Source organism: Caretta caretta, chromosome 2, assembly GCF_965140235.1.
Source record: "Caretta caretta isolate rCarCar2 chromosome 2, rCarCar1.hap1, whole genome shotgun sequence".
Lineage (NCBI taxonomy): Eukaryota > Metazoa > Chordata > Testudines > Cheloniidae > Caretta > Caretta caretta.
In genome coordinates this window covers 82,404,847-82,549,025 of record NC_134207.1, presented here as the reverse complement: position 1 = coordinate 82,549,025, position 144,179 = coordinate 82,404,847, and the positions used below count along the sequence as shown (strand labels likewise).

General features: G+C 41.6%; 1 protein-coding gene across 5 annotated transcripts; it reads left to right on the top strand.

The window, feature by feature from the left end:
* The first annotated feature begins 54,161 nt into the window (after window positions 1–54,161).
* On the top strand, window positions 54,162–129,881 carry RBBP8 (RB binding protein 8, endonuclease). Of its 5 annotated transcripts, XR_007355285.2 has the most exons (22): window positions 63,137–63,264; window positions 67,184–67,307; window positions 68,244–68,304; window positions 69,003–69,228; window positions 76,380–76,422; window positions 84,377–84,472; window positions 87,882–87,994; window positions 89,355–89,430; window positions 92,296–92,465; window positions 94,479–94,583; window positions 99,247–99,341; window positions 111,918–112,045; window positions 113,385–114,279; window positions 114,377–114,503; window positions 115,606–115,697; window positions 116,864–116,975; window positions 117,828–117,998; window positions 118,813–118,882; window positions 120,717–120,813; window positions 122,810–122,849; window positions 126,539–126,680; window positions 129,245–129,881. XR_007355285.2 is itself a non-coding variant. In XM_048840452.2 (21 exons), the coding sequence occupies exons 4-21, from the start codon at window positions 69,117–69,119 to the stop codon at window positions 129,340–129,342; spliced, it is 2,742 nt and encodes a 913-aa protein (XP_048696409.2). In that variant the 5' UTR covers window positions 54,162–54,559; window positions 67,184–67,307; window positions 68,244–68,304; window positions 69,003–69,116; the 3' UTR covers window positions 129,343–129,881. The 5 variants fall into 5 exon arrangements, 4 of the variants coding, with proteins under 4 accessions (XP_048696409.2, XP_074981383.1, XP_048696408.2 ...); XM_048840452.2 differs by lacking the exons at window positions 63,137–63,264; window positions 122,810–122,849 and adding an exon at window positions 54,162–54,559; XM_048840451.2 differs by lacking the exon at window positions 122,810–122,849.
* The last annotated feature ends 14,298 nt before the right edge of the window (window positions 129,882–144,179 follow it).

Sequence of the window (144,179 nt, the reverse complement as noted above, 5' to 3'; positions counted from 1 at the left end):
CCTCCTCCTCCCCCAGCTTGTTTCTTTTGAACTCAGCTAGAAGAATCCACTTCCCCCACAGTCCCAGTCAGACTTTCACATTCATCAGTCTAACTGGCACCATCACCACAAGACTTCCTATGGTTCTTCGTCTTGACTGCAAACAAATTTCTTTATAAAAATAAAATAAAATCCTAATTGAATTGCATGTGAAAAACTAAGGTTAAATCTTGTACAGAGGAAGAGGAGAAGACCGAGACAGAACAGCACTCAGTCGTAGAACCATTTCTCATTTCAGTGAAAGCCTCCTTTGATAGTCTGCCTCAGTGTTGTCTAGCCTACGTGATGCAGTGCAGTGCTCATCAGCACTTCTGTTTAAAAGCGTCTTAAAAATCACCAGCACGATCATTACTCATCAGTCAAACAGCGTTTCAACCAGGACATGGAATCTGGAGGCACTGCATGCAGAGAGAGTCTTGTCCACTCTGGATTTAGACTAAGGGGTTTTTTGGCTTGGCTTTCCATCCTTGTGTATTCGATCATTACACAACCCTGCTGCATTACTTTATTTAGTGTTCTGTTTCCTGAAATGCCATTAGTGAATAGTACAGGTTTTTTTTCAAGTCTAATAAAAGAAAACAAGCTATTTTAAAATATAGATTTGAAAAAGACTAAAGAAAATGCAAATGCATTTGACAGGATTCTTTTCCACTAAGCATCTGATCTTGCATCTGATCTTGCTTCAGGCAGGTGGTTTCTTCCAACTTCATGGAGTCCCACTGACTTTAGGGGTCTACCCATGTAAGGCAGCTTACGGGGGGCGGGGGCTGATACTGTATAGAATGACCTTATAACTTGTATCCTAATGCTATATAATCTCTTACAGCATTTATGTAGCGCTTTTGACATGGAACAATAAACCAAGATGAGAGAGAAATCTTGCCCCTAAAAGCTCTGGAGATGCCTCAACTTTCTCTTAAGTATGAGTTTGCTTACAAAAGGCTCCAGATTGACATCCCTAGGTCCAAGAACTGCAATGGGATCTCCTAATGTAGGCTCTGCACAGGGACGGGGGATGGCATTAGCAGATCCCATGGCAAGTTCAGGCCCTTAGACACTGAAGTCCACCAGAACAGGTGCATCAGTCAATAGAAATGAAAATGTCTCTTAAATCTCCTTAAACATATTCTTTAGAATTAATCTTTCCACAATGGACTAAGGGCCTGCGGGAGATCCAGTCCCAAAGCCAATACAGTGCTTGGCTCCCTACTTAGAGCTTGTCTTTACTGCAGTGCTAGTTTGAGCTATAACTCCTATGGCACCACTAACTCAGCTCCCATCTGCACACAAGTCTCTAGCTCAAGTGGTGCTGTAACCTTGAGCTAGTAAGTGGACCAGGGAGGGTGGGTTGAAGCTCAAGTGCTGCTGACACCCACATTAGTAATATAGTGGGGATATAGTTGCAGGCTACTTCCTGAGTTAGCACAACTCCTCTACTGCTACTCCAATCCAATCACGCTGTAGCTCCAGTGTTTGGCAGTCTGGCTGCTTTCACTTGAATGAAGTAACTCAAGCTAACTGTTGCAGTGAGGACACAACCTTATTAAATTGTCTCAGGAATAACAAGTTTGGAAACTGTTTGTATATTTTGGTTTTTATTTGATTTGGACATCTGTTCATTAGCAACTAGACTGAAACCCCATTTCAAGTCCTCAGAAATCATTTTGTTGCCCTTGATCCATTCAAAAACTGATACTGGTAGTGATCCAAAACCCACTGGGAATCTTTCCATTGACTTCACCGGGCTTTGGAATAGCCCCTTAATTTGAGCTTGAAACAAAGGGTTCTAAAGGTGAAAAGATTTGTAGCCCTTCGCAGTCCCCTGAAACACAGCCCCATTCACTGCTTGTGTAAATTGGCACAGCTCTCTGGCACCAGTGCAGCTCCACCAATTTATACCATCAGAACTTTGGCTCCCCGCCCTCAGAAGGGACTAGGTTTGAAATGGGCTGATCCTGGCTGCAGTATCTTTTGTTTGGGGAATACTGGATACACTGAGAAATAGTAAAAGAGTGATAACCTACTCCATCCTTAAATTTATTTTCTCTGAAGGTGGTTCATACCAGCCCTGCTTCACTTCAGCACAAACCAATTATTTTTTTTAATCCACAGCAGTGACTGTTTCTTTTAAATTTGAGTCTAATAGCCCGATAACCATCAAAACCTGCCACTTAATTTACTGAGCTGTTAAATCATAGAATTTAAAAGTAGCTTGTCATAGCTCTGTTAAAAGCTGGCATCTGTCTGCCTATTTAACTAAAAAGAATTAGAACCTCTCATGCATTTTGTGTGTGTATTGCAAGGTACCTTGGTTGCTCTTTACATTTTCCTTTTGGATTATTTTCTCTGCTTTCAGGTATATGCTTCAATCATAAGGTACTCACCTGCTTTCTGAACTAAAGCTCTGTTATTAAGCGGACTCCTAGCTACATCAACTAATGGTGAATGATGGCAGAGCCAACTTCAACAGCATTATAGAAAAATAGTTAGAATTACTATTCTTCAGCAAAGTCATATTTTTCTTGATTTATTAAAATCACACACCAGAGGTTCAGAACCTCACTGAGTCTAAATATTATCAGCCTGCCTCACTGTAAACGCTTCAGAGAAGATAGTCATGAGGCCCCCTCAGCCATCCCTGTGTGTCACCCACCCTTTAACTATATAACTGTTTAGGGGTGTGTACTTATTCCTACTGTCAGGGCCATAACTTACCCTATAGCGTCTGTGCTTATTTACTTCTGTAAGTGTAATGTGTACACCATCCATCATACTAAGGATTGGTTTAGATGCTTTCATTTTCTCTTAGAATGACAAAGTTTAGATAATAATGGCTAATCTCCGGAAAGGGCAAAACACTTCATATTTTGGCTGTTAATTCTCTAAAGTATGGGAAAAGGCAAACAGTAGCATCATTTACATATGTACCTTCTCACTTCCCCATTGTAGTTATTTACTTTTTTGCTATTGAAACTTCCTCTGAATCAGTACATTTTGGGGAAATATAAACCTGCATTTTCTTTTGTGAACTTAATTCATCTGCCTCTAACTTTTTCAAACAACAGAAACCAAACTATTTTCCCAGCGTTATTGTTGGCAATTCTCAGATAGCACTGGAAACAGAACACAAGAGTCAAACCTGTCAGGATCAGAGTTCAAAATTCTTATTTTAAATTGCAAAAGAGGAAAACAAAGTGAATCAGAAGGGGGAAGGATGCATGCTACTGATTTTCATCAGTTTGTTTAATAAAGGAGCACTTGGAGTTGATGTCTTACTTGTGTTAGTGGCTTGATCTGGGTAAATTAGTCACAGGACTAGAGCCTCATGGCTAATCTGTTTTGTTTTGTTTTTTTTCTGCAGCCTCTAGATCAGGACAGTATCTTTTTATAGAAAACCATAGCATGTGCTTCCTCTAGTGTGTTTTACAATAACAGCCTGGAGTAGAAGTTTCTTGGGTTACAGCATTCTCTTGGACTAATTAGTGTCCCTGTTTGTATTTTTGTGGTTTAATTAATTGTTCACAGGTCTATATAACAATACACTATACATGTGAGTTGTCTGATTAAAATATAATTATGCAAACCATTGTTGCTACCACTGTTACATAATTGTAACGAATCTTGTACAAAGTGGAATATATGGCCAGAAAGCGTTAAGCAGCTTGTAGGCTAACCCAGAGGCAACCTGTAGACATGTTAGAATGGTCATTAGGGCCATTCTATGGTAGATAGGCTAGAACTTTGAAATGCAAACCTATATTGTTAGCATCTCCCCTAACTTCTCCCCTAACTTCTAATTGTATATGTGTACTCATAAATGCCAACAATGTAATCAAATAGTCCCTGTCTATGCTGTATTCTGTTAATTCAGAGATCAAAAGAACATCTTAACACTTAAGGGAACTGTAAACATAGGATGTCACTATATACATCTCTCCACCATTCACAGATTTGCTATACACTGTCAAAGAAAGACAGGCAATTGTCTTATGTTAATTCAGGTACCTAGGTCCATCACTGGTGCTTACTTCAAAGTTGCCCTGATTGCCTATTGTAAGCCAAGGGACTCTGACCTGTCTAAGGCCTGAAATTTTATAAAAGATCCTTGGATCCTGATCCTGTCCTCTCAGATCTGCTTAAGCTTCATCAGGGGAAGTTTGAGTCGCAAGATTGAGATCCCAGTTAAGCTGGAACATCCTGAATATGAGATTGGACTATTTCTAAAAACTCTTTGCCGCTACAAAGCTCACCATTTCTGCTATGATTCTGAACCTCCAGAATTGAACTCATGTCTGTATGTATACTGATCTTATAACCTGTTTTTTTATAAATTTTAGTTTAGTTAATAAGAATTGTCGGTAAGCATGCATTTGGGTAAGATCTGGAATATTCATTAACCTGGTTGGATAATGTGTCCAATCCTCTGGGACTGGTAGAACCTCTTTTGTGTGATTAGGATTTTCATTAATCCACGTCAGATATGATGAGGGTGCCTAAGTGGAGGCCTGAGGCTGGGGAACTATGTTGTTGGCTTCTGAGTAACCAGTGAGGTAATAAAGAAGCTGTTTTGTATTTGGCTTGGTAAATCTAAGTATTGGAATATCCACCAGCTTTGGGGATTGTCTGCCCCATTATTTGCAGTTCACCCTAATTGAGTGACCTCTGGCTCCCCTGGGAATCTGGTCACAATGTGTCTGTCTACCTTCTCAGCCTATTTGTACCCCTACCTTCTTGTCTACTGGAAGAAAGACCTGCTCGACAATGTGTGACCCTGTTTTCATCAGGGGCTAAATAGTATGGAAGCTAAACTTTGTGTGAGCTCACTTACTTTTCCTGCCAGCATGGCTGTAACCTCAGGAAGTAGAGCTGGAGGAGGCTCTGTTCCTGCAGTGAGTTCTCTGGATATTTTGGTGGGCTAGCTGAAGACTGGTTTGGTTTTGTTTGTAGTCTGAAGTTACTTAAAACCACAGGATCCACCAGTCTGTACAATCAGCTGGTTTAGCAACTGATGTTATAAGCCTCCATTCTTGGGGTGCCTGCAAGTTTGCTCCTCCAGGCTGAAGGTACTTTAAGTAGGGAAACTGGCCTGGGAAATGTGATGGAGAGCAGGGAAAGATGTAGTGTGAAGGGTCAGGCAACCGTAGTAGACATTGTTCAAAAGAAAATTTTGTTTTTCAGCTCCCTGCTGTTGAGGAGCCGCTGACTGAGGGGCTCCTCATACAGATGTGATAAAACTGGGTTCCCTCACTCTAGGAAACAGTTTGCAGGGTGTGTCTTCCATGTCAGACTCTTCAAGGCATAGGCTCTGACTCTATGGGTGCTCCAGGCCTCAAGCACCCATGGGGGGGGGGGAAATTGGGGTGTGCTCAGGACCCACTAGCCACAGCTGTTTGGCAGCTGCCAGGAGGAACTCATGGGAGGGTGTGGGGCCTTGGGGAAGGGGGCAGAGCAGGAGTGGGGAAGGGCAGACTGGGGCCGGGCCTTGAGGCAGGGTGGAGGTGGCACATTCACCGGGAAAAAATAAGTCCACACCCAGGCTTCAAGGGGTCTCAAGAAGGGGTGAGAATACCATGGAGCTATGCCATAGTTGGTGTACCAGAACCACACAGGTAGTGGGCAGAAAAGCTGCTTCCCCTTCCCTATAAGTGAAGAGGGGGATCATATTGTGCTCTTCTCGGTTAGGGGCTCCATTCAATTTAAGGGATTCCACTCAGAGAATTAAGTGTGTGAGGTGACTGGAGGGAAAAATGGCCTAAAAGAGGCTGCTGCGTGTGTTAGATAAGCTATTACCAGCAGGACAGTGGGGTGGGAGGAGGTATTGTTTCATATTCTGTGTGTATATAAAGTCTGCTGCAGTTTCCACGGTATGCATCTGATGAAGTGAGCTGTAGCTCACGAAAGCTCATGCTCAAATAAATTGGTTAGTCTCTAAGGTGCCACAAGTACTCCTTTTCTTTTTGCATGTGTTTGTGTGTGTTTGTGTTTTTAAAGACTCTGAAGTTGAGGTCTCTTGTTTTTCTTGTTTGGAGTCTCAGCAACACAAAGGGAAGCCCCAGTGCTGATGAGGAAGCACAGATGCCTGTGAGTGAGCATGGGAAGGGGGAAATGACAATAAGGAAGGACCTGCGGTGTGTATTTCCAGCCAGGGCTTTCCCAAGGGGCCACCAAGGAAGAAATCCTGTGCAGCAGTCGAGCTGGTCCAGATCAGGCCACCAGCAAGATTCTTCACAGTGGAAGCACTTTCCTTGGCCACCTCAGCAGAGAGATGTGATTCAACTGAATTACAAGCTGATATTTGTCCATGTCCCAGTAAGGACGTTGTTGTTGGGACTTCCTTGTTCAAATCTTTAGGATTCTTTCCAGCTGTGCCTGCAAGGCAGCAGAGAATTCCATGTCCCCTTTTACTCTTTCAGTGAAGTGAAATTTTTCTGGGAACAGTTTAGAATTTGGAAGGGGGTGGGAAGGAATATTGTGGCCATTTCTTTTTCAGCCTTTCTATTAAGCCTGTTACTATCTTTTTCTTTTTTTTCCATACACTGAAATACCTAAATCATGTTCTGGGTTGGGTTTCTTGTTATGCTAAAGTGTTGCAGCCTCCACGTTTACAATAGATTTAGGCTTGAAATGGTGAATTTAAAGGCTCCAGTGAACTTTTCCAGGTAAATAACTTAATGCAACATCTAACTGCATCTTTAACCCCCACACCCTGTGGTCTGCTTTGGTACTGCCCCTCATGTCTCAGGCCTCTAGCCATCACCTTGTTGTGGGCAGGACTCTAATCCCAATTCCTTGTGACCAGTGGTTTTAGACTGCAGTCCCCTTATACTGCACTCTGATTATCCCTAAGGAGATCTGACCAACATCCAGCCCTGCTTTTACTCCAAGGACAATGACTGGTCACTGGTAAGAATACTGACCACTTTCATGAAGCAGAGTACACTTATGTAAGGACAAAAGCATACAGAGACACATATAAAGAGAATAAAAGGATCTAAACATACCAGACCTCTCCCACCTTCCACATGGGTGAGTCTGGCAGGCCAATTTCCTTCCAAGCCTTGGACAGGGTTTGGGTCAACCCTTGGATGAAAGGTCATGTCCATCTGCTGAATCAAAAAAGATTCCCCTGTTGGGCTAAACTCAGCCTTTTATATCAAAGGGCTTCTCTAAACAGAGAGTTCGTGTGCATTAAGCTGGGATGTAAATCTGCAGCGCACTAGCCAGCCGTGCAATAACTAGCCTTGTGGGGCCTGCTACTGCCCACTAAGCGTCCACACAGTGTTTTAATCAACTGCAGTTTGAAATGGGAGTAGATCAAAGCACACTATGGAGCTCTTAGAGTGGCTGCAGTTAGCTGTTCTCAGCCCATGGAAGCGGCGTGGGCGGCAGGGACGTGCGGGCCGCTGCTTCCCACAGCTCATGTTGGCCAGGAATGGTGAACCACAGCCGCTGGGAGCTGCGGGCGGCCGTGCCTGCAGAGGGTTAAAGGAAACAAAGTGTCTTGCAGCCCGCCAGCAGATTATCCTGGCTGACCGCAGGTTGCCCACCACTGCCATATAGACACTGCAGCGTCAGTTGGTGTGTTTTACGTTGCTCGGGTGAGAGTAAGCCATCCCCTGAGTGACCTAATTTACGCTGACCCAAGTGCCACTGTGCACAGCGCTATGTCAGCAGGAAAGCTTCCCCCACTGATACGGCTACCCCCGCGCACGGGGGCTGGGGCAACCCGTCGGCTGAGAGCCTCCGCGCTAGCAGCACTACGGTGAAGTGGCACTGCTGTAAGCCCAGTAGCGCAGCCATAGCCTTAGCCTCAGGGACCTCCTTAGGCATACACAGCTGCATAGGGCACCACTGCCCCAAATCTCATGGGCAGCGCCGGCGACCAGCCCTATCCCTCGGCCACCCCGCGGGCTGTTCCCACTGCAAGGGGCAGGGCCGTCCCAAAGGAGGTGTATGGCCCCAGACAACTCCCTCCACCCCACCTCTTCCCCTTCCCCCCTGCTCTGCCCCTGGCCCACCCCCATTCCACCTCTTCCCCCAGCAACCCCACGCTGACTGGCAGTGGCGGGAAGCGGAGCAACCCGGCTCCTCCCTCTCTACTCCGCCAGCTCCCAGCCGCCTTGCTCCACTTCCCGCTACTGGTGCGTGCAGGGAGGTTGGGAAAAGGACGCCCCTGCACACGCTGGTGGCGGGAAGTAGAGCGCAGTGGCTGGGAGCTGGCTGGGGCAGGGCAGGGCTGGGCTGCTCTGCTTCCCACCGGTGAGTGCAAGGGCGGGGGGAGAATGCCTTCCCCCAAGTGACATGGCTGGGACTGGGATGAGGGAAGCAGAGCGGGCTGCTCCCGGCCCCCTGCTAATTCCCTGGGCCACTCTGGGCCTGTGGGGCCCCTAAAACTGCCCTCCCCCCACAGCTCCTGCCTCCCAGACCCTGGGGGGGGAGGCCTGGGGCCCCACACAGCCCCCCCATGGGGAACTGCATAGGTCATTCAAATGGCTAGGGACAGCCCTGCTCAGACTCTAAGGTCAGAAGGGACTTCCATCACACTGCAGGCCACAGAACCTCACCCACCCACTCCTGTAATAGCCCCATAACCACTGGCTGAGTAACTGACATCCTCAAATCCTGATTTAAAGACTTCAAGTTACAGAGAATCCATCATTTACTCCTGTTTAAACCTGCAAGTGACCCATGCTGCAGAGGAAGACGAAACTTGCTTTAGGGTACATCTCCTACAGGCAATTCAGGCATTCCAGCACAGTGACTCATGGTTTAGAAAATAACAGTTCCTTCATGACCCTTTGGCATAGTCTTCAGAACATCAGTTAGTAGTATTGAATTGTCTCAGCTGGGCATTGTTGATTCTTTGAAATAACAGACTTCCCTTCAAGTAAAGGGATCTTTGGTGATACACTATGTCAGAGGCAATCTGAAAAAGGAAGCACATACGAGATCAAAGCTGCTCTGTATCAGAGGGGACTATGAAACATTATTTTTACTATATTTCTATTTTCATGCCTGTATTTGGAATCTGCTGGGATCAAAATGGGGAAGCCTGATTTAGACAACTGGCATTTGGGCTTCTTCAGAGACCAGAGGATTCTGCATCTAGCTCAATAAGAAAGGATAGACTTTTGTAGAGTATCTTCTTTGAGACCCTCGCAGTTAAAAGCAGTAGTTTTATATTGCCTGTGGCAGAGCCACAGTTTGGCCTGTTTTCAGGAACACAATGACTCCCCTGAAAGCTGAGTTTGAACTATTTGTGTGGCCATTCATTAGCTAGTGATGGCTGAGGGGAAAAACAAGTGAGTCTGGCAAAATGGCAGTCAGCACAGGGGGCTGTGATATCAAATTGATTTTAGCTCCCAAGATAACGTTTTTAGAGTGTGGCAGGGTGGGGGCTGCATTTGTGTACTGTCCCCCTTGTAATTTCTGGTTACTGTTCTGAAGTTTTCATTTCATAAACATGAACACAGAGAGGAATCATGTTCCCCTCCTGTGGAAACAGTCAAAGAATATAAGTCTCTTACTTTGCTTTGGGGTAAGCTTTTTAACTCTTACCATCAATCATTTTGTGGGGTTTATATACATGATTAGAAGAATGGGGGAATAGAACTGAATGAATGGGGGGGGGGGAATGTCCATGTGAATCCAAAACCAAATTTCAGTTCAACCAGATTCACAACCTTTGCGTTTACTTCCTAAGAACATTTCAGGAGTTGAGTTTGTACTAATATGAATACTTTTAAGAAGTGAATGTTAAGCTTGAAAATTTGCCAAAAGCAAACTTGTCAAATTGTATTTACTGTAAAATTCAGCATTTGAAATTTGTACTTTTGGCTAGCCAGCCACTCTAGGAACAGAACAGGACTTATCTAACTAACCAATACAATGCTAATTGCATAGTTTCAATATCAAATATTCATTATGAATTGTTTGTAAGCTCTTCATATCAGGACAATTTTCCTGAAGGCATTCATGAATAATTTCAAACAAAATTCTGTGATCTGCCTTAGATTTTGCTTACTGAGAAATTACTCAAAACTAGTTATGAATTCTCAGCCGTGGTAGAGAAGTGTGATCATTAAAACTGGGTAATCTGTTTCCTATTGCCATGTTTTCCGCATTGGTAGTCAAGATAATAGAACCTCAAGGCAGAAATGAACTATGAGATGACAGAGTCCATTCCCCTGCAAGGACAAAAAGTGGTCCTGCAATAAAAGATGCATCAGATACCATGCCTAGCACAATGGTTTCCTGGGCCATGACTAGGGCTCCTACGCATGATGTTAATACCAAAAACAAAAACAAAAAAACTAACAATGTATAGATATTACTGAAATGATTACTCATTCAACAAACTGCTGTCTATATAGAATTGGATCATTTTGCCTGTAATGTAAATGTAATTCATCTATCTAAAAGACGGGATTTTAAAGTACCTAAAAACTGGCAGTAATAATGACATGTAGGAGCCCTAGCTCTCACTCTGTTTTTATACCAGTATTGCATCATTGATTTCAATAGTTATTCCCAATTCCCAGCAGTGTAAGTCGGATCAGAATCTGGCTCAATCATTGTTCAATATGTAGAATGTTATGCAATTACCAAGTGGAGAACTGAGGGCAAATAGACAGCTGAAGAGGTTAAGCTGGATGTTTTTGAGGGCGGGGGAAGAGGGAAGCAGAGTTTATAGATTTTTTTTTTTATAAAAAGTTTTTATAGAGTTTATAAAATTCTCATCGACAGCCCTTGAAGAGTTAATGCTTTAAAAACTAATGTTCTATCAACAAGGTTATTCACTTGTTTTTATCCCTTTAATGTTCTCTTTAAATTCAACTTTTAATATTAATTTAGTTTTTAAATTATCGTGGAGGATATTAAAATATCTACTCTATAAAAACTGAATTATAGTGTGTTAAACTATAAAGATACACTTCAAGATGCAGTTTTATGAATTAAATGAATCATAAGAACAATGCAAGGTCCTATTAACATTTTTAATCCATTAAACTGTTTAAATATTTTATAAAGAACAGTCACTGTTTCGATAATGTTCCAGACTGGGATTCGTAATTGATCTGCACAAAACCAAATGTATAATTTGCTATTGTCTTTCTTGGACAGTAGGATGGAAACCCTAATTTTTTTACATTTTCCTTGAGCAGCCGAGATGTGCAGTGCGTCCTAAGAGGGGATGCTGCCCTATTCCAGCCTAAAGCGTGCGTGTGCACGCACACACATTGGTCTAATCCATAATAGATATCACTACTTGATCTTGCTAGCTATCACCCTGAATTGAACCTCCCTTTCCTACACAAGCTAATGACAGTCATCTGCTATACCAGGGGTGGCCAAGCTGCATGCAGCTCTTTTACAGTTAAAATGCAGCTCGTGGAGCAGCCCACCCTATTCTCCACCTACCAGACTGGGGAAAGGGGAGCTTGGGGCTTCAGCATAGGCACCCACTTTCCCCTGGGTGCTTGAACCCCCCCCGCCCTACCCCCACTCCACCCCTTCCATGGGGTCCCACCCCTGCCCTGCCCCCATTCCAGCCCCTTCCCCAAATCCCTGCCCTGGTCCCACCTCCTCCCTGAGCACACCACATTCCCGCTCCCTCCCAGCACACCGCCAAACAGCTGTTTGTCAGCAGGCGGGGGGAAGCTCTGGGAGGTAGGTGGAGGAGCAGGGATGTGGCACACTGGGGATGGGAGAAGGAGGGAGTGGAGCTTGGCTGCCAGGGGGTGCAGAGCACCCACTAACTTTTCCCCGTGGGTGCTCCAGCCCTGGAGCACCCACGGAGTCAGCACCTATGGGCTTCAGCCCTGTGGGGAAAGGGGTCTTGGGGCTTGGGACTTCAGAAGGAGTGGAGCTGAAGCCCTGAGCCCCAATAGGTGCACCCCACAGGGCTGAAGGCCTGAACCCCAATAGGTGTGCCCAGATCTTGAACTTCTGAAGATTATCATATGCCGCTTGGAGGGTCAGTAAGTTTGGCCACCCCTTTTCTATGCCCTCGATCCCTTTCAGTCAGGGTTCAGGCTCAGAGGTGGTACAGAGACAACACTTGTTGCTCCTGTGGGTGGCCGCCTCCTGTCTCTAGACCAGGATGACAATGGCTGTGCTATCTATGGCATTCAATACTGTTGATCACTAAATTCTCTAATCTCTGTTCTATGAAATGATAGGGATACACAGAAATACACCAAAATGGCTTTAAGACCAAACCCAGAGGGCTAGTGCATTCACTGGCAGACTCCCATCAGCTCTAATTATAGTGGTTTCATATAGTTAGCTGAGTCCATGACATCTAGTTATCAGGGATACACAAACAATATCCAACTGCATACATCTCTTTCAAATCCAATGCAAATAGCACCCTTCTCGCAGCTTTCCCAATACCTGAGAAAGCAGCTACTCAATGCTGTTGGACCCAGGCAAGACAGAAGTAATATTGATAGGTAGAGGAAAGCACTTTGAGAAACTTCTTCGTAACAATCCTTTGATCAATAGCACCTTCTTGTTGATTGTAAGGCTGGTTTAGAGTCTCCAGGACCTTTGGATTCCTCAGGGCTTTGGAGTGCCGAAATAACCACAACTGCAGGAAAACTCCCACATTCACAAGTTTTCAAACATTGATCTAACCATAGTGATTCACAATTTCCAGGCTCAATTAGTACAACTTACTCTATCTGGGAGTGAAACCAAACAGACTGAGAGCACTTTGACTGGTACAAAATACAGTAGCCACTCGCTAGTGGTGGCTCAAGTAATTTTATTTCATTAGGATGTGTCCCTAGAGTATAACTAAGGGAATATTATGTAACTTAGCCCATCCCTTAATGCTTTCCAAAACATCTGATATAAAGGAAATATAAATATAGAGCCATGACTGACCTCCTGGCATTGGCCATTGTCAGGGTCACTACAAAGTCATTTTCCCACTGCTGATACTCACACCTTCTTGTCAACTGTTGAGAATAGGCCATTTCCACCTTAATTGAATTGGCCTCATTAGCACTGACCTCCCACTTGGTAAGACAACTCCCATCTTTTCATGTCCTGTAATATATATACTGCTTACTATATCTTTCACTCCATGCATCTGATGAAGTTGGTTTTAGCCCACGAAAGCTTATGCCCAAATAAACTTGTTAGTCTCTAAGGTGCCACAAGGACTCCTCATTGTTTTTGCTGATACAGACTAACACAGCTATCACTCTGAAACCTGCCAGAAGGCAGGATATTGGGCTAGATGGACCTTTGGTCTGACCCAGTATGGCCATTCTTATGTTCTTATGGCACTTTAAAACTTATGCCCACTTATTAATACACAAATCACCATCTCAGTCACCCAAATGCTCCTCTCAGACCCATACTATCCAAATGCAGTCTGTGAAGTTGCATCAGTGTACCTGTGAGTAGGATTTGACCCAATGTGTCAATAAGTCCATAATACACAAGGAAACTAAGGGTACTGGGAAAATGTAACTTTTTTCCTGTCACTTAAACAGTGGGAAATTAAAATGTCTCTTGTCCAAGAATGAAAATTAGTTTTCGCCCCCTCTCAAAAAAAAAAAAGTCTGTATCCCATCAACTAGGCTACAGATTTGATTCCAGATCCAAACCAAAAACAAATTCTGTGCAAATCCAGTTCAAGGCCCTGATTCAGCAAAGCAATAAGTATGTGCTGAACTGTAATCATACAAATAATTGGGCTGGATTGGGGCCTAAACATTTCCTGGATTGGGGCCATAAATAGTTACTAGCCCAATAACAAGTGAGTTTTGCTTTTTACTTAAGCAATTTATAGTAAGTTGGTCCCTTTTTAAATTTACTGCCTTTTTTTGAATCTGAGTTTTGCTGTCGATTTTAAATCGGTCAGTCCAAGGCAAAGGCCTTCCATTCTTACCTTGAGTAAATAGATTAATCTATGTGAAAATGAAAGCTGCTGCATTCAGGCTTTTTAACTCTAACTTAGGTGTAACATGTTGGCAGCTCAGAGACAAGAAAGGACAGGTGACAACAATCCCAGCTCAGCACTATTGTATTTCACCAAGTTATGTTGCTCCTAGTCACAACACTTGGAGGAAGTTCCACACAAACGGAGGAAGCCGAATTTGCTCTGAGAAGAAATTAGTAGCTGCATTACTACCCTCTCAGCACTGATGCCTACAGAAGATAAAACCTGGGAAAAGACCTCTGGTTCCTATTCTTTATTGTTGCTGCCTGGGATTTAACTTGTATGTCTGAACTATGTGCATATTTCACTGACTTTGGTGGGGCGCCATTAGGGCATTTACATGGGCTGAGACAGTGACAGGACTGCTGATGTTTACAGTAACAGGTTAGGCCTACTTTATGCCAGAGTATTCTTATTTCTTAAAATAATTGGTGCAACCCGACCCATTCCCCCCTCTCTATTGTTATTTTGTCTACTGGGTTTGTGGAAGAAGGAAGCAGTAAATTACTAAAGAAAATAGCTTTTATCTTGCCAGGACGTGTTGCTTTGAACCTAGATGATATCAACATATCAATCAGATTCACTGATATATTATACAAGGTTGTCCCTGGTTTATGGCTCACTGAGGTTGGAAGTTGAAATGAGGGCTTGTCTGCATTAGGAACTCTTGCCACAAGTGTAACTACCCCAGTGTAACACCCCCACCCCATGTAGATACTGCGCCATTAAGTGGGGCACCTGGTTTCCTTTCCTTAGTCACAGTGGTACGAGCCCATTTTACAGAAGTGTAAATCAACACTGGGAATTTGCTCTGGTGTAGCTATTCAGTATAGCTACAGCAATGCAAAAATCCCTAATAGGGGGACAAACCCAGAAATCGGAAGATCATTGTTCCCCCATATAAAACGCTCTTTAGAGTGCACTTACAAAAGACAGTATTGTGAGACTAACTGTCCAGGGCACGTCCAAGTCTTGGCCAGTGAGGTGGAAAACAACTAAAAATAGCTGGCATTGGTTGGACTTTGGTTAAGTTATGAATTCCAAGGCTTTACGTGGCTTCAAAAATTGCAAGCTGTTTTTTCTGATTATGACATTTTCACTAGTTCATGACATTTTAGGCCTGGGGCAGCTTGTTTAACTGCATTAAATGCTATTGCTTTCTTTGTGAATGACCATGAATTGTTTTTTTAAAATGCTAAATAGCCAAACTAAAGTGGATATTCAGTTGAATTGGTCCAGATTTGCCATGCAGAGAAGTGACATGCAAGGATCAAATTGGTGTAAAAAAAAAAAAAAAAAAAGTAAGCGGAGGTACTAATCCAAGCTCCTCCCATTCGTCATGTCAAAATAACATGCCTAGGTCTGCCAATTTTGGTTGGATGTGTTCCTGAAGGTTTCCATCACATGACTCCTTTAATTAAAGATTCATCTTTCATTCCTGGAGACTCCAGGACAACCTGGATGGTAGGCAACTCCGTGGACATGCCACTCTCAGTAGACTGTACAGACCTTCAGAGTGCAATTTCCTTCTTGCATATTTTGATAAGCAGTAAAATAATTAAGAATGCTGGTATAATTAGGCTTCAGAGTCAACATCCCAGTGAGAAAGAGGGAAGTTCATCGGTCTGGCAAAGCTGCTATTTCAGGCTGTCTGATTTATGTTTGTATTGCATTTTAAAGCTCATTTCTCAACTGAAAGCATGAGAGACTTTGGGCCAGATCCTCACTTAGTATAAATCCGTGTAGCCTACTTAATTTCAGGGGAACTATGACCATTTATACAAACTGACACTACAGCTGTTTTTAATGAAAACTCAGCTTCTGGAGCACTATGTAGTCAGTCACCAAGGAAAATTCAGTGCAGCAGGTCATCTAGTCCAACTCCCTGTTCAAAGCAGGACAAACCCCAACTAAATCACCCCAGCCAGGGCTTTGTCAAGGCAGGCCTTAAAAACCTCCAAGGATGGAGAATTCCACCACCTCCCTAGATAACCCATTCCAGTGCTTCACCACCCTCCTAGTGAAATAGCATTTCCTAATATCCAACCTAGACCTCCCCCACTTCAACTTGAGACCATCGCTTCTTGTTCTGTCATCTGCCACCACTGAGAACAGTCTAGAGCCATCCTCTTTGGAACCTGCCTTCAGCTAGTTGAAGGCTGCTATCAAATCCCCCCTCACTCTTCTCTTCTGCAGACTATATAAGCCCAGTTCCCTCAGCCTCTACTCATTAAGTTATGTGCCCCAGCCCCCTAATCAGTTCTGTTGCCTGCCGCTGGACTCTTTCCAATTTATCCACATCTTTTCTGTAACGGGGGCCCCAAAACTAGATGCAGTACTCCAGATGTGGCCTCACCAGTGCCAAGTAGAGGGGAATAATCACTTCTCTTGATCTGGCTGGCAATGCTCCTACTAATGTAGCCCAATATGCCATTAGCCTTCTTGGCAACAAGGGCACACTGACTCCTATCCAGCTTCTCATCCACTGTAATCCCCAGGTCCTTTTCTGCAGAACTGCCACTTAGCCAGTCGGTCCCAGTCTGTAGTCGTGCATGGGATTCTTCCATCCTAAGTGCAGGACTCTGCACTTGTCCTTGTTGAACCTCATCAGATTTCTTTTGGCCCAATCCTTCAATTTGTCTAGGTCAATCTGCACCCTATCCCTACCCTCCAGCATATCTACCTCTCCCGCCCTAGCTTAGTGTCGTCCACAAACTTGCTGACCATGCAAGCCATCCCATCATCCAGATCATTAATGAAGATGTTGAACAAAACCAGCCCCAGGACTGACCCCTGGGGCACTTCGATTGATATCGGCTGCCAGCTAGACATCGAGCTGTTGATCACTACCCATTGAACCTGACAATCTAGCCAGCTTTCTATTCACCTTACAGTCCATTCATCCAATCCATATTTTTTTAACTTGCTGGCAAGAAAAGCTTTGCTAAGGTCAAGGTATATCACATCCACTGCTTTTCCCATATCCACAGAGCCAGTTATGTCATCATACAAGGCAATCAAGTTGGTCAGGCATGACTTGCTCTTGGTGAATCCATCTTGACTCTTCCTGATCACCTTCCTCTCCTCCAAGTGCTTCAAAATGGATTCCTTGAGGACCTGCTCCATGATTCCTCCAGAGATTGAGGTGAGGCTGACCGGTCTATAGTTCCCCCGATTCTTCTTCCATTTTTTAAAGATGAGCTCTATATTTGCCTTTTTCCAATTATCCGGGACCTCCCCTGATCACCATGAGTTTTCATGGACGATGCTCTGCAATCACATGAGCCAACTCCCTCAGCACCTCGGATGCACTAGATCCAAACCCATGGATGTGTGCATGTCCAGCTTTTTCTAAATAGTCCTTAATCTGCTCTTTCAACACTGAGGGCTGCTCACCTCCTCCCTATACTGTGCTGCCCAGTGCAGCAGTCTGGGAGCTGACCTTGTCTGGGAAGACAGAGGCAAAGAAGTATTGAGTACTTCAGCTTTATCCGCATCATCTGTCACTAGGTTGCCTCCCCCATTCAGTAAGGATCCCACACTTTCCCTGACCACCACCTTGTTGCTAACATACCTGTAGAAACCCTTCTTGTTTACCGTTCACATCCCTTGCTAGCTGCAACTCCAGTTGTACTTTGGCAATCCCTGGTTAGCTTCCTAAACAGGATGGAAATGTGGACAGATGACTAGGGAGGAGTATAAAAATATTGCTCGAGTGTGCAGGGGTGTAAACAGGAAGGCCAAAGAGCTATCTAACAAAACTTGACCAGGGATACCTGTGACAGGTTGGACCCCACTTCTGGGATGCCACCTGATGTACTGGGATTTCACTGAGCCTGCCTGCTCCACTAGCCTGGGCTTCCCTCCCTGTTTTGCTGAATCAGGCTCTCTGGCCTGTGACAGCACAAACACACAGGTAGGGATGCACCAGCTGTAGAATCACACAGTCTGCAAACAGGTGTCTGTGAGGAGACTCGGCTCGGAAATCGCCCAGCACTCAAGTGCAGCTCCCCTCTAGAAAGTACACCCAAAATAATATTGTCTTGCGCTGTAGACAAATCTATACAACGTAAGGTCATAAATTCGTCCCCTCCCTCAATGTGGAGGAAAATATGCACAACATCTTGCCCTATTCCCAGTTATAAATTGCACAAACTGGGTTTAATAATAAACAAAAACAAGTTTAACTATAAAAGGCAGATTAAGTGATCATAAGAGATAGCAAATAGAACAAGGCAGATTACTAAGCAAATAAAACAAAACACACATACTAAGCTTAAGATCTTAAAGAGACTGGTTTCAAGAAGTAATTTCTCACTCTAAATGCTGTTTTAGGCAAGTTGCAGAGTTTCTGTGGCTTAGAGTTCCAGTTATTTCTCTTTACAGACTAGACTCCTGTCTTAATCTGGACTCAGCGCTTGCCTTTCCCACAGCTCAGTTCCTTTGTCTCTTCAGGTACTTTCAGCAGTCTTTCTTCCTGAGCAGGAAGGCAATGGAGAAGAGTCCTGTTTGCCTTACTCCCCAGCCTTAAATAAGATTTACATAAGGTGGGAATCTTTCATTTCCCAATCTTGACCTCCCCCTCCTTTTAGTGCAAAATTACTAGAAGTCCAAGTTGGTGTTTAGTACCAAATGAGAGGACCACCTGACCTGGTAGCATCACAGCTATGTCCCAAAACACCTCTTAGGAAGGAGAGAGAGTAGTATCTACTGTTTCTTTCTAATGGTCCATCAAGGCTGATGGCCTGTTGTGTGTAATTTGGGTGACACCCACCAGACAGAGTTGTAATTGTTACATAGTCAATATTCCTAACTTTAGATTCAGAAATGATACATACATAAAAATTGGATAATCGCATTCAGTAAATCATAACCTTTCCAATGATACTTTATGAGACCCAACTTGCATAAAATATATCTGTTATGCCATGCCATATAAGCATATTTTCATAAAGAATATGGGGTGTAACATCACATTTCCCTCTTTGGTAAAGAAATAGACTCATAAATCCAAGAACTGCTAAATGGACAGACAATAATAAACCAATGAGATTTACTTACACTCTGAAATGCACACAATCCCCTTCCCAGTTTACAGATCCCCACCTCACGCACATTCATGATAGCACCATTGGACGGAGCATGAAAAAACACGAAATGCACAGTAAAATATCCTGTAGCAGGGACAAGACCAAAATAAGGCAATCTGGAGTTCTGGACACACACCCTGCTCTCCCCAATGACTCAGATCCTGTGCCTTTAAATTGCCTCCTCTTGGGACTGCAGGGGGCACCTACACAAGAGCAATCTGTTGGGCTGACTGGAGACCCACCACTCCTGTTTTGGTGGAATGGGCCTCCCCCTTCTCAGACCACTGCTTCTTGTCTTAAGTTAGGAAGGGGCCTATTCTTGGAGGAGAGAGCGGGGACATAGCTCCACCCATCTGGGCAAAGAATTCTGTGTGGAGGGGCCCCTACTGACACCAGCCCAGCAGAGCCATGATAGGAAGGCAACAGAGAGGACTCTGTCTGGGGTGGTTTTCAAGAGGACCTCCAAAACCCAGTGGATTTCCATGTTAGCACCCCACTGAGGTTTCACTTCTTACAGCTCTTGTTTCAAGTACACATCATTGCATTGGTTGCACTGGGGCCAGCTTTTCTTCACAACTACGAGGGCTGGAAACATTTGTGTTTTTTAATTAAAACAGAAATGATGTCATAACATGACTCCAGGAGATGGGGCTCTGGGCACACGTCTATCTTGATAGCCAATCAGAAAGCACTAATTCTGACTTGGTTGTAACTCTGTTTTACACACACATATCTCTCTCTGTTCACCAGCAACCACCCCACCTCAGAGGTTTCTGGTCTTTGCCAGGTCTGCAGTCCTCCTTAGATATTGTTAACTCCAGCAGCTACTGAAAGTCCTTGGAGCAAATGAGCTCCAACTGACTATCCAAATTTGAAATGTGGTCTGATTCACTCTTATTTGCCTCTTTGGTGGGAGGGTTTTTGTTTGTTGATTTGAGGAGAGAGAGGAGGAAAAGAAACAGCAGAAAAATGGTGGTTTAATGTCCTATATCCATGCTGTACCTCCTGCGCGGCCTAGTCAAAATTTTAAACAAATGAGGGCTTCCATAATTAAAGTGTAGTGTGAAACCACAGCTGTCATAACCATAAGGGTAGCCTAAAATTCCTCGTTACCTGTAAGGGGTTAAGAAGCTCAAATAACTTGGTTGGTACCTGACCAAGGGAACCAATGGGGACAAAAGATACTTTCAAATCTGCAGGGGGGCGGGGAGAGAGGGTTTGTTTTGGGTTCTCTGTTTCTGTGGCCATTCTCTCTTGGGACTGAGAGGCCAGACAGAAATCCATCTTCTCCAACCCATCCTAATCCAAGTCTCCAATATTGCAACCAGTATAGGTAAGCCAGGCAAGGCGGATTAGTTTGCTTGTGAATTTTCCCTTTGCTAAGAGGGAGGTTTATTTCTGTTTTCTGTAACTAAGGTTTTGCCCAGAGGGGAATCCTCTGTGTTTTTAAATCTGAATATCCTGTAAAGTATTTTCCGTCCTGATTTTACAGAGAATTTTTACCTTTCTTTTTTCTTTTTAATCTTTCTTTTAAGAACCTGACTGATTTTTCCATTGTTCCAAGACCCAGGGGTTTGGGTCTTTGATCATTTTGTAACCAATTGGTTAGGATATTATTCTCAAGCCTCCCCAGGAAAGGAGGTGTAAAGGCTTGGGGGGGGGGGATTGCTGGAGGAAGAGGAACCTCAAGTGGTCCATTTTCCTGGTTCTTTGTTAAATCACTTGGTGGCAGCATACCTCAGTCCAAGGACAAATAGAGATTTGTGCCTTGGGGAAGTTTTTAACCTAAGCTGGTAGAAATAAGCTTAGGGCGTCTCTTCATGCGGGTCCCCATGTCTGTACCCTAGAGTTCAGAGTGGGGAGGGAACCCTGACAACAGCTATGTAACTAATACTGTTATGGTGCATTCATGTTGTTAGTCCCATTAATAGTACAATAAATTGAAACTTAGTGGAAAATTTGTAGTGGCCATGGGCAAAGCTGATATTTCAATTAACTCTATTATTTTTTTCCATTAACTTCCATAGGTATTGGATTGGGCCTTATGTGAGGACTAGACACCACCACCATCCTCCCTCAGATCTGTATCTGATCAGATATTCAACACAATTAATATTAAGAAAGGGTATGGAATGGAAGTCAAAATAGGGAGAGAACAGTCTAAAGACTATTTAGATAAATTAGATGTATTCAAGTCAGCAGGGCCTGAGGAAATTCATCCTAGGCTACTAAGGAACTAGCTGAAGCTATCTTGGAACCATTAGCAATAAATCTTTGAGAACTTATAGGGGATGGGGAAGATCATAGAAGACTGGAGAAGGGCAAACATAGTACCTATCTTTAAAAAGGGTAACAAAGAGGACCCAGGGAATTATAGACCAGTCAACCTAACCTGGAAAGATACTAGAACACATTATTAAACAATAAGTTTGTAAGAACTTGAAGGATAATAAGGAATAGCCACCATGGCTTTGTCAAGAACAAATCATGCCAGCCAACCTGATTTCCATCTTTGATCATGTTACCAGCCTAGTGGAAAGAGGGGAAACAGTAGATATGATTGTGATGGATTGTCCCCCTTCAAGATGCCACCTGACATACTGGGATACCTCTGAGCCCACCTGTTCTACCAGCATGGACCCCCTTTAACCTGTTTTGCTGAGCTAGGTTCTTAAACTGCCATCTAGCACACACACAGCCAGGGCCACACCCCACTGCAGAAAGACACAGACACTGAGATCAGCTCTGGGAAGACTCATCTTAAGGGACTTGCCCCAGCACTCAGGTATCCACCTCCCTTGGAGTGCAGACCCATAGGTATATTGTCTTGCGCTGCAGAGAAATCTATACAACGTAAGCTTATACATTCGTTCTCTTCCTCAGTATGGAGGAGATTATGCACAACTCCCCCCCCCCCCGCCAGTTAGAAATGACAGAATCTGGGTTTAATAATAAACAAAACAAATTTTATTAAATATAAAAGGCAGATTTTAAGTGGTTAAAAGGGTAGCAAACAGAACAAAGCAGATTACTGAGCAAATAAAACAAAACACCCAAACCTAAGCTTGATTCACTAAAGAAACATGTTACAAAATGTAATGAAGTAGGCAGGATGCAGAGTTTTTGTAGCTCAGAGTTCTAGTTATTTTTTCTAACAGACTGGCTCCCTGTCTCAGTCTGGACTCACCCCTGCCTTTCCCTTCAGGTTAGTTCCTTTGCCCCTTCAGGGTCTTTCAGCAGTCCTTCTTCTTGGGTAGGCCATGGAGGAGAGTGGAATGTCTTCCATCCCAGCCTTAAATAGAATTTACATAAGGCAGGAAGCCTTTTGTTTCCCAAACTTGATCTCCCCCTCCTTTTAGTGAAAGTGACAAGAAGTCCAAGATAATGTTCAGTATCAGGTGACAAGACCACCTGACCTAGTAGTGTCAGTTACATCCCAGGATGCCTCTCAGGAAGCAGAGAGATTAGTATTTTCACATTCTTGTTGTTTCTTCCTAATGGCCCATCAAATTTGTTGGTCTATTGTCTGGTGGGTGTCTTCCCAATACACACCCAGTTTGAATTGTTTTATAGTTCATATTCCTAACTTTAGATACAGAAATGATACATGCATACAAATTGGATAATCACATTCAGTAAATCATAACCTTTCCAACGATATCTTACATGAGCCATCTTGCATAAAGTATATCTGTTATATCCATATCATAATCATATTTTCATAAAGAATATGGAGTGTAATGTCACAGTGATGTAAGCTTTTGACAGAGACCCACATGACAGTCTCACAAGCAAACTAAGGAAATGTGGTCTAGATGAAATTATTATAAGGTGGGTGCACAACTGATTGAAAGACAGTACTGAAAGAGTAATGATCACTAGTTCACTGTCAGATGGGGAGAGTGTACCTACTGGGGTCCTGAAGGGATCTATCATGGGTCTGATACTATTTGATATTTTAATTAGATATTGTAGTGGAGAATATGCTTATAAAATTTGCAGATGACACCAAGTTGGGACAGTTGCTAGTACTTTAGAGGACAGGCTTAGAATTGAAAACAACCTTGACAAATTGGAGAATTGATCTGAATTCAACAAGATGAAAGTCAATGAAGACAAGTGGAAACTACTTCACTTAGAAAGGAAAAAATCAAATGCAAAACTACTAAATTAGGAATAACTGGCTAGGTGGTAGAACTGCTGAAAAGGATCTCAGGGTTATAGTAGATCACAAATGGAATATGAGTCAACGATGTGATTCAGCTGTGAAAAAAGCAAATATCATTCTGGGGTGTATTACCAGGAATGTCATATGTAAGACAGGGGTAATTGTCCTGCTCTACTCAGCACTGGTGAGGACTCAGCTGGAGTGCTGTGTCCAATTCTGGGTGCCACATTTTAGGAAAGGTGTGGACAAATTGGAAAAAATCCAGAGAAGAGCAACAAAAATGATAAAAGGTTTAGAAAACCTGACCCATGAGGAAAGGTTAAAAAACCTGGGCGTGTTTAGTCTTGAGAAAAGAAGACTGGTGGAAGACCTGATAACAATCTTCAAATAGGTTAAAGGCTATTATAAAGCAACAGTGATCAATTCTTCTCTATGTCCAGTGAAGGTAGGACAAGAATTAATGGGCTTAATCTGCAGCAAGGGAGAGTTAGGTTAGGTTTTTGGAAAAACTTTCCAACTATAAGGGTAGTAAAGCAGTAGAGGGGGTGTTGTGTGACCTACCCAGTGCTGAACGGTTATGTGCTTCACAATTATAAACCCTCCAAAAAATTTGAAGATTTACCCGTATCAGGGGGAGGCTAATTCTTAATGTGGAGATTGTGAAACATACCTACAGGAGTGTCCCTGTGCCCAGGGCAGCATAACGATCTCCAGGGGGACAGATGTGGTCAGTATCCTGTCATCCTCCAACTTTGAATGGGAGGAAGGTCTAATCACCATCCACTCCTGCCATAACCTTCCAGAGCAATAATCATCTCTCACCACAAGGAAAAGGTGGTAGCACTGTGTGATGGGATCACCAGAGTACAACCTGGAACTGGGGTACCGCAGTCCCCTATTTATATCCTCAGTCCATGTGCCTGAAAAATACTAACCCAGACATGTCTTGGTGGATTTTGCTGGGGCACAGATTTAAGCAATCACCCATTATGTGATGTTTACACACCCCAGGGTGGATAAAAATCAATGATTTTTTTTAAATAAAAAAAATTGGATTTTTTTATTTAAATAGTTTTTTCCTCAAAAAGCATTTTATCAAAAAAATCCAATCTAAAGATACTTTTAGTTGAGATACATTATAGCTCAAATATATCTCATCAAGGAATAGAGATTATAAATTCTAATTCTATAGCATGATACAATATATTCTACTTTTAAGAAAAGTTTTGTAAATGAGTTCCAATAGTTCATGGATTAGGGACCCAATTTTATGGGATTCCAGGGGCTTCTGTATAGATTATTTAGCAGCTTGGACACAGACAATGTTCCAAATGTATCCAAGATGAGAAGAAATTATTTAGAAGAGAGTGAAGAGAGTCCCAAGCGAATAACATGCGGTTGCAGTGCTCATTTGATGCACCTCCTATCCAAAGACTTCAGTGTTCCAGAAATAAAGGCTAATGTTGTTGAAATTGCAAAATACTTCCATAACAACCACTTTGCAGCAGCTGCTCTGAAAAAAGTGGGAGGAACCAAGCTAATTCTCCCACAAGAGGTGCAATGGAACTCAGCAGTGGACTGTTTTGAGCACTATATCAAGAACTGGCCTAATCTGATGACAGTTTGTGAACAAAATCATGAAAAAAAAATAGATGACACTGTCACAGCCAAAGTTCTCAACATTGGGCTGAAGAGAAATGTTGAACAAATGCCGAGTACCCTGAAGCCTATTTCTGTAGCCTTGAACAAAATGCAGGGAAACAGCTGTTTATTATTGACGCTGTTGAAATTTGGAAAGAACTGAGTGAGATCTTGAAAAGAGAAATATGCAATGACAGAGTTAAATTACAAGCATTAAAAAAACAAATGGGACAAGCACTATTTCCAGCTCATTTTCTTGCAAATATTCTCAACACTCAGTACCAGGGTCAAACCTTAACTGCTGAAGAAGAGGAGTTGGCGATGACATAGACATCCAGCAATCATCCCTCCATAATGCCAGCTATAATAGACTTCAGAGCTAAGGGTGAATCATTCAAGAAATATGTTTGCTGATGACATTTCAAAGAAAATCGCACCAATGAACTGGTAGAAGTCACTTAAGCACTTGGATTCAGAGACTGTTCAGGTGATGATCTCACTTTTAACAGCAGTAGCTTCTTCTGCTGATGTAGAAAGAATATTTTCTTCCTTTGGACTAATTCATTACAAATTGAGAAATCATTTTGGACCTGAAAAAGCAGGAAAGATTGTTCATAATCTGGAAAAGAAAAACAAACAGGAAAATGAAGGTGAAGACAATTGAGTTAGCTGCAGAAGCCACTATTGTAAGTTTCTCATGTTGACCTGGCTGACATAGTCGATTTTCATTTTTGTTTTTGTTTTTTTTAATATTTCATTTAACTATTTTAGTTAAAAACAGTTTTAACAAAAACAAACCTGATTTTAAAAAACTTGAATGTTTAACTAAATTCAAAAATTCATATGCTTGTTTTGTTAAAATATGTTTGCTGTTGAAGAAAAAAATCCAGAATACATTAACGTTGTTGTTTTTAGTTAAATAAAGCAATTTAAATGTCTGTCTGGAGATGTTCTCTTCCTAATACAGCATGGCAAGAAAATCCTCCAAATGTTTAATGATAGTTCACCTCCCAGTGACTTTATAAATATCTGCTTCAATTACCTTTGGTACATGAAATAACCAAACAATCATTCATTTTCTGATATAGCTGTAAAACTAATCTGAAAAGTTTTCAAAATAAATCACTTTAAAAATGTATAGTGTGTACCTTCTAAAAATGAAACTAACATCTATCTCTGAGTTGTGAAGAATATGTATTAAAGTTATAACAACCAGCAAGAATTCACTTCTATGTAGAAATCCATGATTAAATAGTCTTCCTGACTAGTGATTCAAATGCTGATTTAAATCATGATTTAACTCAATTTGATTTAAATCAAATCCATCATACACAGCCCCTTACAGCATTGTAAATCCCTTGATTACAACTCCCCTACTGATTAATGGTTGTTTAACACCTTCCTGGGAATGGATACCTCCTTTGTTGTCACTGGGGAACTAGCAATGGAGACTCTCAAATTCACAACATATTTCAGTAACAACCATACAGCAAAATCTCATAACTTCATACATACTAACTATATCTATATTTTAACAGAACAATGGGTGTCAGAAGTTCATAACCTTTCATGTGATATCTTACATGGCATGCTTTGTCTGAAATATATCAATTATATGACAGGGTGAATATGGGGGTTCCAGGGTGCAGTTTTCAGGTACAGATTGCCACAACTTGTCTCAGAGGCTTTCCTCAATGAGGAGCTCCTGCCATTCTTGACCATGACCCCAGGGAGGGTGTTGGGGTGATCAGGCCTGTGGGCCAGCATATTGCACTTGTTTTTAAGTCTGCCTCCTTCACCAAGTACCCTCAATACTCACTCCCAACATCTTGGGGGTCAGGGAGCACATCTCCTTTGGCTGTCCAGACTAGACAGCTGGCTGGGAGCCAGAGGTGCATTTGGCAGCCCTTAAGAGTCACAGTTACCCTGCACCGGGGTGCAGAGTGAGGCAGCCTGGCAGCAATGAAGGAAACCCTCGCTGCTGGTCCCACTCAATGCTTGCCTGTTCTGTTCATTCTCTCTGAAACACCTGGCACTGGCTGCTGTCGGAAGACAGGATACTGGGCTAGCTGGACCATTGGTCTGACCCAGTACAGCTGTTCTTATGTTCGTTTTTCTATCCAGCCACAGTGGAGGAGGGGATTGAGTGATGTGGGAGAGGGTTGTCTCACCTGCTCTGCACTTTAGACTCAGAGAGGTAATCAAACCCATGTCCATACTCAGCTGGATAGCACAGCCATCTCTCCCACTGCTAGAGAAACCTGAGTTAGCACACACCTCCCCATTCATGATCCTTCATGACCCTCTAGAGAAACATTGTTATGACTTTTACCTCTTTCTGGGGATCCTAACTACAGGTGTAGCTACCAGTTGTGCCTATATTCAAGAGGATAAATTCTCAATAAAGATTGTATGAAACTTGGATGTAGTATAAGAACATAAATCATCACTGATGTATCTGCGGCTTCTAGTCAGCAAAGCATCTAAACATGTGCTTAACTTCATAGTGGGCTTAAGTCCATCCTTATTCAACAAAGCACATGCTTATTTTTAAGAATTTATTAAGCCCCAATGAAGCTGAGGAGACTAAGTGCATACCTACATGTTTTCCTGAATCGGGGCCTGAGTGCCTAATACTACATGTCTATTTGACACAGCCAATATTTGTACATAAAAATATAGTAATTGTATAATAGATACTATTTCTTTTTTTTTTTTTAAATGCAGGCCAGCGTGGGAGGACGGGATGTTCTTTTCCACTTTAAATTCAGATTACTAAGGATTTTCTTTTCCATTGCGTTACACCCTCAGAAGTGAAACAAGCTCAAATTGTTGAGTGCTCATGTATTCAGACACATAATAATTACTTGTGTGCCAGGTCCCTTCCTCTGTAGACTCTACAGTTTGCATGCATACACAATGGATGATGGCCTAAAAAAGTGTCCACTGCTTTGTAAGGGCTTTGTGTATTTGGTACACTAGATGGCACAAGTGTCCTTTTGTGAACTGACAATAACATAACCAACCTAGAAACAAAGCTGAAAATACACCACCCATAGCTGTCTATTGCTTCTTTGTTTAAAGATAGTGGCCCATGGGAAAAGTATAGATTTGTCATGGGTGGGGGAACAAAAGATGAATGCATAGCAGTTCAAAATAATAACCTAATCATAATTAATACCTGCAGCATTTATTGTATTACTATCAATCCTGATGAATCCTTTAGATATTAATGTGAACGTTGGTAGCGATTCTATGGGATTTCAACTAGACTTCAGCGTTAATTGCATGCATATTTTGAAGCGTTAGCAACAAGTACTATCTAGCATGCAATGCCTACTAACCATGGAGAATTCCAGTTTGGAACAGTTCAGACTTTGGAGGGGGAGAGCTAAGAAAAGGAACTGACACAGCAGGGCAGGACACTTTCCAAAAGAACGTGCATGCTCAGGCAGGTTGAGAGGACTACACAATGCAGGCAGCTCCCCTCCTTTCAGAGATGAAGCAGCCATTGATTTCCACAAGACACTAATGTAAAAATTGCCAGGCCCACTCCTCTCACTACGGCCTCTTTGATAGCCACTTTAAAATTTTGCCCCCAGAGATACCCATCAACAGGTAACTAGCTATTAAAATAAGGAGCAAACAAATAGAGTTTGGGGATTTGTTACTCAAAACTAATACCAGAAAATGATAACCAGGAGTTGTTCTCTTCCATGTTCATCGCTATCACTGCAGCATAAGAGGGAGAAATAAAGGAAGAAACAGAAGGAGAGAAATAAATGGAGAGCAGGCCTAGCTAATAAATTGAATGAAGTGGCATGTCATACAGCTAACAACCTATATTATGTCCATTGGGTCATACAAATGCCACACCCCCTGGTATCTTAGTACAGATTTCCAGGACAAATTAAGGCAATCATCTTTAAAAATACAAAGTTCTGTGCTGTTATGTTTAGATTCTTCTACTGTAGATTCTTCATCATGATAGCAGAGTTCCACACTGAAAACGTACAAGGTGACTTACACTAACAATGTACCGTACATGTAAGTTCCTCCGTTCAAAATATGTTTTTTCTGTATCCAGCAATGGAAACAAGCCATTAAAGTCTTAGCCTCTTACAGAAGAACTAAGCTGATGCTATCTACTCCAATCAATTTAATTTCAGCAGCACTATATCCTCTCTGTAGCTGATAGTAATGAACATATCTGGGAATTAGATCAAGAGAACATGTTACAAATCCTCATATTATAAACCCATAGAAACTAAAATGCTAGTGAAAAAGGTAATAAATTGCTACCAGTTGCTGTGTGACATTGGATACTTTCAGAATCAAGTAAAGTAAGATCTTGAACCTCAACAGTGCATGAGTACTTTACAGGGCAGGATGCGCTGGGGGTTGGGGTGGGGAGGGGCCATGGAGTTAACCAGAGGAAAAGGTGATTTTCTTTGTATTTTTTCCTATCTTTTGACGAAACATAATTTCAAAGAAAAGCAGAGGTTGATGGAGAAAATAAAGACCAACCTCAACTAATACTTGTTCTGCACTGTGGACTGCGTAAGAAGAGGTGAGGTTTGTGAAAGGATTCACCCAGCAAAGAAGAGCATGTACTACAGTATCTCCTTTCCAGCAGCCAGTTACATAAATTAGATTTCTCCTGGGCTAACCTGACTTGTCTGGAAAAATGTTCAAACTTTTCATTTCTGTAACAGGAATTTATGTATTTCCTTTTAGTTTCTCCCCCACCCCCAGTATTCATGTCAGGGAGACTTCTAATTTGATTCAATTCATCTAATGCTAACACTTCTGTTTGTTCAGCAGCCCCAGCCACACACACAATGGTCTCAGCTTCTTGCAGAGTATGCCAAGAAGAGCCTCCTGCACAGGCTCATTCTGCAAATTGTGTGGGCTATTGTCTCAGAGATGTATTCAGAGAAGTGTTTCATTATATGCTGCTTTTAATTTCTTTCAGTGCATTTTTTGTAATGGCCCAGGATCTTAGGAACCATACACACAAAATACATATATCAGCACTGTCCATACACATTTTAACTAACCTTGGTTGTCTTCTCTTTCACACCTGAGCTAGGATGAACTGTATAAGGTAAACTTGTTATAGCAATATTACTGATATGATGGTCTGTTGCTTCTTTTGGGGTTTTTTTAACAGTAATGCAAGTTAGCTGTTTTGAGGTTGTTGGGTCTCTTTTACCTTATGCTGCAAAGTTTCTCCTCTTAATTTGAGTGAAAATAAATGCCCAAATGGGCAAGGATAGACTTGTGGCTAGAGCAAAGGAATGGGGGTCAGGACATTTGCCTTCCACTCCTGGCTCTGACGTGGCCTTCGTGTCCGACTTTGAACAAATAGCTTAGCAACCCTGTGCTTCCATTATCCTATTTGTACAATAGAGCAAATACTTTCCTCCCATCCAAGGTACTGTGAGGCATAGTGTAAACTCTTTGGGTCAGGGAACATCTTTCTGATCTATGTTTGTACAGCGGCTAGCATGTTGGGCTCCTGGTCCATGCCTGGGGCTCCTAAGTATTATGGTAATGCTACTAATAATAATTAATAAATACTTCATTTCCATTTGAAAAGTGCTCTGAGACACTTTCATGGGAGGATGGTCCAGTGTGAATAAAACACATTTATTTCCTCCACCTCCCACACCTGGTTTCAGGAAATAAAACCACTCTACAGATCATTAAAAGCGGCAAAGAGTCCTGTGGCACCTTATAGACTAACAGATGTATTGGAGCATAAGCTTTTGTGGGTGAATACCCACTTCATCAGATGCATACAGTGGAAATTTCCAGAGGCAGGTATAAATATGCAAGCAAGAATCAGGCTAGGGATAACAAGGTTAGTTCAATCAGGGAGGATGAGGCCCTCTTCTAGCAGTTGAGGTGTGAACACCAAGGGAGGAAAAACTGCTTTTGTAGTTGGCTAGCCATTCATAGTCTTTGTTTAATCCTGAGCTGATGGTGTCAAATTTGCAAATGAACTGAAGCTCAGCAGTTTCTCTTTGAAGTCTGGTCCTGAAGTTTTTTTGCTGCAGGATGGCTACCTTTAAATCTGCTATTGTGTGTCAGGGAGGTTGAAGTGTTCTGCTACAGGTTTTTGTATATTGCCATTCCTAATATCTAATTTGTGTCCATTTATCCTTTTAGGTAGGGACTGTCCAGTTTGGCCAATGTACATAGCAGAGGGGCATTGTTGGTACATGATGGCGTATATTATATTGGTGGACGTGCAGGTAAATGAACCGGTGATGATTTGGCTGATCTGGCTAGGTCCTGTGATGGTGTCGCTGGTGTAGATATGTGGGCAGAGTTGGCATCAAGGTTTGTTGCATGGATTGGTTCCTGAGTTAGAATTACTATGGTGCGGTGTGTAGTTGCTGGTGATAATATGCTTCAGGTTGTCTGTGGGCAAGGACTGGCCTGCCTCCCAAGGCCTGTGAAAGTGAGGGATCGTTGTCCAGGATGGGTTGTAGATCACTGATGATATGTTGGAGAGGTTTTAGCTGAGGACTGTATGTGATGGCCAGTGGAGTTCTGTTGATTTCTTTCTTGGGCTTGTCTTGTGCATGAGGCTTCTGGGTACACGTCTGGCTCTGTTGATCTGTTTCCTTATTTCTTTGAGTGGGTATCATAGTTTTGAGAATGCTTGGTGAAGATCTTGTAGGTGTTGGTCTCTGTCTGAGGGGTTGGAACAAATGAGGTTGTACCTCAGCGTTTGGCTGTAGACAATGGATTGTGTGGTGTGTCCAGGATGGAAGCTGGAGGCATGAAGGTAGGCATAGCGGTCGGTGGGTTTTCGGTATAAGGTGGTGTTAACGTGACCGTCACTTATTTGCACCATGGTGTCTAGGAAGTGGACCTCCCGTGTAGATTGGTCCAGGCTGAGGTTGATGGTGGGGTGGAAGCTATTGAAATCGTAGTAGAATTCTTTCAAGGTTTCCTTCCCATGGGTCCAGATGATGAAGATGTCATCAATGTACTATAGGTAGAGAAGGGGTGTGAGTGCACGAGAGCTGAGGAAGCGTTGTTTCAGGTCGGCCATAAAAATGTTGGCATATTGTGGGGCCATGCGGGTGCCCATAGCGGTGCCACTGGTCTGGAGGTATATATTGTCACCAAATTTGAAATAATTGTGCATCAGGATAAAGTCACAGAGCTCAGCAACCAGTTGTGCTGTGGCATCATCAGGGATACTGTTCCTGACAGCTTGTATTCCATCTGTGTGTGGAATGTTTGTGTAGAGAGCCTCTACATCCATGGTGGCTAGGATGGTGTTTTCTGGAAGATCACCAATGCGTTGTAGTTTTCTCAGGAAATCAGTGGTGTCACGGAGATAGCTGGGAGTGCTGGTGGTGTAGGGTCCGAGTAGAGTGTCCACACATCTGGACAGTCCTTCAGTGACGGTGCCAATGCCCGAGATTATGGGGCATCCAGGATTTCCGAGTTTGTGGATCTTGGGTAGTAGATAGAATAACCCCAGTCGGGGCTCTAAGGGTATGTTGATTTGTTCCTGTGGTAGCGTAGGGAGTGTCCTGAGTAGCTGGTGCAGTTTCCTAGTGTATTCCTCAGTGGGATCTGAGGAAAATGGCCTGTAGAATTTGGTATTGGAGAGTTGTCTGGCAGAGATCATTATTAATGATTATGATGATTTGACTTTCATGGTTAAAAGCCAATAATTTTGAGGATGCAAATCTAATAACTCATATTGGTATATGGTGTTCTTGTAGCTTTATCTGTCCCAGGATATTCGAGAGATAAGGTGGGTGAGGTAATATCTTTGACTGGACCAATTTCTGCAGGTGAGTGAGACAAGTTTTCGAGCTTATACAGAGCTCTTCAGGTCTGATTTGTCTGAAGTAGAAACTTAGCTCAAGTCACTAGAGGGTGCTAGAAGTACTGATGTTAAACACACACACACACACTTTACTACTATTTATAAATACTTGATTAACCCTGTGTGACTATTCTAGGCAGCTCCATGTTTTCATATTTTGAATTTTAAAATAAATTTTGACTCGGTCACCCACTTCAGAGTGGCTGCAGGCTGAGCACATGGCACACACCAATGGCTCCTGGCACCCATTCATTCCACACCACTTTCCCCCCTGCCCCCCGCAACATCCTCTCATCCCCCTCTATTTCAGGGATTCCGTGCAACTCTCCTCAACTCCTCCCTCATGCCTGGGGCTCTGTGTGTGTCTCTTCGCATCTCCTCTCCCCATCCATAGTCCAGGCTCTATGTTCCCCCATTCCCTCCTCCTATACAAGGGTCCCCCTATCATCCTGCCATCCCAGGGGTTCTGTCTCCCTCCCATTCCAACCTTCCCCACGCTGGGGACTCTGTGTGCCCCTTTTCTCCTCTTTCCACATACCAGGGTCCCATAATCTCCCCTGCTCCTGGCCTGGTGTTCTATATGCCCCATTTCCCGCTTCTCCTACTAGGATCCTCCATGCCAGAGGCTGTGTGCACACCTCCTTTTCCCCACTTCTCCCACTTCCCCACCATTATTCTGTTGTAATTGTCTTGTGCCACAGTAATCCCATGAGGCCATGAAGCTTGAGAATGAATTCGGCAACTCTTGTAGGTTCCCTTATAAGGGCTTGATCCCAGGAATCAAAACCAATGAGCACCGTTTGCCTAAAACTATTACATTAAAAAGTGTGGGCAGATGTTAGCCTGCTCCCAACGCATCTTGCAGAATGGCTATATCTTGGTCTCATCTCTATTGATTTTCATTCCTGCGTGTGCCCTGTCTGCAATCCCACAATAGTAAGATTTATTAGTATAGATAGTATTTTCCAAGATGTTTCAATATCAATCAGAGGATCTTTTATCTTTCAACCATTTATGTCAGCTAATATTTCCCTTGATAGGGTGTCAATAGCCTCAACTGCTGTCATTCCTATCTGACAGGTTTCAGAGTAACAGCCGTGTTAGTCTGTATTCGCAAAAAGAAAAGGAGGACTTGTGGCACCTTAGAGACTAACAAATTTATTTGAGCATAAGCTTTTTTGAGCTACAGCTCACTTCATCGGATGCATGCAGTGGAAAATACAGTGGGGAGATTTTATATACACAGAGAACATGAAACAATGGGTGTTACCATTCACACTGTAAGGAGAGTGATCAGGTAAGGTGAGCTATTACCAGCACTCCTGCTGGTAATAGCTCACCTTACCTGATCACTCTTGTTAGTGTGTAGGATAACACCCATTGTTTCATGATCTCTGTGTATATAAAATGTCCCCACTGTATTTTCCACTGCATGAATCCAATGAAGTGAGCTGTAGCTCACAAAAGCTTATGCTCAAATAAATTGGATAGTCTCTAAGGTGCCACAAGTCCTCCTTTTCTTTTTCCAACCTGTGTTTCTGATCCTCCAACTTTGGTTAGATCATCAGCTACCTCACTCTCATATATGCCACTGTGTGATGGAATTACAGTATTGTGAAGTTGATTGCCTCACTCTCAGATCCTCTGAGCCTCCTGATGAACTGCAGTGTTGATAGCATTCTGATTTCCTTAAAAAGAGCTGATGATTGACACCTGCAAGTCAACAAACAGCACAACATCCATCTGTATTTCTGCTCTGTTTATTTCTTGCCGTGCAGTGAGAATACCTTTCGTTTCAGATATATCCCCGACTAATGCTCTTTCTTGTACTCTCTCCATTAGGCCATGGGGTAAAGACACCACAACCAGCATTCCTGCAGGATTTTGAGCCATCAGTGTACACATGAATCTGTTTGCCGTGTGACCCTCATTGTGGTAGTGGGGTGTTCCCACAGGAACTCTCTGGCTACCGTATTCCCACCATATGCTGAAGTTGCAGAAGAGAGTTTGGAAACATGAGCACCATTATCCTTCCTTTTGTCTGGGATAAGTCATTCAGGGTGTCAACATGTTCAGCTGTACTGGGAAGATAGGCAGAGATGATATGGGGTATTGTTATTACGGAAGTTGTTAATGGGTGCCATCAACCAGTTGGTTGATATATAGACCATTGCAGAGATGCTTGAGCGTGAAGCTGTACTAAAGAGCTCACACAAACTTCATGTGTCCTTCATTTTACCCCTTTGGATTTTCCAGTTTTCCCCCAAAATCAATAGGGTTCTCACCATTGATCCCTAGAACCTTCCCTGAAATTTTGGAATTGATCAGCGGTCACATTCCAAAGTTATCACATGACAGACAGACAGAGAAACACAAATACTGTTGAGTGTAAAGGTGGCAAGTTATTGGGCAGGAAGCCAGGGTGTGAATCTACAGTAAGCCCTGTAGCAGGGGCCATATGGCAAGTTACTGCACGGCAAGCTGGTGCTACTGTAGAATCATACTCTGGTTTGCCACGAAGTAAGTCACTGCATGGACAAGCCCTAAAGCCTTTGCAAGCTTGGTCACTAGTTAAGTGAGATTTTTTCCATTATGGCTCAATATGCTGCACAGGAGAGGTGCAAATATGCAATGAGTTTACCTATACTTGATTATTTTTGCCAGAAAACTAACACTTAAAGCTCGTTAAAAGCAAGCTGTCTTGGAGAAATCCTTGTGAGACGTGCTTAGAGGCTTATTTCTGGCTGTAGCATCACCATCTTTGGATGCTTTTCTCACTCAATGTGCAGGAGCAATTTTACTCATACTGAAAACTCAACCAAAATGGGATGGCAAACTAGAGAGACTATGAAGGAAGGTACAAAAGGGAAATCAAATGATCCAAGTAGCAGACTTGTTTTCTTACAACAGGCAGAACTTTTTACTGTTTGGAGGATTGATTCTCTGCAATATACCTAGCAAAATCAGGGACAGTATACAGCCATTGCACAGAATGCTGGACAAGAAAACATGCTATCTGCCAGCTAATTTTCTCCCTTTGAAGTCCATTGCAAAACTCCCAGTTTCAGTTTTTTATTCTCCTCATTCAGTTTGCTCACAATGTTATCTTGCATTTAGATAGCACTTTTCATCCTTCAGGATACAGAAGTGCTTAATTACTTATGCACTTACAGGTATCACTTTGTCAATCGCTGACATGCAGCCACTTCTGGGATTGAAAGTAGCATATAATAGGTACACGGTATGTTGCACAGCAGAGCTCTGTATTTGGTTCACATTTAGAACTACAGTAATGGCTGGAACCTTTAGGTTCAGTGCAAGCAAGACTGAAGTTAACAGGACCCTTTCTCATTAATTTCAGTGGCAGCATTTGCAAGGTCACAGATTTTCTGTTATTTGGCATCTGACAGCTTAAATTTAGCATAAACTAACAGGAACCGGAGAAAACTATCATTATGGTATAACAGTGAGTATTGGCTCTCATCCCTGGCTGTGCAGCTGACTTCACCCAAATTACAGTGGGTTTAAAATCTGGCTATGCTAGTGCAAACCCATGCAAAGGAAATTGTAGAGAATACCATGTATCTAGATTTGGAAGGATGAAGGGCCAAATAGTTCTTTGTGGGATTAGAACCTGTGGCATGCCAAACCTGAACCTTAAACTATCCTCGGATAACTTGCCAACCGTTCATCATTTTAAAATGTTGTGCTGTTATCCATCTGCTGAGGAAAAATGTGTGTGTACAGATAATACTGTATAATAAGCACCTGTGCAAAGCATAACCTAGACCAAGTAGGCTATTTTGTAATATTTGGAAGTAGGCACAAGAAATAGATCCCTTACAGGTAGAGTCCCATGCACAAAATAACTATAGACTATGCATTACAAATTCTCACTTCTGTTTGCAGAGGATAATTTTGCCCTTAGGGGCAAAGCCACTCCCTAGCACCCAGCCTGAGTGTCTCCCTAATGCCCAGCCAAAATCCTCCCCATCAGGGGGAAGAATCCTCCCCCTGAGGCTGAAAATCAGGAGTGAAGCAACTCTGGGAAAGCTTTTTTTTTCTTTCTTTTCTTTTTTTTAAACTAAACATCCTTGTGGTAGGATACATTGCAGAGCTGTAAAATATTTTGCTTTTGGATAGAATGATCAAAATGAAAACTTCATCAAAATTCACATTAAAAAAAAAGAGAGAGACAAACACACAACTGTGTTTCAGAAATCCCTTATTCTGTTTCTGTGAGTCTGATCATGCCACTCCTTGATTCATTAATATAACATAACCTGGAGCCATGTCAATACCATGCTTTTAAGCAGAAATCCTTATTGAAACCAATAAGGAATTCTGCCTACAAAGCAATACAGTCATGACTCATAAAAAATAAATGTATGCTAGGTCAAGCAAAGCCATTTTAAATAACAGCTGTAATGATCTGTGTTCAAACTGAAAAACATTCACTGCACTGTAGTATATTAATATTTTTTATTTAATTATGTTTTGTTTAAGGCCAAATGCAAGAGTTTTCCTGACTAATGAGTGTAGGAGTTTGCCCTTACACTCCACCAGCACAGAAAAAAATATATATATGCTACATAGCATAAAAAGTGCATCACGCCATTTTGCATATTGTAACTAGAGATATACCAATAAAACATAGGTGAAAACGTCTTTGCATATAAGTGTGTGTGTGTGTGTAATATACATTTTTCTGCACAAATTACTCAGGAGAAACTCCAAAGCCCTGTATTTCTCCTTGCTTTCCCCATTCAGTGCTTTCCACGTCAGACCGTGTAGGACTTAACCCTTTACAGTACATCATTTTTTTTCCAAGTCATTTTTTGTAAGCTGCCGATTGAGCCATAAGCATAAATCATCACTAAGAGAAGCCCCTTTAGAAAACGTATATTTTTATAGGAGATGTGAATGTTTTACTTGGCAGTTTGGTCCACTTCCTAAATATTGCTCTCGCTATTGTTTATTAGCCTGCTGCAAACTGTAAAGTGCATTCATACTCTGAAAAATGACCCAAAATAGTATTGTGGGTTTTCATGTTTATGATCTCTCACTGACCCCATAACAGACTCAGTTAGAAAAATAATCTTTTTTACTTTTAAACTATCAGTGCTGCAAGCTCAGTCTGGGATCTGAAAGTCAAACTGTGTTCTTTCTGGCTCATGTATCCTCATCACAAGTAAAAAATTATATCAACAATCAGAGAACCAGACTGGGATACTCTCATTCATCCTGAATAGTGGCAATTTACATCATGAGTAGTGACATTCAGTGGAACTTCTTGTGATGTAAGATACTGCTCAGCACTGGTAAGGGGATCACAGTCTGCCCCAGAATTTTTTGATGATGCATTAGCCAGAGAAGACTCCAAGTCCCTCTCCCATAGCTGGGCAAGGTTGCAATACTAGTTGGAGAAAAATGAAGCAAAGGTGTATTTTTTGTCAGAAATCTAAACACCCATTAGCCTGATCATGACACGAGATCTGTTAAGTAAGAAAGTACCAATTTGATTTAATCACTTGCTTACCACCTATTCCATTCTATTCCATATAGGTTTTTATACCACACGTCACCATAATATCTGAGTACCTTCCAGTAGTGCATTAAGTGATTCCACCTCGATCATATGTTGTTTATTCTCTCATTCTCTCCCCAGAGGGAGAAGCATTTAGAGAGGAGTGTCTCGTTTTGCTAGTTTGCTTGTTAAATATACCTGTTGATATGTGTTTATATAAAGAAATCCGCCTTGCACGTGGAGCAGAAAATGATGAGGCTGGTGGTAGTTCTCAGAACACTCCCAGAGAAGGTGCTGTCTCCCACAGAGACAAGCTTTACTCTTATTGTTGGGAGTTCCATTGTGTCAGAGGAGCGAAATCGTCAACCACGGCCTTCATCCCAGAGCTATAAATAGTCTTGTAGGTGTCCTGGGCCCAGGACATGGAACACTTTGAAGATAAAGACTGAGACCTTGAACCTGATTTGAAATTCTATAAGAAGTCAGTGTAGACTGCAAAGGACAGGTGTGATGTGCTCATGGTAGCCTGGGTTGCTGCAGCATTGTATAGTAGCTGGAGTTTACTAAGTGCTGAAGGTTTCATACCCTGGTATATTGCATTGCTGTAGTCCAGCCAAGAGGTGATGAAGATACAAAGAACTGAGGCTAGGTCTTCATCTGCCAGGATGGAATTACATCTCCTAGCCCACCAGACAGTAGAAAGCATTACACGTGGCCATTGCGATGTGAGAGCTTAGCAGCAGCAAGGAATCCAAGACTATGGAGTGAATGGGCCAATTGTGCATGTCATGCATTTTCAGTCAAAATAGACTGCACCATAGCTGCAAATTCCTCAGAATACTTTTCTCTATTAGGCTTGGGTTCAGCTTCAGCCCACTGTTCTTCATCTCCCAGGATAAGACCTTCCCCCTTCCCTTAATACAGCACAATTTATAAGATATGAAAGAGGTCCGCCAGCCAGGAGTTAAAAAGGACTTGACCAGTCTGCTTTTGCTCATGCTTTCTTGATTGTTCTCAGATACTGAGTAATATGCCAACACTTTTCATTTTTACTGAGAAAGCAAAGTGGTGTTGAGCCATACCGATAACAGATAAAAATTGTGTTAACTACACTTAACCCACAATATTTACTGTTAGCAATGGGTAAAAGCATGCATTGGTCTTCATTTGGTACCATCTCCTGACTGTGTTGGTCAGAGCATTTTCTTTTGCCGTAAGTTACTTTTTGTTTTCAGCTAATTGTCTTCAAGGTGCTTTGCACAGGGTAACTAAATAGACTTCATAAGATTCCTATTGCAATAGGTAAATAAGTAATATTTACACTGTTCTATAGAAGGGGACACTGAGGTGGAAAGATTATGGGTCAGACGGTGACCTTCTTACACAAAACAGTGAGCAGCTAGTCACATATGTCATCCCACTGATATTAACTTTGGATCTAAATTATTTGCCATAAAGAGAATCAGCATCAGAGCTGCGACTTAGAATTATGGGATTCTTTGCTGAGACCACTAGCTTCCTTCTCAGTCCATATCTCTCTTCCAACTCTAGTGCATACCTCTACTCACACACAAATTCTCATCTCTTTTCCCCAGCAGCGTCCCTTCAACACTATTTACTGTCTTTTTACAGCAAATGTACCACTGCAATACAAAGCAGTCAGATTTGTTAAAGGTTTATGCTACTTCTTGCCACCATGCTGCTGCAATTTGATGACTCTAGAAAGGCCTAGAGTCCTAGTGTTAAGGAATGCAATTTGAGCCTTTGCGGGCACAGGCATGTCACTGATGCTACTAAAAGAAAACTTGAGCTTAAATTCACTTCAAGTCTTCACTTGCTTGCAGTGGAAAGTTTGCTGGCAGCTGTTGTCCTCATTAGCCTTGTGGCTATGTTTTTCTCTGAAGTGTCTTGTGTCTCATTGCAGCTTAAAGTTTGTTAAATTGGGAGGGGACTTTGGTCATCTGCCAACAGCAGACAATAAAGTGTTCTTTTCTCCTGTTGTAACAGAGTCGTAAGCTTTGGTTTATGGATAATGGAAGCTACATACAGTAAATTAACAAAAACATAGAAGAAAACAGGTGGTCTTCTAAGCAGTCCTCTTAGCCCATCATAGATGCCCCCAGAATTTTAAATATAGTAAAAAAATAAACCCTATTTATTCACCATTACATATTTTATTTTCCTGTTGTTCTGCCTGTGGGATATGGACTTCTCCCTTCCCGGTGCCTTTGCTGGGATTTATATATGCTTTGTCCTTAAGGAGGGTTTAGATACATTGTCATTTTATACAGTCAGCCCAATTATTTTATTTGGAACACCACCACCTAGGAACCAGAACCCTTCTGGCATAAAACAACATATCCCATGGCTGAATCAGGCCATCATCTGATTATGACTGGGGTACATGTCTTTTGGTTCCCCCTGAAGAGGGTCCTGCTCCCTGCCCCAGCTGTGCTCCTAGTGGGAGCCTCCACCAAGTCATAATGTGGCCTGGGGATTTTGAGATTAAATTCCAGCTTCCTACTATATCTGAGATAATAGTTAGGCTGCGAACCTCCAGAAATAACTGGGCCCCTTTCAGGAAAAAGAGACAGGGGTGTGCTGACTAGAAGGCAGGACAAGGAGTGATATGCATTGCTCTGCATAGTATTGTTTGCAGTGCTGTCATAGCTGTCGTGTTGGTTGCGGGATATTAAAGAGACAAGGTGAGTGAGGAATTATCTTTTATTGGACCTACTGCTTCTGGTGAAAGACAAGCTTTCAAGCTACACAGAGCTCTTCTTCAGATCTTGTTGCTCTGCATATGTCATTTTCATTGGAGGTTAACTTATTTGTCTGGATTTTGAAAGACTATCAAGCAGCAAGCTGAAGGAAATGTGGCCAGATACTCTGGTTGGCGACAGATCTCTGTCCCGATAGGGGATGGAGGATTAGGAAGCCAGGGGAAGGTGGCAGGGATGGGGAGGGAAGATGGGGAGAGGGTCCCCTGCCACAGGGGGTGGAGAAGACCAGGAGAGGATTGTAGGGAACAGATGTGGGGAGGTTCCTTATCAAAATTAATCTCTTTTCTCTGTTAGAGTGCATTTCTCTGAGCTAGACTAGATTCACTGATGCTCTCTAGCTCCTATGCAATGCTTTGACTCTGGGAAACCATTGTCAGACTGACAGTTACATTGAGACCAGCCAGTTACATTGGGTTTATGGAGTGGTCCAAAAGTAGCTGGAGCGTACCATTGAATCTTTATGGGGTAAGATCAAACCCTGTCTGAATAGTGTGTGCATCTTAGAGGCACTTAGAAATGTCATCTGTAACATCTTCAGTGATATGGAAGCAGATATAAATGCCCGATGCAGTAACGTAAAATGGACTAGGTATCATGATCTTTGAAAAGTGCTGAGGATGTAGCCTGTTCTTTTTGTTTCTTTCCTTTTTCTTAATGCCTGGCAGTACGGAGTCTTGTGTTTGGTTTCTGTGACAGAGACCATATTTTCAAGAGTGGTCTACATATGTCTGACAACTCTCGTTTGCATTTAATGCCCAACCTTGGTGAATGCAAAGCAAATGTTTTTGTGCTCAAATTGCAAATTTTTTCATGGGGGGGAAAAAATGTGGGTTCATATACAAAAATTTCCGGCTTGCACTACTCCGCTTTCTCCATTCATTTAGTTTCAGGAGATGCACCAACTTGAAACTGGAGCAACATAGTGGTGACTCAAGCCCCCTGGCCTTTTTAGCTAATTATGTGTGTGCTTTGGATGTGCCTTGCTATTTAGTTTAAAGTTTGGCATATAAAAGCTAAGTTACGTGTGTTTTATGTTGATACCAGTATGTGTATGTATTTCTAATCTGTGAAGTCTCATAACTAGTGTTGCACCCATCACATGTGTGCACCCATCAATTAAATAAAATTTACTGGTAAAATGTTAGGTTTGGAATATGGGTACTTTATCGGACGACACACACAAGATAGATTTTGGAGCCTGTCTCATCCATGACAGAATTACCAACTTGGGATCATTTCTGCAGGGCTCCTGTACTATGAAATTTAGCACTACATCACTTCCCGTGAGCATTTTGCATAAATGTGTAACTAAAACTTTTCAGTGTGTAGATAGCTTACATATTGTGTTTGTGTATTTACGGATAAGCTGGATATGTTCGGATGGTAAAGGGAAGTACAGTTTTAGATTTCAGACTTGGGAAGGAGGTCCCTAACCTATTCTTGCATCAGGGCCCTCTGGGCCTTGCTACACCCCTGTCCAGGAAGGCAGAATGTAATTAACCAGTTGGAATTTGGCCATGACTCCAGATTTAGTACAGATTACCCCTCAGCTATAAGATACATAAACGCCATGTAACTGCCATTTTATTTCCACTGTGTGCTTCAAAGTATAGGAGAGGGAAAAGCAGTGTGTCTGGAACAGACAAGATGAAGGACTCTGCTAGGCCAAATTCTTTTTCCCCTTATACTTCCATTTTTTTAGATAACATTCTCCCATTGATTATGCAGTACATTAAAATCTTAACTTCCATGTTGGTTTCTGACAGCAGTTCTCATACCACAGACAATGGCATATTTATGGGCTACATGTGAGCATAATGACAGGTTTCAGAGTAACAGCCGTGTTAGTCTGTATTCGCAAAAAGAAAAGGAGTACTTGTGGCACCTTAGAGACTAATAAACTGGTTAGTCTCTAAGGTGCCACAAGTACTCCTTTTCTTTATGTGAGCATAAATGCTTCTCAGTCATGATGTAGCAGCCTTTATATAACAGAGCAAAATTTGTCCATGTCATGAACCAATTTAAGTAACCCTCTCATGGTAATCCTGAAATCTCAGGTCTACTGGAGGGCAGTCTAAGTTATCTGATTTTTTTTTCAAAATTGTAGTCGTCTATCAATATCTTTGCATTTATATTGGTTCCTATGTTTTAATTCTGGAAATACTTCAGCTGCTAATATTCCCATCCTGGAAAAAAAAAGTCATCAATTTAAAAAATTGAATCCTTTGTCCAATTATACTTATTTCTTCATAACAATGCAGAAATGTTATGTATACTTCCCTGGGAGGATGGGAATTCCTATCTTCTGGTCTAATTCTGCAGCACCAGCAAACTCACACTTGAAGTCAATGAGATGTGGGGTTGGATTCTCATAGCTTTTTTAATCAGACAGTTCAATCAATGTGTATAGTGTAATTTTTGACTAAAGCCAGGATTTTTCAAACACAGGTGCCTAAACCTAGGCTCCTAAGTCCAGACTTAGATGCCTAAATAAGTGGCCTGATTTTCAGAAGTGTTGAGCACCCAGAGCTCCCACAGAAGCCAACTGATCCCTTGAAGCCAATGGGAGTTATTGAGTACTCAGCACTTTTGAGGCACCCAAATATGGATTTAGGAGTATGACATCTTAAAATCCTGGCCTTTTAGGTAGGAGCGATGGCCTTTCTACTTTTGAAGTTTATCTGAGGCTCGGATGGCTTTATTCTGGTGCTAACGATGTGTAGGCAGCAGTTAACATATGGATTTCAAGCAGCAGTCAGTGCTGTAAACACAATGAACAAAGAGCCATCAGAAAAGGAGGAAAGAACTCTGAGCCAAACTCTTTCAGGTCACATGCCAGGTGGGATGACAGTAGTTCAGACTGTTCATTTGTCCAAATGAAGCCCCGCTACCATCTGCCCACATATTTCCATCTTTCCGGTGTAGTTGCCACAGCAAGCCCTTTATTCATTCAGCAAACAGCCACCTGAACTATTGTATGTGTATGGATTTGGTTCATTTGCTGCCTGTATGACTCAGAGCATCATTAATCTGATACAGAGAACACTGTTTGAAATGCTTTGACTGTGTACAATATCAAATGTCACACTGGACTCTCGAGTACAAAAAGTACAGATAGACTAGGGGAGAATTGGCCCTTTAGTTTGTGCTCTCTCTAGAGACTTCACTAGCATAGTCATAAGGTGACTTCATAGGAGTTAGACCAGGGAAGAATTTGGCCTACAAGTTTAGGAGTAAGAGAAATGAGAACAAGCTGCTTGGTTCCCTAATAAGGATGTTTTTAGGATTTTTTTTAACGACTCCACTTAACTGATAACTTTGCAAACTGTAGTGATTTAAGAAATGCTGATATATACAGTTTTAGATACTTGATTTGTTTGACTTCTCTGAAGCATGTAACATTTTTAGCAGAGGGTGACCATCACTTCCTCTACACAGACAAGATGAATTTGTCTTTGGAAACTGAACCCATAAGCTGCTTATGATCAGTGAATTGCTGCTTCTGTTAGCACTTTTTAGGGAACAAAATAAACGCACATGAAAGTTGTATTTTAAAAAATCATGGCGCAACAACCATTTTCAGTCTTGGGAAGAAAAGTCTTAAATCTTAATTTGAACTGCCAAGCCCTGTGTTCAGGTTCTCGTCATCTCATGTTGCCCTCAACTACTATAATTTCCTCCTCTCTCCCCATCCTCTCCCACCCCACCCCCACCCCCCCCGCAAGTCCAAACCCTGCTGCTAGGATCAGCTTTCTGGCCTTTCAAGTAGTGGCCTCACCAACACTCATTTATGGATGGCTGGTAACCTTCTATCACTGATCCCACTGTGGAGTGTTGCTGTGATTGCTGTGGTACACCCAGTCCCTTGCAGATATCTGGCAGTATGTTTTGTGCACCACAAGCTCGGAGGTAAGCACTGTCACACGCTCCTAGTAAGGAAAGGAGGATTATTTTACTGTGGCGGTCAGAAAAAAGAGGATGTCAATAGCCGAGGCACAAGGACTTGAACAGTTACAACAAAGATCAAGAAAGACATTCCTGACCGAGCCCATAAGCAAAGCTATAGAGTGGGAACTGGGACAACAAGCCCCAGCAGAGCCCACAGTCTATTATCCGGGCTGCTCCTCCTTCGTTTCCTGACTAGGTCCTACCATCCAGAACTCAATCCCGTACTCTATGATGATATTATGAGTCTCTCTGCACTGTCCTCATGGAACATGCAGCCGCCTCATGCCACCTGCTTGCAGGCCGATGGCAAGTGTAATAACGACAATAAAATACAATTTAATACCCTAAGCTGATGTCATCACCAAAGGGAAGCCCCTGCCCCGCCCCACCCCCAAGAAGTAACATCAAGAGGATGAGAAATGTACTAACAATTTTTTGATTTGTCTAGGCAGACCCTGCTGAGACAGCGAACACTGCATATGCTTAAACCAAAGTTCATTCCCTTCTGTATGCAGGCTGCCATATCCTTTCCTGCAGAACTGCAAATTATCCAGGGTGGGGTGAAATATTTTATGACTATGATGAAGCTAAATATTATTTGAATTCCGTATTAACCTGCCTTCCTGCCCCTAGGGTCCTGATGAAGAGCTTGATACATCCTCTAAAGAAGAGATTATTACAGACTGTTTCCAAATGAGGTTTTGCTAGTGGTGTCTCTTACATAAGAACGGCCATACTGGGTCAGACCAAAGGTCCATCTAGCCCAGTATTCTGTCTTCCGACAGTGGCCAGTGCCAGGTGCCCCAGAGGGAATGAACAGAACAGGCAAGCACTGAGTGATCCATTCCCTGTTGTCCACTCCCAGCTTCTGGCCGTCAGAAGTTTAGGGACACCCAGAACATGGGGTTGCATTCCTGACCATCTTGGCTGAGAGCCACTGATGGACCTATCCTCCATGAACTTATCTAGTTCTTTTTTGAACCCAGTTATAGATTTGGCCTTGAAAGGTTTATGTTAGGGACTACCTCAGAAGGCTTAATTTCATTTATTACACTGTGATTCCCACTAATTTACTCATTTTTATACTAACTGGGACATCTATATTTGAATATAGACTACGGGCCAGATTCTGCCTAGTCTGCGCAGTGTGAGGGTAGGGCACAAAGAGCCTCTTGCACAGCCCATATATGGGTCAGGCACAGTTCTGAAAATGACTGTTCAGAGCAGTGGTCCCCAAACTATGGGGTGTGCCCCCCTAAAGGGGTGCAGAAGAGCATTCATGGGGCTGTGGCAAGGCCTGGGCCATCCCCCACGAGGGGCAAGGAAGGAGCATCACCCAGCCCTGTTCTGCCCCCAGCTCCACTCCGGCCCTGCCCCCAACCCCAGCCCCAGGTCTGGCCCCAGTCTTGGTCACTGGCTCCCAGCCCTGCTCCCAACCACGGGCCCGCTCCCAGTCACAACCCGCAGCTCCTGGCCCTGACCGCGGCCCCAGCTCCCGACCGTGCCTCCCTGGGGAGCGCAGACCAGATAAGGCAGGGAGGTGCAGACAAAAAAGTTTGGGGATGACTGGTTCAGAGTAACTTTCTCTGTTACTTTACAACAGAACAAGAGCCCTACAGTGACAACTTGGGTGATTTAAGCACTGTTCTAATGCTAAGGTGTCAAAGAATGTTTACATGGGGGAAGATATACATTCTTTGACACCTTGGCATTAGTTTCTCCTGTTGTTGTATCTTAGGGGAAAAGATAACAGAAATATTAAGCCCAACATCTATAATACATTAGAGCATCTTTCTGGAATTTCTAAGGTCTTAATGTTTACAGCTTCTCATGGCCATTAGCACAACCTTGAGTCTGCCAAGTTATATTGAAATAAAGATTGTGCAATTTTAAATTACGCTAATTTGGGGGGGGGGGGGTAGAGGTGTAACTTAGCAATATACTGACTGCTTTTATTTCATGGCCTGAAAGAAACAAATTAGTAGATGCATTGGCGGGGGAGGGAGGAAATTGAGACAAAAACGAACTCCAGTTCTGATCTAACTCTAGTGTTATACTGATATAATTCCACTGACTTGAATGGCATTATTCCTGAATTACATCTACGTGTGATGAAAATCAGGGCCACCAGCTTCTGATTAGAGCTGGTTGAGAAAAGGGGGATATTTTCATGCTCTTTTAAAAAAATCTTTCTTTTCCACCCCGTATCTTTCCATATGTCAGAACCAGGCCCCTGATTTTTGGGGCAAACATGTACTAGTTACTGTGTCCTACCTCTTGACATGTTAAAACTACAAATGGATGTACTGAACTGGTTTAGACTATATTTTTGATGAACACACAGAAGACTATGGGCTGTATTCACATACATATCCATTCCACTAGTGGTAGAAAGTCTTGCCTGGGTGGGACCCTCACCATGATGCAATTTGCCCTAAACCCTGCTGCCAGGAAATGGTTAGGAAGCAGGTATGGCTAGAGTGATTAGATGATATGGTATGGTACCATGACTGTAAATTAAATCTGCCCTCCCTTGGCAGAATAGTCAGGTACAGGGAAATACAACTCGTGTTTTGAATTCATAAGTGTGAGTATTCACACTCGAAACTTGATTCTAAAAGTCACACTTATCCAGCAGGGGAGCAGAATCATACCACAAGTGTAAGCAGGTAAATCGGGGAATTGGACCCAGAAAGAAGCAGTATCTCCAGGGTGTGTTCCCACTTCCCTTGGATTTCTCAGTAGCTCATGCATACCTGAGGAAATAACAATACTCACATTGTGACTGTACTGCACTTGATTTTTTGATCATTAGAGCGTTGAAAACATTGTAGTGTTATGCACACCACGGTAACCAGAGAGCATAAAAATACTTGACTAGCAACATGTAATAAAGAATCACTTCAAAGTTAATTCTTGCCAGTGCAGGTGAAGAGTTTATACTTTAACCATCCAGCTTTCCTCAGGGAGGAAAATAAATCAGACCCATAAGGAATAGTTAAATTTAAAATACTTTTGGGTGTGTGTGTTTAAACTGATCTGGCCTCTTTAGTGAGCTTAGATAAACAAGCTGGGAGGGAAAAAAGTATATTATACCATTTATATATGTAACCAAATGGTGCATCTACATTGTTTCTACAAAACAACTACACAATATCCTTGAGTAGATAAGGCCTAATCAACATCAGAATCACAATTTTAAAAGATCTGGCTGAGGAGCTCACTAGATCAGTAATGTTGACTTTTAATAAGTCTTGGAGCACTGGGGAAGTTCCAGAAGACTGGATGAAAGCTAATGGGGTGCCAGTTATTAAAAAGGATAAACGGGATGACCTGGGTAATTATAGGCCTGTCAGCCTGCCATCAGTCTCAGGCAAGATAAGGGAGCAGTTGATCTGGGACTTCTTTAATTAAGAATTAAAGGAGGGTAATGTATTTAATGCTAATTAACATGGGTTTATGGAAAATAGATCCTGTCAAACTACTTGATATCTCTTTTGTTGAGATTACAAGTTTGGTTGATAGATGTAAGTATTCATGAAAAAACACTAAGATTCTGTAAAGCATTTGACTTGGTACCAAATGACATGTTGATTAAAATCGTGAGAAGCAGAGACTCCGAAAAAGATTCGGGGCTTATGGTGAATAATCAGATGCACATGAGTTTTCAGGGTGATTCTGTGACCAAAAGAGCTAATGCGATCCTGGATATATAACAGGGAATCTTGAGTAGGAGTAGAGAGGTTATTTTGCTTCTATATTTGGCACAGGTGCATCCACTGTTGCAATACTGTGTCTAGTTCTGGTGCCCACAATTCAAGAAGGAAGTTGATAATTTGGAGAGGGTTCAGAGAAGAGCCATGAGAATGATTAAAGGATTAGAACACATGCTTTATAGTGATAGACTCAAAGAGCTCAATCTATTTAGTTTAAGAAAGAGAAGTTAAGGGGTAATTTGATTACAGTCTATAAGTACCTACATGGGGAACAAATATTTAAAATAGGCTTTTCAGTGTAGCAAAGACAGGTATAACATGATCCAATGGCTAGAAGTTGAAGATAGACAAATTCAGGCTGGAAATAAGGTGTACGTTTTTAATGGTGAGACCAATTAACCATTGGACCAATTTACCAAAGATCATGGTGGATTCTCCATCACTGATAATTTGTAAATCAAGATTGTCTGTTTTTCTTTAAGATATGCTCTAGGAATTATTTGGGGGAAGTTCTATGTCCTGTATTATACAGGAGGTCAGACTAGATGATCACTATGGTCCCTTCCAGCCTGGTGAATGTATGAACAGGAAATATACTTCTAATTATTGTTTAAGGTCAAAATTTTCAAAAGAAGTCAACTCCCATTTATGAAGTGGCCAGATCTTCAAAAGTGCCCAGTCTAGAGCAGCTCCCACTGAGCCTTTTATTTTTAAATGAAAACTTAGGTTCTGAATCTACCCTCTGTGACCACATAAATACATCAGGTGACTGGGATTTGGCTCATGGATTGCTTTTTTGACACCTCTGCTCTAGTAAGATCTTGAATAAGCAACAGCACTCTCTGTTTCCTGCCCTGGACAGTCTGCAATTTATCTAAACAAATGTCATTTGTCCTTATAACATGGTAGTTTGAACAATTATTTGACCATTGTTCCAGAGAAATATACAAAGGTGGTAGTTTGAAAATCAACAAGTTCACAAACTTACATGTACAACAGCTAAACTGTTTATCTGACACTGGGTGTAATTCATGGAAGTCGGTTTTCCAGATCCACTGCTCAGATTAGAAACATTCAGATGTACATTTTCTGTGTTTTTATTTAATTACACTGTGCATTAGGGAATTTCATTTCCGGTGCAGTTTATTTTCTGCTCTCTCCAGCTTGATAGATACTGGTAGTTAACTGATATCTAAAGCAGAATGTAGAAGGAAAATAGTAGCAGATTGTTAAATCAAAAGAACCGGCTGCCCCATTCAACCTATTTCAGTGACAGAAGTTCTGGTCAGAATATCTTTCTTTAAAAGTTATTCTGAGACAGTTGAAAGCTAGATACAGATTTTGCAGTGAAGACACAACTATATTACAGTTGCTAAATAAAAATGGTTGATAATAAAAGACGGAATAAGTAGGAGTGGGGAGAGAGGTAGGGGAAAATAGCCCAAATTCATTCCTGGTTTAACCCCACTAAATGTAATGGTGTTACTTAAGAGATTAATTGAGCCCACTGTGACTATGCCAAGGCTTAAGTTATGGTCCATGTAGTAAAATAGGACTAGTAAGTGTGCCCAATGAAGAGGTGACCAAACTGAATTCACTGTATGTGAGGCACAAGGATAGACTAGATTTATTGTGAAATAAATAAAGGCCACCAACACTCAAATATACTTCACTTTCCAAGCAAAGAGCAGAAGTTAATGTTGTGCAAGCAGAGCCTGTTTTTTTTTTAATTTCCATGAGAAATACAAAGAGCATTGTTCAGGAATGGAACACATGAGCTAGGGAAATGCCAGTTTCTCCAAGTCTTTTCTGAGTTACTGTTTTGTTCGGAGAGTGGCGTATTTTTGAAACAACGGTGATTAGCTTGGGGTTTAATAAATCCACTTGTAATGACTATAATTTAAAAATATTAGATTGTGACTTGCAAGGTTGGTTAAAAGCAGATTAGCAACTTTACAGATACAGAAACTTGTTTTTACTACTGTGTATATATTTATTAATCCTTGACCAGTTCCTTTCATTTAGCCCTTTGAAACTGAAATTTAGCCCTTAGGTCATTGAAAAGCAGAAGACAAAAAGCAGAAAACAAAATGGAGAGAAAAATTACCAAATTTCAACATGGCAAAAGGCTAACAGTGGAATTCCTCAAGGTTCCATACTAGGACCAGTGTTGCTTAATATATTAATGATCTGGAAAAAGGGGTGAACAGTGAGGTAGCCAACTTGTAGGCAACACAAAAATATTTGTTAGTCAAGAATAGAGAAGACAAATAATGGCCAGTTATTAACCTTGATCGTTTTTATAACAAATACCTGGCTTTCCTGTAAAGATGAATTATTACAAGGAGAGGATAAATCTTATAAGCAACAAGTTTTAAAAATCTACAGAAGGAAGCACTAGTATCTGCAGTCATAGCACTGCATAATAAGAATTGGGGTGCTCTTATAAACTAAGGAAGGTCAGATCTGGTCACCACTTGGATAGGAGACCGTCAAAAAGATCTCCTTCGAAGGTGGAAAGGGCCTTAGAATTTCACTGCAGTAAATCCTCCAGCCCTGCTTCTCCCCCATTCCAAATCTGCCTTCTCAACAGCCCACAGGAACTCTGTGCTAAGCCCTCTGTGCAGGGCTTGATATCACACAACAGTGAATAAACTCCCCAGACCCTAATTTTCCCCATTTGATAGATGAACTGCTCTGGTTCTGCTACAAGAGGGCCCTTTGCATCTGTGGAGGAAGAGGCAGAATTGGAATGTGAAGGAATAACATTTCAAAGTTTGTTTCTCTGAGAGGAAAAATACCCCCATTTTTGTTTCAAACTCACTCCTGTGTTGAGAGTAGTGAAAATGATAGTTCTCTTTTTCTGACTTGGCTTGATACACTACCACTGCCCAGCCCTGCAATACCTGCTCAGGAAAAACTTGAGAAATTGTCATCAGCAAATTATCAGCAGTAGCAAATGCTAACCAGGGCCCAACCCAGTTCCTACTTAGAGGAGCACCAAAGTATATTCATTCCCTGACCAACCTTGAGGAATCCCCTGGCTGGCAATATTCATTCCCTGACCAACCTTGAGGAATCCCGTGGCTGGCAGAGGGTTAGATCCACTTCACTGCATCACCCACCTAGGGGTTGGCCCATTTATCAGGTTATTCTCTATGCTGCAGTTTGCATCAAAATTGTCATTGCCCTTACCCTGCCACATAATCTGTCATGAAGAGAGATATGATAGCTAATTCTGATAGGGGTATTTGTGTGTGTTATCTGAATTTGTTCATGAAAGTACTGAGCAGCTTTTGATAGGGAAGTATGTTGTAAACTCTCTGTAATGAATACTTGCAGACATGAATGTTTGTGCATACTTTTACTATAAGAGCAAGTCTGCACCTGCACCATTTAGGTTGTTTTACTTTAGATTTGTGTCACTTTTTGAGTATTTTATCCGTAAGAAGATTCTCTGTGTATGTTACATAAACTGGAAGAGCTTACAGATGATCAGCAGTGTGGCTTTTAAGGAGTGAAGCTGGAGGGTGATAAACAAGTGAAGGTAATTTTTTTTTTCAGTTGCAAAGAAACATAGCGATGTGTTCAAGTTGAAGCAGTGTATCTCTGTGATGTCCCCTTACAGTAGCCTCCTTTATTACAAAGTTCATCAAAAGTGAGTATCTGAAACAGGAGAAGGGATATCTTAGGTTTCTGTGTTTTCAGGGTGAAGCAATTGTGTTGCCTTCTTTAGTAGGAAAAAAAAAATCAAAATCTACATTACAGAGAACCACAAGCACAATGTAACCTTGTAACATTGATTCCTGACAATATATTTTGGAGACCTGTTGTAAATTAGTGGGCTCAGAGGAAAAATCAGGTAATTGATTTCACAGTTCATCTTTAATGCTGTCACGCTCTCTGTTTTATGTTTTGACTGAAATATGGCAGCACCCAATGCCCCTATCATGTATGGCATTGATTCATTACTACTCGGTGAATCACTAAATCACCAAAACCACTTGCTGCAGCAGATTTACTTGTAAACCTCTTATCCGAGTACTGACCAAGCCCAGCTCTGCTTAGCTGTATGAAATCGTAGCCTGAGGTTGTGTGACTGCAAGCATAAACCGTGCACAGTTCTCACTTCAGCTGAAATGTACTAATCTGGTTGCCTTCTTCACAGTTAGCTCCTACTTCCAAATCCTTCACAAAATGTAGTCTCACATTCTGCTTCACCATCTCACAGGAAAACAAATACTTTCCTGGGTCTCATGCTAACACGTCCATTCCTTTCCCCTTGCTATCCTGGTCTATGATAAAAAAAGTGGGGGATACCTTACACCAGGCTAGTTCAAGGGAAGGGTAATTTCCTCTGCACTAATCACTAGATCTCTACTAGCTATAATTAAAATTGATAAAAATGGGGATCTACTGCAGTATAAAAAATAGCAGGGTTAGATCACATCATGAACAAACACACAGTTTCTAGTTTAGGACAACATTTTTGTCAGAAAGAATAGGGTGAAATTTTTCAAGCCAGGATGCCTAATGTTAGGCTCCTAAGTTAAAGGAGCCTAACTATGTGCTTAGAATCCTAACTTTAGGTACAAGTGGTCGAATTTTCAAGGGTGCTGAGACCCACAATTCTCATTGATTTCTAAGGAAGTGGAAGGTGCTCAGCACCTCTGAAAATCATGCCACCGGATTTGAAAATTATGACCCATGTTCTTACAGGGAAGAAAATACAGGCTTATAAGGACAAGATTCTATTGAGGAAAATCCTGGTTCCTGCATGCAGCTTGAATAAATATGCTCAGGGCAATTCCCCAAAGCTCCTTGGTCCCAGGCCATGACGTGCCTAGCAGCAGTGCAACAGCCCATGAGCTACAGTAGCACTGTCGGAGTCTGTGCCCGCTATATGGGAGGAGGGTTGTGTTTGGCAAGTAGTTCTAGATAGTTGTGGACACACTGCCCGTACCTTGCACCTCCTCTGACTTGCCTCACCTCCAAAAAAAAACCCTGCAGTGAGGCAGAAGAAACCCAGCAGACAGCTCACCAGACCCCTGCGCAGGCTCTGAGCGTCCTGTCCCGCCACATGCAAAGGACTGCCTTGGTTCCAGTACAGGAGGGTACAACTCATGAACGTGGTCTGGACAGTAGGGCAGGATTTGACCTTAGCATTTTGTTTGTTTGTGCTAAAAATGTACTCTCATTTAATTACAATTAGACTGTGTTACTTTTGCTTTAAAATAAATGGTTTTCTTCCCTGTTTCTCTGTGTTGATGCCAGTGTAAGGCAAAGCTTTTAGACTAGTGCATCTACATATGTAATGAAGGAGAATTTACAAGAGGATCTTACTGTATGTGACACGGATATATCATTCCTCCACCCCTTGGTAAATTGTTTTGCTGGAGGCTACATCATTCTATCAAGGTAGTATGTTGGGAGTTGATGGAGGCATGAATGATTCACCATGTACAAAGCCTGGCTGAACTGAGTTGAGCTGCAGCATGTTGGGCTGGCCTTTGATGCAGACTGGTTGGACAGGTTCCTGGTCTGCTGAGGAACCGGTTTGACAGGCCTGTTATGCCAACAAATTCTGGTATGATTCCATGTTCTACAGAATGTAGAAACCTGCCCAGCCAGTTAAATGAAAGGCATATTAGGTTATCCATTGCACATTGTATGTATCTTAGGTGCAGCAGATCTCTTCTCAGCATTCTGTAGTGTGGTCCACAGCAGCTTCCTCATTTCATTTATGCCTGCGGTTTATAGCTTAAGGGAAAATCAGCAGGAAATATTCATCATCCCTGATCGAGAACAGAACTTTTCACACTTAAAAGGGTGAGTTTTAAAAATCTTTCTTTAAACGTTGAACTTGTTTAAGTAACCCACCTTATAAAATCAATGTTACCACACTTAAAGATGTAGAGTTGCTGTTTTTTTTAATGTATCAATTTACTAAATACCATTTATTCCTGCTTCTGTGGTTGTTGGTGACATCATTTTTGAAAGTATAACTTTTGACACTTCTGTATGTAGCTGAACATCAGCTATTCTGTCTATAATAATATTTAATGGGGAGCATAGTCTACTAGACTAAGCACAGAAGAGGGAGATGGGTACTCCTGAATTCTAGTCTACGCTCTGCCATTGACTTGGTGGGTGAACTTGGGAAAGTCTCTTAACTTCTCTGCCTTAGTTTTCTTATTTGTAAATGTGAGCATATCTAACTCAGGGGGCTGTTGTGGCAAAGTAAAGTGCTATGCAAGCACAAAGTGCTACTACTGTTATATTTCATCTTAGACCAACTTTTAAAAAAATATTCAGTTTTATGGAGTGAGTTAATTCACAAACCTTGAGTTAGCATAGCCATAACTGACTTAATGGTCAATGTTCAGAAGCTTGCTGTTTCTTAGATGTAAGAAACTTACTTTAAATATGTTTTGATGTGTAATAAGTAATTCACAGTTGCAATATGAGTAAAGCCCAAATCAGAACCCCAGATCCATACAGCCCTGAAAATTGTGACTGTTTGGAATCTGAGTATATTCACAGGTACAGTGTCAAATAAGAAGAATAAAATAGTATAGAAAACAAAGGCTATGGAATTTGGTAACTGATTAACTACTGGCACTCAAAAGTACTTGAGCTGAATAGAAAGGAATGAAGACAGGTTTTATCATGCCTGTTAGGACAAATAACTCTTAATCTGAAGTAAATGTGAATCTTCCTGTCATCTACGTAACTATACTTTTGAAAACAATCTTATAACCACTTCCCTCTCCCCAGGAAACTTGTTTGAGTGTATGTTTAGAGAAAATAATTACAGGTCTTCTGTAAGATGTAGAGAAACATTCTGTACCTAGTGGGTTATGTTTTAGAGCAGCTTGTGGGAATGATGCTCTATACAGAGCATAGGAGAATTTAAGATAACCTCACAACAGGAAGTCTCATCCCAGTGAGTGCTTACTACATTGGCACTCCAGTTTGATGTAAAAGCGAACAGTTATCTTTATTATGATCTGATAGAATGCCAGTAAATAGGCCAGCTGAACATCACAAAAATGCTGTGAATGACAGGCTGAACTGATCTTCTCATTGGCAGCACTGTGTCTGCTTGATAAAATAAGATGTTCTCTTCAATAAATAAGATGTAAATAAGAGAATAAATTAAATTAATACTTAATGATAATAAGTTAATAAATAAGATAAAATAAGATGTTCTCTTTCAATGTGGGAAAAGGGAAAAGAACAAAAGGAAAGGTTTTTCACTCATGGAGTCTAAGAATACAGTTCAGAAAAACTGGTTCATTTTTAGAGGCTAAAATCTGTGGTTGAAAATTGTAAAATATTAACAATCTACATATTTTAAAGAATAAATATTTTTTTCCAAAAAAAGGAAATATAAATATTATACCTATTGTGTCAGGTGATAAGTTTCATTCACAAAAATGTTTCCTGTATCAGTATTGGGGAAAGTGCATTTGTGTATACAGACAGGTAGATCAATGTGTTTGACCCAGTATTCTAATTTATGGGAATTGCATGGCATTGTTTTCTAGTAGACACACACCATGGTGATGGGTTCTATAGACAAACCAAAATGAGAGATATAGGGAATAAGAGCTAAGACTCCAGGGCCTCCAACTCTGGCAGTGGCTTGCTTGTGCTACTTTGGACATGACAGGGCCCAAGCTTGTGAAGGGCTGAGCGCCTTTTGTGTAGTACTGAGCATGGTCAACTTACATTACAATCAGGATCTAGCCTTTGTCTCTTTGTGCTTAAGTTCCCTACCTGTTAAATAAAGATGGTAATACTTTGGAAGGTTGTTCCAAGGTGTAATTAACTAATATCTCCCAAGCGTTTTCAGGTCCTTAGATGACAACCACAACAGAAGTTTAAAGTATTATAATTATTATTGTGTTCTTATCATAGCACTGTATTACTTGTATATGCCTGCAGCCCTTCTATATTGAAAGGGATATTGTCAAGCCGTGCAAGTCCAGAGTTTGCTCTACTTTATAATATACTCTAAAGTCTGGCAGGGGACACATTGTAGACTATAAATTACTCCAGTAGCCCTTTGTTTTCTAAATCTAGAGCACTGGAACACAGTACATTTTTAAAATCCCAACTACATAAATCAGACTTTCAAATATTACTTTCCCACTCACCCAGACTGACTTTTTTGTTTGGTTGGTTTGGGAGTTTTTTGGGGTGGGTGGGTGGTGGAGCCTTACAGGGGGGGGGGGGGAGGGTGTTTGTTTTTTCTGTTAAAGTCCCATCATTCATCACAGTAAAGGATGATGGTAAATTTTCATGATGATTTTCCAGAGCTGGAGTAAATCAAATCTGCCATTAAAATAGCTACACTATAACAATTTTGCACTTTTGGTTCCTCTCTCTGGTCTGTCACTGGTATTAACATACACTATTCCCAAATCTGTCACTCTTCTACTTAGAGTCTTTGGACTAGGCATGCTTGCCAAATATTCCAAGTTAAGATCCAGCGGTAAGACAGAGAAATAATAACTATGTAAGAAATGAAGAGAATCAAACTGGTAGGGAAAAAGAATTTTTTCAACGGGCTGATCTACCCTACCACTTAAGTCGATGTACCTTACATTGCTCACAGGTGTGAAAACAATACCTCTCTGAGTTACGTAAGTTACATTGACCTAAAGCAATGTCCATACCGCGCTATGTCAACAGGAGACGCTCCCCCTCTGATGTAGCTTCTGCCTCTCGCAGAGGTGCAGTAATTATCCTAACGAAAGAACACTCTCCCACTGGCATAGCATGTCTTCACCAGATGCACTACAGCGGCACAGCTGCATGGGTGCAGCTGCGCCGATGTAGCACGGTAGTGTCAACTTGCCCTATGTTTTGGAAGTAACTATGGAGCTGGTCCTTCTAGCAAGTGTAGTTATTACTACCTTAAGTAGCCCCATTGAAATCTCTGTAATAAGCTCTACAATTAGCACCCAGTCCTGCACATACTGACTACTATCTAACTGTAGCACTGTGAAGCTAGCTATCAGAGCTAGTATCATAGTCCTACAGCTCATGTTCCTTAAACCGGCATGATAACTCTAAGCAATATGGAGAAGGAGCCCATTCAGCCTTCTCTCTCTCTCCATGTTTGTCTGCTCTGCTAGAAGGGAAGAATTGATGCTGACTTGACTTTAAAAGTGATTGGGGAAGCCAGTTTAAGAAGTGTTCCTCTGCTCAGAACTATAATCAAGTGTTAGTGGAGTCACTCCTCCCACCAGAAGTAACTGCTGTCAGCACCACAGAGCTGTAGCAAACTCTATCTGCTCCCCAGTGGAGGGGATTGGGTGGCTCAGGGAATTGCCAGTTTCTAGTTTGGTCGTTCAAATGCCATCTAGTGTTTCCATCACTTGGTGGTTTGGTGATCGTGATCTCAGTCCAGTGCCCTGTGGCAAAAGACCTAGTTACAAAAGCACCATTACAACTGATGCTAACTGACATCCTTATTGGTTGTCTTAACAGAAAGACCAAAGAATTAATGGGCTTGGAGAACGAACTACACATTTACCTGGGAGGTGGATCCTCCAGAGTTCAGGGAGGTCATAAACACACTGGCCATGCAGTGGGGAGAAATAGGGGATTTCACTTGATGGAGTGGTTGAGCCAGTAGCTTTCATGAGCACTAAAATGCATTCACATGTGTTTTAGAGTAAAAAGGAAACATTTTCCTCATCCTTTTGATAATAAGGCAAAATAAAATTCAAATGCAGATTTTCTAGGTAATTTTTAAGATATGTAACTCAAAGTTGTTTTTAATCTAAATTAATCTAATAAAAGCAAGGAATTCTGAGTTACCCGCTTATCTGGCTAGCCCTATTGCACCCATGTATATGATCTATAGGATCACCTAATGTTCTAAGAATGCCTACTATACATTGATGCAGCACGTAAGCAACTGGTGCAATAACAGGCTTTTCATTATATCTGTGCTTCTGGGAGCGCTGCAATAATAGTAATTCAATCAATAGCTTGATAAAACTGCTGGTAAATAATCCAGGTCACCCAGTAACAAGGACATTAATATTAACCTATAATTGATAACTAACAGTTCCATACTAACAGCAACCCTTGCATCAATTTAACTAGATCCCACCCCCTGTTTCAGAGTTGTTTTTAGATAAGTATTTTAACACCAAGGTTAATGTGTCATGTGAAGGGTTCCTTTGAAATCTGGCCATGAGTCCACAGAAACTTTTGAATCTGTTCAGCAACAATGCCAGAGTCTTTTTTCCCACAGTTTTATTGTCTAGATGTGGATATTTACTCCTGTTAGATGAATGATATGGTGTTCCAGTTCAAATAGTAAACTTAAACATCTAGTGTAAATGAATTTGGAATAGAATGCTTTTCAGTAGTTCATTAGTACATTTAATTAGTCAAGTATCTACTAAGTAAGTTGTGGCCAAATTTGTCACCATGGGTCAGATTTTTCTGCAGAAAATCAAATAAATGACTCCTTAGTAGAAAGTAGGTACGGGAGGAAAAGTTCACTGTAATATGATTTTCAAAAACTATTATACTTATTCTAGTATCATTTACTACAGTTTAAATTAGGAGTAACCCCAACAAGTCAGTGGAGTTACATTGCCTTAAAAACCAATGAAAGAATTGGGATCATGTAGTTTATAGGGAAAACAATTGCATAAGTGTTTGTAATTACTGATACTAATTTTATTGCAATGCTTTTTGCATCTCACCATATCATACTTCCCATCATAAACTTAGCAGATCAATTTATTTTATTTATGTTTTTAAATCTTCTACTGGACCACCTAGATTCCTCATTGCAGCATTAACTCATTAGCTATAAATACATATTTGGAAGTAAAATTACAATTCAGAATTAAGTCTGATGAACTTTATAGCTCACACTATGTAACTGAACTATAAGATGTAGGGTTTTGTGCAAATATACTAGGAGTGTCCTATTTCCAAAAATGTTGAGATGCATTGAAACCTGACTATCTGTGAGAAAGAAGTTATTTTCTCATGCTTAGGAGAACCAAGACATAATTAATTGTACTAAGCAGTTAACTCCTAAGAAATCTGAGTCCAAGCATGGTGAAGTGTATAATCTCTCCTGGAGCAGCTTTATAGACCAAAACATGAGTTTGGTTTATGGTAGCATTACTGACCTAGCAACTTAGGGTGATTTTTACTGTTACTTAACAGAGCTTAGCATAAATTCAAGGACAGCTTTCCTTCTTCAGTATGAGGAAGCTGCCAGCAAAGTCTTCCTAGTCCTGAACTCTCAAAGCTTGAAGGCTTCAAAAGAAAAATGTAGTAGCATATTTTAGAAAGTTTTGAGATGATACGGAAGACACAAAAATCTCTACAGTAATAAAAAGTGATTAAACAAACAATATTGAGGAGTGAGAAAGAAAATGGGCTAAAAAGATTTTCAAAGCCCTTGTTAGTAATAGGTATATACTTAACAGAGACTTGTAATATTTTCAACATAGTTGAACTTTAAATTTACAGGTTTCAGAGTAGCAGCTGTGTTAGTCTGTATTCGCAAAAAGAAAAGGAGTACTTGTGGCACCTTAGAGACTAACAAATTTATGTGAGCATAAGCTTTTGTGAGCTACAGCTCACTTCATCAGATTCAAAGTAAGCTGTAGCTCATGAAAGCTTATGCTCACATAAATTTGTTAGTCTCTAAGGTGCCACAAGTACTCCTTTTCTTTTTTTAAATTTAAAGTGTATTCAAAAGTCAGCTTTGATTCTAATCTGACCATATTTCAGAAAGTTTTTCTTTGTTTTAGATCTAATTGTGATTTAGAAAGTTTCTCCATTTTTACTTTCTAGTGCAGTGATACTCAGACTGAGATTCCTGAGCTGCAAGTGGCTCTTTAATGTATCTCTTGCAGCTCTTTGCAGCACATGACAATAAAACAGTGTGATTTAATTATTAACCAATCAGGCTGTTATTAATTCATTGTAGTTGATAAAATAATACTTGTTCAGTCATTTTGTTGTATTTTTTATATATTGTTTCTCTTACTATAGTACTATATATATATTTCCCATCATACTGTACTATAGTAAGAGAAACAAAGAATTCACACTCCTATGGCTCTTTTGGGTAATGTTGATTGCTAATTTGGTTCCAGAACCACTGAGGTCTGAGAATCACTGTTCTAGTGACTTAAGCATTCAAGTATGTGACTGAATAATCTAACAAGGGGAAGGTGAAATAGCAAGACAGACCTGATATGGTAAACATTAAAACATATATAACTCATTTACTAATGTGAGTAAAATAGCATGTGTTTGTAGGACTGGCCTATAGCCAAGCAAGTGCAAGTCTTCCAAGCTCATAACTACGCCATATCTACAAAATTCTTGATGTTTTTGTGTGTGTACAATGGAGTTCTGAAAAGGAAGAATATAGTTAGAAGAAAGTTGGATCTGATCCTTCAGTTTATACATACGTAAACTTCCAAATTAAAGTCCCTTAGTTTTGCTTCCCTAAAGAGAAGAGGTTTAGGCCCAAAGAGTGTTTCCCTGTAGTTTGGGTGAAGATGTTCTATGGGCTAGCTCCTCAACAGAGGTTAATAAGTGTAGAACAGACTTCAGTGAAGTTTACAAGGAGAATCTGGCCCTACATGTTTATACCCTTATATAAAACACTAGCATGTACCTTTCCTGGGCTCTAGGCACTGCTGCTATACTAAACATAAATACAGCAGCCTCCCCAAAACCAGGAAGGAAAAGAAAAGAAAACTCTCCAACCACAGCTTCCAACCCTCATTATACAGATCCCTCACCCTTCCCTCCCCAAAACTCTGGGGAAAAGATGGATTTTGCAGCATGACTTGATGAGAAACAGATTAAGGCTCCAGCAGCCAAAGAGAATTCTAAAGCTGGGACCCAATAAATCCAAAAGCCTCTTAGGTTGGATACCAGGGGTGAATTTGTTCCCTTTTCATATAGGGTCTTTTCTCGCGGATTACATTTTTCAAGGAAGGTGAGGCTCCCAAACTGCACCCTGGCTTTCCACCAGGATGGACTGACACGTGCGGCACTCCGCGCTGTCGTTCTGGGGTTTCATGGTTCCCGCGTCCCCAACTTCGTGATTCTTCTCTCGTTATATGGTGTTTTCCGTTAATCCCGCGGGGATCTCACAAACCCGGGGGAAATCCACAGCCGGCGTGGGGCGCTCTGGGATCGGGACCCGGAGCCGGCTTGGGGCGCTCTGGGACCGGGACCGGAACAGGGAGCCGGCGTGGGGCGCTCTGGGACCGAAACCCGGAGCCGGCTTGGGGCGCTCTGGGACCGAGACCGGGACCGGGAGCCGGCGTGGGCCGCTCTGGGGCTGGGACCGGGACCGGGACCGGGAGCCGGCGTGGGCCGCTCTGGGGCTGGGACCGGGAGCCGGCGTGGGCCGCTCTGGGGCTGGGACCGGGACCGGGAGCCGGCGTGGGCCGCTCTGGGGCTGGGACCGGGCGTGGGGCGCTCTGGGGCTGGGACCGGGAGCCGGCGTGGGGCGCTCTGGGGCTGGGACCGGGCGTGGGCCGCTCTGGGGCTGGGACCGGGAGCCGGCGTGGGGCGCTCTGGGGCTGGGACCGGGCGTGGGGCGCTCTGGGGCTGGGACCGGGCGTGGGGCGCTCTGGGGCCGGGACCGGGACCCGGCGTGGGGCGCTCTGGGGCTGGGACCGGGACCGGGAGCCGGCGTGGGCCGCTCTGGGGCTGGGACCGGGCGTGGGGCGCTCTGGGGCTGGGACCGGGAGCCGGCGTGGGCCGCTCTGGGGCTGGGACCGGGAGCCGGCGTGGGCCGCTCTGGGGCTGGGACCGGGCGTGGGCCGCTCTGGGGCTGGGACCGGGAGCCGGCGTGGGCCGCTCTGGGGCTGGGACCGGGCGTGGGGCGCTCTGGGGCTGGGACCGGGAGCCGGCGTGGGGCGCTCTGGGGCTGGGACCGGGCGTGGGCCGCTCTGGGGCTGGGACCGGGAGCCGGCGTGGGCCGCTCTGGGGCTGGGACCGGGCGTGGGGCGCTCTGGGGCCGGGACCGGGAGCCGGCGTGGGCCGCTCTGGGACCGGGACCGGGACCGGGAGCCGGCGTGGGGCGCTCTGGGGCCCGCGACTTTTTAAAAAGTAGGTTGTGGGGAACATGAGCGGCGCCGCGTTCAGCCGCATCCTCCAGGCCGGAGCCAAGCCCCCACCCCTCGGCTGTTACGCCCCCACGCTGACGTTGAGCCCAATCTCATGGGCGGGGGGAGGGGGGAACAGGGAGGTTCTTTTTTGCCCTACAGCTGCCTACCGACCGCGCGCCTCAGAGTATCTCTAATTACCGCTCCCAAAAAGCCCCCGCCCCCGGGGCAGGAGATTCTCGCGAGAGTGTGAGGGGGGCGGTCCGTCTCGTGAGAAGTCGCCGGCCGACCCGGGGCAATCCCTGAGGCGCCCAGTGGGGGGCGCAGAGCAGCGCTTTGCTCCGTTCGCCTTTCTCTTTCCCGCCGTTTGCGCCGAGCCGCTGGAGACTAACCAGCCGCCGCCAGGTAACCGCCCCCGTTCCTCTCTGGCAGCGCGACCCGCGCGCAGCTCCCGTCACCGAGTCGCTGCCCAGGGCGTCTCGCCCGCCCCGACGCCGCCGAGACCCGGGCGGGGTAGCCCTGCCGCGCGGCCAGCGGGTTCGGGGGAGACCCGCGGGGAGGCCCCTTCCCCTAAACAGCCCCTCTGTGCCGGCCCCCAAACATCCGCCCCCCTGGTGCCTGGCAGCCCCCGGGGTCCCCGGCCCCGCCCCACAGGAACACGCGCCGCCCCCCTTTCCGCCCCCCAGCAGCCAGCTCAGAATCCCTCCCTGGGGTCCCTGAATCAGCCCCAAGCCCCCCGATACTGCCCCAAGCCCACTGCTCGCAAACCCTGCCCCGAAATGTCCCCTTCCTCCCCCCTGTGACCCTGCAACCCTGCTCAGACCGCTAGTTTGTTACTGACCGAGGCAGTCATTGTAAGGAAGTGAGGATGAGATTTGGCCCTCTCAGCCCATGGACAGGGCTGCAAACACAGCTGTCCCCTTTGGCCTCCTGTGAAATACCTACTTCTCTCAGCCTGGAGAAGAAATGATGCATCCTCTCTGGGCAGCTTTGGTGGCTCTAAAGCATGTGCTCCAAGGCACCAACCACAGAGGGAAGCAATGGAGGGGGGGAGGATTTAGCCCTTTTAGTCGGTGAAGACATCTCAAAGCTTTGCTCTTTTCACGGATAAAAGTTGGTCCAATAAAAGCTGTTAGTTCACCTGTCCTGTCTCACTCAAGAAATCTCACCTCATTTTTATGAAAGAATTAAAATTAAATGGCTCATCCTGTAGAGGTGAACTCATTGTTTTTTTCAAACTTGCTTGTCATGTTCACTACAAGGTGTATATGTACTGGTAAAGAATGTTGTGTCCATCTAAACGAAATAGACTTAGCCCCAAAGTTAAGCTGTAAAAATTGCAACCTTGTCCACCACCTACTTCATGGGCTTTGCGCTATGACCTTAAAGCTGATGCAGTCAGACTAAGCCTGTGTCTATTCCAGGGTTTTTCTGCAAAAATATCTACTTCTGAGAGTCATTGTATAGACATCAGAGGGGTAGCCATGTTAGTCTGGATCTGTAAAAGTGGCAGAGAGTCCTGTGGCACCTTATAGACTAACAAACGTATTGGAGCATAAGCTTTTGTGGGTGAATACCCACTTCGTCAGATGCATATAGTGGAAATTTCCAGAGGCAGGTATAAATATGCAAGCAAGAATCAGGCTAGGGATAACAAGGTTAGTTCAATCAGGGAGGATGAGGCCCTCTTCTAGCAGTTAAGGTGTGAACACCAAGGGAGGAGAAACTGCTTTTGTAGTTGGCGAGCCATTGACAGTCTTTGTTTAACCCTGAGCTGATGGTGTCAAATTTGCAAATGAACTGAAGCTCAGCAGTTTCTCTTTGAAGACTGGTCCTGAAGTTTTTTTGCTGCAGGATGGCTACCTTTAAATCTGCTATTGTGTGTCAGGGAGGTTGAAGTGTTCTGCTACAGGTTTTTATATATTGCCATTCGTAATATCTGATTTGTGTCCATTTATCCTTTTAGGTAGGGACTGTCCAGTTTGGCCGATGTACATAGCAGAGGGGCATTGTTGGTACATGATGGCGTATATTATATTGGTGGACGTGCACGTGAATGAACCGGTGATGATGTGGCTGATCTGGCTAGGTCCTGTGATGGTGTCGCTGGTGTAGATATGTGGGCAGAGTTGGCATCGAGGTTTGTTGCATGAATTGGTTCCTGAGTTAGAATTACTATGGTGCGGTGTGTAGTTGCTGGTGAGAATATGCTTCAGGTTGTCTGTGGGCAAGGACTGGCCTGCCTCCCAAGGCCTGTGAAAGTGAGGGATCGTTGTCCAGGATGGGTTGTAGATCACTGATGATGTGTTCAAGAGGTTTTAGCTGAGGACTGTATGTGATGGCCAGTGGAGTTCTGTTGGTTTCTTTCTTGGGCTTGTCTTGCAGCAGGAGGCTTCTGGATACATGTCTGGCTCTGTTGATCTGTTTCCTTATTTCTTTGTGTGGGTATCGTAGTTTTGAGAATGCTTGGTGAAGATCTTATAGGTGTTGGTCTCTTTCTGACGGGTTGGAGCAAATGCAGTTGTACCTCAGCGCTTGGCTGTAGGCAATGAATTGTGTGGTGTGTCCGGAATGGAAGCTCTAGGCATGAAGGTAGGCATAGCGGTCGGTGGGTTTTTGGTATAGGGTGGTGTTAATGTGACAGTCACTTATTTGCACCATGGTGTCTAGGAAGTGGACTGCCCGTGTAGATTGGTCCAGGCTGAGGTTGATGGTGGGGTGGAAGAATTCCACCACGATTTCAGTAGCTTCCAGAGTTTCCTTCCCATGTGTCCAGATGATGAAGATGTCATCAATGTAGCATAGATAGAGAAGGGGCATGGGTGGACGAGAGCTGAGGAAGTGTTGTTCCAGGTCAGCTATGAAAATGCTGGCATATTGTGGGGCCATGCGGGTACCCATAGCGATGCCATTGGTCTGGAGGTATATATTGTCACCAAATTTGAAATAATTGTGCATGAGGATAAAGTCACAGAGCTCAGCAACCAGTTGTGCTGTGGCATCATCAGGGGATACTGTTCCTGACAGCTTGTATTCCATCTGTGTGTGGGATGTTTGTATAGAGAGCCTCTACATCCATGGTGGCGAGGATGGTGTTTTCTGGAAGATCACAAATGCATTGTAGTTTTCTCAGGAAATCAGTAGTGTCACAGAGATAGCTGAGAGTGCTGGTGGCGTAGGGTCAGAGTAGAGAGTCCACATACGTGGACAGTCCTTCAGTGAGAGTGCCAATGCCCAAGATGCTGGGGCGTCCAGGATTTCTGGGATTGTGGATCTTGGGTAGTAGATAGAATAACCCCAGTCGGGGCACTAAGGGTATGTTGATTTGTTCCTGTGTTAGCATAGGGAGTGTCCTGGGTAGATGGTGCAGTTTCTTAGTGTATTCCTCAGTGGGATCTGAGGAAAGTAGCCTGTAGAATTTGGTATTGGAGTTGTCCGGCAGCCTCCTTTTGGCAGTCAGACCTGTTCATGATGACAACAGCACCTCCTTTATCAGCCTCTTTGATTATAATGTATAGACGACTTTTTTGTGGCTGCTCGCACTTTTAATAATTGTCTAACCTCTGGAGTGTCAACAGCATCATGGTGTTATGAATGTTACTGGCTGCAAGAGCTTTTCTTAAGGAAGTCCACCCAAAGTTGGTAACAGCTACAGAGCAGCGCCAATACAGCTGAGTGAAGACCTTTTCATTATTAGAGCAGTGGGTGGCATCAGGCAGCTTTCTCCTGCTCCTCCCTCTGCTGGAGGTAGTCATGCATTCATGTACATTCAGTTCAGTGTTTCAAGCTCTTTTTTCAGAGCCATGAAGGCTGTTTTGGAATCAGTTCTTAATATCCAGACTCAGTTTTGTTCATTTTTATCACATGCCAGTTGTGCTTATACAACTGCCCAGCCTTGTCCAGGGATATTCCTGAACACTGACTGCTAGAGGCAGGAGAGTAAGCAGAGTATGCATGATCATGTGTTGAACATCTGCCATGACTGGCATCTCATTTTGGGGTTACAAAGCTGATGGAGCTTAGGACAATTCCACTACTTTTTTTTCTTTTAATTTCAGCATTATGTACCACTGAAAATAAATTTTGTGGGAAATTTATGCAGAAAAACCTTAGAGACAATCCCCAAAAGTGGAAGAAAATTCTAAATCACGTGCCCTCCAACTGAAAATGACAGTCGCTAGATGTTCAAATCTAAGGGTGTAAGCAAGGACGCATCTTATCTCTGCTGTCCTGACTGCTCATAGAGAGAGAGGTGATTTCTCAGGCAGCTCTATTTAAAAGCTAATGAAAACAAATGTCTAAAAGACATTCCTAATGTTATTAGGCAATGGGTTCCACAAAGAAGCATTGTATGATGGCTCAAGGTGAAGCATTTCAGCTGTGAAGATGTATGGAGACCTCTATCATGACTTCAGTTGGTGACCAGTAATTATCCGTAATTCCAAAAGGTAACTTGTTTTCTGTTGAGTTGTGTTTAATATGAGAACCTTCGCTAACTTGAAACTTATAGCCAGTGCAATAGGTCATGTAATTCAGTCTCCAAGAGCCAAAACAGATTCAAGCATATCTGGGGCTGTCTGATGTCTGTTTTATGTAAGGTGCACATTTTGAGCCTCCACACAAGTCTCTTTTATATGTATTTATCCTCAAACAGGCTGTAAGATAAAGAGGTACTAATATCCCATTTTAGTGATGGGGAAGTGAGGCACAGAGAGGCTAAGTGGCTTGCCCAAAGTCAAATAGGAAGTATGTGATAGAGCAGAGACTTGGAGCCAGGTCTTCCAAGTCCTAGGTTAGCCCTCAAACCATTGAACGATCCTTCCTAATGTGAAGAGTTTAGGACACCTATTGTTTGTGAAAGAAGTTGCAGCCTCAATACATATGTTTATGTAGCTCATGGACTTGTACGTTAGAAAGTACAGCTGCTTGGTTACTCCTAGGTCTTGCGGGGTATGAGGAAAAACTTTGCATTTTACCTCAGAAACTCAGGGAGCCCTGGCCCCTTCCAACTGCAGGTCTTAAAAGTCAGTCTCCAGCATGCTCAGTCAGAATCGTCATTTAAGAATAACTCAAAAGGGCTGGGGGATTATTAATGTACTTATTTATCATTTGTATTACAGAACAATAATAACTAAGATCAGGACCAATGGTGGGTAGGTACTGTACAAGCATATAATAAGAAACAGTCCCTGACCCCAAAAGTTTACAATGTAAAGAGACAAGCCAACGGCTGGGAGAGAGGAAAGATAATTATCCACAGTTTCACAACTGAGGGACAGATTGCATGGCTTTTCCAATGTCACACATCTGTGTCAGCACCAGGAATGAATCGAGTTCTGAGTTCCAATGCAGTATCCTAACCACAGCACCTTGTTCCTCTCTAGATTACCTGAGGAGATCCTCTTCATTGTGGAACCCCTCATAAGGCAGCAGGAGCAGCAGTAGGTAAGAATTTCTTTGCAATGTGACTCCATTTGAGTCATATTGTTGGAGTCTGAGAGGAATCTGATTCAGTGCAGAGACACAGGACCCTGTGACTTTGATGGATCCCAAGATCCTCATGGGTTTTGGGGGATCTGCAAGTTCTGGGACCAACCTCCTATTCTTCTGTGAGGAGACAATCCCACTCCTGGTGGCAGAATTTAGAGAAAACTACCAGGGGAACCTGAGTGTTCCTCTTCATCTGATTTCCTCCTTTAGGAATGAGCATTCTGAGCCCGTATCTAGAATTATATGCATAAAGAAATACATGTGCACACCCTGTGGTTTTTTTTAGCCAGTTGGCCCCTTTTACAAAATTGTATTGAAGCATTTTCAAATTGTAAAATGTGGGGATCGTAAGGTAATTTGGTAATCAGGAATTAGATTAAAATGTTTTTAAACATGGAAAAAGTGTGAACAATCCTTAAAATCTGTCATCTAATTTGAATTTGGTAGCTGTTTTTAAAAAAAAAAAACTTTTATTATACAATAGTTTTTAGCTTTCGGCAAGATAATTAGAACTTACCAAGCTTTTAAGGTGAATGATTGTCACTAAATAAATACAACTTGACAATGACACGCAGTGGGCTTTGTATTTCATCATGGCTGCAAGTCATATTCTGATACATGCAAACGTAAATGTTGTCAATCTGTCATTACAGGCATGCAGCTGTCTTCAGAAACAAACTTCATAGCTATGTAATTTAAAACTAAAAAGGATAGAGTGAACAAGTACCATAGATAAGATAAGTGAAAACAGTCTTGGAAAAGACAAGATGAATGTTTCTGGAGGAAGTTGTGGGAGCCCCAGCTCTGCTGAATCTACTGGTGACATCTTCAAGGATCTGTGGTCCAAACTAAAAGAATATCATGATAAAGAAGTACAAGGTAAATTATTCCAAATGGTGCTGTATGTTGATGGAGTTTGGTTTATTTATGAACAGGATTATATGAAGGGCTTGCCTACGATAGCAGAGGACTGGACTTGATGACCCAGAAGTCCCTTCCTGTGCTGTGCTTCTGTGTACGTAAAATGGGAACTGTTAGTACAAAGGAGCTTTGTTTATAGTTAGATTAGGAGGCTATTTTTAACTGTTGTGCTTGTTTTTAGAAGTAAAAAAGTTTACTCTATGGCTCCAATCCTGCAAGTGAGCCAGTACAAAACTTCTCTGACTACGATGGCTTGTGTTATGCAGCAGGTCAGATTGGATGATCACAGTGGTGGTCCCTTTTGGCTTTAAAATCTGAATATTCTTCCAAGGTTGGAACCTAAGCAATCAAACTGTACAAATGAACTCATAAATCTACCAAGTAAAGTTACTTAACCTGAACTGACCTTTACAGTTGCTTTGGAGGTACTTAGTGCTATTTTGCTATTAATGCTTCATAATTGAAAGTCACTTGTTTTAAAGGAAAAACAAGTTACCAAGCCCAATGTTTTTTTTTCCTCCTTTTTTTTAATTTCCTTTTCTTCTTACGTCTTCAGATACATAAAACCAATGGACTGTATAGATATTAACACTTGTGGTAATGTCTCTAGTTTTAACTATTCACAATGAAATTTTTAATGCAAGAATAAATAGCTTCTATTATATTTTTCAGCCTTTGTGCTACTGGTTGTACCATGATTATGACTCTTAGAAGGCATTGTACATCTGCATTCTTGAGTATTGGGGAGAATTAAAAAACATCCAAAAATGAGAGGAATTATCACAGCATGCAATTTTTATATTTTATCATATTTATAATATTTCCTTAAACAATTTCAATGTGTGTTTTTTTCTCTTTCTAAAAATACGTGGTCCAAACTTAAAACCTGGTCTCTCAAACCTTAAATCACATGAATAGTTGTTAATGCATGATTAGTGCTTTTGAATTGATTTAGAACAGTGTTTGACTTGAACTTCCGAAAATGCATTGTTGTACATTAAAGACTATGCAAATCACTTTGGAAAAGAAGCAGATGACTTATTAGGAATTAATGTAGGCCCCAGTTGTGCTATTAGATCCTTGTAGGCAGATAGTTCCACCTATGTGGAGTCTCACTGACTTCAAAATGAGTACAGGGATCTGTCTATGGAGGCCTGATTGCAGGATCAGTCCTTAGTTTTCAAATATGTAATGGCCCAATCTTATAAAATGCAGCTGCCCTCATTACTCTGACTGAAATTGGTGGGACATTTGATTCCACTCAGCAACTTGCAAGATTGGGCCTTGAGGATTTGTGTACCTGGTCAAAAACATCTGTTGTTCACTAAAAGAAAATTAAGCTGACATTTTTTAAAAGAAAAAGATTTACCAACCAATTGCATTCTGGTTACTTTTTTTAACAAAAATCTTAGTTTGTATCCTGTACAACACTATGTTGTAGTTTATTTCTTAAAATATTATCTCCTGTTGATTTGATTCAATCTTGAGCTGGGTTTCAATAGTGGGTGTGATGTCATCAGCAGATCATATGTTGGAGCATCAGAGTGGGATTTGGCAATCCATGGCATGTGTAAACATGAAAAACAAAAAAAACTAAGACTTATGGGTGGTGTTGAATGCCCCTTTGTAGTTATTTGGGACATTCAGTGCATGTTTCTAAAGTTTTGGTTTTCTTTATACATTTGCATGTTCTCTTTAAAATGTGTATTGGGTGGGGCCAGGTAATTTTGCCACTAAGCAAACTTTTTCATGCCTAGCTCTTCGGTAGTGTGTTCCACAGTGTTGGGTAAAATTAGATCTTCCACGATAACATCAAAGACATGCCTGAAGGATAGTTTAATTTTTTTCAAAAGGTGGGGAGAAGAGAGTATTTAAGTGCAAGAGAATATTTAAGACACATCAAACAAAGACTTGCCTGGACTTTGCTTGTTTCTGAAGTCTATTAATAAGAATTAAATAAAATTGATTCATGAGTTTTAAATCTATATGTCAGCAAATATATATTACATATGGTTATATTTAGGAGAAATGGAGTGTTTGCTCAAGAAGTGAAGCACTTTGTGTATGCTTGTACTGACTATCAGAGGACTGTTACTTCTGTTACAAATTCTGCTTTCCAGGGATTTGCAAGTTAACATAAGTTACAACTGCCTGAAATTTTATAAAAGTTCTAATTTTTTTAGAGTGCTTTACATTGGTTATGTTGGATTGTTTTTTATTAGTACATTGGAGGAAAAAAATGTGTATGCACTCTCCATTGTGTGCTTGATCACACTAAATGAAAAACAACTATTTTTTAACAAATGTAATTTTACAACTTCTGTACTTTGTCTTTAGAGAATAAATGGAGGCTTTTTCATTTTCTATCAGGCCAATTTATTCACCTTTGAAAAGCTGCTTCTCTGCTGACAAAATAGCTAATAGTTTCTGCCACAAACTTTCTGTGTGACCATGAGCAAGGCCTAATTATCAAAGGAGCTGTGTACCTGTAGTTCCCAATGACTTCAATGGAATTTGTGGTGATCAGTACTTCTGAAAATTGATCAATAAATCTCTGCCTCCATTTCCCATTTGTGAGATGCATATGGTAATTAATACTTCCCTACTTCACACAGGATATTATCTAATACTAATATTTGTGAAGAGCCCAGATCACCCAACAGATATTAGTACTTACATACTAATTACAAATTAGATATGTGATATGAATAGTCTCTAAGTAGGTGTCGGATTTGTCACTCATCAACTTTGTATCTGAAGCATAATCTTTAAAACTAAATCTGAAGCTGTGTACTATAGGAAACAAATATACCTGTAATACATTGAACAAACAGAGAAGGAGGTTTTTGTAGAACAATAAAATAAGTAATCCAGTTCTTCCCCATTACACCCACAGAAAAACAGGAGACTGTGATAAAGAAGATATGAGTCTTAGGGCAGATAGGATCATGAAAAATAAAACACATTTTTGCATTGAAGGATCCCTGTAGGAGATGAGAAGGTTGAAGACTATGGAAAAAGTAAATAAAAGTATGTTGAAATTGCTATCTTCATGCTCATCATAACTGAATTATATCCTTACCTTCAGGATTAACCGATCCTCTCATCCATTCAGAGTAAATTTTCTGTTTCTTAGGTACCTCATAAAAGATATTTTTGACATCTTTAGAAGTATTTCTAAAAATTTGTCTTGCAGAATTTAGCAATTTCAGTAGAATAATGAAAGATTATTAGAAATATAACTCTTAAAATTACATAGTAAAGTGATAGGTAACTTTACACTGAGTTTCTTCCACACATCATTTTAAGATGACATAAGACACATGGAAGTCCTCAAAAGGTTTTCCGCTATCACCTGTTTTCTTGTGTGGAACTGTAATGCAAGAGAGAAGGCATTTACCGCAATGATGAAGGTTGTGGGCCACACACCATTCCATTACATCCAGTTACTTAAAATGCTTGGCTTTTGAGGATAAGAAAGAGGTGCTATTAGGAGACTCTATGTATAATGGAATTTGGAATCTTTTCCCTATTAGGTCACTATTTAAAACACAACCCATGTTAGTAAAGATCAGAAATTGTCACCATATGACAGCTATGGTCTCAGTACAATTGTTTCTGGACAGTCATCTGCATAATATAATTATAACCCAATCCGCCAATTATGACCCAATCAGCCTATAACCCCTCAGGTGGAAGCCCCAGAACACACTAATCCCATAAGAGAGAGAACTGCATTTCACATTCCAAGACCTGCAGTTCAAATAAATGTTTGTTTGAATGTAAAATAGCATACATTTGAATGAATTACTATAGCTTTTTCTCTGGTTTCTCTTAACTATTTCCATTTCATTTTTTTCTCAGACAGTGGAGTTAGATGCCAAGACGTATGCTAATACAATGTTAATACTGAAAACTTAAGTATACAGGTCAAGAAATTAAAATGATGAAGTTCCTGTAGCTATGATAACTCTACTGTATTTAAATCTTAATTAAGGTATAAATAAGTCACAGTCCAGTTGTGTGCTTGTCCAATGAGGTGTAATCGTAACAGTCCTTAATGAAAAATATTACATATATGCATAATGTAGCCTAGTTACAAGTCTCATAACCTTCACTTTTAAATGTTGAATGTTGTGTATTGATATTAACCTAAATGTTAATTTTAAAAATAGATTTAAAACAATATTAATAAATATTCATCAAGTCACCTTCACATTGCACACTTTAAAGCAGTTAAAGCCTAACATCCCAGCAATAGGTCCCCTGCACCAAATCATCCACCTGCTTCGCAAGAAGGTATCTGGAAAGGAGAAACTAAGTGGTTGTGATTAAACTGAGGAATTTCTTCCACTTTAGAGGAATATTTGGTTTGCTATATATTGAATTCTGGAAACATAAAACTTTTTTTTAGAAACACAAGCATAGTCCTATTAGTTAGTGTGATCAAAGCTTCCTGGTACCCTGAAAGACAAAAAGGAAGAGATTATGGGTAACGTTAGTAATTCTACACTCTCAGATAAATGTAACAAACTGGATTCCTGCCTTCTCATTGTAGTCATTTGACTTTTAAAAAAAACTTTAAGTAACCAGTTCAGCTCTTCCTGAATTCAGGTGAGAGGGGAGATAGTGTTACTTATAGCACAGTACTTGGCCTTTTGAGCATTGCCTCTTCAGTTGGCGGCTCAGGTTGCCAATGTTACAATCTTAAATACTTTGCTGAACAGACTACCTGTTCATACAGGAGCCACATTGTTGTGCAGCCTCATTCCTTCTGATGGGTGTGGAGTAGGATTAAAGCACACTTTATAGGGGTTCTAATTGCCGATGTCTAATTGACTTTGAATAGCAACCACTTTAAAAAATAAATAAATCCTCTTTCTGTGCTGCATGACAGAACATAAAGTCACATAGGTGTTGAGTGCTTATGAGATAAGAAGTCTTTACCTATGTCCCAAGAACTTTCTTTTGAAGTAGTCTCCATGCATTTTCTATCTCATTGTTACCTTATCATCTTGTAACAGTCTATAGCAGAGGTGGGCAAACTACGGCCCGCGGGCCACATACGGCCCGGCCCCTGAGCTGTCGGCTATGGAAGCTATCCTGGCCCCTCCCCCGTTTTTCCCCTCCCCCGCAGCTACGCCGCTGTGTGGACAGCGCTCTGGCTCGCCTCTCCTGTGGGGCAGCGCGGCGGCGTGGCTGGCTCCAGCATGGTAAGGGGGTGTGGAGTAGGGGTTGGATAAGGGGCAGGGGGGCCTAAGGGGCAGTCAGGGGACAGGGGGCAGTTGGATGGGGTGGAGGTTCGGGGGGGGGGTTGGATAGGGGGTGGAGTCCCGGGGGGCAGTTAGGGGCAGGGGTCCTGGGAGGGGGCAGTCAGGGGTCAAGGAGCGGGGGGGGGGTTGGATGGGTCAGGAGTTCTGAGGGGTGTGGAAAGTAGGAGGGGATGGATAGGGGGCGGGGGGGCCAGGCTGTTTGGGGAGGCACAGCCTTCCCTAACCGGCCCTCCATACAGTTGCGCAATGCTGATGTGGCCCTCAGGTCAAAAAGTTTGCCCACCCATGGTCTATAGTGTGTTTTCACTGAATCTTTGTCTTGACTATTACTTTCCAAGTGGAAGCCTGAATACTGGAAGGTTTGCCAGAATAAAGATTAGCATGTATGTCAACAAGTAAACTTTCTTATTTAGCTATTCTTGGAGGGGCAGGGAAGGAAATTTCTTGACAATCCCAACCTCTACTTCTCCAAGCAAGGTCACAGTTTTTATTTTTGTGTTTTTATGTTATGTCTTTACTATGTCAGCACTTTCTTAATAAGGCTGTCGTGAGATTATAACATTAAAGAATATCCTTTTTTGTGAATGGCATGCTGGCACAGGTATTTTTAGTTCAAAAGTTTTCTTTAAAATATGAATAAAACTGGTAAGTCTTTTTTTTTTTTTTTTTTTTGGTTATAAGTTTGAAGAAGGCATTGGGGGGGAATTTCCTTATTCATTGGCTTCACATGTTTTATTTTTCCATTCTTAATTTTATTTGTCATGTACTTAGCATCTGATTATCCCCAACAGTGACATTTGGAGGGTCCCATACATGTGTGAATCTTCCCTCCTCTACAGGACATGGATGACTGAATAGGAAAAGAGTGAGGAAGTCACAGAACGATGTGCATCGTTCCTCAAATCATCTTAAAGAGGCTTTTTGGGAAGCTTCAGCCTGAGAAGTCCCTAGCAGCATGGCTACATTAGAGCTGGAAGAATAGTAGTAGCTCCAGAAGCATGTCCTCCTTGTGGACTTAGGAACATTAAGCGGTCGTCCCTTAATGTTGCTTCTTTGTGTGTATCCATGATACTGTCCTTAATTACATGACCGGATACTGTAATATTTGAAAATTCATTTCAGAAATCTTTTCTACAACTTTATATACCCACGTAGTACTGTATACTACTACATGTCTGCAAAGTCCAAGAAAATTGTTTATGTAAATAGTACACAATATCCCCTACTTTTACAGCATAGCAGAGGTGAAGTATGTTTTTTACAAAGGAGAAATTTCTATATTAACTTAGGAGGGAAGCAGGTGTTATTTATTAAGGATCCCGAGATAGCCATGAAAATCCCATTATTGGCTGTTCCTGAACTCAGCCAAGAATTAATTCAGATATCATGGCAAGGTCCAAGTAGGCCCTACCCTCTTAATCCAGGAGCCACTACTTTCCTCCTCCACTAGTTATGTTGCAGCATTTTTTCCTCTTTCACAGATGGCAGGCAAGCATATTTCCATAGAGATTGACACCAGGAAACACTCATGGAACCGAATGACTCTTGCATCACATACACCTGAATAAATCACATTCCTCGTGTGACTAAAACCCACTGGAATGGAAAAATGGAAACAGGCCATTTCCAAAGTAGGGCTTTGCAAACAACAATGATCCTATCCGATGGGCCAACTTTTAGAATGAGTTATAAATTACCTGTGGACAAGAGAAAAGGGAGTGGTTAAATGTTATGAATGATTTTTAAAGCTCTCATAACTGAAAGGACAATTCAGCTACACAATTGTGTTAAAACAAGTCAAAAGATAATCCATGTTTTTTTCTTTTCACTTTCCAGGATTACAGTTGAAAATATCCAAACTGAAAAAGGAAAGGTGTTTGTAAGTACCTATCCATATGCCATACCGATATATTTTATAGGAGGAAAATTTTAATATAGTTAATAAACTGTAATTCCTACATGATGAGTTGAGGACTTGAGTCCTGATCCTGCAGACACCCATGTGTATAATTTGACTCACATGAGTAGCAATGTTGAAGTCAGTAATATACATGTATAAATATTTGCAGGATCTATAACCTGAACTCCAGTTCTCCATCGCTTGCATGAGCAGCTGGTGATGCAGTCTTCTGTAGTATTTCTAGGGTGCCCATAAAGGATAATTCAGATATGAGAAAAAATAAGTAGGAAACCTTTTTTTAAGGTGAAGTTGCTTCTGTACATTATAAAGGAGCAGCAAGTGGCATAACCATGTTTTAAAATTTTTTTAGCTTACCAGTTTACCTTTAAACGCTTCCTCCACTAAGCTGGGTCATAGTGATTTGTATAAAGAACTCCAGCCTGAAATAGGGATGTAAATACCGTTTAAAAATGTAACCCCATTTAAACGTTTAAAAATGTTTAAATGGTTAACCGATTAAGTGGCTGGCTGGCACAACTGGGGCTGGGGGCGATCCACCAGCGCAGCTGGGGCCCCTCAGGCCAGGGCGCAGCTGTGGTTGGGCCCGCTCCAGCTGGGCAGCGCTGCTCCGGGCAGCATGGCTGGGATTCGGGTGGCCAGCCAGTGCGGTGCATCTAGTGCCAGCTGGCTGGTCGGCCCAGGGTTAACGGTTAAGGTGGGTTAACTGGTAAGACTAATGCTTACCGGTTAACTAGTTAACCTGTTACATCCCTAGCCTGAAGGTTTATACACTCCCGTGCTGTGCAAATTTTATTTTTTCCTCTTTTTTTAACTATGTTGAACATAGCTTATTAGACGCATGAACTAGAAAATGTGTATATTAACCTAGATAATAGAAGTAAATCAAATTGTACCTGTATGAATGTGTAGTTATGTTAACTAATTTTCCCATTGTTAATTTCAGCCGCTGCATTTTTCCTAGTTATGCCATTTTGAATAAATAATTCCTCTCCTTCCTTTGTAGTTACACCTTTCAAATACTTTTTAACAGAGATGAACCCTCCCCAATGTTGTCCAAATTTACTTTTTAGTATCTTTATTAGTCTTCCAGTTATGTATGTATTTGTACAATGATAACTCCAAGAGGTGTCATCTTTCTGGTGGCTCTTTTATGACTTCCACCAATGTATGTATCATTATGATAGTGAGGGTCTTGGAGATCAAGGCAGATTTCCAGGCCAGTTGTGCACCAAAGCCCTTTAGTATGGAATTATTACTTCCCTTTTCTGTGGTGTGAAATCTCTACATATATATCAAAATTACATTGCCCTTTTGTGCTGTCCTATTGCATTGTGAAATCATGCTTAACTTGCTGTCCATTTTCAGAACTACTACTTTCCAGGTAGTTTGCTGTTTATCAAATTTGTTACTTGATTTGTATTTACTCAGATGCATTAGCTTGCATTTTGCCGAATTAAATTGGGTTTGATTTTTGTCTATACGCCCCTCTGCATTTTGTCAGTCCTCACTGGCGTTTGCTGTTCCAACAAAATTTTAGTGTTGGATGCATACTCCATCTAAACACACCCCACTTATATTCTCTAGTTGTTATTCTTTCATGCTGCCAAGTGTCAGGCATTTCAGTTCTGTCATACCTTCCCTTTTCTCAGCTAGGTTCTTACACATCCATCTGAGCTGCTGTCCTATCTTTTGGCCAGCTGGTGTCAATTTTGCACCTGCTGAGTAGTCATCTGCCTGCTGCCTCTCTTGCCACTCCCTCTGCTGGATCAGGACCTGAAAAGGATAGCTAGGAAGAGTTAGCAGTGGCATTTGAAAGAGAAGGCAGGACAGCAGCACAAGGTGAGGGACGCATTATCCTCAAGCTCCCACATCTGCAGCCTGCTCATCCTCCCCCTCGCATCCTCAGCACTCTCTAAACCTCCCCAACAACCCAGAAACCCACAACACTACCAACATCCCCAGTAACCACACATACAGCTACCTCTTAGCTTCCATCCTGAGCACTCACCCAGCTTTGCCAGCCAGAGTTGCCAAGTTTTGTGCCGCTGCAAGTCCTACTCCCATCTCTGATTGGAGCAGAGTGTGTTAACTGTCAGCTTAGGCTTCAGTTTGTAGTACATGCAAATGATTTGCTACTATGCAAACGTTAGATTTGTATAAAACATAATGCATGGAACCGAACAAAATTTGGCAAATTGGGCCATGTCTTTTTAGTCCTTCAGCCAGTTTTCAGTCCATTTGACATTGATATCAAAATTAATTTTAATTAATTTTGAGAGTAGGGTTTCATGAAACACCCTGTCAGATGTTTTGCGAAAATCCAAATAGTGTATAGCTACAGTTTATATGTCGGGAACAAAGTAGCTTTGGCAATACAGTGACTGTAACTTCACAGACAATAATGGAACCAAGCTTGAAATCAAATCAGACGTTTTTCACTACAACGCTTGTGTACCATCAGTTATAGTAAGTGATTTTCAGTTAAGTTATTTCTTTGTGTAATAGTCACAAATATCTTGAAAAAAATCAAATTAAGCACCACTCTTTTTATTTATTATTATGTACAGCTTCCAAAAATATATTTAGCTGTGCTTCAGTTCCAGTCTAAAATTGTGAGATTGATTGGTGGTGCTGTTACTGATTTAATCCTGTATATCCTGACCTGTTTCTACATCCATGTAAAATGAAAACTTTACATTCTTGAGAAGTTTGGTCTCTGGAAGAGCTGTATTATCAATGATATTTTGTTGTGATTTAATACATATCAAACCAAATGGCGTAATTATTGTTTGCTGGAGTCATTCTACAAGTACCACATTGTAGATACAATAATCTTACATAGGACTTTTTGTTTTTCCTGATGCTTTTGAATAGCTAAGGTTTAATATTTCAGACTTGATAACCAGCCTGACAATGAGCTCCTTATGTTGTACCCTGGTTCAGTGTTGGAGCTAATGATCTTGTAAATGCAGGGTCAGAGACTATTCATGACAAAGGCTAGCTTCTTTGCCAAATTGTCAGTCACTTTTGTCAAGCAGTATCAAAATCCTGAAAAACTTCTTTCTGTTCCTTACATTATGTTCATGTTTTAAAGTAATACAAAGTTTAGGATTAAATCTACTGAGTTTTAAAAGGAGATGGTAGTGTACCTTTATATATTCTTAAGTACTTTTTTATGTAAAACAGGATTCAGGTCTATAGTTTGATCATTTAAAGATGACCTATAAATTACTTTTAAAAATTGGATTTATTCCTTTTTTGCATAGACTCATAGACTTTAAGACTAGAAGGGGCCATTATGATCATCTCAGTGGTACCAGATGACCGAACGAGGAGTAATGGTCTCAAGTTGCAGTGGGGGAGGTTTAGGTTGAATATTAGGAAGAACTTTTTCACTAGGAGGGTGGTGAAGCACTGGAATGCGTTACCTAGGAAGGTGGTGGAATCTCCTTCCTTAGCGGTTTTTAAGGTCAGGCTTGACGAAGCCCTGGCTGGGATGATTTAGTTGGGGATTGGTCCTGCTTTGAGGAGAGGGTTGAACTAGATGACCACCTCAGGTCCATTCCAATCCTGATATTCTCTGATTCTGTCTACTCCAGTGGTCACCAACCGGTAGATCGCGATCAACTGGTCGATCCTGGAGCCTCTGCCAGTCAATCGTGATTTCCAGCTGCTAAAAGTCCGGCGGGGCTAAGGCTGGCCCCATGCTGCTCCCGGAAGCAGCTGGCATGTCTCTGCAGCCCATGGGGCTCCGCGCGCTGTCCCCCCGCCCCACCCCCGTGAACTCCACAGCTCCCATTGGCTGGGAACTGCGGGGGTGGCGTTTGCGGCCCAGTTCGGGGGGTGGGACAGGAGGGAGAAGCAGGTAAGCAAATAGGTAAGCATCTCCTGGCTGGAGCCTGCACCTCGCACCCCCTCCTGCACCCTCACCTCCTGTCTTCAGAGCCCTCTCCTGCACCCAAACTCCTTCCCAGAGCCTGCACCCCTGTCCCAGCCCGGAGCCTGCACCCAAGCTCCCTCCCAGAGCCTGCACCCCAACACTCTGCTCCAGCCCGGAGCTTCCTCCTGTACCCAAATTCTCTCCCAGAGCCCGCACACCTCACCCCCTCCTGCACCTCAACCCCCTGACCCAGGCTCAGCCCGGAGCCCCCTCCCACACTCCGAACCCCTCGGCCCCTGCCCAGAGCCTGCACTCCCTCCCAACCCACTGCCCCAGCCCAATGAAACTGAGTGAGGGTAGGGGAGCATGAGCGACAGAGGGAGGCGGGAATGGAGTGAGCAGGGCGGGGCAGATCCTGGCTTGATCTTAAATTCAAAAAGTGATCTTGCGTGTAAAAAGGTTGCAGACCACTGATCTAGTCTGACCTCCCGAATGCTGCAGGCCACAGAACCTCACCCACCCACTCCTGTAATAGACCCATAACTTTTTGCTGAGTTACTGAAGTCCTCAAATCATGATTTAAAGACTTCAAGTTACAGAGAATCCACTATTTACACTGCAAGTGATCCATGCTCAGAGGAAGGTGAAAAACCCGGGGGTCTCTGCCAATCTGATCCAGGGGAAAATTCCTTCCCAACCTCAAGTATAGTGGCAGGTGGACCCTGAACATGTGAACAGGACCCACCAACCAGAATTCTCTGTAGTAGCTCAGACCCCTCACCATCTAGTGTTCCATTACCAGCCTTTGTAGATATTGGCTACTAGCAGTTGCAGATTGGCTACATGCCATTGTAGGTAGTCTCATCATACCATTCCCTCCTTTAACTTGTCAAACTCAGTCTTGAAGCCAGTTAGGATTTTTGGCCCCCAGTACTCCCCTTGGAAGGCTGTTCCAGAACTTCACTCCTCTGATGAGTAGAAACCTTCATTTAATTTGAAGCCTAAACTAGATGATATCCATTTGTTCTTGTATCAACATTGGCACTTAAATAATTCCTGCCCCTCCTTGGTATTTATCTCACTCATATTTATAGAAAGCAATCATCATTCCCCTCAGTCTTCTTTTGATTAAGCTAAACAAGCCAAGCTTTTTGAGTCTCCTCTCATAAGGTAGGTTTTCCATTCCTTGGATCCTCCTGGTAGCCCTTTTCTGTACCTGGTCCAGTTTGAAATCATCTTTTTTAAACATGGAGACCAGAATTGCACACACTATTCCAGTTGAGATGTCACCAGTGCTTTGTATAATGGTACTAACACTTCCTTGTCTATACTGGAAATACCTGACCTGATGCATCTATGACTACATTAGACTTTTTCAAGGGTGCATCACATTGGCAGCTCATAGTCATCCTGTGATCAACCAGTACACTCAGGTCTTTCCCTCTCCTCTGTCGCTTCCAACTGATAAATCCCCAGCCTACAGCAAAAATTCTTATTCCCGAAGTACATGGCCTTGCACTTTGCACTATTAAATTTCTTCCCATTTCTATTACTCCAGATTTCAAGGTCATCCAGATCTTCTTTTATGATACGCCGTGTTGGCAATACCTCCCAACTTCGTGTCATCTTCAAATTTTATTAACACACTCCCAGTTTTTGTGCCAAGGTAATTAATAAAAATGTTAAATAAGATAGGTCCCAAGACAGATTCCTGAGGAATTCCACTAGTAACCTCCCCCAGCCAGATAGTTACCTTTCAGTATGAGCTGTTGTAGTCTCTCCTTTAACCAGTTCCTATCCACCTCTCAGTTCTCATATTAATCCCCATCTTCTCCATTTTAACTCAAAATTTCCCATGTGGAACTGTATCCAATGTCTTACTGAAATCCAGGCCTGAAAGGAGTGTGGAGGGGAGGAGGGTTTCCCCCTTAAATATCAGGAATGCCTAAACTACTCTTCCCTGGCTTTTCACTCCACAAGGAGACAAGAGTCTGCTTTAGTGCTTCTACCGGCATTTGCAAGATCGGGTATTTCAGACCATAAACTCCTTACACTAGAGGTTAATGTAATATTTGTATTGTAAAGCACTATTTGGATCTCTGATAGTGATTTGAGTAATAAGTGAAGTCAGAAAGCATTCAAGGTATTAATTTGTTTTAAAATTCTAAATCAATAAAAGAAAAAAAATCTAGGTAGTACACTGCAGAAGCATCTTCCTACCACATTTGTGAACACCAGTCCCCAGCAGCCCAGAATCAATGAGTTGTAAAATGTAGCTGAAAACATCTAAAGGGACAGCATCAACTTGAAAATTTGTCTAAAAAAGCCCCCAAAACGCTATATTGATGAGTTACAGGTAGCCCCCAAGATAACAGAAAAGTTAGCAAAAATGTTTGTTTTGTGCATTTGGCAGCAGTTTGTTTTTAGTCAGATTTGTTGTTCCCCTGTATAGTCAGTCTCTCCCTTCCTTGAATAAACCCTTATAGGCGTTGCTTAGACTATAAGGAAGAAAGTGTTCGGGGTTTTTTGCTTTGTTTTAAAGTTAGCTAACATGTTTTCAAATATTACTGAGCAACTAGATTAGATAGGGTTTAATACCTTTAAAATGTGTTCCCAGGCTGCAGTCGATACTAAGCTCTACTCTAGGACCCATAGGAAGGGTAACTCCCCACCCTCCCAAACCAGTCATGTTGTGGGGTAGGCTGTTGCAACATCCATCCTGGAAGGGGGGAAGGGTAGTAGGAGAAACCAGGGGATCGCTGGGAATTGAACATCCAACCTGGCACTATGCTTTTATAGTGTTCTAATCCTTAGTGCCATAAAACTTCCTCTGAATCCTGCCTGTCAAAAGGATTTAAAAGAGAGAACAAGCTTAATGAGTTCACATAGGCTACCGTGGCAGAATGGGTAAGTTTTACTATATTATATCTGAGAATTCAGTAACTTTCATATTAAATTAGTCAGCTGTTCATCTTTTAATTGATAAAATAAAATGGTAAAAATTTAATTTGTATATGAAAATTAAATGTTTGTTTGTTCATGTTCTGTTTACAAAGTGCCTCAGTCACCCAAATCAGTGCCTCCCACCCTATGATCCTTTATAGTACTCTGATCCTTCTGTTCCAAGATCCTCAGCAGTAGATAAAGAGGATCATAGAAGAAAAGGATTCAAGAAATTGTCTTTGTAGTTTTCTTAAAGTAAAATATATTTCTACCCCACTGTTTTTATGTTAGTCACCCAAATATTGGCATACTGTGACTGGCAGAGAGAGGGAAGAACAACCGCCACTGCGTAGACTTACTGCTCTACAACACCCAGCACTCTCATCTGAAATTTCTTTGTGAATTGCACTTACTTTTCACCCCCTTTTCGTATGTTTTGGAAATGCTGAATAGTTATTGTGGGGGGTTTTCTGTATCATAGTTTACATAAATTACCAAAACAAATGAAACTGCTGTGATTATATTGCTTTATTTTGATAAAATATGCAGAATTTTGAATTTTTTGGTGCAGAATTTGGGTTTTTTTGGTTTTTTGGTTTTTTTTTTTGGTGCAGAATCCCCCCAGAAGTAGTATTTAGGCTGTTATAATTTGGATGACTTTTGTCTGATTTATTTGGAGTTTTGTAGAAAAATTTTGCTTTGGCCCCAGATCTAACCTACCATTTTTAATGGCTCTTTTAGTGGCATATCTCTCTTTGTGGGTTTAAATGGGGGAAGTGTCCAAAATTAAACATCAGTGGAAATTCAATTGCAACATGAACTATGGAGTATTTACTATTTCTGTATAACTCGAACATTATCTGTTACCAGCCATTCACAGTAAACGCATGCAAGTGTTTCATTTATTGTCTTCAACTTAATATTTTTGTTGATTATCAATCACACTCTTCAGACAGAAGAAACATTACAGAGAGCAAAGTGGTCATAACCATAAACAGAATTCTCTATTGAAATTTAATAGCTTTTATTCACAACTGAAGAGACTTTATCTATTTCTAAAAGCATTTAGCTGTTTCTCCTTTATTTTAGGGATGCAGAGAGGCTTGAAGAGTTTTATACCAAAAATCAACAGCTGAGAGAGTATCAGAAAGGACTTCATGACACTATCAAAGTTTTAGAAGACAGGTGAGTGAGGTTTTATTTTGTTTTGCGGGGAGAGAGGAGAGAAGGGCTGAACCAAACTTTTTTCATGTATACTCAGAACATCATAGTTAAAGGGAGAGGTAAAAAGTGCAAATCCTCTTACATAATTGTATTAGTTCCCAGGTACCACAGTGCTTGGTGCAATACAGTTAAATAGAAATGAAAGAGATCAACCTGGAAACAATGTGGCAACTTCTAAACAAATTCATATCCTCTACAAAAATTGCAATAAGAGGTGTAAATTACGTGGGCAATTGAGAATTTAGCACGTTTGAAGATTGACAAAACTCCAGAGCAAGACAAGATCCCTCCCAGGATTCTAAAGGAAATGGCAAAATAAACTTGAAAGCATTTATTAGATTACATTTTATATTTTAAAATTCTTGTGACAACTGATTAGACATTCTTCCAGTAGATAATGATTTTCAGGATTCTGGGTAAAGGGTCTGTTCCATGAGATTTTAGATCCTTTGTTTCTGAGATCATTCTCCTTTAAGCTCATTAGCTTTGGCTCTTTCCCCAGTCTTTGCTCATACTCAGCTGTTCACTGATCAGTACTTGCTCCATTCTGTTTTTTTCTTTCTGAAGTTTGGATGCCATGTGGCTTTTCCCTATTTTTGTTTAATCTATTAGTATTGAACAAAATTAGATTGCATAAAATTATATCAAATCTCCTGTTTTGTCTTTAAAAGTGTCTGGGACTATTATTATGTTACTTTTGTATAAAACTCACTACTAAAAGGCTTTTAGAATGCATTGAAAGCAGGAGTTCATAATATATTGGGACTATTTCCCTACTTGTCTGCTTGGTCAAAATCCACAGCAAGGTAAAAGCCTTATAGTTTGCATTATACCTTGAAATTTTTTGTGAAGGGGAAAAGGACCATTGAATAGTGTAAGGTACTGAACTTTTGACCCTGCGTGGACAAAGTAAAGAGAGACAAATGGATGAACTTGCGTGGTTACTTAGCAGACAAGGTACTCTTGTTCTGAAGAACCAAGAGTATTTAAGACTGTTTGATTCACGGAGGACGACTGTATTACAAACAGCAGTTTTAACTCTCAGAATACCGTATGTTTAATGTGGTTATGATAAGAAGAGAGACTACTAAAACATCCTTTTTACAGTCATTCTCCATTGCTGTAGTATCAAACATAATCAGTTTAAAAGTCAAGATGATTTTTCTAAGGGCCAATGCTCAACCTAAGATCTGAAAATTCAGCTGTGTTCTTTCTGCTTCTTAAGTTACCAGGAATAAATTCTTACTGCAGAAATATTAACTGGCAATTATTTTGATAACTCAGGTAAAACAGAATCCAGCTCTGTGTTCCATAACACTATTGGTTCTTCATTGCTAACGGTAGTAAATAAACATTTGGTTTTGCCTACAAAGTGAACAAATATGACTTAATAGGGAGAGAATATGTCAAGTAAAAAAGTGGTATTCAAACAAAATCCTTTTCTGACCACAAACATACTTTAAGGGCCTGGTCCAAAGCCCATTGAAATCAATGGAAATATTGACTTCAGAGATTTTGGATCAGGCCCTAAGTATGTGTGTCTGAGTTATTAGCTACATGGGGTTATTATTCCATACTGAGTGGTTACTATTGATTACTGATCCAACTTGTATATTCTTTTGCTTAATTTTATCATGTTCATATTTTATGTTAAACGTGTATCTTACTTTTGCATAATTTTGGACAATTTTTAGATAGAATTACAATTATTAAAATGTTTAGCTATTATTTTCTATATCTAATATGATACTTCATTGAACTGTATCAGGCAAATGTATTCCCTGAGACTTACAAGAAAGGAAGTGATCTACTTATCTCATTTATTTACTTTGCATACGGTGAGCTGCTCATTTAAGTGGAGAGAAGAGGTTGAAAGTTGATAGAGAGGTGTAAGAACACCAGAGTTTAACCCCTGGGTATTGCAGTGGTGGTAAGCAGTAGGGTTTCATGGAGTCATGGTGTAACTGAACATTACTTATAAAAGGTTTTTCATTATATAGTCTAACCCTGATCGCTTTGCTTGTATGTTGTATCTTTCTTTTTAGACTGTATGCTCAAGAGGATGTCTCTTGCTTTGTGTTTGGAAACTACCTAACTCATTTTGCATGCTGCTGAAATAACTGGAATGCATGTATATAAATATTAATATAGGCTCTCACTGAGATAAATCGGCATTCTTCACTAAATCGAAATAACTTGATAGGTGATTCAAAAACCCCATTTTGAAATTTGTGTATATAATTACACAAACTCACATAGACTACATTTTAATAATTTTCTCATCTAATAACTGCTTGATTATTTAACATATGACTAATTACTGAAGTCTTCCTTTAAATCTCAATTCAAAGTAAACATTCAATTCTAGTTTATGTACAATTGTTCAAGTATCAATACATCAAAATATGAAATGTCTTCAGTTAGCAACCTTCTGTTGTCAACAGCTTACTACTTTTGTTGTTTCAAAAGCCAATTAAGTACCAGTGTCTGACTTACGTATGACTAGAGCCCTACCAAATTCATGGCCTTGAAAAATGCGTCACAGACCATGAAATCTGCTCTGGCCCCCCCCCCCCCCCCCCCCATGAAATCTGGTCTCTTGTGTGCTTTTACCCTATACTATACAGATTTCATGGGGGGAGACCAGCATTTCTAAAATTGGGGGTCCTGACCCAAAAGAGTTGAAGGGGGGTCCCAAGGTTATTTCAGGGGGGTTGCAGTATTGCCACCCTTGCTTCTGCACTACCTTCAGAGCTGGGCAGCCAGATAGTGGCGGCTGTTGGCCAGGCTCCCAGCTCTGAAGGCAGCACCGCACCAGTAGCAGTGCAGAAGTTAGGGTGGCAATACCATACCATGCCACCCTTACTTCTGCATTGCCGCCTTCAGAGCTGGGTGGCCGGAGAGTGGCGGCTTCTTACTGAGGGCCCAGTTCTGTAGGCAGCAGCGCAGAAGTAAGGGTGGCAATACCGTACCATCCTTATTTCTGCGCTGTTGCTGGTTGCGGCTCTGCCTTCAGAGCTGGGCTCCCGGCCAGGAGCCGCTGCTCTCCATCCACCCAGCTCTGAAGGCAGCACAACTGCCAGCAGCAGCACAGAAGTAAGGGTAGCAGTACCCCAACCCCAACCCCACCCCCACCCACAACTAAAATAACCTTGTGACCCTCCCCACCACGACTCCTCTTTGGGTCAGGACCCCTACAATTACAATACCATGAAATTTCAGATTTAAATAGCTGAAATCATGAAATTTATGATTTTTAAAATCCTATGACTGTGAAATTGACCAAAATGCACCATGAATTTGGTAGGGCCCTACGTATGACATTCTTTCTAACAGATGGAAAATTTTATTTTTTAATTTTTCCTCATAGATTAAGAGCAGGATTATGTGATCGCTGTGCAGTAACTGAGGAGCATATGAGAAAGAAACAGCAGGAGTTTGAAAATATCCGGCAACAGAACCTTAAACTTATCACGGAACTTAGTGAGTGTTATCTAGTATAATGGTCCCCAAGACAAAATGCAGTCTGTTGTAAACTTTGCTATCTTGTTGGTAAACTGGTGATTATACACCCTGCTATAGGTTGAGAGAATTCCCATATTGTACCTTTTAATAAGCCTGAGAAGTTCAATAAAGCAAGAACGCTCACTTCTGTGGTCTTCAAAACAAAATAAACAAAAAAGGCAGTTTTTAAATAGTTTTAATTTCATTTTAACTTGGAGTGAAATGCTGCTTCTGTAATCTCAGTATATGTATTTCGTTTTTATTCTCTCATGGTTATGGCCCTACCAAATTCACAGTCCATTTTGATCAATTTCAAGGCCAGAGGGTTTTTAAATTGGTCAATTTCATATTTTCAGACTTTTATGTCTGAAATGTTAGGCTGTTGTAATCCTGGAGGTCCTGACCCAAAAGAAGGGTCATTGAGGTCGCAAAGCTGTTGCAGGATTGCCACCCACAGCTTTGTGACCCCTTCCCTCCTCCCACCCCTCCATGATCCCCTTTTGGGTCAGAACCCCTAGGCTCACAACACCCTGACATTTCAGAAGTAAATATCTGAAAATGTGAAATTGACCAATTAAAAACCCTCTGGCCTTGAAATTGATCAAAATGGACTGCGAATTTGGTAGGGCTACAACCATGAGAGAATAAAAACAAAATAAATACAAAGTAAATATATAAGAAGAAAAGAGAACAGAAGCATGACAATAAAGGGAAAATGAACAGAGGAAGGTGGGACCTCGCATTCCAGCAATATGGGGCATTATGGGAAGAGGCATGGAGATGAGACTGAGTGTTTTCTAAGTGTGAGTGTTGGCAGAATTAGGAGAGTTGGAAGAAATGAGGTCAGAGCTGTAAGCCAGCAAATTGTGATGAGTCTTTCTAGTTTTAATTTCTATTACAACTTCCAATATCATAATAATGGATTATTGTTTCTCAGACAATCTGGTTATTTTGGGGACCAAAAAGTAAGCCTTGATTATGTTGCTTTTCATGGTCTCTCCATCCCCAGTCTAGACAATTATGTCAAGGAACCCAGAATGAGCTGTTCAGTCTCACTGCAAAAAACTCACATCCAAAATTAAAGTATCTACGAATTACATGGAACTAATTAACATTGTGATCCATAATTTGTAATAACTTTTTGCTGTAAAAAATTAACCTTGTTAATGACTCACTTGAATACTTCCGTTTTTGAATGTCAATAAAAGAGTAGAAGTTTACCGTTTTACAATTGTGTAATAATCTCATCTCTCACTTCCTGGTCATGTTAGAGGAACTAACAAATGTCAAATGCAACATAAGATTAGTGTGTGTGCTGAGGTTTTACTATATATTGCAGTGAATGAAAAAAACAACTTACAGGATGAAAATAAAAAGGTATCTGAAAAGCTTCAGCAGTTGCAGAAGCAGATGAAGTAAGTTTCTTTTTCTCAACATTAATTTCAGAAAATATTAAATGTCTGTTTAAATTCCTCAAACTTGAGTCAATCTCTTAAATTTTCCAATGAAAGTCCACTGTCATTTGTTTTCAGTTCTTTATTAATTCCAAATATCTTGCTATCTCAATATGCAGCATTTTCCCTTATTTTACACTGTGTGTATGTGTGAGAGGGGAAGAATTTCTGTAACCAAGTGATTGGACTTATTGATAATTTAAAACAACCAAGGTCTCTTAAAGCTATCTTGGTCATTATGAATATGGATTTTAAATTCATATTCACTTATACCAGTGTTGATACTCGGGTTATTCTTTCTCGCTTGGATGAGCTTTTAGAAAAGAGATTTCTAAATTACATATTTAGTTGGGGGGGGTGGATCTCTGAAAAGCAGTACATTTTGCAAGAGACCCCAAGTATAAATGCAATCCAATGACCTACTTATTCTCCAATGTAATATGGTAGCACATGTAATACTGTATTTAATACAGAGATATTGCATCATTGGAGAGGGAGCTAGTATTCCTTCATGTAACTGTGATGCAACAGCACTCGAAATATTTTGTTCAGTTCTGGTCCTCTAGGGATCAGTCCTGTGATGATAGGAACATAGCCTAGGGGAATTAATAGGTCTTCTCCTTTTCAAACACATATAATGAAATTAGATCTTTACTGCTTGGTTGTTCTCCTAGCAAGGTCTAAAACTGTCTAAAATTACTATTTCCAAAGAGACTTATGAAGGTATAGGGGAAGGCAGTCTAGATTATAGGAAAACTGTATTCTGTGTTCAAATCTTATTTTACTAAAGGTCTTGCCTTGGATGGAGAAATCAGAGACTTCCATGTTCAAATATTTTGGGTGGTTTCTGGGAGTCTTTCCATATTTCAGGAATTATGTATTTGGTGTGGTGTCTTTATGGACACTATATACGCTGGAGATCCTTTTCAGCAGTTACTGAACTGAACTTTAAACGCTTCTTCTCTGGCTGTTTTATGTTATACTATTTTGGAAGTCTATCTGAAATAGATCAGGAGCAAAAATATGGAAGAAAAATATATTTCTTACATGCTATTTCAGTTTCTCAGTTATCTTGTACAAGACTGAGTATCCTACTAATATTGAATGGAGAGTCCAACAGTTAGTTCATGTTTGAACGATAACTGAATGGATAAAAGTTGAGAAAATATGTAGCCAATATTACTGGTTTCATAACTGGTTCTTGATAGTATTTAGGGAATTTCATATGGAGAATTTCAAGTGGCGCAAACTCTGTTTGATAGGAGGTGGCAGAGGTTTAAGGTTTCACTGTTTTCTGTGACCACCTATTTGAAGAGAAGCGGCATAAACCACACATTAAGTAGTCACCTTGAAGTGTTTAAAGAAACAAAATTAGCAGGTAAAAAATGTACCTGAGTTGACATTTAAGCTGCCTTCAAACTTGTCATTACTAATTAAGTCTAACTAGCTCAGTCATTCTTGTTGATTGAGCTGATAGATTTCTACATTTTTTTCATTGTATTTCCAGCTTCTTTTACAGAAGTCATTACAAGTTACCTTAATGCAACCACAACATTTTTTTTTTTTCCTGTCAGTTTGATCAAAACTTGCTGTTTGACCGTACACAACTCACTAACCTCTGTCTTAGTTTTTGTGGGTGGTAATAATTTATCTTTGTAAAATACTTTGAAATCACCAGTTTAAAGGCACTATAAACATGCATAATTTTATTTCCTCTTTCATTATTTTATTTTATTGTATAGCTAGGTAGTTCCCTAGTCACTGAAGAGGATTTTGCTTGGCAGTTTCTCCACACTTCATTCTCCTCTTCCTTTAGATCTAAGACCTCACATTCCACTTTCTAATGACAGGAAAGTGGTCTCCAGTCTCTAGTTTCTCTTGAGAGGTCGAAAGGAGAAGTAAGATTAAGGAAAAATGACACAAGCAGCCTGACTAAGTTCGATTTCCTTATTGCTTTATCTTCACTTTTCTTTCATTTTCTTTTCCCAGGTGACAGTGAAAAGTACTTCCCATAAGAGGACAAAAAAGGATAAAACATTCTGTTTGTCTAGTTCAGCAATCTCTAATTAGAGCTTGTTCTTTCCCTCTGTGATCCCTGCCACTTCTAGATATGCTTTCTTGGGAGAAAAGGTTTACCACTTTATTAAACCAGGTTTTGCGCATCATGAGTAGGCTCTGAGGCCACACAAAATAGGGCCAAGTGAACTACACGCTTACTAATCTGTGCATTTTTAAACCTGTTTTAGGTTACTCCTTTCTCTAAAAGGTGGCACCGCTTGGGGTATAGGGCTCTCTTAGGAGTGGTCTTAATCTTCTAAAAACAAATTAAATTAAGTCCTCTATAGGGGAGTCAGTAAGTCGTAGCATGAAATCATATGTTGCGGAAGATTGTCTCTGAGCAATTTTAGTAACATTTAAACTTGCCTGGTAGATCTCTCTTTTTTTTTTTTTATGTTCTTGATGAATATAGGAATTGCCATAATGAATCAGAGCAGTGGTCCATGTACTTCCGTATCTTGTCATCAAAAGTGACAAGTACTTGATGACTTTTATTGCAAGAGATTCACTTAAGCCCTGAAACATGAAAGTTTATAAAGTTCACAGGATGATTTAGCCTTTCTGAATTTCTTGTTATGTCTGTCTCTTCTAATGGTCTCGAGTCATGATGACAATACTAATTCTATATCGTGTTGCACTTGGCTATATATTCTGAATCTGTGATTGTCATTTTCTTAAGCTGATTTTCAGAAATTTCTTAAAATTAAAGATTTAGCTCTTCATCTTGCTGTTTTTAGGTTTTACTTTAGCTCTGAATTCTGTCCTCAGGGGGAGAGATCAACAAGCAGTGGAATTAGAGGAAGGGGTCATTCCAGATTCACCAGTTCAATCTTTTTCACTATCCGTGGTTAATCGTATCCGAAGAAAGAAAGAGAACAGGCATGTCCGATACACAGAGCAAACACATACAGATCTGAAGCATTCTGAAAGCACTAACGGTAAGAGTGTTATTGGTCATCTTTTTCTATAGTGGCTTTTCCAAGATTTTAAAGGGGAAAAGAAAACAGAAGCCACATTTAATTTTTAATTCAAAAGATTTAAAAGCCTTCTGTAAAAAAGTGAATTTGATTATGTATTGTAATAATTGTGCCTGTGCTCTAGGGTGCAAAGTTGTTTCGATATTAACCAATATGCTAGTGGTATGTTTAAAGTGTGTCCTACTCTCCCAAGGTTTCTGAATTCCCATATTCGTATATGATTTGGGCAGACAGTAGATTCTTCTGAATCTTATCCTTTCTAGAACTCCTAAATAATAAAAAGAAACTGAGGGGCTGAATCCAAATCTTGTTCAGATAATTAACATATGTGGTGACTTCAGAATCAAACTTGTTCAGTTTGTAAGCAAAAAGATTTTTTTTCCTTAAGTCAACTCTGAAAACTGCCTAGGAATCATAAATTCATACACTTTTTTTTTTTTTTGAAGTCCAGAAGGGATCTTTATGATGATCTAGTCTGACATTCTGCATAACATAGGCCAAAGAACATCACCCAATAATTTCTGCAACAAGTCTGTAACTTTTCTGTTTCAGCTATAGCATATCTTTTAGAAAGACATCCAGTCTTGATTTTAAAAACAAGTGATGGAAATTCCATCATATCCCTAGGTAAATTGTGCCAATGTTAATTATCCTCACCATTAAAGTTTTGGAAGTCTAGCTCTATTCTTTCCTTCACACACAGCCTTGCTAGTAATAGTTTGTTTAGTAAAAGCTGTACCCGCAGTTAACACCTATGCAAACCAGGTGTTACTTATTGTTAGATATTTGTTAATAGCCATTCAGCACTTCACTCTACCATCTAGGCATCCCTGAATTAGTTTCTTGGAGTAACACTTACCTGAAGTTTGGAATTGCACTTTCTTCACTATGTGTGTTTCTAGCATCACCTAGTGGAGAACAAAAGAAAAGCCATCCTGCCATGTTCAGTTATTGCAGAGAAGTTGCATCAGAATCAACAAAACAGCCACCTGAATTGAGCAACTGCAAAACATGTTTTTCTGCTATAGGAATCCTGCTTACATTTGTCTTGTACACAAACCCATTAATACTGCAGGCATTTGGACTAATCTAAACTTGGTCTAAGATATTCACTTAGAAAATGTAAACTACTTTAATAACAATAAAAACTATTTTTAGGTGCAGTAAGGTTTCCTGCATGTATTATAATGATACACAAGATGCATGTTACAAGATCTGAATATTGTATTCCAGATGCTCATACTATGTTAATTTATTTCTTCGAAATAAGAATGTATCCTGCAAATATAGAAGCTTCTGAATAGTTATAAATATAAATTTTTAATAGGCTCTTTTCTTTTCAAGAATAACAATAGAAGATATTAATCACAAAGTATATTAACTATTCTTACAGGCTGTTGGTACCATGCTGGAAAAGGTTAACTACGTATCAGTGTATAACCATACAAAATGTCATGTTTGTAATCCAAAGTGCAAGTTATTCACTATATTCACCATGGTCTTAACTGACCTTGTGCTGGGACAGCTGAAAATTATCCCCTCTATTAGTTAAATTTTGAAGCAACTGCCTCCCCTTTCAGCTGGCAGGTGTACAGAACATAGGCTTTGAGTAAATGGGGTCTAACTGTAATGTGTTACATACATAAGTGATGATTATCTGTCAAAATATCTTTAGTGTTATTTGGCTGGCTTATTTTACGCTTTCATGTTAAAAAGTACTCCTTTTGAGCACAATGTCACCTCAAGAAATATAACTTCTATTTGTTGGTCTTGTTCACCCCTCCCCCCCCCTTCAAGTCTTGATCATGGAAACACTTTAATTTTAAGCATGTGAAGATAATGGGACTGTTCATATACTTAAAGTTAAGTGTGTGCACAAGTGTTTACAGGATTGAAACCCTCGTCTGTACCTATTCATAATTATGAAGCCAGGTCATATCCAATTTAACTTTTTATTTTTATTCTTTTATCTAGAGTTTGGAAAAGTTTCATTGTCGTCATCCACTCAAATTCCTAACCATGGTGGAAAGGAAATACTAGTGGCAGACACCTGTGACCAAGAACTGTCCCCTATAGCAAGTAAATACTAGGTTTAATCATATTTATTTCATAAGGGGAAAAAACGCAGGCAGTTATGGGTAACCAGTAACTCAAATTCAATTTGTAGTTTTCAATTTGAGCTCTTGAGCAAGAAAAAAGGAGTAATCTTAATCCCATAATTACTGTGGATATTTCCTCAGTGAGCTGGCATACACTCCTGAGATCTAGTTCCCGTTCTTGTCACTGAGTTCCATTGTCATTTTGGGAAAGTCTTTTAATGTCTATAAAATAGATTAAAATACTGTAAGTGCTAAATCTTACTATTCTTGTAGTCATCCAGCGCTGTCTCCAGTACAAGAAGTTATAACTAAAATCTTTTCTCCCATTTGATTCCAAATGTTTAAACTTGGTTTCTGCTCCTGTATTCTTGGCATAATCATGGGTTGGTGTAGCTTTATTTTTTTCTCCATTTCATGTTCTTTACTTTAGAAACAAGATGTCAAGCTTGTAATTTCCAGAAATATCCGTTTTCTGGATTTTTCTGGGAATATTTAATTAGATGACTGGAGATACTTTCTGAAACAGTGCTATTTCTGTCGGACTCTTTAACGTTTCTCACCTGAAAGCCCATTATTTCCCCCTGATTTAATGAACTGAGCTGTTCTACAACTCTATAAGAAGACAAGTTTGCCTTTCTTTATTTCCCTAATCTAAATCCTTAAATGAGTAACTTTAAGGGGAAAAAATATAATGCATTGAATAAATTGTGTAAAAAAATTTTACAAATTTGTGAACATTTCATATTCCATATATACAGTTAAGTAATGAGAGATTCTGTAAAACCATATGGCATTAAAAATATTTGTCAGACCTCACAGGCAACTATTTTACGGCAGATCAGTCCCTCATGTCTGCCGCCATGTTTCTGTTTTTAGGAGACAGCATAGATTTCCTTCAATATGGGATTATTTTTAAAGTAATTAGCTGTCTGAAGCAATAATCTGAGTTTGAATTTTAAATTCCTCTATATTAGAAGCAGATAGTAAATATTCTAAAATATGTTAGGACAGTTAGAATAAGGTCTTTCTTTTAACCCAGTTGAAGTAATTTGCCCATAGATTAAATGGGCTATCCTGAAATGCTGAGTTTCGTTGTCAGTAAATTTACTCTGGATAATGTTTTCAAAATGGAAAAATTCTTCACTCAGAAGAAGAACTTCCAATAAAATGTGAAATAACAATGTTGTTTTGTGAACTATGTAGCATAACATCATATTGAAATGCAGTATAATAATAATTAAATTTTATGATCAGTTTTAAAAAAATCTGATATTAAATAAGCCTGGTAAAACTGTGTTACTCGGGGCCAAATTTTCCAAAATAGCCAAGTTGCATGGTTGGGTGCAGATAATTGCATGTTACACTACCTATTTTGTGCATGTAGCTACACACTTCGGCCTGCAATCACCTATTTGCACTAGCAAATGAGTATTTAAATTTGCAGTTTATTTAGCTAATTCTAAAATCTTTGTCAATTAGTTCAGTAAAGAGCAGACTGAAGATTACAGGCAATTAGTGTACTATCAGTTGCTGTCTTCTGCAGAAACGTAAAATGACGTGGTGGGTGTAGGTGTAAAGGATATCATCCTGTATCCCAGCATCCTTAAAAAGTCAATATATGACCATATAAAAACTGTGCTACTATTACTTCAACATACTTTTCCTAACACCACTTCCTAAACTCAATTTTCCCTTGAATTGAGGTGGAAGTACTTAATTTGATAACTCGGAGTAGAGTTTTGGGGGCTTTTGTCACAGAGGCATGATGATAGCATATCATCTGCTTTCCCCACTCAGGATTTTTCTTCCTTTATGCTCAACAAGGAGGGGTTTTGGGGACAATGCAGAAATCAAAGGGAGCCCAATCCATTCTTCTGTGTCTATTTGCTCTGTGCTTCCATGTCTGTTTGGATATTGCTGCTATGCTCAGCACTCTACTTGTTCTGCCTGGCAGGGCTGAATTAACTTTTTGTGGGCCCGGCACAAAACGTATTTGTGGGCCCCCATTTGTGGGCAAGGTGCAGGGGGGTGGGATGATCAGTCTCCAGAGTGAAGGGCGGGCTGGGGGCAATGAGGCACGGTGTGGCGGGAGCAGCCCCATTCTGCGCAGCACAGCAGGAGGGCACTGTTTATGAACCTGCAGCTGCCAGATGCACACTGTCCTGCCCAGCCCTGTGCTGCCAGCATGACCCTTCCCCCGCACCATACCGCCCACCCTGCCCAGTGCCCCACCCTTTATGCCCAGCGCCCCCTCGCCCAGAGACCTCCACCACAGATCTCTGTCTAGCCCCACCCCTCTCAGAGACCTACCCCGCTGGCCTCCCACCACAACTGCACAGCACCCTGCACACCACACCCCTCGCCCATAGACCTCCCCATTGCCCACCACCTTCCTCACAATCCCACCATTACAGCTGCACAGCACCCCATATTCCTGAGGGGATTCTGCACCAAAAAAATAAAAATTCTGTGCACAGTATTTTAAAATTCTGCTAATTTTATTTGTCAATAAATAAAGGTGGAGACTCCAACATGGCAATGGGGAGCACAGGCCACTGGTTGCATGGAGGTGGGAGATTACCCTGCAGCCTCCCCCGACCCTACCCCGGGACAGGGACTCAGAGTGAGGTGCACCCAACCCTGACACAGTGCAAGGGCCAGACCTGCCAGAAACACCCTGGGGCCCTGCCCCCCTGTGCCAGGTGCACCAGTGTGGGTGAGCAGGCTCAGCTCAGCAGCAGGATCCAAGTGCAGAGGGACTTAGTGTTGGGGGGATCCAGGTGGGGGTAAGAGAGTTCTCTGTGGGGCAATCTGGGTGTGGTTGGCTCAGTGGGAGATCTGGATGCACAGAAGCTCATTGGGGGGTTCCAGGTGCAGGGACAATGGGACTCTGCAGGGAATTCAGATGAATGTGGTTGGGGCTCAACGGGGGTGGGGTCTAGGTCCAGGGGAGGTGCGGTTCATTTGGGTTAGGGGTGCAGGTGGTTGGGGCTCAGTGGTGAGGGTGTCTGGGGGGGGCTCATTGGGGTGGTACAGATGCAGGGGAGTGCTGCTTCTCAGGGTGAGGGTTCGATGGGCCTGCTTAACAGGGGAGCCTCAGCTTCTGCCAAGGGGATGCCACATGCTGGGCTCCAGCTTCCCCCATCCCCTTCTCTTCCCCGTCCCATGCCCCTTCCCCAGCCCCCACTTCCCCCATCCCCTTCCCTTCCCCGTCCCATGCCCCTTCCCCACTGCTCCATCTCCTCCCCAGGCTTGGGGGACGGGGGAAACCACCCCCCAGCACGAGCCAATAGAGCGGAGCAGGTTGGGGCAGGTCGCTCCACTTCCTGCCACCCAGTGATTGCAGGGCGGGCCCGACCCCACACTCATGGGGTGGCGGGAAGTGGAGTGATCCAGCCCCAGGCCGCTCCACTCTGCTCCTCTGGCTCCCAGCCTTGGGACTTGGGGGGTAGGGGAGAACTGCCCCCAAGCACTCACCAACGGCATGGCTGGGAGCCAGTGGAGTGGAGCAGGCTGGGGCCAGGTCACTTCACTTCCTGCCACCTGGTGAGTGCAGGGCACTCGACTCGTGCTGCAGTCCCCCGGGACCTAGCTCTGGGGAAGAGGTAGAGTGGGGGTAGGGCTGGGGCGGAGCAGGGGTGGGAAGAGGCAGGGCGGGGGCAGCTTTCCTGGCCAGCTCAGCCAGCCTGGGGATCAGGCTGGCCGCGGCCCCTTCTAACTCTGGGCCCGGTGCCATGGAGCCACTGGCGCTATGGTAAACACGGTACTGCTGCCTGGCTACCAGTAGAGAAGTGTGTTGGAAAAGGTAGCCATTTCCAGATATGCAGAGACGTCAGGAAAAAAATCTGTGACCGCTTGTGAAGCATAGTCATTGAGACTAGCCAAAGGTAATGACTCTTTAACACATTAGTTTGACTGGAATCTTAATATTCTTATTTTCTGCTGTCTGCTTAACCACTAAAATCGGATCAAATATATTTGGTGTGTAAGCCTGTAGTGAGATTTTACGGTTTATATTTTATAGATGTAATCATTAAGAAGGAATTAATTAGGTATCTTCAGTAATCTTAAAAATGCAGTAACTAAGAAATAACCTTGCATAGTACTCTACCTCTTTAGGTAATGTTACTCTTATTCTAAAGAATATAGAATGTCATGCTTTACTTCAGTTTTCCCAGTCACTGAGTGTGAAATGTTTTATAGTACGTGCAGTGTGTTAGAAAAGTTAGACTTAAAAAGTTTACATCTTCTACGTTTACTTTCTGGTGCACTATCACAATTGACACATACGTACTGCACCAGTCCACTTGCCACTTTCATGGCACTCATACTCTAGCTTGAAAGGGTAATTTCTGCTCAGATTGTCTCTATACAGTTTGATTTTGGGGGACTGCATATGAATAGAAGAGATAGACAAGAATCCAAAGTTTTCCCAAGAATCCCTTCTGTATAGACAAGAATCCCAAGTTTTCACTAAATTGACCATGTCCCAAACAGCTCAGCACACTTCTGTCGCTGTGCAGTGGTTTTCCATTTATGGACTCTTCTTAAATCTGACTCAATTTACATAGTCTCTGTGTAAGAGTAGAATAAAATTATCATGTATGATAATGTATGTATTATGCCTTTTTCTATCCACATAGATAAACAAGGGATGGGAAGCTATCCTGTTGCAAAGCCGTCTTTTAACTTGGCTGCAGTTGTTGCAGAAACAATTGGACTCATTCAAGAAGAATCTGTAAGTAATGTTCTCGTATTTCTCAAAAAAATAAATCTTATATGCCAGTTATTGTGTAATGCAGTGTTAGTCAAGCTATGTAACTGACCTTGTTGGGGAAGTGCTGAGCTCCAGGAAGGTAAAAGTCATCCTAAGAAGAAAAGTAATTATTTCTTGATGATTTTCACTTTAAGATTAAGCAAAAGCCTTCTGAACAATACGTTTTCTAAGAATTCTAAATACTTTGCTTACTCCTGATGTAATGACCTAGCAAGAAAGAGAAATGAAGAGGCTGTCCTGTCCACAGGCTTTAAGTAGCTTTATAAAGTGCATTATTTCCCCCCTACTTACAACCCTTCATTTGAATAAAACAATGAGCTAGGTCCACAGATCTGGCTAGCCTGTGCTCAGTGCAGGAACTGAGGTGATGGGAGGGGGGAAGGGTGGTTCTAAGTCACATTTATAGTACTCCTGGTCTTCAGGGCTGTCTGGGGACTGAACCCAGCCCTCACTATACCTTGGAGCTGCCACTAGAATAGTGCCTAAAGGACCCAACTGCCAGGGCTCACCAGAATACAGCATACTTTTGCCCACACGTAACTTGTGCCTTGGGGAGTAGGAGGAGGAGCAGCTGCCATAGAGGTGGCTAGGATGGCTTCGTGGCACCCGCAGAATCCAGCTACCTGTTCAGGCAAATTTCTGGCCTTGCATCATTGGAGCAGTGCCAAGGGAGTGGAACAGGTGGCCTCAATCTGGCTCAATAAATTCACCTTTTCTGATAAACTTTAGTTGTAGTAACTATGTAAATTATAGTGGAACAATTGAAATTCTCTGTTTTACTTCTTAAACTGAGGAGAAGCTTAATGAAAAAAATCATCCTAGAGGTCTCTACACTCACTAGGATAAAGGTAGCACTCCTATGTAATGGAGACAGAACTTTCAGGAGCTGTTCCAAGACATTTGAACAAACTCTCACAGGAACAAAGGACCATCACAAACAACATCACCTTCTGTTCCAAGTGCAAGGTGCACTTTTTCAACTTTTCCTACTCTAACACATAGCAACATATACATTTCAAAACAAAAACCCCAAACCCTGCCAAAACAGTACACGGCATATGTAATTCTTCTTTTTGGGAGGGGCGGGGGGTTGGGGGAGTGGAGGAGGGAGAATGAGCAAATGTTGCATAGTTCTGTATGACATTAGTCACGTTCACTTAAAGAACTATTGGAAGGCATGTCTATACTGTAGTGTAAGCCCATAGTCAGGCTTGTACCTAAAGACCCCTTCTGCCTGCACACAAATGCCTTGACTCAGGCTTGCACCCAGGGTTCTAGGACCCCACAAGTTTGGAGGGGTCAAGCCAAGACCCTGGATTCAAACCTGGGTAAACACAGTCTCCCCTGGACTCGGGTCCTGAGAGTCTGCCAAAAGTATCCCATAATCCCTTGCGCTGACATTCTTTGGCAATTCTTGGGGGGGAAAGAGCGAGAGGACAATCTACTTGAGGGAAACAGAAGCAACCCCCTTCTAGTGCAGCAGCTCAGCAAGTTGGTGTTTAGCCCTTCCGTTTTATTCTGACCACTGAGCTGCAAACACAACTTTGGAGAACCTTTTGCGTTTGCAGTGGAGGCTGACCAGAAGGAGTCCTTTGCAAAACACGCTGCTTCATGGTTGTGGGAGCGCAGGCAGATTTTGGTTAATCTCTACAGTGAGTCCAGCTAAACAGTGGATTTTAGTAAAAGTACCACATATAGGAATGACCACATATAACACCAAATGGCGAAGAAGCTGGCAGCATTAGAAATTTACTGGCCCAGTGCAGAGGGAATTAAGTGACTCAAAACTGAGTACCAGAAAAAATAGCAACAAGAGCCACGTGTCAGGCAACCCACCAACAGTCATGCCTTTTTATGGTGAGTTTGATCAGATGCTATGTGCTGTGCTGAGCATGGAACCAGTGGTGGTGCATGGTGAGTTGGTCAGCCAAGATGGCAACCTGCAGGCTCCAGAGTCCAGCATGGGAACCAGCAGTTGGCACCAAATGAAGTCAGCAAAGTGACTGCTGCTGACACCAGTCCCAGAGGAGGGTTTGCCAAAGGAGCAGCTGCAACTCATCTCGGGGCTGTACTCAGAAGAGTGTTTTGGTGCCCCATAGTGGAATGGCCTGCCACAGAGCCTTGTAAGTTTCCGGCTCCGTTTTAATGTTTGTTAATATAGAAATTGGAGTGATTTCTATTCTATGAATGAATGCAAAAGTTGGTACTAGCCCTGGGTAGCAGTGCGTAACCACTAGTGGCAGATTGGTGAACACTGAGGCGCTGGCAGACAAACAGAATTCAAAAATGGAGACCAGGAAATGCAAACAGTTAATAACACATTTAAAAGTGAGTTTTTACTGGAAAGCCACACATTTTTGATAGCAGATTCCTGTTGTTAAAAATAACAAGTTTATGTTGCTATCCCCATAAGTACACTGCTCTGTAACCGCTCAATAGTGTAATGAGGTACTTGGAAACAGTAAACTGGGGGGATTATGAAAATGTGTTCCATTTACAAATCTGGTCCATTTCAATTAAATGCAGTCCATAGGTGACAAAATCATTTGTCCCAAATATTTCTGGTTTGGTCCAGAAATGTGCTGGGGATGTGGGAATGGCTGTGGAGTTCTGTGCGTCTGCATGCAGTCATAACTGGCTCAGTGATGTGGATGCTCTCACAGCATCTTATTGATTCCCTCATAAATTCTGACCCAATCCCAGGTGCTGATAGCTGCAAACTTTTCCCATAGCAGGAACTCCAAGTAGGGAGTCACATTTTGGGAAAGGGGATATTTTCCAGAGCCATTTTGGTAGCTGACCATCCCACTCCACTAGTAGAGGCACTGTTCAGTCACTACTTTGCATATTTCAGTGGCATACATTGCTGGTTTCCCATAGGCAGCTTGCAGTAACACCTCTATTTGCCAGTCGGGCACCACAAAAACTGGTATGTCCTCCAAAACATGGAATGCCTGAAGTGATAGAGCTACCTTTTGTGGAACAGCCACTGATCGCCGTTGCCCTCCCACAACCCAAGTTGTTCTGCAATTCTTGGGGGAGGGGGAGAAGGCAGCTCTGATTTTTAACTTGCCATTGTCTCTGTACTTATTTCACTGTGATTAACCTGGCTGTGTGCAGGGAGCTTCTGGGGGCTGAAGCATCCCCCTCACAATATATTGAAATTCCGTTTTTAAAAGTAATTTGTCCTTGAAATTCCACAAGGATTTTTTCTGTGCTCCTGCACAGAGCTATTTGAGACAGAAACCCTCTCTGTCTTGCCTTATTCCAGGCCCCTCCGCTTCTACAAGCTGGTACTTCTACAGTGCAGAAGAAGCCTGTGTCAGTGTACCTTCATGGACCATTCCAAAAGGAAGCATTTCTGTGATGAACTTATAGTTGTAGTTCTGGACAAGGCCAACAAGGAGGTCCATTACCTAAGATAGAGGGACTTATGGCTAGAGGAAAGGCATGATGAGACGCAAGCAGAAAGGTTCAGACTGGCTGTACAGCTTGAGGACAGGGTTGCAGTGTGGGAGCTAACATTTGCTTCCTAGTTCCTAGAAAAGGAACATTTGCTAAAGGAGGATGACAGAACTCAGCAGAAGGAACTATTTGAATGGCTGCTATCACTAATGTCCTCATGAGTACTGGCCCCTGCTGCATCATGGCTTGAGTCCCCTTTGCAGTACCCTGTGCTGCAGTCCAGGAGCAGCTTGGACAACTCCGTGACTGGGTGGCCCATGCAATTGGGCCCCATCATAGAATCATAGAATATCAAGGTTGGAAGGGACCTCAGGAGGTCATCTAGTCCAACTCCCTGCTCAGCCATCTAGTCCAACCCCCCGGTCATCACCAATCCCCAACTAAATCATCCCAGCCAGGCTTTGTCAAGCCTGACCTTAAAAACCTCTAAGGAAGGAGATTCCACCACCTCCCTAGGTAATCCATTCCAGTGCTTCACCACCCTCCTAGTGAAAAAGTTTTTCCTAATATCCAACCTAAATCTCCCACACTGCAACTTGAGACCATTACTCCTTGTTCTGTCATCTGCTACCACTGAGAACAGTCTAGAGCCATCCTCTTTGGAACCCCCTTTGAAAGCAGGAAGTTGAAAGCAGCTATCAAATCCCCCCTCATTCTTCTCTTCTGCAGACTAAATAATCCCAGTTCCCTCAGCTTCTCCTCATAAGTCATGTGCTCCAGCCCCCTAATCATTTTTGTTGCCCTCTGCTGGACTCTTTCCAATTTTTCCACATCCTTGTAGTGTGGGGCCCAAAACTGGACACGGTACTCCAGATGAGGCCTCACGAATGCTGAATAGAGGGGAATGATCATGTCCCTCAATCTGCTGGCAATGCTCTTACTTATACAGCCCAAAATGCCATTGGCCTTCGTGGCAACAAGGGCACACTGTGACTTATATCCAGCTTCTCATCCACTGTAACCCCTAGGTCCTTTTCTGCAGTACTGCTGCCTAGCCGCTCAGTCCCTAGTCTATAGCAGTGCATGGGATTCTTCCGTCTGAAGTGCAGGACTCTGCACTTGTCCTTGTTGGACCTCATCAGATTTCTTTTGGCCCAACCCTCTAATTTGTCTAGATCCCTCTGTATTCTATCCCTACTTTCCAGTATATCTACCACTCCTCCCAGTTTAGTGTCATTTGCAAACTTGCTGAGGGTTCAATCCACACCATCCTCCAGATCTTTTATGAAGATATTGAACAAAACCGTCCCCAGGACCGACCCTTGGGGCTCTCCGCTTGATACCAGCTGCCAACGAGACATGGAGCCATTGATCACTGCCCAATGATCTAGCCAGTTTTCTATCCACCCTATAGTTCATTCAGCCAGTCCGTACTACTTTAACTTGCTGGCAAGAATAGTGTGGGAGACCATATCAAAAGCTTTGCTGAAGTCAAGGAATAACATGTCCGCTGCTTTCCCCCAATCCACAGAGCCAGTTACCTCATCATAGAAGGCAATTAGGTTAATCAGGCAATAGCTGGGCAGGGCAACAGTGCCCCATTCAGTCCTCCATACTGACATCCTCTCCCACAGATGCCTTTTCTGCCCTCCCCTGGTGCCTAGCTCTTGGCAAACATGGGAGGAAGGGAAAGGAGATTGGGGAGCCAGGGAACATGCACAGTAGGGGGTTTCTGTCTTGTAGATGTTTTTGCTTGTTTATGCACTGTTTGTTTGTAAGATTGTGTTACTGGTGTTCTGGTATGGTGATGGCAGCTGGCCTGCCTGGCAATGTGTTAATGTTGTATTTTTCTAATAAATGTTTCTAAATAAAGCTTTTTATTTTAGTAAGAAATGTCATTGCTATCACTGCATCACATCATATAATGTGTGTTTCAATAATAAAGGTAAATAAATACATGATCAGAGATAATTGGGACTTGGTATGTAAGTGCTATTTTTCAATACAGTTAGTTACATCAATACATACATCAGTCACTTCTTACATCCGTTCATACTGTGAATTAACTTTCTTCTTCGAGTGCTGTCCCTGTGAGTACTCCACTCTAGGTGTCAGTGCGTCCCAGCGCCGTTGATCGGAGATTTTCAGTAGCAGTGCCTGGTCAGGACGCAGGCGCTCAGTTGGTATTTCCCCTCTCTTTGGAATCTTCCTGAGTGCCTGCGTCTCACACCTCCCTCAGTTCCTTCTCAACCATCCCCGGCTGAAGATGGGACTCGGGGCAGACCTACTTCTCTTCCTTGGTCTCTGTAGGAAAAATGTAACAAAGAATATAGAAATAGTTATTAGTTACATCCCAATTGTTGCCCTTCCTTTAGTGTAGTTACATAGTTTAGTTACTTAGTTGAAAGGAGAAAAAAAAACTTTTCGCTTCAGGCTGGTCTCCTGCTGAGACACTCTCCCCTGCCATTTCTAGTTCACAATGCCTGGGGCTTCAGGATTCAGAAAGTGTGTTTCCTGTCAGGACTTCATGCCACGGTCCGATGGGTACTCACATTGTGTGAAGTGCCTCGGGGAAATCCACATTCCCGCAAAATGCCTCCACTGTACAAGCCTCAAGTCAAGGGCTCGGCGCGACACGGACCTGCTATTTAAAATGCTTCTGATGGGAAAAATCCCTCCAGCCACTTTCGGAGACGGGGAAAGTTAAATCTGCTCCTACATGCTCCCCGGCCAGATCCAAACCATTGGGAGCGTTGCTTCACCCTCTTTGGAGCAGAGGCAAGAAGCACAGCAGTCTCATAGGAGAGACTCTGACAAAGGTAAAGGGTCTCCCGCGAGATCCTTACTCTCTGTGCTGACAGCGCCACAGGCAGGCACCTCGACTCTTTCTAAAGCCTCAGCCGCGGCTCCCGCAGAGGCAGGAACCTGACCTTCCATACTGGGAAGATCTCCATGGCACCGAGCTCCTCCACGCTAAAAATAGCCACAGTGCCAGGAAGAATATCTGCGCCAAGCCTGCCCCGGCACCAGCAGCGAACTCCCTGCAGGGCACCTCCAACAGTCGCGCGGCACTGGTGACGCTTTCACTTTCACTTGTGAATGTGCTAGAGCACAGTCCTGGCTCAGCTCAGCCCAGGGAGCAGGAGCAACAGTTCCTCACTCAGTGTGATCTCTCAGTGCCACCTGAGCCTAACTCTGCTCCTGGATACACAGAGCTCACTCTTCGAACAGCCGCTCTCACCACCTGAACTGGCTACCTTGACTGACAGTGAACCCGATATACAGGAGCAGGCAGAGTTCTCCCCACCTGCCTGTCCTCCTCCACCGGACCCTCTTCCACCTCAGGCTACGGTCCTCAGCCACCAGCCTCAGTTTCCCTACTTCGCCCCCCCCCCTTGGATGGCACCTGGGTTCTCCTACCCTATGCCTTGGCCTCAGTGGTACCCTTGGCCACATCCTCCTACCACTCATCCTCAGACCTCTTCCACGAAACCACTACCTGCATCTGTGCCTCGATCTCCAGATCTGTCCACTTCTAGAGTACCTGAACCCCCTCCTGAGAACATGAGCTATGAACCATATCCTGGCTCACTGAACCCTAATTCTCCATCTGCTCCAGACAGAGCCCTCTCTGCCCGCTTCCACAGAACATGCATGACTGTAAATAGTTTCAAGAGCTTTTCAAGGGGGTGGCACTCAGGCAAGACATCCTCCTACAAGAGGTTCAGGAGACAAACACAAACTCCTCAGAATCCTTCAACCCTCTGCACCTCAAAGATCGCGCTCCCTATAAATGAAGCACTCAAGGAACCAGCTGACACTTTCTGGCAAACTCCAGCTTCTTTATTACTTACCTGCAGAAAGGCCGAATGTAAATACTATGTTCCTGCTAAGGATGCTGGCTTCCTATTTTCTCACCCACAACCGAACTCTCTCGTCATGGATACAGTCGCACAAAGGACAAAACAGCCACAATATTGGCCCACCCTGCAAGATAAGGACCTTTTAAACGCAAGGTTTACACGTCCTCCGCTCTACAATTCAAGATTGCAAACTACTCTGCACTCCTCCCCAGTTAAGACTTTGATAACTATAATAAACTTTTTTAATTTAGCACCTGCATTTCAGAGGATAGGAGAATGGACTTTAAATCAATTCTGAGTGAGAGCCAATTGATTTTCAGAATGGCCCTACAAGCCTCTTTAGACACGGTGGACACTGCGGCTGTACTACTGCAACTGCTGTGGTTATGTGCAGATCTTCATGGCTTTCTGCATCTGGCATCCCTAAAGAGCTGCAGACCAAAGCGGAGAACCTCCCCTTTGATAAAGACAAACTGCTTTCAAAAAAACGATGAACTACTTCACACTATGAAAGAGTGTAGAGCAACACTGCGCACCCTGCATATTCACCCATCTCTTCCCAAGAGATGACAATACCAACCTTACCAAAGACTGCGCACACAACAATATTATCGGCTTCAACCTAAACCATATGACACAAAGAGGAATTGCTCTAGACCCCCTAAGCGCAGACAAAATCAAGCTCAAGCAACCACCTCCCACCCATCCGGGAATAAACAACAATTTTGAAACATTGGTCGAGCGACCACTCCTTGATTCCACAGCCTACTTTCCCATTTGGCCACCGCCTCCAGAGTTTCCAACATGCCTGGCAGCGTATTACACAGGACCGCTGGGTCCTTGAAATAGTTCGGTCCGGTTACTCTATCCCATTCATATCCTATCCTCCTACCCTTCTCTGTCCCTCTTCACGGACCCCTCTCACGAGCACCTACTTCGCGTAGACGTGGTTCACCTTCTCCAGCTAGGCTCAGTGGAATTGCTGACGCAACACGACGGAAAGGGTTCTACTCCCATTACTTCCTGACCCAGAAAAAGACCGGAGGATGGAGGCCTATACTAGATCTACGCCGACTGAACAAATTCGTGAGGATACAAAAATTCCAGATGGTCACACTGGGCACAATAATTCCTGCATTGGATCAAGGGGACTGGTTCACAGCCCTTGACCTACAGGACGCTTATTTTCATATACCAATTCATCCAGCTCACAGACACTTCCTACGATTCGCAATCGTCACGACCATTTTCAATACAGAGTTCTTCCTTTTGGCCTCTCCACAGCACCAAGAGACTTCTCCAAAACTCTAGCCGGGGTTGTGGCTCACCTCCACAAACATGGGATCACGCTTTTTCCCTTACCTGGACAATTGCCTCATCAAAGGCATCTCCTATGGCAAGGCACTTCAAGCTACTCATTTCGCCATCTCCCTCTTTCACAGCCTGGGCCTCCAAATAAACATCCAAAAATCCACCCTGTCACCTACACAACAGATCGAGTTCATCGGAGCTCATCTCGACTCAATCCAGAGCAGAGCCTCGCTCCCATATCACAGATTCCTTGCTATCCCGCAGCTCATACGCACGGTCTCTATTCGTCCCAGGACACAGGCAAGAATCTGTCTACAGCTCCTTGGTCACATGGCAGCCACCACCTTCATGGTCCAGTATGCCAGGCTACACATGAGATAACTTTAGGGCTAGCTCAATTCCAATTTCAAACCCAACAGACACACCTTAGGGACGCTGCTAACTCCTCCTCCCAATGTTCTAGTTTCCCTACTTTGGTGGACAAGACCAGAAAACCTCTGCACAGGGGTTTCCTTCCAGCAACGATCCCCAACGCTCACGCTCACCATGGACGCTTCCCTAATTGGTTGGGGAGTGCATCTAGGGGGACACAGAGCACAAGGCTGGTGGTCTGCATCAGAGACGCACCTACACATAGATCTCTTAGAGCTCAGAGCAGTGAGGCGAGTATGCCTTTGCTTTCTTCCCCTCATAAGGAACAAATCTATTTGGGTCTTAACAGAAAACATAGTATGTATGTACTACATCAACATACAAGGAGGAGCCTGTTCACATTCCCTTTTCATGGAAGCCATCCAAATATGGAATTGGTGCATACAACATCAAATACAAACCATCGCTTCCTACCTACCAGGCTCCCACAGCACTACTGCCAATGCACTCAGCAGACACTTCTCAACAGAACACAAAATGGGAACTGCATCCTGCAATACTTTAACATTTCTTCTCCCTCTGGGGCACCCCGTCAATAGATCTCTTTGCCACAACCCAGAATCAAAAATGTCAGCTGTTTTTGCTCCAGAACGGGACTCGGGACTGCATCCCTAGGAAATGCATTCCTCATCCCGTGGAACAACTCTCTCCTCTACACCTTCCCACCAAGCTTGGCCAAGACAGACGTGTATCCTTACCTACTCTGCATTCATAAGTACATTTCATGGCAATCAACGCCTCACTCACCCTTACTCCCCTCAACAAGCATATTTATAAAGAGACTATTCTCCCTCTTCATTGGCCCATGCAAGTCTGTAATGTGGGAGCACAAAGCCTGCCTAACTTCTGTTGCCCATGTGCATCCAGCTCCATCTGTGGTTGGTGCACTTTTCTGGCTGATTTCAGAGGAACAGCCGTGTTAGTCTGTATTTGCAAAAAGAAAAGGAGTACTTGTGGCACCTTAGAGACTAACCAATTTATTTGAGCATGAGCTTTCGTGAGCTACAGCTCACTTCATCAGATGTATACCGTGGAAACTGCAGCAGACTTTATATACACACAGAGAATATGAAACAATACCTCCTCCCACCCCACTGTCCTGCTGGTAATAGCTTATCTAAAGTGATCAACAGGTGGGCCATTTCCAGCACAAATCCAGGTTTTCTCACCCTCCACCCCCCCACACAAATTCACTCTCCTGCTGGTGATAGCCCATCCAAAGTGACAACTCTTTACATAATCAAGTCGGGCCATTTCCTGCATAGATCCAGGTTTTCTCACATCCCCCCCACCCCCATACACACACAAACTCACTCTCCTGCTGGATGTGAGAAAACCTGGATCTATGCAGGAAATAGCCCGACTTGATTATGTAAAGAGTTGTCACTTTGGATGGGCTATCACCAGCAGGAGAGTGAATTTGTGTGGGGGGGTGGAGGGTGAGAAAACCTGGATTTGTGCTGGAAATGGCCCACCTGTTGATCACTTTAGATAAGCTATTACCAGCAGGACAGTGGGGTGGGAGGAGGTATTGTTTCATATTCTCTGTGTGTATATAAAGTCTGCTGCAGTTTCCACGGTATACATCTGATGAAGTGAGCTGTAGCTCACAAAAGCTCATGCTCAAATAAATTGGTTAGTCTCTAAGGTGCCACAAGTACTCCTTTTCTTTTTTCTGGCTGAGTATACCAGTTCAGCAGCCCATTAAAGGGGAAATGGCTCGCCTTTGGCTTCACAAAAATTGTGAAGAACTCAGCAAGCCACAGTATGAGCACAGCATTGATGACACTGGAATCCAAACGGGTCTGTAAACGCTGCCAGTGGGATTTCTATCTGCCAAAAGCACATTCAACAACCATTCTAAAACTGCTCAGAGTGTAATTAAACCTTTTGCCAGGGCCTCTGATATCAGGGTACAGTTAAGCCAAGATCAACAGGGGCATGTGGGGTCCCCCAGAATGACAGTAACTCCATTTATGACAGTCATTTGGTGGGAATAGTGTCATAGCCCGTCCATGAATGTAGACTCCCAGTCAGCAGAAAACCCTGGCATCATGAATTTTTCCAGTGCAATTCATGTTGACATTCATAAATTGTCCACCGTGGTACACAGCTGCTTGCATAACAATGGAGAAGTACCCTTTGCAATTTATGTACTCGTGTTCTTTTCGGGGGGCAAAGTATGGGCACATGCAGCCCATCAGTGGCCTCAGCACAGCTTGAAAACACTGTTCTCTCAAAGCCAGCAGTTACTTCCAGAATATCTTTTATACCCATCACTGTGGGGTATATCACATGCCTGATTGCCTCAGAAACCTCTGCCACCAATTTATCCACAGTTGACTTTCCAACCCCAAACTTGTTGGCAACAGACATATAGTAGTCTGGGGTAGCCAGCTTCCAGATGATTATAGCAAGTCGTTTATGGACCAGCCTGGCCACCCTCATGCCTGTGTCTATATGCTGGAGAATTGGGGCAAGTTGCTCACAAAGCTTCAGAAATGTAGCTTTCTTCATGCAAAAATATTGGACCTGTTGCTCGTCATCCTAGATCTACAAGACAATGAGATCCCAGCAGTTTGTGCTTGTGGCCCTGCTCCCAGAAGCGTAAGTCTATGTAGGAGTTAGCAGCAGCTAGCTATACCAAGTGTCATGAGCATCATCAGCCAGTTCAAGTCTGCCATGTCTGTGTTCTCCTGCTCCATCATTAGCTCTGTCGGGTGCCTTCAGTGGGTCAGAAAATGCCTCAGAAATGTCCACCAGCATCTCATGGAACCTCTGCCTGTTTCCTGAAACAGGAGTAAAAGTGCATGTAAGAGAAATTCTTCAAATGGCGCCGCCTATATATTGCTGGCTTTGGTTGCTGGGAGCATGCAGACCAAAATGAGAGGTCTTGGTAAACAAATGCTTGGCAGGATGTGTTGGTAGGCTTCAAACTTCCTGTAACGTGCAGGGTGGACAGTCAAGTTTTCTTACGCTGTGCCACAAAGAAAGGGCTAGAGCAATCACATTTCAGGAGAGTGCTAGGAAGTCTGGGATATGGTTGGTTAGACTCGGATCTGCATGCTGCACTATGGATACTAGAGTCCTGGTTTTGAGCCTAGGGTTGGCAATCAGTGTAGATACTCGAATTGTGGGTCCATGACTCAAGTCCCACTAACCCTTGACTTACATTGAAGTGTAGACATACCCTTGGATTCGACCATGGGGAGGTTGGTAAAATAATCTGTATAGAGTAGTGTTTTTCTTAGAAGTACAAAATGAAATGAGTTCTTTACTGGTTTGTATGCATGAAACATGGTAGCTAACTGTCTTGAAAACAGTTTTAAAGCGCTTTTTTAGGGCTTATTTAAAAGCAGATTGTTAAAGTAGTATAACAGCTGGCTAGTAAACTTCAGCTACTTACTTTCAAAATTGAACTATTTAGTTTGGGATTTTGGTGTTCTAATTTGCAAGTCTAATATTTATAATTTTAGTTCTTTTCTATTCTTTCATACAAATGTACTTTCTTTTTATGGCATTCAAGGAGTCCCAGAGCGTACTGCATGCTCTTAGAAGTAACATTCCAGTGACCCAGGTGCCTCAGAGCCCACAGTGGGAAGATTCCAGAAAACAGCTAGCTCATGAATCATCAAGAAATGACGACAACTTGGGGTGAGTTACTTTTTAATTTATAGCAAATAAAAATGAATAGAGGTAAATTGGCTTATATCAAATCTTAGTTTTGATAAAATATGGTGTCTGTCTTTAAAGTTAGGGCTCTGCAAAACCCAGTAGTTTCATTTTATGTGGGCTTCATGGACCCGAACAGGTCAGTGTTGTTATTAAAAACCAAACAAAATTCCTTATGACTTGGAGAGATTTACAAAACCATTGATTTTTACTTCTTTCTTACCAAGATGACATTAAATGTTTGAGGGGGAAGTATCCTAGGGCAATGAATCCCCACTTCTGAGATTTCCTTAGCTATTGTGCGGTGCGTTCTGGGGTACCTTCAACCTCAGACTCTGGTAAGATAGTAGAGTGGCACCAGGAGTTCACTTTTGCTGAAAAGAGACAGGCAGGTGGGCCATTTCCCTTAATTTCTTCTCTAAGGTAGCATGGATCAGAGTGACCATTTGGTGAGTGAGCTGGTTGCCACCTGAAGATCCCAAGAGGGAACCATTGACTGCCCCACAGACATTATTGACGAGGTTATAGGTCTCATGCTGTTGAAACAGTCAGTTTCAACAGTAATACGATTCATATAAGAACCTAGATTGGCCTTTCTCCCAGACCTTCTCCACCTTCCATCCTTTGCATAGATTGAAAGCCAAGGCCTGTGGGTGGAGAGATTTCTATGTCAGGTTGATTCCTCTTCCATATTTGAGAGAAGCCAGGAGAGGACTCAGGGTCACATTGAAACAGAAAACCAGATCTGTTTTTGCCTAGTTTTGGTCCTCTGGTTTTAACTGTGATCATTGACCAGATCTTATATGCGTACAAACAGTATTCGTTTCTCATCTTTCCTTTTTATCCAATGAGAAATACAGCCAGGAGTAGTGTTGTATTACAGCTTTCAGGGAGGTAACCCTTTATTAATACTAACTACTAAAATTTTAGATAATACTGTACTAACAAACTAAAAAGAAAAAGAGGACTTGTGGCACCTTAGAGACTAACCAATTTATTTGAGCATAAGCTTTCGTGAGCTACAGCTCATTTCATCGGTTGGTTAGTCTCTAAGGTGCCACAAGTACTCCTTTTCTTTTTGCAAATACAGACTAACACGGCTGTTACTCTGAAACCTAACAAACTAAAGTCATTACAACTTTTTAATTTTCTGTTCAGCTACTAGAATACATGGTGGTAAGTGTACATCATTTCCCCCTCAATTTATACAGTTGCTGCCTGAAAATTGTTGAATATTGCTCATATTTTAGGGGACTGAATTTTTTAAAAATCATTTTTCCCAGTGGCTCAAGGTATGTCTTTCATCTCTCAATATGTTCAGACTTTCAGATCTATCTCAGAACACTCCACCAGATGTAGACTGGGATTCTCAGGTAGCTTCTCCTGTTTTCGGAGCATCTAACAACATGAAGAACAGCCTGACTTCAAGTCTTTCCCCTTCTGTTTTAGAAACAGGACAGAAGTCCAATGCCAAAAAAAAACCTTTCAACAGTACTTTCAATTCTAGATCTCATAAAGTTAGACCAAAATCTGAAGATGTTGCTCTTGTTGCACCACTTAATCTTGGGGCTGAAATAAACTCTGTTATCAGCCAGGTCTCAGCCAGTAGGCAGATGGTTGTGAAAAGCGATGTTAATGAATCCATAACTTGTGTGGTCAACACTTGCTCAGGTAAAGATGAGATGATCAAGAATGACTTCCTCCTTGCACCTCACAAACAAGTGGCAGATAGGTATGCTAAAAGAAAGAAAACAGAAGATGAGCTTGTGACTAGCTGTGAAAAAACATCTTTCAACAAAGAAAACTCTTCCCCTTTTCAAGCAGACTTTCAACCTGTTAATGGAGATCATATAACTGATAAGCCTCTGGACCTGTCTGATCGTTTTTCTGCTATTCACTGTCAAGAAAAAAGCTCAAGAAGTGATGAGATCTGTAAAAATAAACTAAGAGAGGTCACGCTGCATGATGTTTTTTCACAGCTGGTGAAGCCCATTCCAAAGGGTTCTTCATCCATCCAAAATAGCAACAATGGAAGCTATTTGTCAGGAAAAGAGTCACAAGAAGATCCCTATGTACAGGAGATGATTCTCCAGTCACATGGCAAAACATGTCCAGATGATAAACCTTTGATGCAAATAAAAGAAGAAATCTCTGCTTTCAAAATTCCATCATTGCCAAACACAGTGGAGACAGAACTACTTTTTGATGACATGAAGGTATGTTGCATCTGAGGGAAATATGTATTTTATGTTTTTCCTTTCCAAATGTTGTGTTTAAAGTCTGGGAAATGTTAAAATTGTAGTATGTTGTTAGGTTGCTGGTGGCCATGAACCAATTAGAAAGAAAACCAGGACAGGACATGGAGAATGTGAGCTGGCATCTGTGCTTCAACCAAACCCTTGTAGAATAACAAAAACTAAACCACTGCAAAATGAACAAGGTAACTTAAAATTTTTCTTTCTTCAGTCCATGCCTATAGTTGAATGTTCACATTTTTGTTCTCCTCCTCCTCCTCCTGTTGTTGTTGTTCCCTTCCTCTAATCCTGCTCCTAACTTCATGCCCTTTGATATGCCACCTCTTATTCCTAGAATTACCTCTACATTAACTGACTCCATCCTCGTTTGTCTCAAATCACTTTTGAAAACATACCTGTTTCATGAAGGTTTCATCAAGGTTTCATCAATAATGTCCCCTATCATTCTGTTTTCACTAGACAGTATTTGTTCATGGCTTTAGATTAAGGGCAGGAAAGAATTTTTTTTAATCTAGTTTACTTTACGGTATAATAAGTGCACATAGCACATTGCTGCAGTATATGAATAAGATGTTGAAACAAAATAAGTTTGTTATACTGTACACCAACCTTCTCATATATAGATAGACATTTAAAATGAATGTAGCTGGCTTTAAGGCTGTCTGTATGTTTGTTTGCATTCACATTATCCTTTCTAAGAAATTCCTGTTCTTTAGTTATGGAGAGCATTACTACGAAATACCCCTATTTACAGGAATTATACTATATATTTTCACTTTTCTAACTGGAATCTCTGACACTCCCCCTCTCTCTCTCGATAACTCTTCACTCAGCAGTATTCTTTTGGAGCCAACTCTGAAACAGAAGAACTCAGACCACCAACTTAGCTATTTGTTTAGTAGTATCTTTACTTTTTTTGTCATTATCAGTATTGAATAGATAGGATGAGCTGACAGACCACAGACCAATTATTGTAATATTATCCTTATTTAAGATCATGATATTTATACGTACTATACAAAAGAGAGTGCATCATTACAGAAACAGTGTATACAGTGAATATACAGAAAAATCTGAAGAATTATTTTAAAATTCTTTATATCCGAACTAAATTAGATCAGATTAGTGTACTTACTCTGCACTATTTCAACCTTGTTATGAGAAAAATCAAGCCTAAAAGAATAATGAATAGCTAAAAAGGAAATACACCTAAGATTGGCATTAGATGTCAGTAGTTTGATTCTGATTTCTCTCTTCTCTCTTGCTTCCTGTATCCCCACATCTAAGATAAACCATCCTTAGAAAATATGCAGTGGAGTATAGATCCAGGAGCAGACCTTTCCCAGTACAAAATGGATATTATGGTTATTGGCACCAAGGTAAGCAGAAATTTGAGTCACACCCTCTTGTCCCATAAAATAAATAATAAACTTAGCTTTTTAAAAAAGCATAAATTAAGTTAATTTGATATTAGGCTGCACATATAAATCATGGTTTAGAAAAAATGCCAAGAGTAGACTTAAACATTACAAATACATTTTACTTATTTTTAAAACAAAACTTTGCAAAGCAGATCCTCAACTTATCTCCCAAAGCTCTCCATTATCCACTACAAAGCTAGTACCACATTCTTCTGAGTGCTTTTCCAGTAGCTGTGGAAAAGGGAACAGTCATTACTAAAATATTTTGTAAAAAAAATTAAAGAATGTTCTTAATTATGCAATTTGTCTTTTGTAAGTGTTCACTGTGAACTCTATATTGTAAATAGTTGGAGACTTACAAGACTTGACTGTATTAACTTTATTTGGATTGCTGACACTTAGTCCGTAAGGAAGCGCCTTGTTGAGTGTTTTCCTGAATGGTAATTGTTTTTGTCCTTCTTGCTTGTCTTAAAAGATTAATTTGTTTGCAAATGTATTGATTCTTCATGTAATTGCAGGTGTTGTTTCCATGAGATTTGACAGTTTGATGAATTGCTTTATGCATCCATAAATACATTTTCCTTTCATAGAACTTTACAGAAGGAACCTGTAGAATGTGATCTCAGTGATTAGTGATGTTCGCCAGATTACCCCGGTTTCAAATCCAGTTGTATAACCTGGCATTAGCAACAAGTTTCTGTATCTCTGCCATGCAGATGTTAGTTTCAGAAGACAACTGTGAAAAACTTATCAGTAGATTCTTAGCTCCAGTAGTGGGGAACTTGTTAAATTTCTTTGGGAGACTTGTCTGAATTGTCTCTGTAAAGCAGGGATTCTCAAACTGGGGGTCAGGACCCCTCAGGGGGTCGCGAGGTGGCAGCCTCCACCCCAAACCCCGCTTTGCATCCAGCATTTATAATGGTGTTAAATATAAAAAAAAGTGTTTTTAATTTATAGGGGGGGGGTCGCACTCAGAGGCGTACTATGTGAATGGGGTCACCAGTACAAAAGTTTGAGAACCACTGCAGTGTAAAGAAACTTCAGGTACCTGATATGAGACTGAAATATGTCAATTTGTTATAACTTTTAAGTGTGATTACCATTATTATACTTCATTTATTCAGGAAGGCTCTCAATCAAGAGTAGGAGGAGAGACTGACATGGACTACACATATGTTAGTGAAAGCATGCTATTAAAAATGAAAACCCAAGAGCAGAAAGGAGAAAGCAGTCCAAGTATGTATTTTTCTCCTCTTCACAAATTGATTGAAAATTGGTTGATGATACAATATAGTTTGGTTTGTAGCATTACGGTAGCATTGAGGTAACGATTACAAGTTTATCATGATGGTTTGATCCATTTTCTGTTGAAGTCAATAGAAGACTTTATATTGAGGTCAAAGACTTGGATAGGGTTCATAGTTTATGGCTAAGATTGTGCTTCCTTTCTACACTTCTATAAACAAATTAAATATACCTCATATAGTGCTTGTCTAACCTGAAATAAACATGTTAAATATTTAAGTACTGTCATGACACAAAAAATACCCCATTATTGACCCTATCAAACTTATTTTATCTGTAGAAAGATCTCATTTTTAATATGCTAAATATATACAATTATAATGTGTGCGTGTGTGATTTTATAAAGATATATATAAAAATTATTTCATGTCGTATATAAATCAATTTGACTATATTTAAAATATCTAAGTCAGATGGAGGTCTGTTATCATTCACCAGTAAAGAATAACGATATTTGTGTTTGGATAACTCCACAATAGTAGCTATCAACAAAATATCTTCATTCATGCAGTGCTACGGTTGAGGATTTATTATTGTGAAATCACTTTTTCGTCTATACACTTATATCAATCAAGGTATCTTTCTGAGGTAGGAAAGCAGAATCCATATTAAAAGATGAAGAACAAGGCACACAAAAATTAAGGGAGTTGACCAAGCTGCTGTAGCGAGATAGTGACAGAGCTGGAAGTATAGTATAACCCTGTTCTTTTGACTAATGTTCCACCAAAAATATATGTTTTGTTGAAAGACTGATTTGGATGTTCATTCTGACCTTTTTTACAGAGGGAGAAAGAAAAATGAATGATAGCTTAGCAGAAATGTTTGATCGGACATCATATGAAGAATATAAATCGTGTCTGGAAGAGGATAGTTCTTCAGCATGTGATGAAAAAGAAAATCCTCTTGAGGAAAAGGAGGAAAAGGAGGAAGTGTTATCAGCAAGCAAACTAATGAGTAAGTAGTACACTTGTTTTTCCTTTAATTATACTATTAATAATTTGGTCAAACTAAACAAGAACCTATCTTCTTAACTGGGACACAATCCCACTAGAAAAAGAAATATACCAAATAAGTGATTATTTTGTTTATCAGAAACTCAAAGGAATTCATTCACTATTCCAGGATTTTAAGAGAATAGAGAGCTATTTAAAAGCTACTGCATTAAGTGACTCATTTAGCATTCATACAGAAGCAGGGAAGCATCGCAGAAGTTAACATAGGGGCTGTACAGTTGGATGCCTGTTCTAGGAATCACTGATTCTTGGTGTTAGTGAGTTGATTTGGTTGCAGTTATTAACTCAATTTAATGTGGGGGGGGCGATAATTCTTTTTTCAAGGAGCTCTTTCTAAGACTATTTGAATACTTTGCATCCTAGCAACATCTCTCTTCTTTGTGCTCTTTTCCCCAATCTTCCTCATTCCACTTTACATCTCCTACTATTATCTTTTTACTTACACACTATTTTAATCCTCTTGCTCACCCATTCCATGCTTCTCGTACTGCAAGTATATTGTATCTGTTGCCTCAAAGCAGATTATGTATTTCATGAAGCTTGATCTCAGTGCTGTCATTCAGCACGAGAGGACAAATAGATAATTGTGAAATATTAAAATTGAAAAATCTACAGGTGGTTTTGGTTCAGTTCCATAATGGTTGACTAAAATAGTTTTATGCAATTTATGCAGTATATCTCGCTCAATCATTTTATGGTCATTCTGTCTAGGCAATTCAGTAACAGACTTATGGCATGTTTTTATTTATTTACAGAGCATGAGAATAAACAAGATAAAACCAAGCAGAAAGCTTTTGTGGAGCCATATTTTAAAAGTGATGAAAGGTAACGCAACATTTTTTATTAATGTAGGAAGATTAGGTTTTCCCCTCTGAAGAGACCTTATCCTTTCATAAAATAAAACTGCTAAATCATTCCATACAAAGAAGCTGAAGGTGTACAAATGGAAAAATCTCTGTATGAATTCTGGTGGTTATTACAAAGAAAGAAGATGAATCAGAAAGAGAAGCTACAGAACATTGGAAGAGAAGAATCCTTGTCACTTTTTAATAAAGAGACAGAAATGTTACTCTTTTTCTAAAAGCATGTTTCTATAATCTGTGATGTTTTTCCAAACACATATTAGCTCAAGTTACGTATTACCATGTTTATTATGGTAGTGCCTAAGGGCAAGCTGAGAATGGGGCCCTATTATGCTAGGCACTATATAAATGTATAGAGTAGTAGATGATTCCTGCCCCAGAATGTTCACAATCTAAATGGACAAGAGAGACACAGGGTTGGGGAAGGGATATAACATACAAGGAGACTAAACAATTTGATGGTAGCAAACATCAAGTATGTTCCATGACTGGCAGTGGGGGAGTGGTACTTAGGAATGGATCAGCTAAATGGAAAGAAGAAAAAAGGGAAGGAGAGAAAGGGGGACAGGGCAGGGGAGAAGAAGGTAAGGAGGGGCAGGTATGGAGTGAAGCTGAGGTGAAGAGACTGGAGAGTGTGAAGAGTTTGAGTAAACCGGCTACCTGCCCAAGGAATAGAGAGTCCGAGAACTTCCTACAGTTCTGAGTGGAATGTCCAAAGCTGAAAAAAGTCCCTGCTTTGGCTGGTCCTGTTGCTACTTGCTGGAGTCGCTGACTAGCTCCTGTATGCAATTCTCCTCCAAGGCCAAAAAACATACTGATTTCTTATAAGTGAGAGTTTTTTCAGTGTGTCAATTATTTATTTATTTATTTTAAATCAAGCTTTTTGAAATTCCTGTGGACGTTAAATAAGGAACGTTCAACAGACCACTGTATATCTTAGTGCCTTTCTCCATTCATCTCCTGTTTTCATAATAACCTGTTAGTCTTCATTTCATAATACCATTAAGCATGCAATTTATTGTCTGGCTCACACATCTATTCTATACCCAGCCTGTTTTCACTTTGCAGAGGAAATAGACTGACATTGTGTCTTGCTAAAAAGAAAATGCAAAGTTGAAAAATCCCATACAGTTGGCTCAAACAGAGGTAGAAACATAATGGCACTCGTGAAGCATTTACTAAAAAAACTGAAACCTTAAGTTGGGCAGGCGATGAGTTAGTACAATTCAAGGTTTTTAAGTAGAGCTGAGATGTTCAGCAGTTCCTCTTTCACATAGGGGCATAGATACGTGTAAGACAACTTACTTTAAAAAAACACTGCAACTTCTTTTGGCTACAAATTATTCCTTTGTGTTCAGATGTGAAAGATAGCTTTTTATATGGCAGTTGTCAGGAAGCTGAAGTTTTTTCAAATAATCTGTTAGATTGTCCCAGTGAAATCCTATTATTTCCTTGCTGCTGTCTGCTTCATTGGGTTAATGAACACCTTAACTTCCCAAGGAAATACATTATCAAGTGAAAACCTAGGCTATGTCTGCACTGCGCTACGCTGCAGACTGTGTGGTGGGTGAATCACAGCGTGCACCAGAATGTTGCACTCTAACTGCCCCATGTGGATGCTGCTGGCATGAACTAAAAGGTGCCTGCATTGCATTAACATAGTCCTGTTTGAAAGAGTTGAATGGGAGCAGTTAGAGTGCAACATTGTGGTGCACTCTGCAATTAACAAATCCTGTAGTCTGCACTGCAGAGTCGTGTAGACGTGCTTCTAGTGACTCTTTCCTTTTGCCTTTCAGAAAAAATACTGTGTTAGGTTTTCCTCATATTGAGGTTGTTCGGAAGAGAGAAGAGAGAAGAAAATTGCTGGGCCATACCTGTAAGGAATGTGAAATAGTAAGTAAAACTCTAAGTTTTGGTCAGTCTTGCATTCTTTTAACTTGTTTGGTACCAGAGACCTGAAATGCTTCTCAAATTGAAAACATAGACGCATGAGTACTGGTAAATCAAGTGGCAAAGAAGTCAGTTGTACTAAAGCTGTTGGCCACGGTAGAGATCCATAATAAAAATTAGGTACTGTAATAATGAAAAATAATTAGATAAAACAACATCTTGGAATGATAGCATTGGCATTTACTTACTTATCTTTCCTGTATCTGCTGAAAGGAGTAGGCATTGCAAATCGTCATGTCAATGAGGCCTCAGTTAACAAAAATAAATCAACTAGCCCAGGGGTTCTCAAACTGGGGGGAGGTCGCGAGCTATCAGTCTCCACCCCCAAACTCTGCTTCACTTCCATCATTTAATAGTGTTAAATATAAAAAAGGTGTTTTTAATTTCTGTGGTGGGGGTCACACACTCAGGCTTGCTGTGTGAAAGGGGTCACCAATACAAAAGTCTGAGAACCACTGAATGGTTGATCCACCAATATCTTAGCAAGAGTGTGATAGCACTACTTCTGCTAAAGCTCAGAGATCCAGAATTGGGTCCAAGAGAGAATTGTAATGTTAAGGTGCACTTCATGGTATATTCTTCATGTTTTGTTTTTTCTTTCTGAATTTATATACAGGAACAAGTATTCAAACAATTGCACATGCGTGTATATGTACAAATGGGTACAAAATTTGCCTGTCAAAATTGCAGATATCTTTATAAACCAGATTGAAAATTTAGCCCTCTGCAACTGCTTGTTATTCTGAAAATAACATATGATTTGTCAGTACCAACTATTATAGTATAGTTTTGCACATTGACTGTCAGAGCAGCAGTCTGACTCTTAGTGATATCTGGTTCATATCTGCAGTGCCCAAAACTTATACGTGTAATGTTGTATAACTCACCAATTCTTAGACTAAGCAACAAGTGTAATATAAAGTATAATGTAAGGCAGTGGTCCCCAAACTGTGGGGCATGCCAGGGGGGCACAGAGGAATGTTCAGGGGATCGTGCGGCAGGGCCAGGCCAGCCCCCAAGGGAGGCAGGGAGGAACACTACACTTCCAGCCCCCCTCTGCCCCAACCCTGTCTCTGCCCCCAACCCTGTTCAGCCCCCAGTTCTGCTCTGCCTCAGTCCCACTTTGCACCCTGATCTGCCCCCAGCCCAGTTCTGCCCTCATTCCCTCTCCACCTCAGCTCTGCTGCTAGCCCCAGCTCCTCTGCTATCCCCAGTTCCACCCCCAGCTCTGTCTTCAGCCCAGGCTCCACTGCTGAGGAAGCCTTGGCTATGCACTAATGGAAGGGTGGAGCATTGACAGATTCCGGTAATGGTAAGGGAGGATGCAACTGGAAAAGTTTGCAGACCACTGATGTAAAGGGTAGAGAAAAAAGTCGTAAAGACATTTTTACATTTTTTTTTCTCCCTTTAAAGTAAATGAAATGCTTTCAGACACATATGTGTTACCCTTATTTTATGTATATAATAGACTATGCTTCATTTGGTCATTAATATACTTTTCAATCTGCTGGAGATATTGAGCTACAATCTCATACTTCACAACATGTCTGAGGTGTGGATTAATGAGCTAATAAGAGTTCTCATTGAGTTTTATTGCTTAATTTCCACTCTTATTTAGAACCAATATTTTTCTTAACATCCATTCTGTCCAACAGATAGCTAAATTCTCCAACTGAGTAATGTGGCTTATTAGTATGTTCTTGAACAAAACAAGTTCATGAAAAATCCCTTTGATAAAACCTTCACTAAAATGAGGTTTTAATGCAAATAGTTTTATTTACAGCTGACTGTAAAAGTAAATTCTCTGTTCCAAAATATGTGAAATCTAGAGGGTTTGAATGAAAACAGAGCATTTTAAAAAAAAAAGCAGCTCTACTCTGTTTCTTGTGCCAAGAGCCATGCATTAACAATTTTAATTTCCTGTCTCTGCATGCTACAGGACTTTTCCTCCCAACGAACCCAGTTCTCGTTATATTTTGGCAAGTAACATCGTGGAAACATTTGTAGACTTTATTTCATAATGTACAAGAGTTAGAATTCTGTTTTTATTCTAATTATTTTTGAGGAAAGGTTTTTTGTTTTTTGTTTTGTTTTTTTAGTATAAACCATCCAAGATTGTACGGAATGGTTGGCAAGAACATTGCACTAAAATGACTGGATTTGAAAAAATTCTTAACTGAAGCTACCACTTGGTTAATTGTCTGCATACTTTGGTCCATTCAGAGCTCCAAAGGAGAATCAGTGTTGAAAACATAGTCCTCATTAGATAAGAAGCCATTTCCATATCCGTTTCTGGCACCTAACACTACAATATACGTTAACATCAGATTTTGGCTCTCTCATCTTTACTCAATATGTAGATATCTGTAAGAGCTACTCCAAAAAGACTGCTCCCAAACAGAATTTTTGGAAGTTAGTCGTAACTCCCTTTTATATTTTTCCTTGATGATACTGCATTCTTGGTCATGATGACTTTATACACAATTTTTAATGAAAATACATATTTTGTGTTTGAAATGGCATCCTTAATAGGATCCTGACTGCTTGTTTATACTTTTTTTTTTCTATCCTTTAGCTACCCTGTCACTTTAAAAGCATCTGTCAATGTTTTCTTCTGCAGTCTGGCAAATATTCACCCCTGTCACCGGTGTTCTAATGGAGCTAAAATTTAAAAGCCTTACTTTCTGGTTCTTGCAAAATAATGACAATTCAGTTTGTTACTGTTGATTTTTGTTTTTTAATTTCCCCAGAAAATAGTACTATAGCTTTTAAATTGTTTTAATCCCGGTTCACTCCATTCCCCAGCAGTTCAGACAATTCAGTAGTTTAGGCCTAAAATTTGTTTTACAACAAACCTGATAGAGGGGAAAAATATGAGGTTTTTAATATACTGTTTTAAAATTCCTAATAAACTGTTTTAGGACCGTTTAGGATTTAGACCTATTTCTAATTATCCTTAAGTAATATTTAGCTATAATTAATCTGATTGACTGATGTGGATTTTCTTTTTGAACAGACATTGTACAATATCTCTTGTTAATTTAGTTGGTCTGCTTTTAAAAAAAAAAGTTCTTCTGATATGTTTTCTAACATTGACCACTGGAAGTTGACTACAAAATAACCATTACCTGTTTGCTGTTCTGCTTTTCGTCAGCCTATCTATAATCTCAAACACATACTGCTAAAATTCTTTTGTGGATTTGTGTGATGGGGAAGAATTCTAATCTATCTTTCTAAGCATAGTACTGTAGTTTCAAAGTACATCAACATGTTCTCCAAATGGAAATGAGCAATGTCTAATTTATGTACTGTTATACTAGTTAACAAAACCAGTTTTATAGCACATATAAGACATCTTGGCTGGATGTAAAGGAGAGGGGCAAACATTTTTGCATCAGTAGAGCGAATAAGACACTGGTAGATTCCTGATGTTTAAGTGCTTAGGATTTCTCTCTTGGCAGACTTCGTACCAAAACCTCTGTTCAAAGCAAAAAGTAATTTAAAATTAATCACGTCTGCAGATCTAGCTCTTCTGTCTAACCAGCAAACCAGGAGTCTTGCAAGATAGAAAGGGGAAACTCTGACAGTCTTGGTACAGCCCCATTAAAGGACATTCAATCTCTTTAAGACCTCTTGCTTCCTTGATGACCCAGAAAGCCCGCTTGCCACCAATTGATGAGAATCATGTACTAACGGTGATATTTAGAACAAATTTTTTTGTTCTGTCAAATCAATGCTGGATAACACCAACTCAGCCGTTTATATCTTTTATATCTTATATAATACTTTAATATAAAGTACCTCAGCCTCAGGCAGGCCTGCCCTTACCCCACGCTACAGAAACAGTACAATCGAATTAATCCTCTCTTCATATTACTGTGTGTCATCTCTCATTAATAGCTCTCTCTCTGTGCTGTGGTTGTTTTGCTGTCCATACCACCACCATTGCTGACAGCCTTTCTTTTTTGGTTTTTGACTGTTTTATGTTTCCCCACCAAATATTGAGAGAATTAGTTTGCTAGTATTCTTTAGCATTCCCAGTATGCAGGCCTTGTGTGGCATCTTACTAGCACTAGATGGAGATGGGAAACGAAACAAAACTTTGGGGCACCCCATTAATAAAAGCAATCCTGTACTGGATGAGCATTCCATTTCTTTCATGTCTCTTACTCCAGATTACTTTCTGCCTGGCTGGACTAAGGTAAGGTGACCAGACAGCAAATGTGAAAAATTGGGACAGGGTGGGGGGTAATAGGAGATTATATAAGAAAAAGACCCAAAAATCCAGACTGTCCCTATAAAATCAGGACATCTGGTCATCCTAGACTAAGCTTTTAACTTGTTTTGTCTCTTCTGGTCATACCATTGTAGTATTTTGCTATGATTACTTTCACTCTTTTGATGAGCTCCAACTTTAAAAGTTTGAATAGCACAAGACTGTTGGATTGCTAATTGAATTAAATCATTAATTCAAGCTTTGGAAAGACAGTGCTGGATACATAAATACTGCAGTACGTTATAATGTCTAAATTGCAGACTGGAATTAGCAGGAGCTTTTGGCCAGAAGCCTGGTCTATAATACTAGAAGGAGAATGAAAATTATTCCCTTTCATAATACACATTGGAGCCACTCTAATAAATGACTGAGCCATGTAAATCAGACACTTTTTTAAAAAGTTATATATAACTATTGTATTACTCAGGGTGTACTGGAATATATTGTGTTCTTTTTGAAGTCTCTGTCATTGCACTAGTGTCAGTGAAGGCAGAATCTGGTTCAATGTATGTAGGGCAGATTTTCACCCTGATCTAATTCTTTTGAATTGTTCGGCCAGCACAAACAGAATAGAGACTCACCATAATTCTCCTACATGGGATTCTCCCTGTGAGTGGGGAGTTTCCAGATGCCATAGAACTAGCTGCTATGCCTCTCTCACTGTAGCCCGTAGCACAGTTGCTGGGGAGGGGAGCAGAGGAAACCAGATCAGTGTACTCCAGCTAGTTCATCAGGGATCATAGGCAGTTAGCATAGGTTACACCAGCTTCTTAGCTGCTCTAACTTTTGCAATGTGTTGCATAGTAAATCAGGGACCCCTACAGCTTTCTCTCTTCTCCGTTGAAACAACCATGAGCTAGATACAGCAGAGAATCTAGCCCATGGACTGTGTGTTTCATTTATACCTGAAAACTCAATTATTTTAAACTGAATATTGCTACTTTTATTGGTCAATTTTGATTCTTCTATTGGTCTCTGTATGTATTCCAATCTGTTTTAAGCCCCAGTTCTGCAGACTTATGTACACGCTTAATTTTGCATATGAGACCAGTCAATAGGACTATGTACATGAGTAGTTACATATGTGTGAGAGTTTTGTATTGTTTGTTTTTGTTTCATATTACAATGTATAAAACTAACACAGTTGCCTGTTTAGGGTGCATTTCTAAAGTTATAGTAATGAAGATGAAATACGTAATAAGTTTAACAAACTAACACTTAAGGTCAGGGACATGCAAATCTAAATCTGTAGTTTTGGCCAGACTCACCAATGTGTATGTATTTAAGCACAATAATCAGTAGTGATAGTGTGATACAAGTAATGTAATTGCCTCTTATATATCATTGTTCATTTTTATGACCTATTACATATTTTCCAATTTCTGTTTTTAGTATTATGCAGATATTCCAGAGGGGGAGAGAGAAAAGAAGTTGGCTGCTTGTTCAAGACATCGATTCCGCTACATTCCTCCTAGTACACCAGAAAACTTCTGGGAAGTTGGATTTCCTTCCACTCAAACTTGTGTGGAAAGAGGTGAGTATATAAAATTGTTGTGTTGGAAAGTTTGTATGTTTTTGTTTTTAAATTTAATGCTGAGAAAACTGGAGTATTAAAAGCACTAAGATGCTCATTTCATAATTAAAGATTCCCTACACAGCTCTGTCAAATTCCATTTGACCACCAGCTGCTAAAGTCCTGAGTAAATGTTGCCATTTGTTCAATGGCTTCTGGGATATTGGGAAGGGGGAATGTAAAGAGAATTCCTAAGAACTGGGATAGAGTGGGAGGATATGGGAAGAATACCAAAAGAATCCCACCATTCCCTTAAATGGCATAATGGCTTTAAACCATGTACATTTTGTAAGGGGTTGCATCTATATCTTCAAAGGGACTGAAATTCCGAATTAAGAGCCCCATGCATTTCTGAACTCTTTATTATCTAATTACAACAGTACATATACATTCTAAATGTTAATAAATTGTAACTAATTATAGAGGTATGCAGAGCTATCTGTTCTCCAAGGTTTTAAGGTGGATTGCAGGAAAACTTGGCCAGGGATAATTGCTTGAATCCCCATCTTTTCTAAGTAGAAAGTTAGCCAACATATATTATGCATACTGCATGTCACATGAATATGTATTACACATTATATCATGTATGAACACTGGGTAGTTTATGCTAAGCTATACCAATGTCAATTGTATTAGGCGTTTCCCAGAGTTCTGTTCACTCATGCAAAAGTATATCCCATAACACTTTACAACAGCACAACTCTGCTCCTTGGCACAGGCAAATACAAAACCTGTCAGAGACAAGATGTATGAATAGTGTGTTCTGATACAGTTAGTAGGCCATGGAGGTACCTCCTGGTGCCTGGAATGTGGTATCCAACTCAAAGATAAGGAAGGTAGAGGACAATACAGAAAAACGAGATAAAAAAACGGTACAGACTAGCAGGTTGAGTCTTGGATGATGTACAGAGAGCCTTTAACTTGTAAACAACTGTAGTATAAATATAGGTAGTCGAAAATGCGTACTTTTGAAGCAGACCTTCTGTGTAAGGTGAACGCTGCAAGACTGATTGTCTGTATGTATGTCTCCTTTTCATACTGTACTACTCTGTCTTTGACTAATTAACTGACTAAGCTTTGCTTGAATATTTTCAACATCAAACAACAAGTGTAATTAAGTGACTGGCTTTACCTAGTCAAAAAGTGCTGTGGGATCTTCAGCCCGCTATCAGAAGAGATGGAGTTTTGATAAATGTTCCTTCTAATTTTTTACATCCATGTGCGGAATGAATTTTCTTATGTGCACTAATATGGAGGTGATGTGTGGTGGGGGTGGGGCCGAGGGGTTCAGAGTGTGGGAGGGGGCTCAGGGCTGGGGAAGAGGGTTGCGGTACAGGGGGGTGAGGGCTCCAGCTGCGGGTGCAGGCTCTGGGGTGGGGCCAGGGATGAGGGTTTTGGGGTGCAAGCTGCCCCAGGGCTGTGGTGGGGAAAGAGGACTTCTCATTTCCCTTCTCCCTCCCCCTCACCGCAGCCCCCTCTCGCTGCAGCAGCTTGGGGCTGGGGGAGCGGTGGCATCTCTCTCCCGGCCACAGCAGCTTCGAGGCTGGGGCCGGGGGACAGGCACCTCTCCCTGCCTGCACGGCCCTTGATAGCCACCTGCACAGCTGCGCAGCTTAGAGGGAATTTAGGTTTTGATGTGTGAGGTCTTACGCAATAAACTGTCAAACAATGAGCAGCAGTGCTAATTAAGCTACTTTAAAAGGATAAAGGGTTAAGTCCATTTATAATGTGATATTTGCAATTGTTGTTCAAAAACAGAATGCCCTTATTTAAATGGCTAGTCCTTGGCAATCCCTTGAAGTGATTTTGTATATTTTAATTGTGGGTCACACAAAGTATTTCACCAGCTGCAAAGAAGTAATCTACCAATAAACTTGATTTTAATGAATTTAGTCCTTGTGAACAGAGCAAAGTTGACAAATATGAAGGCTAAAATCCTATACTTACCCACAAAAATAAAGCAGAGACAGCAGCCTTTTTTTAGAGTATGATACGTTGTGTCCAGAGAATTATGATACGTTGTGTCCAGAGAAGTTGTATTGCGTGCATTTGATAAATTAGAATGTGGCGAATATGCCTTGTGTTAAATAACTCAGATTTTGCAGTATTTCTATACATCTTGCAGAAATAACTTATTAAAATAAAATATAAAAGCTTCTATTAGGGAGGACAGTGAAATGTGTAATGAGTTGCAAAATAGTTGAACATTTGACAGCCTGATTTCTCAGTAGACCTTCAGTATATTCAATCTGTATTAGCTATTAGGAAACTACTGTAAATCAATATAACTAAATGTGTCATTTTTTAGTGGATAATGTTTTTCATTGGCTGAGGGCATTCTAAATGATCCCTGGCAGGGTCAGACTAGTTTCCAAAAATGAAAAAAATACTTTAAACAAAAAGCTTTGTGGTAGGCAAAATTCAGTGGTCTGTTAAATGAATATTACTTTTGCTTTTATACTGTACCATCTCTTAACCAGATTGTTTTGAAATCTTCACCCTGATTTTATTTTTATTCTTTTAAGGCTATATTAAAGAGGATCTTGCGCCCTGTCACCGTCCAAAAAGAAGGCAGCCTTACAATGTGATGTTTTCTCCAAAAGGCAAAGAACAGAAGACATAAATGATGGGGAAACAAAGCACATAAATGTGGGGAAAGTCTTTCCTGTCATTAGATATTTATAGTTAATATAAACTTGAAATAAAAATACTGTGGATTTTTCCAAAATGATAAATCATTTAATTAGATATGTAAATCATTTCCCTCTTAGAAAGTTCATTTGAAAATCTGAAGTATGTATCAGGAAACACTACTATTTAATGTATGTTTGTTTCATTTTGTGTTAATATGTTTTGTCTTAATTTTGCACCTTTAAGACAGTAGGTCTGCTCCTGTTTCCTCCCATTGAAGTCAATGGCTAAATGCCCATTGGACCATATCCAAACCTGAAGTAAGGTGGGTGTGACTCCTTTGAACTCAGTGGAGTTCTGCCTGCTCATTCTAAGTCTAAATGTTGCTTATAAATTTCAGTGGGAGCAGGACTGGACCTGGTGGGGGGCTTCCATTTTGCACTGGATAACTTAAAGGATTTATCACCTTCCCTTTTTTGTAATAATTGTGATATATCTAATTGCAATAAACAAAGTAGTATTTATTAATGATTTCAACACCTCAAAACTTTATCCAGCAGAGATCCCCATTCATAATTTCTTGTCCCACTGATGCATAACAAAATGGTTCTTACTTCTCCACAATTTCAGTGGTTTAAGTTGGAATTTTAAAATTTTTTGCTCCAGCTTATTATATGTGGCTCTTTTTTTTATTATTTTAATTCAGTGTCATCTGTATACCTTTCCTTCATAGTACCCAAAGTTATTGTGTCTCACATATCACTAGGGATGTCTGAATTGAGGGCAGAGGGTCAATACCATTTGGAATGTATTGTGCCCAGACTCCTCCTGAAGATCTTCAACACTATCCCCTAGGCTGAGTGGCCTCTTAAGACATGTAGTCTTGTAAATTTCTATGTTGCACAACAAAGTGCACACGTTGATACCTCACCATATAGTGCAACTGTCTCAGTACTACACTAAATTAAAAGGTGGAATGTAGTATTGTGAAACGTTAAGATGATAGAGATGCAATATTTAAACCTCAGTGGAATGTGTGTACAATGCCAAAGTGAGAGTTTAAAAATACCTCCTATAAACAGCACTATAAGGGAATATTCCTTCCACTCAAAAAGACTTTTATCCAACTTGTGTGAATAACAAAGGCAAAAGAATATAAAGCCAATGGTATTTTTTACACAATTACTAAAACAGCTTTTATTTATGACCACTAATCACAACCATCTATCAATTTAAAAGCTATTTTGCATGTGCTGTGTTATGCCTGGGACATGTCACTTATTTCCATTTTACAGAAGAAAGTTAATACCTACCTCAGAGCAGTGTTGTGAAGATTTTTTTTTTTTTATGCTTTCAGATCTTTGCATCAGAAGCTGTAAGTGTAGAGTATGTTTCTAATTAGTTTCAGAAGGGATCTTGGATTGTTAGGGACAACATTATTAGACACCCATTGTAGTAGGCACTATCATAGAATCATAGAATATCAGGGTTGGAAGAGACCTCAGGAGGTCATCTAGTCCAACCCCCAGCTCAAAGCAGGACCAATCCCCAACTAAATCATCCCAGCCAGGGCTTTGTCAAGCCTGACCTTAAAAACTTCTAAGGAAGGAGATTCCACCACCTCCCTAGGTAACACATTCCAGTGATTAACCACCCTCCTAGTGAAAAAGTTTTTCCTAATACACAACCTAAACCTCCCCCACTGCAGCTTGAGACCATTACTCCTTGTTCTGTCATCTGCTACCACTGAGAACAGTCTAGAGCCATCCTCTTTGGAACCCCCCTTTCAGGTAGTTGAAAGCAGCTATCAAATCCCCCCTCATTCTTCTCTTCCACAGACTAAACAATCCCAGTTCCCTCAGTCTCTCCTCATAAGTCATGTGTTCCAGTCCCCTAATAATTTTTGTTGCCCTCCGCTGGACTCTCTCTCCAATTTTTCCACATCCTTCTTGTAGTGTGGGGCCAAAAACGGGACACAGTACTCCAGATGAGACCTCACCAATGTCAAATAGAGGGGAACGATCGCACCCCTCAATCTGCTGGCAATGCCCCTACTTATACATCCCAAAATGCCATTGACCTTCTTGGCAACAAGGGCACACTGTTGACTCGTATCCAGTTTCTCGTCCACTGTAACCCCTACGTCCTTTTCTGCAGAACTGCTGCCGAGCCATTCGGACCCTAGTCTGTAGCGGTGCATGGGATTCTTCTGTCCTAAGTGCAGGACTCTGCACTTGTCCTTGTTGAACCTCATCGGATTTCCTTTGGCCCAATCCTCTAATTTGTCTAGGTCTCTCTGTATCCTATCCCTACCCTCCAGCGTATCTACCTCTCCTCCCAGTTTAGTGTCATCTGCAAACTTGCTGAGTGTCATCTGCAAACTTGCAATCCACACCATCCTCCAAATCATTTATGAAGATATTGAACAAAACCGGCCCAAGGACCAACCCTTGGGGCACTCCACTTGATACCGGCTGCCAACTAGACATGGAGCCATTGATCACTACCCGTTGAGCCTGACAATCTAGCCAACTTTCTATCCACCTTATAGTCCATTCATCCAGCCCATACTTCTTTAACTTGATGGCAAGAATACTGCGGGAGACCGTGACAAAAGCTTTGCTAAAGTCAAGGAACTACACGTCCACTGCTTTCCCCTCATCTACAGTGCCAGTTATCTCGTCATAATGTAGTACTTCAGTGTTTATTAAATTAGGTTTTTAATTTTAGGGTATCTTCTTTACAGCCAAATTAGACCTCTAATGACAATCACCTCCACACACATTAGTTGAGATGTCAAACACATTAATGGTTTAAAATGAATTTGATTAAGGAAGTAGGGATTGGCAACACTTGAACTTGTAAACAAATACTTGTTTTTCTAAGGATGCTATTAGCAACAAAGACTGAGGGAAGAGAATAACTGAAAATGTCAAGTATAGATGCCACTCAGAAACAATTATAAGAATAGCTCATTTAGGACTTGATCCTGTAGTCTTAACCCAATATTGAAAGTTTTGCCTGGGTACTAAAGAGTTTGGCTTCTCCCTTCCATGCATCCAGTTAGCTTGTACTTCTGCAGGACATCTTTGTCCACCATTCTGTACTGATTCTTGTATTAAAAAGTAACTGGATGTCTGTGGATTAACTAGAAAACTGGAAAAAGTGTGAAGAGCTGCGTGCTTTATTTTCTACTTCAACCTTCATGCATAGAAATAATATGGTTTTAAAAAAAGAGTGTAGCAGGAAAGGGCTTAACTCCCACTGACCCTGTCCCCACCCAGAACTATTTCTCATTTCTATGTCTTTTTAGATGTGAGAAGGTTCGCGTCTGCTAGTACTACGTCCATCAAATGTTCACAGTGCCAACGAGAGGCCTCAGATAGTTCTCTTGCTAGGGCATAAATGTTAGAGATACCATTCCTATCTCTGGGAGATTCCTATATGTGCATGAGAGGTACTAAGTTGCCTGATCTGTACACCAACATTGAAATAGGTTAGACAAGTAGAGTTAAGGTTTTCTGCATATTCAATGACACTGTGCCCCATAAATCTTTAGCTCTAATACTTAATGTTGAAACGTCCCTGCATTTTGATTATTGGATTGTCTGCTATTTTTAATAGTAATTTCTGCTTATTTTAAGATCACTAGTACATACAGTGTTTCTGGTGTTGCTTAAAAAGTAGAAGGGGAGGGATCCCACATATTTCTTCAATACATAAATGTCTTCTGCAATATAAACCAAGGACTCTAATAATGCAGTTTGCTTTAAAAGGCAGTTAATTTCTATGAGGATATTACTCCACCAGAGGACAGCAAGGATCTGCTCACTGTTAAAATATGGGGAAGAAACTGCTATTGTATTTCCAGTTAACCAAATCTTTTAGACTTTAGTGAACTATGGGCAGTTATTCAGAGATTTGTTTTTTAAAACTTTATTTAGAAAAATAGAAATGGGAGCTAGCTATGTCATCTTCTCAAAGCTCTCATAACCAGTGAGCATGGGTGAAAGTTAATGCTGTTCTAAACAAGGCACATTGCACGTGTTAAAATGCCCCATTTCATTCCTGGGCTTTGAGTTTTGATAAGCAGAAGTACAATGTTTCGATGACTTAAAAGTATCTAAAATGATTGACCTGACAGAATTTCAGTTGCAAGTGGAGGAATGCTGGTTAACCAAGTCAAAGAATTAAAAAAACAGACTGCATGAGAAATATGGTAGATAAATGAAAAGAAATAGGCAATGTTCTATTGCTGCTAAATTCTTAATTTTAGAACAACTGAATTTGTTTTAAAGTAATTGAAATATCCAGGACAGCACAGAAACCACAGTACTTGGGAAAGTTTTATATAAACAATAAAAAGACAGAAATAGTTAAATTTATAAATATTACCCAGTAAGTGTGTCTTTTTGTTAATAAACTTATCTATGCAAGACATTTATGGTCTCAATAGAAAACTTTCCCAGCCAAAGGGAAAAAAATCACTGCTTAAATTCTGATGCTGATGTACATCTGCTGTGTTCATATGTTAAATCCTATTCATATTCTGTCATAGAAAGATGAAATACTATCATGTAAGTGCACAACGGGTTGAAAATCCATACTCAAAGGTAATTACCAATGGTCCACTGTCAAACTGGGAGGATGCATGTCGTGGAGTCCTGCAGGGGGCCTGTCTTCTGTCTGTTGCTAGTCCACACTTTCATTAATGACTTGGATAATTAAGTAGAGAGTATGCTTATAAAATTTGCAGATGACACCAAAGGACTGCAAGCACTTTGGAGGATAGGATAAGAATTCCTAACAAATTAGACAGGTTTCAGAGTAACAGCCGTGTTAGTCTGTATTCGCAAAAAGAAAAGGAGTACTTGTGGCACCTTAGAGACTAACCAATTTATTTGAGCATAAGCTTTCGTGAGCTACACGAAAGCTTATGCTCAAATAAATTGGTTAGTCTCTAAGGTGCCACAAGTACTCCTTTTCTTTTAACAAATTAGAGAATGTGTTTGAAATCAAGATGAAGTTCAATAAAAAGACAAGTGCAAAGTACTCTAATTAGGAAAAATAATCAAGTGCACAAGTACACCATGGGGAATAACTGGATGCGTGGTCCTTCTGAAAAGGATCCAGGGGTTATAGTGAATCACAAATTGAATGAGCCAACATTGTGATGCAGTTGCAAGAAACAAAGGCTAATATTCTGAGGTGTATTAACAGGAATGTTGTATGTAACGCAAGAGAGAGAATTGTTCTGCTTTACTTGGCAGTGGTGAGGCCTCAGCTGTAGATGTGTGTCCAGTTTTGGACACCACATTTTAAGAAAGCCAGGGACAGATTGGAGAGAGTCCAGAGGAGAGCAACAGCAATGAGAAAAGGTTTAGACGACCTGACCTATGAAAAAAGGTTAAAAAACCCTGGGCATGTTTAATTTAGTCTGATCAGGTTTCCCCAAGTCGTCTTTCCTCCAATCTTTAAATGTGTTAAGGGCTGTTATAAAGAAGACAGTGATCAGTTGCTCTCCATGTCCTCTGAAGGTAAGACAAGTAGTAAATGGCAGCCAGAGAGATTTAGTTTAGATATTAGGAAACACGTCCTAACAGTAAGGGCAGCTAAATACCGACATAGGTTGCCGAGGGATGGTGTGGAATTCCCATCGCTGGAGGTTTTTAAGAAGAGGTCGTTAGCCCATCCTTGACAGGTAATGTCTAGGTATAGTTAGTCCTGTCTCAGTGGGGGGGTGGACCAGATCACCTCTCAATGTACTGTCCAGCCCTACATTTCTATGGAAGTTTGCCTATTTTCATGATCTCCATTGCAGCTGTTCTTTGGAAAGTTTTTCTTTTTATTAAAAAAAATTCTTTTTACTTAGAATTTAGTCAAAGTGCTTTTTAAAAAAATTTCTGCCTTCAGTAGCCAGTGCATAAACTAGGGTTTTAAATACAATAAAGATGAGTTGCACAGCTGTCGTTTTATTACAAAAGGCTATTTTGCTATTATAAACTGGACTGCATCTTAGAGAGACAACGTGGCTGAGGTAATATTTTTTATGCGACCAATTTCTGTTGGTGAGAGAGAGAAGCTTTTGAGCTACACAGTGTTTCTCTCTGATCACTCGATTACAGACCTAAAAGTCACAATATTACAACAAAATGACTTCAAAAACAGACTCCAACGAGAGACTGCTGAATTGGAATTAATTTGCAAACTGGATACAATTAACTTAGGCTTGAATAGAGACTGGGAGTGGATGGGTCATTGCACAAAGTAAACCTATTTCCCCATGTTTATTTCCCCCACCCCCCACTGCTCCTCGGACGTTCCTGTTAACTGCTGGAAATGGCCCACCTTGATTATCGCTACAAAAGGTTCCCCTCCTTCGTCCCCCCGCCCTCCTACTGGTAATAGCTCATCTTAAGTGATCACTCTCCTTACAGTGCGTACGGTAACACCCATTTTTTCATGTTCTGTATATATATAAATCTCCTCCCTGTATTTTCCACTGAATGCATCTGATGAAGTGAGCTGTAGCTCACGAAAGTTTATGCTCAAATAAATTGGTTAGTCTCTAAGGTGCCACTAGTACTCCTTTTCTTTTCACAGTGTTTCTCGAAAGTCTTCTCTCTCTCTCTCTCACCAACAGAAGTTGGTCCTATAAAAGACATTCACCCACCTTGTCTCTCTAATATCCTACGAGCAACACAGCTTCACCACCATGGACTGCACCTTGACAGCTAGAAAAAGCTAGAGCAGGTAATAAAGGGAGAAATGTGTAAAGTCATGGATGTACCTCATGCTTTCCAGAAATAGTAAAAAAAGAGAAAAAAAATTTCAAAAGCCTGGGGTAGCTTTACACTTTTTAAAAAAATGTTTACACACTGAGCAATCAGGTTTCCAACACCCTCCAAAAGTCACAGCACTGCAGCCATTTATACACGTCTAATGATTTAAGAAAGGTTAATAGAACATCAATGTCTTATGAACTATTTTCAATTACAAGTATCAGAAAGGTAGCCATGTTAGTCTGTATCCACACCAGACTCCTCATTGTTTTTGTGGATACAGACTAACAAAACATTATTTTCAATTACAGTTTTTTAATTATCATTGAAATAAATGTTTCTTTACAAAATAAAAATTGTTACTTACCCAATTCCTGCAAAGTATTTCAAACTCAGCAAAGAAACACTATACAAAAGTAGACCACAGAGATTTACATTCAGAAGTGATATTAAGTATTTTATTATTTATATTCTGCTGGCACTCAAGAAGAACTAAAGGTCAAGTTAGTAGTAATAAATAGATTATCACACTGAAAGTAATTTGCCTTGCATATGTGAGAGATGATCCATATAAAAAGCTATTGTGAAGTCTGCTGGCACAAGTGACCGCTATAATCAATCCAGAAGAAGTGGTGCAGTTAAATTAGAGTTAAAGCCAACCTTTTTTTTTTTTTTTTTTTTTTTGCATTTGTCTATAGCAAGAATACTCAAAGGAGAGAAATAAATGTGATTAGTTAGAGTTTTGTCAGTGTGGCTCCCCCTCTAGGGTGCATGTGCACCTCAAATGTGTGAGCTAGAAATCTAAATAGCGGTGTCTGTTAGAGTAGACTGCTCTGTTGCTGCGAATGTCCTCATGCCTTCCCACCTGATGGCATAAAGGGCAGCATAGCCACAGCTATCCTTCATTTCCCTCTTACGGCCACCAGCAGCAATTTAGAACCAGGCTGTGTCTGCCTCCTACCTCTATGGTTACATCTACACTGCAATATAAACCCAGGGTTTGAACTCCGGCTCAAGCCTAACTTCCCTTCCATCTACACACAAATCACGCTTAGCCAGGACTCAGACCCATGGGAAAGCTTGAGAACCCAGGGTTCAAGCTTTGGTGTAGATGCAGCTTCACTGGACTTTGGGAGTCCGCCAAAAGTATCCCACATGCTGTCTTTGTTCCTGGTGCAGTATGGGAAAACTTGACTGTCCAGAGGACAAAGAGCTAGAGTGGCTACATTTTGAGAGGGCATTAGTAAGTCTGGGATAAGAGTGGTTGGACTCAAGTTTCCATAATGTAGTGTAGATGCTGGAGTGCCAGGTTGGGACCTAGGGTTCAACAATCCCTAACCTGCGGTTACAAATCAGTGTAGCTGCTCAAGCTCTTCATTAACAACCCCCAGGTCTGCTAACTTGAGTTCTGCTCAGCCTGGGCTTACATTGCAATGTGGACATATCCTTACAATTTATTTCTAATGAACAACCCAGGTAAAATTTCCCCAAAAATTATTTCAGCTTTTAAAAAAAAAAAGATCCCTATTTGATTTTGGTACCCTGCTGCTTTAACATTGGCTTCAAAGTCTTCAGGATTTAAACCCTGCACCTACTAGGATGGCCTCATCCCACAGTCATAGCTGCTGTCTGATTTGTTCAGGTGAGAACCATGTGCCTGACCAATGTTCCCATCTGCTGGTACGTCTTATCAGGAACAAGAAGCCCTAGATCAGGACCTTTTGTCTCAAATTCCCAGTCAATTGCCGTCAGTCAGAATGCCACTCTCACTGCTGGTAAGAGATCTGATTCAGCATCAACACATCAGAAGCCATGGTCCTCAAAGACCAGCTGAGCACCAATGGCAGCCCTGTCACCAATTCTTCCATTCCGACTCCAAGCCAAGGTAAATCAGAGCACCAGACGGATCTTTCTCTTCCACGAAAGGGAAAATTGAGAGGTCTAAGACAAGCCACTTGCCTTCCCTCTCTTCCCAGGAATTAATCACAAGGCCTTCCCATGCTGCTGGGGCACGTGATTAAACTTCTGCTCCTGAACCAGCACAGAGGAGTAGCAAGACAACCCCAGTACCTACATCCAGTACCAGCTACTCAACACAGCGATGACTGGTACCTGCAATAGTGCAGGCTCTGACAACTGAAGCCTTTGTCATTCTGGCTGACTCTGAGTTGGAGGATGTCACTATGTATCCAGTACCATCCGCAGTACCAAGAGCTCTTCAGTAAGTATCGGCCTCGATGTCTGAGGTAACTTCATGCCCTTGTATGGGAGCATGCAGAGGCACAGGGCACATGCATGCTGTCCCCTGCACCCACCCAACACACTGCTATAAAAAATCCCAACAACACTGTTATGCACGAGGCACGTGTACCTCTACAGTGGGATCTAAATGGACACCTACTCCAAGAAAAAAGTTTCCAATCACTTAACCCAATTTAATTCTCTAACTCAGAAGTAATTGTTTCTTTAACAGTGCTGTGTATAAAAAGAACAAAAATAATGAAGCAGGAAGCAGACCAGGTCCATCTGATGATGGATCACGACAGACAAGTACCAGGGATGCAGGTTACAGCAGAAGACCTCCACAGCTCGTTTTAGATACTTGATAAAAAAAAATACATAAAATATGTGATATCCTCAGATTTTTATCATGGGGTCTCAAAGATCTGATTTCTCCTTATTAACTGACCCAAGGAGATCAGCCTTGTTTTCTCATCCCTGTTCAATAAGCAGGTTCATGCTGTAACCCTCAAATCAATTCCGGTAATGATAAGAAAGAATAGACTGGATACATACAAAGACACTTGTAATATTACAAGTCAGACTCTTCATGCCTTGCCCCTGCACAGAAATTATGCAAAACTAATAAATCAGAACACTAACACTCTTTGTACAAATATAAATAGCTACACAAGGAAGGGGGCAAGGCAATGGAGAATCACACCCAAATTCAGGCTCTGTGGAAGATGTAACTAAATGATTAGATAGGAGAAAGGTCTGCAAAGTAAACTGTTACTAAAAGTGCTCCTGTTCCTTTGGTTTACACTCTCCAAGAGCAATCTGCATCATGTGCATATACAGGACATGGAAAAATTATGGGGCTGAAGATGATACCTATTCACGTCCCATATGAAACATTTGACAGGTTTCAAAGTGGCATGTCACCATAGCCTGGTTTAAACCACTACACTCCTGGGACCATGGAGTGCCTTAAATATACCACCATACATTCGGTTTAGCCATGAAGCATGAAATGGCAACTGCTGCAAGAGGTAGAAAGTAAGGTCTTAAATTCTTTTCTTCCCAAGGTGGTCGCACAAACTAGTTTTCCTGAAACACACTTTTGTTAAGCATTTCCATAAATCCAGTGGGCCTGCCCAGCCACTGTTTTGTCCATTGTGTATAGTCCTTTAGCCCTGCTCAGAGTGGAGGTGAAGTGTTACCAGCTCAGAATTGTAGCATTTTACACCCATCTTCCACAAGCATAAATGACTTCACAAGGAGCTAGGCAGTGCAGAATTGGACCAGAATAGATACTAAAGTGATATTCCTTTTAATCTTAACCAGATGTCCTAGAAGTGATAAGTTACAAATAATATTAAACATTTGAATTATAAACTAAAATTATTTTGAGGAATTGCAGGCATTGTTACTATAGACTGTATTCGTGAAATAATAACATTAATCCTCACAAGTAGCCAAGTAAGAATTACTTCACAATTTTATCATCACTTTATAATTACCATTCTCTGGGAAATTCCAACTATTCCATTTCTTTTTGTCCCAAATAGGAATAAAAAATTAAAAATTCCTGCAAAACAAAGTTTCTGACTAACTTATTTTTGGAACTATCAAACCAACCTTTTTGAAATGCTTTGTTTTTACATTTATATTGGTGTGAATGGTATCAGTATAGCACAATGGAAGTAGACCAAAAACTCAAACCTACTCTTCAGTGAGCAGTCCAGCCTCCCCATCATACAATTCTACCTTTAAATTAGTCATTGTGCCACTTATACACATCCTAAAGGTTTGCTTAGTAGGATTTAAACTGTTACAGTTTTCCCTGAAGAAAAGTATTTGCTATGATTGCTGCTAAAAAAAAACTGCAGTCAAAGATAAGTTGGCACTGAAACAAAGCAATTGGTGATGTTATTGTTCTTCTTTGAGTGATTGCATACGTCTGTTACACTGCATGCATTTCATGCACCAGTGCTGGGGAGTTTTCCCTAATGGTACATATAGGGCAGCCATGCCTGTGTCCTGGCACATGCTTTATGCTTTGAGCCCAGGATATAAAGGAGCAGAGCCACCTCACCCATCCTTCAATTCCTTCTTATCATCTGTTGTCAGCACATGCTATCAGCTCGTTCCTTCTGTGAACCTGCCATTAGTAGTGTTCAGTTTTGGATCCCCTTTTGCTTTCTTGTTCTTTCTTTCTTTTGTCTCCTACTACTTGTTCCTGCCCTCAGTAGTCAGTGGACTCTGGGGCTCCACCCAGTACCAGTATCATGGAGTCTATGCCAAGGTCCCCTGGCTCCAGGTGTTACAAGCCAATGCTTGTGAGTAACCCTCACTCTTGCTGTCTGAAGTGCCGGCATGAGGGTCATGTCAGGGACAGGTGTCCAGTTTGCCAGGGTTTCCAGATGAGAACTAAGCAGCAAAGAGAAGAGCATCTCTGGTACATCCTCCTGGAGGCCACCCTTCGCTCAGCATCAGAACCCCTCGGGGGTCAGCTCAAGGGAGTTCTTCTTTCACTCCGTCCAGGAGTGCTCCCCTGGCCTTACCTGCGGACAGACACAGGAGAAGATCCCTCATTGGAGCAGTCCTAAAAGAGGCACAAGTGCTCTGAGCACCCTCAGCCTCTGAAGCCTGAGAAGACGACAGCTTCATCATCAAAATCTTTGGTACAGGACTCCTCAACCACAGAGGCTAGCCGCTCGGGTACCAAAGGCAGAGCACGTCCTTCGGTCTGCTGCTACAAGGTTCCAATAGCTCCCTCAGAGCAAAGCTATTGACTCTCTGGCTCCCAGGCCAGGACACTCTAGGCCAGCTGCTGCTTTGGCACAGGCAGTGGAGCCATTGCCCCTGCTCACAGTGGGGCAAAGGCCCAACCACCCCAGAGGCCTATACAGCTGCAAGGGATCTGCTGAGCCTCCTGCTACCGCCCTTACTGATCATTCAGACGCAGTGCCCAGCCAGGGCTGTCACACGTGGTGCACTCACTGGCTTCCATGTCAGGACCTGTTACAGCACCAGTAACTTCAGGTCTAGTACCACTTCCAGCAATCTGTGTGCTTGCCCTGAGACCACCAGTAACCACTCTGCCTCAGTGCACAGTATCGATAGCCAGGAAGCCCCAGATATTGTTGCTGGTACCACAGGCCCATCACAGATCACAGTCCCACTCTAGCACAGACGCTTGGTACTTCTCTGCCCTGTTCTTCCAAGTACTCTTCCTCCTCCTGGGAGTCCCTACGTCTCCCACTTCAGGGAATCCAGGGCTTCCTTGAGGGATCATCCCTGTACTTGTAGGCATTACCTGGACAAGAGTAGATCAAAGGAATACAGTGCCTGATCTAGGCACAATTGGCCTTTGGCGTCATACTGGCCCCATCCCTGGCCCTACTGGGTACTGAGGGGGATGCCTCTGGCATCAAGGCCTTGTCTCTGCTGCACTACAGAAATCAATATCAGAGAAGGAAAGTTTCCCTGCTTGGTGCAGAAAGTCAATCCAAAACCGGTACCAGGCAACCACTGCACTAGCCTTGAGGGAGTAACTTTCTCTACCTGATATCAACGGGCAACTCGATGTTGCTACCGAGCTCCTTTGGGGAACAGAGGATTGGGACTACCCATTATCTGCTTTGGACAGGCCTACTTTGGCAGTTCAAGACCAGCTTCAAGAAGGTTCTAAAGTGCCTCCTTTGAATACTTTGTCCTTGTCACCGATGAGGCCCTGGTAGCAGAGATATCTCTCCCGGTACTAGATGACTTTAAGTCCTACCAAGAGCTCTTGAAAAGGATGGCTATGTCGCCGGGGCTACAGATAGAACTTGTGGAAAAGAATCAGACATTTTACACTTGACTACAGCAGGGAAAGTTGCTCCCTCTATAAATGAGGGTGTTTTGCAGCCTACAAAGTCTTTATGGCCAACCCCATCATCTATCATGCTGGTGGCAAACCGCAAAGAACACAAGTCCCATTGCAAGAATACTAACAGTTTATCAACGCCCCAGACTGGGGCTCCTTGGTAGTAGCAGCAGCAAATGAAAGACACCGCCAAGGTAGAGCAAAAGTGACTCCCAAAGAGGAGGACACAAAGAAATTAGACATTTTTGGTTGAAAGATGTATTCAGCTGCAGGATTACAGCTACATGTAGTGAACTATCAGGCCCTTTTGGCCCATTGTGCTCCCTTGAATTGGGATGATCTGTCCAAATTCCTCAACAAGCTGCCCAAGTTTCAGTCCCTCCTGGTGGAATGTCAGATGATCACAAGGTCCGCTCTGCAAGCTTCCTGGGAGGCAGCAGACTCAGCTGTCAGAGTCATGGGGATGGCGGCAATGACATGCCACTCATTTCGACCTCAGCCATTGCAGATTCCAATAGAAGTAAAACAAACCATTGAAGATCTCCCCTTCGAGGGCTGTGCTTCTCCTCAAAGATGGACAATGCATGACGCACATTAAAAGATTCAAGGGCAGTGTTGAAAATGTCCAAAATTGGGACCTGGGCGAAAATGCATTCCACATTAAACCAGACTGCAAAATAAGATGAAATAACCAGCACCCATGCATATCTGGGGTGAAAGCCTGGACCTATGGAAGTCAATAGGAGTTTTGTCATTGTCTTCAGTGGGGTCAGGATTTTACCGCCGCTGAAGGAGCAGTGTGAAATCAGCAGTGTCAACTGGCTTCCTAAGCACAAGCCAGAAATGTGCTCGAGGGGGCGCTCAAGAGCTCCTGGAAGACTCTTGTTCAAAATTCTGCCACCTACATTAAAGGTAGAGATGATTTCCCTGCCTTTAGCTTAATCGCCGCCTGCTCTGAATTCTGTTAGCTCACCTCTGTGAGAGATGGCTTTTAACCTAGGGCTCAGAAAAACTTCTAAAGAGCCAGGGGAGGGGGTTCATATGTTTGGGCTTTGGAATGTTCCTGATTGCACAGAGCATCCAGTAATTTAAAACCAAATGCTCACCCATGAACATTTTCACACCCCTTGCACAGGTGGATTTGTTTTTGTACATAAGTTGAGCACGGCTATACAAGTAGTTATACTCAGTGTACGGTTCAGAAACAAAATGTAAATTTTTCCAGCATGTGGCATTTACTTGGCAAGTGGCATTGGCTGCTTTCTTTGTGATTTGTTGTTTTTCTTCTATTTAATGATTTCCCAGCACCTCTACCAAGCTCTGCATCCGTAGAACATAAGCCAAGATTGTCAAAAAGCAACTAGTGGTTTTGGATGCCCCAATTTTTTGGTACCCAACTTGACAACTTATATAATAAAAGGAGGCAAATCACAAGTACAAAAATAAATGAAAATTTAAAAGTAACCATTTTTGCTTCATTAGTTTCCCCTGTACAAACACTTGACCAGGGCCTTGCAAAGAGAGTTCAGCCAATTCCAGTAGAACCAGGCCCAGAAAGGGCCCCTGATATTTTCGTGGGTTATTTTATGTCCTTGCTCTTTTGTTCTGTTATGAGGCCCTAGCCATCTCCATTTAGTGCCCTGAATGGTATAGTCAGGGCCCCATTTAGTGTTCTGTAGATTTCATTGATATGCACCATAGATGCTAACTTTTATTTTTCCCCTGTGGTGCTCCACCCCCACTCTGCCCTTTTCCCCCAAGGCCCTGCCCTCACTCTGTTTCTTCCCGCCCCTGCTCCACCCCTCCCTGAAGCCCCACCCTCACTCACCCCTCCTCAAGGCCCCACCCTCACTCCGCCTCTTCACGCCTCCTTCCTGAGGCCACCGCTCACTGCTCTCCACCCTCCCCCAAGCCTCCAATCAGCTGTTTGACGGTGCCCCAGATCAACTGTTT

Bases quoted from the DNA above. Each gene is read 5' to 3' on its own strand.
- RBBP8 (XM_075125282.1), top strand. From the start codon at position 69,117: ATGAATGTTTCTGGAGGAAGTTGTGGGAGCCCCAGCTCTGCTGAATCT. The intron at 94,584-99,246 runs GTAAATACTAGG...CTATCCACATAG, and splicing joins AGAACTGTCCCCTATAGCAA to ATAAACAAGGGATGGGAAGC. The intron at 114,504-115,605 runs GTAACTTAAAAT...CCCACATCTAAG, and splicing joins ACCACTGCAAAATGAACAAG to ATAAACCATCCTTAGAAAAT.